General features: G+C 38.1%; 12 protein-coding genes across 20 annotated transcripts; 7 read left to right on the top strand and 5 right to left on the bottom strand.

Moving 5' to 3' along the window:
• Positions 1-11,738: 11,738 nt before the first annotated feature.
• Positions 11,739-36,325, bottom strand: drd3 (dopamine receptor D3). 2 transcript variants are annotated; one of them, XM_067486975.1, is made up of 10 exons: positions 36,016-36,325; positions 35,528-35,650; positions 35,271-35,433; positions 29,646-29,976; positions 25,288-25,400; positions 21,172-21,308; positions 19,033-19,226; positions 17,070-17,135; positions 15,471-15,846; positions 11,740-13,644 (listed from the first exon to the last, which is right to left on the bottom strand). In XM_067486975.1, exons 1-10 carry the CDS (start codon positions 36,149-36,151, stop codon positions 13,448-13,450), a joined length of 1,836 nt encoding a protein of 611 aa, XP_067343076.1. In that variant the 5' UTR covers positions 36,152-36,325; the 3' UTR covers positions 11,740-13,447. The 2 variants fall into 2 exon arrangements, with proteins under 2 accessions (XP_067343077.1, XP_067343076.1); XM_067486976.1 differs by lacking the exons at positions 35,271-35,433; positions 35,528-35,650; positions 36,016-36,325 and adding an exon at positions 31,625-32,287 and having other exon boundaries at positions 11,739-13,644.
• Positions 36,326-40,826: 4,501 nt separating this feature from the next.
• Positions 40,827-42,250, top strand: LOC137104685 (cystatin-B-like). Its single transcript, XM_067486266.1, has 3 exons — positions 40,827-40,986; positions 41,092-41,193; positions 41,930-42,250. Exons 1-3 carry the CDS (start codon positions 40,915-40,917, stop codon positions 42,056-42,058), a joined length of 303 nt encoding a protein of 100 aa, XP_067342367.1. The 5' UTR covers positions 40,827-40,914; the 3' UTR covers positions 42,059-42,250.
• A 2,966-nt stretch (positions 42,251-45,216) lies between these two features.
• LOC137104683 (cystatin-B-like) lies at positions 45,217-49,112 on the top strand. Its single transcript, XM_067486263.1, has 3 exons — positions 45,217-45,417; positions 45,511-45,612; positions 45,910-49,112. Exons 1-3 carry the CDS (start codon positions 45,232-45,234, stop codon positions 46,036-46,038), a joined length of 417 nt encoding a protein of 138 aa, XP_067342364.1. The 5' UTR covers positions 45,217-45,231; the 3' UTR covers positions 46,039-49,112.
• A 2,091-nt stretch (positions 49,113-51,203) lies between these two features.
• Positions 51,204-51,985, top strand: LOC137104684 (cystatin-A1-like). Its single transcript, XM_067486265.1, has 3 exons — positions 51,204-51,356; positions 51,440-51,541; positions 51,685-51,985. The coding sequence occupies exons 1-3, from the start codon at positions 51,285-51,287 to the stop codon at positions 51,811-51,813; spliced, it is 303 nt and encodes a 100-aa protein (XP_067342366.1). The 5' UTR covers positions 51,204-51,284; the 3' UTR covers positions 51,814-51,985.
• LOC137105057 (protein MIX23-like) lies at positions 51,726-55,082 on the bottom strand. The gene is made up of 5 exons (XM_067487008.1): positions 55,034-55,082; positions 53,773-53,861; positions 53,471-53,617; positions 52,845-52,904; positions 51,726-52,759 (listed from the first exon to the last, which is right to left on the bottom strand). Exons 1-5 carry the CDS (start codon positions 55,080-55,082, stop codon positions 52,709-52,711), a joined length of 396 nt encoding a protein of 131 aa, XP_067343109.1. The 3' UTR covers positions 51,726-52,708.
• On the bottom strand, positions 54,520-60,856 carry LOC137104682 (protein MIX23). Its single transcript, XM_067486262.1, has 5 exons — positions 60,766-60,856; positions 59,880-60,005; positions 59,578-59,724; positions 58,960-59,019; positions 54,520-58,862 (listed from the first exon to the last, which is right to left on the bottom strand). The coding sequence occupies exons 1-5, from the start codon at positions 60,814-60,816 to the stop codon at positions 58,812-58,814; spliced, it is 435 nt and encodes a 144-aa protein (XP_067342363.1). The 5' UTR covers positions 60,817-60,856; the 3' UTR covers positions 54,520-58,811.
• Positions 60,857-61,701: 845 nt separating this feature from the next.
• On the top strand, positions 61,702-67,063 carry fam162a (family with sequence similarity 162 member A). Its single transcript, XM_067486364.1, has 5 exons — positions 61,702-61,858; positions 63,980-64,081; positions 64,828-64,939; positions 66,155-66,263; positions 66,456-67,063. Exons 1-5 carry the CDS (start codon positions 61,816-61,818, stop codon positions 66,570-66,572), a joined length of 483 nt encoding a protein of 160 aa, XP_067342465.1. The 5' UTR covers positions 61,702-61,815; the 3' UTR covers positions 66,573-67,063.
• Positions 67,064-67,369: 306 nt separating this feature from the next.
• On the bottom strand, positions 67,370-73,914 carry kpna1 (karyopherin alpha 1 (importin alpha 5)). 2 transcript variants are annotated; one of them, XM_067486362.1, is made up of 14 exons: positions 73,802-73,914; positions 72,978-73,111; positions 72,684-72,797; positions 72,481-72,580; positions 72,244-72,338; positions 71,905-72,036; positions 71,591-71,679; positions 71,383-71,482; positions 71,076-71,239; positions 70,667-70,745; positions 70,451-70,576; positions 70,236-70,363; positions 69,577-69,752; positions 67,370-69,298 (listed from the first exon to the last, which is right to left on the bottom strand). In XM_067486362.1, the coding sequence occupies exons 2-14, from the start codon at positions 73,101-73,103 to the stop codon at positions 69,111-69,113; spliced, it is 1,617 nt and encodes a 538-aa protein (XP_067342463.1). In that variant the 5' UTR covers positions 73,104-73,111; positions 73,802-73,914; the 3' UTR covers positions 67,370-69,110. The 2 variants fall into 2 exon arrangements, with proteins under 2 accessions (XP_067342463.1, XP_067342464.1); XM_067486363.1 differs by having other exon boundaries at positions 73,810-73,908.
• Positions 73,915-74,789: 875 nt separating this feature from the next.
• Positions 74,790-76,046, top strand: LOC137104757 (nanos homolog 2-like). Its single transcript, XM_067486414.1, has one exon. It carries the CDS (start codon positions 74,790-74,792, stop codon positions 75,264-75,266), a length of 477 nt encoding a protein of 158 aa, XP_067342515.1. The 3' UTR covers positions 75,267-76,046.
• Positions 76,047-78,809: 2,763 nt separating this feature from the next.
• si:ch211-161h7.5 (uncharacterized) lies at positions 78,810-82,319 on the top strand. Of its 4 annotated transcripts, none has more exons than XM_067486922.1 (9): positions 78,810-79,002; positions 79,544-79,802; positions 80,109-80,214; positions 80,314-80,458; positions 80,691-80,804; positions 80,916-81,060; positions 81,270-81,418; positions 81,520-81,659; positions 82,057-82,319. In XM_067486922.1, exons 3-9 carry the CDS (start codon positions 80,115-80,117, stop codon positions 82,206-82,208), a joined length of 945 nt encoding a protein of 314 aa, XP_067343023.1. In that variant the 5' UTR covers positions 78,810-79,002; positions 79,544-79,802; positions 80,109-80,114; the 3' UTR covers positions 82,209-82,319. The 4 variants fall into 4 exon arrangements, with proteins under 4 accessions (XP_067343023.1, XP_067343024.1, XP_067343022.1 ...); XM_067486923.1 differs by having other exon boundaries at positions 79,561-79,802; XM_067486921.1 differs by having other exon boundaries at positions 78,810-79,802.
• A 762-nt stretch (positions 82,320-83,081) lies between these two features.
• si:ch211-161h7.4 (cylicin-1) lies at positions 83,082-93,733 on the top strand. Of its 4 annotated transcripts, none has more exons than XM_067486627.1 (17): positions 83,082-83,629; positions 84,345-84,388; positions 84,947-85,011; positions 85,090-85,229; positions 85,507-85,564; positions 85,668-85,872; positions 86,045-86,131; positions 86,234-86,311; positions 86,958-87,137; positions 87,216-87,916; positions 88,495-89,049; positions 89,407-89,953; positions 90,036-90,106; positions 90,426-90,566; positions 91,682-91,842; positions 91,984-92,074; positions 93,467-93,733. In XM_067486627.1, the coding sequence occupies exons 1-17, from the start codon at positions 83,606-83,608 to the stop codon at positions 93,547-93,549; spliced, it is 3,231 nt and encodes a 1,076-aa protein (XP_067342728.1). In that variant the 5' UTR covers positions 83,082-83,605; the 3' UTR covers positions 93,550-93,733. The 4 variants fall into 4 exon arrangements, with proteins under 4 accessions (XP_067342728.1, XP_067342729.1, XP_067342731.1 ...); XM_067486628.1 differs by having other exon boundaries at positions 86,961-87,137; XM_067486630.1 differs by having other exon boundaries at positions 84,947-85,001; positions 85,116-85,229.
• A 12,229-nt stretch (positions 93,734-105,962) lies between these two features.
• On the bottom strand, positions 105,963-111,194 carry LOC137105059 (serine/threonine-protein kinase pim-2-like). Its single transcript, XM_067487010.1, has 7 exons — positions 111,086-111,194; positions 107,256-107,350; positions 107,115-107,162; positions 106,784-107,002; positions 106,495-106,672; positions 106,202-106,375; positions 105,963-106,093 (listed from the first exon to the last, which is right to left on the bottom strand). Exons 1-7 carry the CDS (start codon positions 111,192-111,194, stop codon positions 106,002-106,004), a joined length of 915 nt encoding a protein of 304 aa, XP_067343111.1. The 3' UTR covers positions 105,963-106,001.
• Positions 111,195-115,961: the final 4,767 nt, after the last annotated feature.

Here is a 115,961-nt window from a genome sequence, read left to right on the forward strand (position 1 = left end):
CCTTCACAACTAAAGATTGCTGCTAGCCAAAGAATTAGAAGTTCATCAAAAGCAGACTTGTCAAGGTTTAAGTCACATTGCACATCTGCAGCATTGAGTTAAGGAGAGTTTTCATTTAAGCATCCGCTCTGGAGATACTTTACATATAGATGTAGGAGTGACACTGTGGAAAGAGGCAATGAGAATTATTTATTTGTAATTGATTTTTCACAAAGAAATTCAAAATAAAAATGAGAAACTCTTAAAAGCAAAACGACTTCCTCGCTGAAAATTTCAGTCAATAAATATGCAAATATGAAGCTGCCTCAGGCATCCTGCGCCACCCATTGCCACCGTGGGTCTGTTAATACTGTTCTGAACTCGATAACCAGCAGCAGCACAAGTCACGTCCATTAAAAGAAGTTGAGTCAATTCTCATTTATGCTTTATGTCTGAAATGCAATCTCTGGATTGCAGAAAGAACACTCTTATTTCATAAGCAGCAATTGCAGCCGTCACTTTTTTTTTTACTCCTTCTCAACTGAAAATGTAAGCTCAGGAGATTGTAACAAGTTTTGCTTGTGATCCATGAAGACAGAGTGAATACCTCTGTGGGATTTAAACATACACATTGTAAATTGTATTTCATATCGAGGAATAATTGGCACCACAGTGTTTGTGGCCAGTTTGCTCTTACTGAACATGAACATGGCACAGAGATTTAATGTGCCAGTTAGGAGCAGATACTAGCAGGGAGCCAACAATATCAAAGTCACGTACAGTAAGAAAGATATTGGATGGAACAAGATTCCTTTGGGGGTTTTACTTAATAAAACAGATACTAACACACTGAAGTTGAACTTGTAGCCCCAGGAGAAACATATTCCCGGGCAGCACCATGCTTCAGAATCACGTTGCTTGTAGATAAAATCCGATTATTCCTGTCTCAGCGTGGTACCTCTCGGATGAAAAGTGGGAGGAAGCTTGCGATTCTGAGTTTCATCCTACACTGCATCTTCTGTTATGTTTAATTTCCTAAGATTAACTGCTTGACACAAGCTGTCTCAACTGCTTGTGATATCACAAATGATGCTCATTCGTTCTCATCTCCAACTCAGATTTCAGCAGAGTGATGCAAAAACTAACTTTACCCCCTTCAGCTGAAGAAAAGAATCTTTTTAATGTCAAACTTGGCATAAACATCAATCTTTATTAACTCACATATACAAAGGAACCAGCACTAGCAAAACACTCTTTTGAGTGTAGAGGGCTTAGTGATATTTTTGGGGACTTTGTAGCTTTTGATTTAGAAACAAGCACTGTGATGGATGCTGTGATACACTGTGTGTGCCACTGTGATAGATACACTGACATCCACCAAGTTTGGAGGCAATTTCATTGTGTCTTGATTAAATCAAGAAACATGTCCCAGAGTCTCTCTTGTGGATACAATGTTTTAATCCTAGTAGACCTCTGTTGGATATCTCCTCCTTTGTCTTCACCCTTAACCTCTTTTTGATGTATACACTGTGTGAGCACAATCCTTTGCCTCATTGCTGCAGGCTGAGGCCAGTGTGTATGTATGTCTGTGAATGATGGCGCCCAAGTGCTCATTCAAACTCTGGCATCAGTCCAGTGTTTCACCTTTGTTGATGAAAAGGCTGTCAGCCAGCCACACGTAGACACAAATGTCAGCCGGTGCTCACCTCTGCACACCACGAGTCCTGAGCTCGGCTTCTCTTTGATTGGAAGGGCAGAAGAGCATCTGTACAGTCAAAGTCATTTAAAATTCATATGATGAGGCTCCAGTATTTCTGTGTCGAATAAACAGTAATCTGCTCTTTAAATAAATAAACAGTGCATTATTGGTGTAAGTTAAAGCAGGATTCCCAAAAGGCTTATGAATAGACACAGTCATTAGGTACTAGATTGACCTCTAATAAAAATGAGAGCAGACCTAGAACTGAAGAAGAAGGGAAATTAATACAAATCAATGCAAGTGAAAAGTGCACAAAGTACAGACATTCAGCCTTCATATAATGATGATATAGTGATATATGTAGATATATTCACGTAAAACACCGTTGCTGCTGTTAGTTTGAGATCTGTCCATATCAAAACAACATTTTAATCAAATCAATTATTATAAAGTATTTTAACTGTTTAAAGTATAATATAGTCAAACCACTAAGGCCCCTCTGAGGATGGTTTGCTTGAGGAAACATGGTCCTGAATTTGTGTCTTCAAGCATCATCAGTGCTGCTGATAACAGTGCTGCATTAAATCACTTATTACCTTTACGTACTGAGATGATACAAATCACAACAATGAGCCCATAGTGACACATTTGTTGTGCATTTTTTCACTGTTCACAAACTGCAACACTCTTCCAGGTGTGAAGCAGTCCTCTCTTCCTCTGACACAGCACCTCTCAATATTGACTTATGTCATCCAAAGGCCACAAGCATGCAAGCAGCTTCTTTTCTGCTCCAGTGGATTATTGGGCTCATTTATTCCATTCTCACAGGGTTTGTCATCATTCGATTGTGGGACTTTGTTTTTACTCTGTAACAATTGTAAATGTTAATGTAGCCAAGTACAGAAAGTAGTGTAGGTTTGATGGAAATATATAGGAAAGATATAAATTACGAATAAGTACAGTACAAATACACAAAGAAATTCTAGATTTAACCAGTTAAATGTCAACCTATCAAGTGACATCAGAAACACAATGGTAATCAAAGTCTAATCAATATTTTTATATAGCACCAAATCCTCCATGTCTGGTTCTGAGCATTAGTCAAGACTGGAATCTCTCAATAACCATGATTAGTGCCAAATAATAAATGTTAGGATGTTAATCAGCATTAAGTAGCTGTTATATTTGTCAGTGTGTTAGTATCAGCATGTACCTCATATTTTCCATGCAAAAGTACAGCCTCACGAGGCTGCCAACAAAGACTCTTTGCTGTCTCTGTCTATTCTAATCTTTTTATATCGCAAAACACAAATATAAAAAATTTAAAAAAAGGAAAAAGAGTGCACAAAAATGTAAGCACCGGCAATCAAACAATAATCTCTTCAACTGCTGGTTTATAAAAAGTAAGCCATATAGAGGTAAACAATACAATTCATTTCTCAATGTTATTTCCATATCCAGAGGAAGACAAAGCAAAAAATAACATTTGGTTTTAGTTTTGGCAGACGATGGTTTTGTTGACTTAAACAATGTGATCTAAATCTCTAGGTTTATCACTTGCACAACGTCTAAATGTCCAGTTTTTAACTCTTGAAACAATGTTGCAAACATTGGATGGATTAAAACTTTAAAAAATCTAATTGTCTTCTAAGTTACAGTTTATCTATTTTTAGCTTTTTCCAGAGGATCGTTGGAGCAGATTGTAGAGCCCACTGAGGCAACATTCACTTTGAGTCAATGTGATGTTAATTTGAATTTATTTGATTTGATAATATTGACTTTGATTTGAGTTTATATGTTTCCATGCATTTCCTGTGGGCTGTAACATCTCTTTTCTTCCATATCACTGCTCCAAAGGCACAAACGTAGCCATATTTTACCATTTGCCAGCAGGTGACTATGATTGCTACCATGAAATCACACCCATTAGCCATACATTTTGAGCCTGAAATAAATCAGTATTCATTTGTTTTGCTCACAATAGACTAAATCTAAGAATAAATGTACATATTTTTATGAAACAGCCAGTTTAACATTAAATCTAAAAATGTAAAAACTTGCAGCGAGTCCCTGATGACGTCTTTGCAGGAGCTTTAGGACTGTTTCTGCTATTTTGAGTGAGGTTGTTGTGTCTGCGATGATTCAGAGCTACATTTTTGTGACTTTGTAGTTCAGTGTTGCTGATGTTTGAGCCAGCTGGGACGGGATTGTTGTTGCTAACAGTGTAGAGGTCAGACACAGAGATAGCTACAGGGGCAAAAGAACAGCTGGGCAAAATGGGATATCGCCTTCAGCTGAGGAGTAGCCGAGCACCGCCCTGCTGAGTGCACTTAGTATGTATATGAGCATATGTGTTTTGCCACACATGCATGCATGAATATTTGTCTTCACGACTGAAAACGACTTGGCATGGTTTTAACTTAATTTGCTTGTAACCTCTGTTCGATTCTTTGTAAACCATCAGTGACATCGGTGCCGGGAATGAGATGACAGCAGCTAGTTAGAGGAAACCTCCTCTGCCACACATCAGGTAGTCATTAAGTCTGCAATGCAAGCTCCGTCTTTTCTGATTTAGCTGACAGGGCAACAGCAAAAGAGCAGAGCCATTGAGTACGAAGCCTGTGGGATATTGGACAGAGCAAAAAAAAAAAAAAAAAAAACTATTTTAACCACAAAAAGAAAAAGGGGTGATGTGCAGTAGAAAAACAATTTACATTATGTGAACTAGCGAGCTGGCAATTGTTAGCATTTAGTGATTAATTGAGTTTTCTTTTGCACTGGTTAGATGTCCTCTTTGTAATTGTACGCACGCACACACCGCTCTCTCTCTGTCTCTCTCTCTCTCTCTCTCTCTCTTTCTCTCTCTCTGAATTGGAGAATTAAGCTAGCATTATGGGAAGAATTGTGTGGAATGAAAGTCATCCATTTGTGCTCATCGATTAAACATTTTTCCCCGGGGTCTTTCAATCTGCAGATTTAATTAACAAGTTTCACCGGACTAACAGGCAGTTGGGGCTTGCAGCTGGGAGAGTGAGAGAGTGTGCGAATGAGAGAGTTAGTGAGATAGTGAGGGGGGTAGAGCATTGAAGGAAGTGAAAGTGTGAGAGACAAAAACATAATTTGTATGAGAAAATGATAAGACCTTGGGCACTGGAAAGGGAGATGATACAAAACTGATAGATTAGAATGGGAAAAAAGGAATCCCAAATTATTGAGGGTTTTAATTTCAGTATGAAAGGTCAGCTGTATACTTTAATAAATAAGTGGAAATTCCAAAGACATTTATCTTATTTATTTGCTTTTCACTAAGAGTTAAATTGGAAGCTTGATACGATGTCTGCATGCTATACGATACAATAAACACTGGAAACCAGAAGAAACAAGAGCCTGTTCAAAGCCAACAAAATCTTGGTGAGGTAACAAAAATGTAAATCTATTGGTTTTACTGCTGTTACTGCTTCACACCGACATGTAACAAAATAATTCTAACACATCCAAACTGAGGCAAAGGTCAAAGCAGAACAGCTGGGTTATGTTTCAGAAGTAACTTAACCTCATTTGAAATCTCATAGAAATTTCTAAGTTAATAAGTTTTGGCTTCCTGTACATTGATTACTTACTGATTTGCAACTGATAAAGTTGCCAGTGTCCTTCAGATGGGATTGAAGTTGTATCACAATAATTTCTTTGCTAACATCTTGCTGTTTCCCTTGAAGCAATTAACATAGCTGTTAGTTTTGATTGTTCTCTTTTAGTTTTTGTTCTTGTATAGAACATTTAACTCTATATAATGATGAGTCTATTTTATTTACTTTTCAGTTTTGGTGCCATTTCTCCATGAATAGAACTTGATTATGGCCACGCACACCTAACATTATCTTGTGAATAGCCTGGATTTAAGAGCACAAACCCTGTAATGACTTTTGATGACATCTTTTGACAGAATAAAGCTATTTTCCTACAGTTTCCAAACTTTGCACCAAGACAGTCAGCTGCATGCTGTAGCTGGTGGCATCCCCAGATTCTGGAGGACCCCATGCAAAAAACCCCATCGTGGTGTCATTTTTTTCCTCTCTACTTCTTTTTTGTTTGTTTCTGTAAAAATAACCCATAATGATAGAGCTGCTAGATTTTGCAGAGGTTCTCATTCTTTATGCCAAGCTAAGCCATGTCTGATGGCTATAGCTTCTTCTTTAGATATGAGAGTGGTGACAGTCTTCCTTTCTACCTCTCAGAAAGAAAGCAAATACATGCAATTCAAAACAAAATGTTAAACTATTCATTTAAGACCTCTCTCCAACCACGTGTGGACTGCAGATGAAAGAAACAGCCACAGAACAATCAATAGAGCCTCACAGCAACAACCGTCTGAGCATCATCACTAAACAATCAATACCAGAGATAGACTGATGCACATCAAGCACACCTGTGATTGGAAAGCGCAATGAATAGTTAAGAAATGTTGATACACGAAAGACAAAAATGAGGAGGAAAATATGAGCTGTGTGTAACCAGGTTTAATACACAGACAGCAATGTGGTGTTTAGTTAATCAACTCAAAGCAAACACAATTGTGTGGCAGTGGCATCCGAGTTTCCAAAAAATTAAACAAGTAACGTAAATGTTCAGAGATATACAGATATACAGTAAACAGTCTATGAAATCTCCCCAGTTCCTTTGAGGTAAGTGAATTTAGTTAGTTTTACAGCATTAATGCAAAAACAGCTAAATTACAGTAACGTTTTACCAGAAACAGTCATTGTTTCTCCATCTTAATAAGAAAGTAGCAGTAATAGTCCCTCTGAAAAATGTTGATTGTCAGTCTGGCCTGTGGAAACCACATAACCCATAGAGAACCCACCCTTGTCAATGGACAACAGCTGCCCCTCCTCACAAATCCAATTAAAACTTGTGGCTGAAGTCATGTGCAGAGTATCTCCCACAGCAGAAAGAGAGGAAAAGGAGAAGAGTGGACAATTGAAACGGAGAGAAAGCAGGGTAGATAGCAGAGAGGTCTGGGAGAAAACAGAGAGATGGAGTGTGTGTATGTGCTGATTAAGGCAACTGGTTTCATCCAGGTGTTTGTGGGTGAGTGATAAAAAATAAGAAGATTCTGGAAGTGGAAGCTTTCCAAAAAAGCACAATCAAGAAAAGACAAATGTTTACTTTTTTGTAGTTCTTCCCATCTCCAGTGAGGTATTGTTTGTCAAAATGCCTGCTTAAAATGGATGGCAATCATGAGAACAAAGTGTATATTTAGTGAGTCATAATTGCAGTTTGGGTCTTAATCTGATGTAATGATGAATATTTACAGCTGGATATACTGTAGTTTGGTCTTTATAGGAAGAAAATATTGTTACAATTCTTTTCATTTATGGGAACCTCTTTCTCTCTCTGGACATTAGGCTGAAACTAAGCTTCCTCACACACGTTCTCATCATCTGTACAAATGACGTCTTTAGGCGTTGTTGGCATACACCGCGTTGCTCCCTGTCATCTCTGCCAAGGAGGTGGGAAAGGGATCTCACTGTAATTGCTGAACTGACAGAACTGACAAGAACTTAAAGGGAGGACAGGTGCAGAGAGTCCATAGTTAAAAAAGTGACCATGCATATAATGTTTTAGATACATTAGGCCTACTTATGCATGCCCGATATATTATTTAATGCCAGCCTTTATTTAAGTGCAATTTGCAAGGTACAGTACATCCTTCGGATTGTGTAAAGTAATGATTACATTAGCATAATTTCCTACAGAATGAATCAGTTTCTTCTGGGAAATACAGAAAAAACTAATTGAGAGAGAGGTTCCCTTGTTTAGTTTTTTGCAGCGAAGAAAGTCTTTTTTTGTATCCTGATAGGCATGGTGAAGTGGGTCTGCCTCTGTCTTTGTCTCCTGACTCCCATCTTCTCATTAACTCGAAAAGTAGCTCCCAAGTCGAGACCTCGCAGATAGTAGTCACACAGCTGAATCGTGACTGTAATTCTCAGGGCAGCAGTGTTTGACTTTTAAATGTATTGCAAGCAAGAGGATCTGAGGAAACATTCGAAAACACGCTGCACTCACCCAGAAGAGGTGGGGCACCCGGCTGCACCAGCATTTGAGGGAATGTGTGCACTACTTCATGCGTATGATTGTTTGTGCTTAATCATGCAAACTGTGTGATATGTTTTCTCAGTAGTTTATCAGGTGATCCCTCAGTGCAGGGCCCTTAATTGACTGTTTTGCATTCACAATTAACATTGTTGTGTCTTTAGTTCTGACATTCAAACTCAGAATATTTACCACAAGATATCTCTGTACACATTTTTCATACAGAATAAAAATGTTCATTTGATGCATTGTAGTTTTAAAATGTAATGTAGGAACTTTGTAAAGGTCTTTTAAATGTTCCCTTATCTGTTCTTATTTACCAACACTCTGCATCACGAGAATTAATTATATCTAATCTCACTGAATAGATACCTCAAATTCTCGACGGTACTTATGGATGTTAGTCACGAAAAACACAAAGAACATTCTCTTGTTGAGACCTCCATTCCTCATCTTGTTAACTCCTTATCACAGGAGTGAGATAAATACTGGGAAACATTAAGGGGACCAGAGGGGATGGAAGGCAAAGCCACAACTTTTAGGAGACAAAAGTTGTGGCAAAAGAGCTTTTAGAGACTGTTTCTGCAGAAGCATGTAATCAAGAAAGTGACCAGACTAGTGCTAAATTGGTAGAGCACACATTTTTTTTAAAACTCCAACTATGGAGTTCAAACTGGCCTATCAAAGTGGAATGACCTTGAAACAAAACATTATTAATGACGCCAAGCCTAGTATGACATGGGTTTAAAATTATACATGCAGCTATCATCCATCTGTGTATTTAAACAGTCACACTGTAAGCATTATTGTAACTCTGTACATCACCATAATGGATTTAAAATGTCCTGGTGGTGCTCTGCCAGGTCTTTACTGCAGTGATCTGGCAACTCAGAGCCAAGTCAGTAACCTGACCTGAACTCTGTTGAGGATGTATTTCACTTTCTGAAGGTTAAAAGAAATGCAAAACACCTCCAAAACAAGCAGGAAGTGAAGGCAGAGCAGCACCAAAGGAGAAATCCAGCATCTGGTGATGTTTATGACTTCCACTCTTAAGGCGGTCATACATTCATTTTATGATTGTGTTAGTTTGTCCAAATACTGCTGAGTCCATAAAAACTGTGAGGTCTGGAAATAAAAGGGAGTGCTGTAATTACTGAACAGTTCCTGCACAAGTTTTGACTAACATTAAAGCCGACAGTTTAGTTTATTGTGTTGTGCCTTCTGCGCATGAGTGTTTCCCATGTTACAATGCTTTAACTCTAAGACAAATTAAAATCTTGCTCTGTGTGTGAAACAACAACACAGGCAATTTTCAAACCCGATTCTCCAGAGTCCACCTCCTCAGTACTGATTCATCTTATCCCGTGAATGGTTTTATAAACAGTTTGTAAAATGAAAGAACAGAATCATTTAGTCATGTTTGAATCAGTGTCATTATTTTTGGCGAAGCTCCAAGACATTTACTTCATATTGTACATTATATTTACACTGTTTACCTTTGATTTCTGGTGGACAAAACAGATTTAACTTTAATCAATTCGGGACTAAGTTCTAATTCATCAACCAGCAGCTGTTTAACCTTTGCTTCTGTCATTTGCCTCCTTTCTTCAGGGACTCCATCAATAATCATTTTTTTTCTCTTTGACTGAGTTTCTAGATGCACAGATCTTTACAGAAACCTTGTCTAAGAATGACTGCACAGAGACAAACTCCCTTTAGAGCACATTTTAATTGTTTCATTTAAAATTAGTTATGGTGGCTACACTGGAAAAAATGTACGGGTAAGTTGTTTTGGATGCAAGTCAAGCCTTTATATCTTCATGTTGGGTACTAAAGGGACGGAGGGTGAAAAACATTGTACAGTTTACGTTATAGATAAAAAGGAAACATTACGATGACATCAAACCCTCCACTGATATTTTGTATTAGCTATTGATTTTACCTCGTTATGTCTTAAATGTCATTAAACCAAAGTTTCATTCTTGTACAGATTTTAAAAAAAAGATTCAAAAAATGTTATAATGTGTTTGTGTGTATAATGTTAATTAATGAGTTTTTCTATTTGCTGGTAGGAGATTGTTGTTTCTAGTTTTCATCTCATCTACTAACTCCGCAAAAATCGAGGGTCCATCCCAGAATGTCAAACCATTAATTCAATTGCAAATTAGTGATCTCCTACAATCTTTGTCTGCTACCTCTCTATGTCTGTGTGTTTCAGCACTGTAATATTATTACTGCACTCATACACAAGACAAGACAAATGTTGTCATTCACTTCAAATCTGGAAATGGACTCATCAGCAAGTAAATTAAAGAGCAACATAATACTGTCACTTAATGTCACCACAGGTCGAGAAGTCAGATTTCCAGAAATCATTTCCCACCATCACCCATGGCCTCTCAACCTCAATATGGTATCAAATTATCTGTAAAGGCAGCATGTGTATAAATAACAGGGGGAGAGAGGGGGATGATTATCATGTTGCTCTGACATGTTGGTGGGAGGATAAAGTGGGAGACATGGGTGGAAGGAGAGAGGGACACACTGAATGTCTGTCAAATTGTGTAGCCACCCCTGTCTGTAATAATCATCTTTATCTATCATCTTTAGCCACAGCTAAACACTGCAACTGCCTATCACATCTGTTCATCCACCCACAGAAACGCAGAAAGCCTCTCATATTCCATGAGACAAAAGGAAGAACCAGGGCAGACGTTTAATTTGCACAGGAGCTGGAGTAGTGGCACTTTCACTCATCAAGTTGTTTTTTGTTCTCTTAGCCACATGGATTCAAGCAGCAGAAATCTTAGAAGATAAGTTAGAGTTGGGAAACTCACGGAACTCTGACCACATTTAAGTAATCAGATAATGAATAACAATTACTCGTGTAACCATCCCTGTTCTTCTGAGACCTAATGATAAACATGCAAACGCTGCATTACATTAGTCATTTTCTTCTTTTTGTGTGCCGGTGCATGTATCCATGCAGCCAGACAAATACTGTGTAGTACAGTTTATGCCCTTCATGCCTTAGCATACATTGGGTTTCAAGTTCTCTGAGAGTTAATTAACTGACAATGTTTGAAAAAAACCTGAACGCTATTTAAAAACATTTACCACTAACCTCTCACCATCATCTCTAATCTGCTGCACAATCAAAGGTTTTTGATCTGTGTCGCAAGTTTACTGTGCATGTGGTAGGCGAGTCATTATCTTAGTTACATGCACCAGATTTTATCATCCAGATGTCAAAAATACTCTTAGGGCTTTTTAGAGGTACTTTCCGTGACAGCAGTCAGTGTAACTGTGTTATATGTGTATACTGATGAAGGGCACTGGGACTAATGGCTGTGCAGCAAAGACACTGACAGTAAGTAGTACAGTATATTTAGTACATATAAACAATTGTGGCCAATGGGAAAACCAGGACATTTCTCAGTGGACCACTGCACGAATTGTTTCGGTGGCCTAATGTGAAAAAATTTAACATGAGACATGTAGGGAGAAAGAGAGAGAGAAAGCAAAGGGTGGAGAGGGAGAGACAGGGAGACAGATGAGCTTTGCGGTGGTGATTAGCAAAGAGCAGGCTGCACTCTGCTCGATGAGGCCCCCCATGTCCCTGAATGGGGTGGACAGATCGGCCCCCAGCATACTATATTAAGACTGGTTTTGAGCCTTCATAGTAATGTCAATAAGATCAATAAAGCCCTGCATCCATCATATGTTAGTTATATGTTATCACATCCCAAGCACATGTGCTGCCCCAGAAACACTGAATCATTGTCTCAATATACTTTTTTAACATGGGGGTGATCTACCACTTTTAGTGTCCTTTAGTGTAAAATTTTAAGCTGACTTGTTTTGGAAACTAGTTATTTTCAGTACACTGTAAGCATAAACATAAACCATGCAACTTTACACACTCAATTACCAGTATACAAGCATTGCTTTCCGGGGGAAACATCAACTTTGTAAAACAGATTGCCCTGAAAGTTAAAACAGTACATACACACAAGGGGATATACTTTTTTGTCCTGAATGCAGCTTTAAACTTACCTGCTGCAGAATCCAAGGTTTTGTTTTTACAGTAAGAAATGGGTGAGTTGTGTTTTATTTCTGTGCTGGCCTGAATGGTGAAGCACGTCTTTATTTAAATTTAAATTCAGCTTATTGTAGCATCTTAACATTATTTAGTGTTATGTCCTGATTATACTCTGTAAATATGCATGTGTTAAGTATTGATTTCACTTGTATGAAAAGAGTCCTATTAAAGGTGCATACACACACGCACACAGACGCACACACACACCTTCATCATCATAAGATGTCTCAGTGGAACAAGGCTGAATTGATACAATGGCAGGGGAGCAGGTGTGTATACACGGACCCCTACCAACCAACCCCCTCCATCACCACCTCTCTTCTGTCTCGCAGCTATCCAAGATCCATCTGCGTATTTTCTTCCTACATTCATCTTTGATCCTTGTCCTTTCAGTTCATTTCTTTTTTTATAGGCTCTACTCCTTCCTTCTCAGCTCTTTCTTCATCCCTTATCTCCATCAGTTTTCTCTGCCAATTCATCCTCCTACTTTGTCACTAATTCTCCCCCTTTTCTGTCACAAAATCTCCATAAATCCTCTTCACTTAGCTTGTTTCCTATTCTGTTCTCCCCAGAAATCCCACTATGTCATTTTCTACAGTATCTGAGAGCATCTTTTATCACAAGCAACATTCAGACATACACATGCATACTTGCGTAATAAATTACTGTGCATAGATAAATGATTGCATTGCTGGGAAATGTTTAATGATTTGTTTTTATTTACAAACACTGCAGTAAATGTCCTGCATCTGACAGACCTGCCACCACATGGTTTACAATCCTGCTTGATTTGTTAGGAGCTCATACCTTCATCAGCTCATTAGAACAGCCATCAGGCAGCTTTAAATCAAGTGTTTCAATTGAGCATTACATCCATTTTTAAAAACTTTCTAAGGAATCCATGTTGAGGACAATGCCTGCACAGCATGTTTTATGAATCCTTCAAATTGATGAGACTCTACAGGGACCGTACAATCTTTCCAGCAGAATTCAAGTGAACAGCCTTTGATTTGTGCATGAACTTGTGAGTAACTGATGATAATGATGATGAAGGAAGGGGAGAAATATGAAACATCATTTGATCCACACAGTGTAATGGCAGTGGGCCTAAGGATGAGAAGTTTCAGATCAGTTTTTCAGCTTTAAACCTTCATCAGCGCTAAAAAGAGTTTCCAAACTGTCATTGATCACAAAGTCTTGAACCGAGGAACTGAGCAGTACACACTGTACAAGACATATCCACATGAACGTCCACATGTTGTGCTATGTGTGTGGAAATATAAGTCCTATTTGAAGTGTAACACTGTTCAAATTGAGTCACAGCCCTGTTGAGGAACAAAAGGTTTTTTGGAGTCACAAAAATAAAAATGTTCTTTTAATTGCATTTATTGCACATGACACTGGTTTATTTCCATGCTTCACCTTGCTGCTGTATAACTCCTGCAGGACATAAAACAAGGTTGCTTTCACCATCACCTGCAGGATCTGTGATCAATGTTTACTAAATGCACCAACCCTGAGAGGTCCACATGCAGGCTCATTTCCATTTTGATTTCATGGCATGCCTCCTTTCCTCAGCAGCTGAGGATCTTGATGAAGGCCCGTCTGAACTCAATGTTGAAGGTGGTGTAGATAATGGGGTTGAGGGCACTGTTGACGTACCCCAGCCAGGTGAAAGCACTGTAAAGTGCAGGAGGCACGTAGCATGTCCTGCAGTGGGTGTTCAGTATGTGAGTCACAAAGAAAGGCAGCCAGCAGATGAGAAACACCCCTGGAGCAGCCAAAGAGCAGAGAGGTATAAAGAGAGGATGATGGAGTATAATAGATGGTGAGTGGAACAGGGCATTGGGTAAATAGAGGTAAGACAAAAAAAGAAAGCAAGGACAGTAAAATGGTGAGTAGATGGAAGAAAATGTGAAACAAAGGGAAACGTGGTAAAAGTGTCAAGTTGAGGGGGAGGAAGAGAAGAGAGAGGAGAGAAGAAAGTAAGACAAGGTGTTAATCAGGATCACAATCCATGTTCACTAAACCTCAGACTGCTACTGTTCACTCATAGCTTGGCAGCCGCAACTAGTAACAACAAGTTTGTCAGACTTCAGCTTTCTCGTCATGATCAAAACATTGTGTATATGCTGTCGTGACATGGTTATCTGTGACAGTTTGGATGGTAAAGTCTCTTTTATCTCTTCAAAAACTAAAAATTTAAACTTTATGTTTTCCTGCTTTAAAGCTACAGTATGTGACTTTTCTCCCTAATATTAATATTAATATAGACCCACACTTCAAACTGTGGAGTGGATTGATTTTATGTTTCATTCTACTTGTAGCTTCAACATAACACACAATGATTGGCATAACTGTCTAATTAGCTTGCAATCTACAATATTGTATCTATCTACTACTACCTACTTACCAAGAGCTACATAATAATTCTTGCCGAGCATTTAAAACTGAGACAGGTGGAAACCAAGATGCTACAATAGTAAATGAGGTTTTAGCTGATGGAGCATTGACTTCACATACAAAAATTTAGAAAGTGCTGTATTATTTTTTATTTTGCCTTTTCAAAACCAAAACAGAACAGAAATATGTTTAATGTGTATACTGTGGCAAAAGCTGTAAATGTCAGCATGCTTGATTATATTAGGTAGGATTAGGTAATCATGTGTAATAATGATCTAGCATTATTGGCATTTAGCGTCTTTACTGTTGTCATCAATATTTAAAACTCTTGTTTGTTAACACAAGCTAACCAAAGCTGATCAGTTCAATAGTCACTGGCTAGTAATCATAATTTTCTTTCTCCTGTTTAGAGTGAAAGATCTGTTTGTTTGTTTTTTTAATTCCTGCTGCTTACGAATCTAACACCATTAGACACAGAATCACCTTTAGCGGAGGTTCACTAAAAACGCTTGATTTTTAATTAACCTGCATTTTGTGTGGGTTTCCTATGCAGGATGGTTAATATTCCCAGGAGAAGCCACCAGGATATAAGTTTTTGTGTATAAACAACTAAAACTGCTGCAGCATTAAACACTCATTAAATTTAAACTCTTTAATTAGGGTCACATCATCTGTAAAAAGCTTTGAGTTGGTTGAAAAGCAGGTGGAATGTGGGCTGGACTCAGATCATCTTCGCTTCCATTGTTTTCACTGACACAAGTTTAATACAATCAGACGACTCTGATAGTATTTTTGTCCGTGACATCTATGAACCTGGCTGAAATGAATTGGAGAATGCGGATGCTCTGTCATGAGCTACAGCAGGTGTCTCGACACACACTGGGAACTTGAAGTCTGTCAGACTATTTTTTGTCGGGGGGTTTTGACATTTAAACATAAATTATTGTGGATCTGTAAATTATCCAGCGAATGCACACAGAGTAAGAAAGTGCAGGTGTGGTCATGGTCAGATGAAGATGATGTGCAGTGCAGGTGATAAGGTACAAAAGTTCCTCAGACTGTTAGGGGAGTAAGGGAAGGCAATATCAGCAGCTCACCTCATTGAAGCCTATAAAAGTGCCTGTATTGAGTGTTGCCATGACATTTACACTTTCATATCCTCAGGTTAACTCGCTTAAGGCAGTCTCTACTCACCGAGCACGATGGCCAGCATCTGAGTGGCCTTCTTCTCCCGTGCGTGCATGCTCCTGAATCTTGTATTATTGGTGTGACAGTGAGGCATTGGACGGAGAGACGTGTGTGTTCGTCCATTTGACAGGTCCTTCACCTCGCAGCTTAACCCGACAGGATGTTGTTCATTCTGGTTGCTCTCCCCTGCCTCCCCATCTCCTTGCTCCAGCTCCAGATCCAGCTCGGTGCGCCCGCAGGATGCGTGGCTGATGCTGCAGTAGTTCTGTGTATCCACTGGGGGCAGAACTGAGTTCTCCACTGGTCCCGTCTTCGGGTGTTTGCGCCACAGGCACCCTGAGAGCAGGATGTTTTTGGAGGGAGCCGAGGGCTCAACACTGTGCTGTTTTAACATAGATACACGATTATCACAAACTTGCACAATAAAAGAGATTCATCAGCGCGTGAACACACACAAACACATTTAATTGGAATAATAGATTATGTATATATACTCATCAATCAATATTTTATACAAACAATTGATCCAGTTATTAATGTGTAATGTGAAAAACACTTGTTGTAGTGTAGTTGTGTTGGTTGTAGAATTATAAAATAACGCTACCAGTAAAGTTGTGGTTCACTCTTATCAACCTCATTTCCAACATCAAAAGGCAGCACTTCTACAAAATAAACTTGTATTTACCAGCTTACCAGATAAACCTGATAAGTAATTATTGTAAGCAAGTAACCACAGTTCACTGCTCTGCCTTATTTATCCTCTGACTCTTCTCCAGTATAATGTTTATTGAAAGCTTACCTTTCTTTTATCTTGCTTTAACTCCATGTGGAGAGTAGGGCCATAACAAGCAGAGTGCTACTCAGCTAAGCTGTAAGCTACAGCCAATACATCTCAGAAGTGCTGTTCAGACAGAATGAAATTGCTTCCACTCCAAGTTTTTGAATCATAGCTGCACTGTTAGTATTTAGCACACATCCAAACGTGTGACTACAGTGTAAATGCAGTATTCAAATTTTATGGCTTGTATATTAACCTTTTGTACCAGCAAATGCTCCCACTTTCTAAACCTCCAACAAATTTAGCTACAACAGCGTTTCTCTTTGTGTGAATATGAACAATAATTAGCTTGTTTTCAGGAGTCTATTTCCATTATAGCCACAATCATGAATTTTCATTTTCAAAGCCTTCTCTTACACATTCATTTAATCACACTTTTCCCTCAGGGAAACATAACAGATTTGTATTCTCTCAGCCTTTGAAACATCTGGGGATTATTCGGGTGCTGCAGTGCGTCACCCACTGACTTTGCTCAGCTGACTAGGACCAGGTGACGTAAGGCAACAAGCTGTGGTTCAGAATCGTGATTTTCTGCTACTTCTCAGGGCTTTGGCCTGCGACCAACAGCAGAGCTGTGCATGAACATATAACACATAGACAGACCCAGATAAAAAGCTAAAAACAGCCCCACTTTGGATGTCACCATTTCACAATATGCCAACACAGTCAATATGAGAATTATTCAGGCACTGGCCTGTGTTAGATTGAGCAAAACTAACTCCTTAAAAAAAAAATCAAGAATCTCTACAGTTTAAAATAACACCTACCACTTTAATCCTTATTGGTGAGAGGTCTTGCTTCGCCTTGGGAGTCTCTTCTTGTAGACAGGTTTCCTAGGAGATCAGAGGAAACTTACTGATTCATCTTTTTTATTTATCAAAATTCAAATGTATTTGCTGATTGTCCCAGGTACAGACAAAATAAAAAGACAATTAGAATTCTTGTCTGGTGTATTTTTCACTCCTGAGCTGAACACTGTGTAGATTTTTAAAGTTAGTCACCTGTGAACCACAGAAAAAGCAGAGTGACTCCTGCTATATATCAAATGTTACTTCATTTGGCAAAGTCAGAGTTCATTTCAAACCTCTTTTTCATTATAACTCTCAGCTTTAACTGCTTCAAGGCTTAGATCTTCCAACAGGTGTCTTCACTCATGGATGAGATTCCAAACTGTGGCTCAGCCACAGCTAATTATCTGTAACCTGCTGTTAAATAAAGGACTTGACTTGATTGTGATTCTGCTTTCAATTAAGGGGAAAGAATTTAATTTAAATTAATCCAACTACATAGCACGAGAGGTTCCTGGACTAAATCATCTAACAGTGTCTTTACATAGATCGTATTTTAAAAATAGGGTGATACACATGCACAGAATATGACCTGATTTATCCCTGCCTAAGGTTAAAACAATAAAAGCAATTACTTGTTTGATCGATAACTGGGACAAATATCAGAGTGACGGTTGTTCTCAAAGAGGTGACAGCTGCATACAACAAAATATTCAGATTGGCACAATATATCCACCACTTAAAGGACAGTGTCAGTCTTCAGAGAAAATGTCACCATTTTAGTAAAAAAAGTATAAAAATTTTTATGATGCTCTTTTTTAGGACCAAAATATAACTTTAGCTCTTGCTTCTCAAAATAGCCTAACTGACTGCATCTGTCATATTTGATTGAACAGGGACAAGTATTGATGGTCTTTGAGTTTCTTTTGTTTTGTACTTTGTGTTTGTGTTTCATTGTTTTATTCCCTTTTTCTCAAAAACTGATATAAAGTGCTAAACGAGCTCAATGACAAAGGTCACCACATGCCTCTGGTTTAAAATGACTATTATTTCTGTCCTGACAAACCTTTTTATATAAGAACAGCTTTGGTTTAATGCTGGCAAAAACATGTCATCAGCGTAAAAACCGAGCTACAGAGTCACCTTTACAGAGCAGATTGACTGAAAATCCCCAAAGTCTTGACTTCTGTTGGCGCAAAGCAGTTTTCAGATATTGTTCTGATTTCTCTTTTGAACACTTTGACCTGCAAGTGACTTATGTAAATTCATGCAAAATAATTTTTTTTTTTACTGTGGCAATTTTATCCAGTGTTTCCAGCCACAGTTCTTTTCTATCACTGTGATTTTCTAACACATTTCCTACAGTAATTGAACTAGTTATAAGGCTTTGGGGGGGTTTTGCTGGCGATGCATGTGCACACTGTGAGTGTGCCGAACGGAAAGGTCCAATTTAAAGGTGAACTGTAATTTGCAAGTCATTATGAGCATAATGTGGGGTAATGTAAATTAGAGTGAAAGAGAGGAAGATTTCAATGTTTTGCCAGAGAAACAAAATACACCGTCTACAAGGAATTAACTCATTTAAGTTATTCTGACCTTGGCCACCATGTATTTTAACTATACAGTTAAATGTAAGGGTTTTAAGTCCAGGTACCACAATCAGTTAGACAACCATTATAAAAGTGTACATGTTGGATCAAATGGGTGTGATAATAGTTTATAAGTCCTATAATATGACAACCTCACAATTTTCAGTGTTGCTATGATAATCTAAGTATGTGGTTGTAAATATTAATTTAACTTGAAAAAAAAACAGAGGGAGACAAACATCAGCCACAAACTAGAATTCAAAATGTACCTATTAAAGGTTTCTAACTTACTTATAAAGAAAGAATAAAAAAAGCATAAGTAAAACTTTATAAAAGGTATAAAATAGTCTCACCACTGATGGGGGGGTAGAGCCTGGCTGGATCTTTACACTGGGATGACCAAAGGAGATTCTCTTCCGCCTCATCCTGAGGAAGATGTAGATGCGAATGTAGACCAGCAGAGTGACAATAAAAGGCAGGTAGAAAGACACCACCGAGGAATAGATCACAAACTCAGGGTTGGAGATGGAACACACCATAGGGTCATCTGAGATAAAAGGGAAAATAAGTTCATGCGAAAACAGCTTCAACATCATGTGTTAACAAAAGAGATGAAAGGTGAAATTTACAGCTGACCTCTGACCCTGTTTCACAATCCTTAAAATGACCTTGATGCTCTGTCCTCTTTCATATTCTGTGTGCTTACTGACTGTAGTACAGCACAGATGACTTTGAGATGGAGGTGTGATTCATTTGACAATAACTGCACCATACATTCAAACATTTGACATAATTATAATATTGAATAAACCATTTTTGTTTCAGTCAATCAAAATTCAGTTGAGGTAGTTCTGCTGTAAATTCCCATTAGAAAAGCAATGAGGCAGGCTCAGACCGCAGCTGTGAAATTCATATTGCATGTCAGTGTCATGAACAAACTAAAGTGATTTGCTTCTCCCTGGATGTTCAGAACTGCCTACTTCAATCCACAGAGAGATGGAAACAAGGACAAATAGACACAACCACCTTCAGTTTCTACTGTATGTTCTTATTATTTATCCACAGGCACTTGTGCAGCTTTTGGGCTCTCGAGCTGCTCTTTTTTCAGTCCACTACTTTTGCAGGATGATAAAAGCTCCTAGACCTGATCTGAGCCCATCTGTGCCTCCCTCCAATGGTGATGCGTGGCTGCATACTGACAAAACAGTGACATTCCTGCAATCATTAGCCGTTGTGTTTCATTTACAGTATTGTGAGTGGGCTAAAACCAAAGGCCTTATCTCTGAGAGTAGCTTTACATTGTGTCTGACTAATGCTCTTAATTGTGTGCATGCACTCATCCATCTGTGCTGCTGGCTATTGAAATTAAAATAGCTACTGGTGATGTCTCACATTTCTCTGTCCAGTTAATTCTTTAGTTGTGGATTTTTCTTGTTCCCACACCAAAGCGGACAAAAAATGGGCAATGCGATTTTGTCAGCACAGGATATTTTGAGTTATGCAGAACATAAAGACTCCTAGAAAAATCCATCAGAATCATCAAAGAGACAAACAGTGAACAACGTTTCCATCTGTAATATTTAAGATCCAAAAGAGAGGGGAAGTTTCTTTCGACTGGTAAAATGAGTCCCTTTTCTGTGCCTCACTATTTCTATCACTACCAATCTCTCCAACTTTAAAGGCAACTTATGTCTAAGTAACAATATTTGCAGAAAGCAGGCAGCACTGTGGTGCACGGGTTGACACTGTCAGCTCACAGCGAGAAGGTTTTGGATGTAAATGTGAGCATGAATGATTGTCTGTCTTTACGTGTCAGCCCTGTAATTGACTGGCGACCTGTCCGGGTTGTGCACTGCCTTTCATCCAATGTTAACTGGGACTGTCAACTCTCAAGGATGAGTGGCTATTGCTAATGGATGGATGGACCCACCTTAATGTAAAAAGGTCACAGGAAAGTATAGAATTACAAACTATTGAAATCAAATTTAGTTGAAGCCTTTTTCAATACAAAAATAGTGAGTAACTGTAACAATTGGGTTTGCATGTTATAGTTGGAAATGAATTCCTCGCATGGACATGAAAACATGAAATTGCCAGCTTTGCTAAAGGTTTGTTGACAGGAAGAAATTCAAAATAACTGGCTGAATTACAACTTAGATGCTGACCTGCATTAGTTTCTTATTTGCAGGTATTGTCTCAGAGACAGAGACACAGAATACAATAAACATTTGCACAAGCAGCCCAGGACTCCTCCCAAGATTAGAAATTTTACTCTGAAATGCTAAATTTGTGGTGTGAACCTTTAAATCATCAATCAATTTTTTTTTACATTTCCTGTCTCACTGCTGACTGTGTACAGCGAGTAGATTTAATCGTGAGCCTGAATTTCTGAATAACTCCACGCCTTTGCACCTTGCATTCCATTTTGCAGCCTGAATACCTTCACTTGAAAGCATCTAGAGGGGAAGATGAAGTCAAAATGTTCACCTGACCTGTGGTGTTGAAGCCAAACAGCAGGGGACACGAGACAGCGAAAGCCAGGACCCACACAGTGGCAATCATCACCAAAACTCTTTTCCTGGAGCGATGGGTGGTGTTGTACAACATGGGCATCACCACTGCTGTGTACCTACAGACACACACGCACACACACTGATTTGAGTTTGCCCAACTTTGACAATGTGAGTGTACAGGAGACAGTGCTGATATAGTACATTAAATAATTAGAGGGGGGAAGAGAGCATCACCTGGGGATGCCAAGAAATGCATTGCTGTGAAAAGGGGTGTAATATAAGGACCAACAATAGAGCAGCAAATCAGGCATTTTTTTTTAGAAACAATTTGGGTATTCAGCAATAAACCCTTTTGGAGCTTTGATTTAAGAGTTAATCAGTACTCTATATGCCAAGACTGTATAATGAGCAAGGGAAAACTAGGTTCACCAATGGCTCAGAAGAGGCAGCAATTATGCTGGACCCCTACCCCAAAGTAGATGTGATGTTATGTTGTTCGGAGCCAGATAACTGCCATGATTGTTTACGCTTATCAGACTAATTACTCTGGTTCTTCTCTGGGCAAAACACAGGGTAAAATCCAGAGCCAAACAAGACACAGAAACTTGCAAAAACTACCCCTACACTTTCTGCTTTTTCCTGTCCTTAGCCTCCTGCCATACTGCCTCGGGTTAAATAAAAGCAGAGAAGAAAAAAAAGGTAGTGGTAAAAAAATAAATGTACATGCTTTATTGATCATCTGCTGTCTGAAGTTAGACTTTTAGCTGAGGATAAAAGGCTCTACAGCTTTCACTCACAGCTCAGAAAATGACCAAAGTACTTTAACAAAGACACTTCACCTTGAGGTTTGATGCAAGAACTTCCATTTGGTGTATTTATGCTGCCTTTGTTTTCACCTGTCCTCCTAACAGGCAACGAATCATCCCTGCTATCACAGTAGCATTTGCTGTGACCTTGCAAATAAACAATGCTGTCACAAAGGTAATGCAGATGCATTTTACACTATCAATGACATAAAGGGCCCCTGGTGCTTTACACTATTTTAGCACCAAACAAAACATATAATACTGCAGCAGTGTGGGTGTCTCAATCAATCACAAACAACAGGATCTGAAAGAAGTTTTTGCATCTGATAAATTATTTATTGTACACAAAACACTGCAGGACCAACATAGAGTATATGCTGGATGCAACCAAATGCAACTACAGCAATTACCCCTTTGGATCAATAAAGTTCTTTCAGCCTTGAAAAGACGTTAAAAGTGTTCATGAATCACCTGTAAGCTGTATCAGTTTTGAACACGTTACATATTGCTGTGGTAAGGTAAGACAAAAAAAAGTGTTGTTGAGTTATACCTGTCGTGTTTATCATGTTTCCTTAAACCACTGAGAGGCAGAAAACTTTAAGCTGAGAAATAGGAAAACTGAGGGGTTGGGAATCTTTTACAGTGCAAGTGCAGAATAAGTTACTGCCTTCAAAAATCATATTTGAGCTTAACTTATTTTCCCCACCACTGGTTGGAATCCTGTCCTGCTTTTATTTGTTCTTCAGCAGGTGGAATTGAGAACAAACCAAACAGATGCTGTTTCAGACTTAAAAGCAGCACTGAGATCTAACACTACCAGTAATGGACAATAGTGAATCCTGCATCACTGTGCATCAAGAAATCATCTAAAACACCGAAAACAGCTGTTTTTATGAACTTCAATTAACAGAATCCGTACTACAACTTTCAACTTATTTTTCCAAGACCTTAGTCATTCAACAAGGTAAATTAGAAATAGGCCTGTAGCTCTGGGGTAAGCAAGGATCAAGATTGAACTTTTGCATAAGTGAATGAATAACAACTTGAATAAAATATGGATTATGGACAACAAAACAACCCATATATCCAATTACATTTTTCAACAAAGGAGTGGGCACAATGTCAAGAGGTGGGTTTCAGGTTCCGGAAAACTGGTGAGCTCAGGTAGTGAATTTGGGGGAAAACTGTAGAATTGTTGGTTGCAGTGAATTATGGGAGGTATTTTTTGTCATTTTTCCTCTCAACAAAGAAAAGGGGAGAGAGTTGCTGCTCTCATCAATGAAAACAACTGGAACAGCAGGTGGTGCAGAAGTGACAATGCTACTGATGGTGTTTTGCAGATTATGTTGAGTATCAGTGATTAGAAAAGTAGGCAGCGCTGGCATCCTCCCATGTTATTACATAAAAGCTGTTAAAAGTTAAATCCTGTCTTTCATCAAGGAAATGATCACTGAAGCCAATTTAGTCTTGTTAGTAGTAATGTTATCCAAGGCAGAGCACATTAAAAGATTGTACTTTGTTGGACATAACTACAGGGTTTCTGTGGAAAGCAGCTGAAAGCTTTGCTTCAAAGAAGGTTTAGGTTGAGTGAGATAATTGTGCTGCAACGAGACGAGGAATCCAAGTTAAATCAAACACTGTTGTGATCAGAAAAAAAGAGATCAGAAGAATAAACACAATCAACATTTTAACCAAGAGTAAAAACAAAGTCCCGAGTAAATCGATTCTACGTTTATAGGGCCTGATAGATTTTATATATAGATACAAAGTCAAAATTGGACAACTAGGCATTAACAATACAAAATATGTGATCAATATGAAAGTTATAGATATCAAGGAGCATAAGCCTAGATACCATGAAAATTAAAGAAAATCAATAAATTGATTTATTAAAGGGAGTTGTAGGGGTAAGGTGGACCGTAAATAAACATACAATACAAAATATTAACTTTCATACTCTGTGCTTCTAAATAATGTGTCAATAATGTGTAAATGTGACCTCTTTGGTGAGCATAATTAATGGAGGGACATGTTCCATATTCCTCTGCCAGGTTTCTGTCACAAACAAAAACTCAAAATTATTGGCCAGCATGACATGCTCAGGCAGACTTGTATACAATGCATTAGGTTTCATCAGCACCATTCACCAGCCGGTGACTTTCTGGAGAGAAACATTAAACATAACAAACACACAACCCCATCTCATGAAGGGCAAGAGGCACCAGACGCAGCACATGTTCTGACAGTCACCCTGCATCTTTTCATTTTACTGCATAATACACACATAAATCTTTATTTAATCAAACCATTAACAACCGATAAACAATTAATTGTTGGAAAAATATCCAGAAGCAATGTTTCCTTTTAACTGCTTCATTAACTACAGTGGCCCAGGTTTTACCTGGACTCAGCCCTTCCCTTTTGCTTCCACTGGTGGTAGTGCAGGCCATAAATGGGGACACCAACTAATTTATTTGCAACACTGTGATCCACCAGAGCAGCTTTCATGTATAGAAGAGTCTGACAAGCTGACACCAGAGCAACAAATCCCACTAAAACAAATGGAATAGCAGAGCACCACACAGGTGGGACAAAACCAGACCAGGTGCGAAACAGCAACAGCAAGCACAATCACCAAACTCTGAATGAACATGGTGATATGTTATGAAAGAAACCATTGGAACGTCTTTCAAACTGCAGAGGAAGGCAAATTTCCTCCTCCATACATGCAGTATAAATAGATCCCTATTATGCCTCCAGTTATTATGTAGTACTTTCATTCAATGTAGCTCAACTCTTGAGGCTAGCAGGTGCTAAGTTCAAAGACCTGAGTGAGCTGTTGCATACGAAACAAGAAGAATACTAAGCAAACGGATAATGTAAACATTGGAAGCACATCTAAAGTCGATTTTTCAACGGCACCGATCCTCCAGCAAACTAATGGCTGAATGTAAAAGAAAAAAAAACAAACCGCAACGACACCTCTACATGAAACGTTTTCTGTCTTACTCATGTCTCATATTCTGTCACACACACGGAAATACAGAATATACATAAAACACGCAGCTATCAAGAGAATATGAGAAAGGTGAGTGAACCTTGTTTTTCTCCAGCAAGATTTAGAATATTTATGAACTTAGGCATATGGAAATCACATGGATGGGATTTATACTGGAGAAGTCATGGCAACATCCATAAATATACATAGTAACTGCATTTAGGAGGCACACACACACACACACACACACACATGTACACACACTTATACAGATTCATGCTGTACACTCACCTGTCAATGCTGATAGCACATAGGTTGAGGATACTGGCAGTGCACATCATCACATCCAGCGTGACAAAGATGTTACAGTAGAGCCGGCTGAAAAGCCATGCTCCGCCAACCACCTGCGGAGGACAAACAGGCAGATTAACAGCGCACACCTTTCTCATCCCCCTCTTCACTATGAAGTGTGAAGCACCTATTAAGTGTACACGTGAACACACACTTGAATGGTAAAATACATATGCCAAAGAGATAGAATAGAAAGAAATGTGTGCGTGTAGCTGTCAAAAAAAAAAAAAACATGTTCACGCTAAAGTGAGTATTAATGGCTCTAATTTGTGTGCAAAGTAGCAATAATTCTTTGTCAGCATTACATAGATAGCTTCATGATGGTCTGAAAGTGTGATGATGATAGATGACACACACAATGGTCTTAACATGTATGGGAAAAGTCGACTTGAGGGAATGTGTCTAATATAGATTTAGTAGCAGGTTTAAGGGAGTTTTTTTTTTTTTTTACCCAGCTAGACTAACTACACCCCAATCTCCATTTCCACTCCACCTCAAGCTTAGTCCTACTCAGACTGACAGACTCACTTAGGCCCTGTAATGCCTGGTAATAACTGTCTGACAAAGATAAATAGGATCCAAGCTGCATCCCCTGACTACTGAATCTCTTAAACCCAGGCTGAGAATATACATCTACCTACAGAGAGAGAAAGACCAGGCATCCAGAAGAATGTGAACAGGCTCTCTCTCTTGCGCACACACACACACACACAAAGATGTAAGAGACAGCAATATGCCATAGATCAGGGGTGTCATGTACACAATATTCCAAACAACATTCAAAACCCTGATTTTAAATTTCCACACAAATCCCAACCTTAATTTGAATGATAGCTTATTCTAGTCTTAAACCATAAAAATCAGTTTACTTCTGATCCTTTGTATTACGCAGTCTGCAAATACAGTTGAATGGAGTCTTCTGTTCCCCTGGAAGAACTTCAGAAAACACCAAGTCTCAAAAAATAAATGTAGTAGCTTGGTTAACAGATTTTAAATGCTAAAAGACTTCCTCAAACCTCGGTTGTGGAGACTGACAGACATGCTTAGTGAATAGACTAATTTGATATTTGATGCGTATCACATGCTAATAAAATTGCATTCACATAGAAGAAGTGACAAATACAACAAACTCAGAAAGATAATCAGTAGGCCTTCCAAACAACTGAAGATTGATTTTTGTGTGCTGTTGATGCAAATTATTGATCCAAAATGCACTGCACAAAGGGAAAACGAGAAGGCGCTCACAGCTGTTAAGGAAATTAGAAACAAATTGCAGGTAGTTTGAGACAGCCAAAAAAGACATCTAGGATAAAAGTATTACATCTGTAGAAAAACATTCTTTCAAAAGTCAGTGTGATTCATATTGGCTGGTAAACCAACTCTATACCAGAAAAGTATATAGTGTAAGTCAAGGATTTGGGACACCGCTTAGAAACTATGATTCTGTTTTACAAATCCTCCAACTTTAGGGGGGATGAATAATAAATCTTAGCACTAGCACTTTAATCTCAGTCCCCAATACAATTTTTTTAATTGTGAAGTGAGAAGAAAATATACAAAATACTCTTTTTGGTTTGCCAATGTCAGGACCCTCCTAGAGCAACAGCACTATTGCATATAACATACAGTATATGCAATATCTACAGTAGCACCTGATTGTTACACCTGCATAATAAAACTGAAGTACTGTACGTACTGAATATAGACTACATACCATGGTGACTCAGTGGGGAACTGCAGACACCTCATACTGACTGTGTGAACATACATTATGTGATCTGTAATCTTACAGCAGTGAAATGCCTACATTTAAAATACACAGCAAGAGCAGCAACAATTAAGATCCTGTTGCAGAAGAAGGTGTATTTATGGTGAAAAAAGGTAGATTGATTAATCAGTATGGTTCTCAATATGTGTTTACAAAGCTTTTTAGAATGAAAAATGAGAGGATTACAATATAAAGACACAACAGAGTTGTTTTTTTTATGAATATGATATGAAAAAGTACATCTCTGATTTTAGAGATATACAACAGCATACAAGACATTTGTCTTTGGAGAGCTGCAGTGTATCTTGGCACACATTTGTATTATTTACTGTCATGTTTTTGGGCAGATTTCTAATAAAACACTGCTGATAAAATATTGACTTGAAGAGGCAGTAACCTCTGCACAACAAATGGAACCGTTTTCATAGTCAGGTCATATTTTTGCTGAGGCTGAACAACATCATTGAGGATGAATTGCGGAAAGTCAACGATCAGTCACTGCTGCCAATACAACCACTTCCTTCAAGTACAAGTCATAGATCAACTGTAGCATCCAGGGATAAAGTTGGCTTGCTCAAGGGCACGTGATTAGTACCTGTGGGGAGAGTGTTACTCAATCACTCGTCCTGCCAAACTACACCTGCAGAAACAGACCAGCAACCCTCTGGTCACAAGATAATCCTCCATCCGTCAGATTAGAGCTTGCAGGGTGATGGTGCGCACAGTGACACAGTGAGAGTTAAAAGTCTTTGGCTCTGGACTCATGTTTGTACAACTCACATGGCTAAATTAATTAGCACTGCCCTGTCTCTGATAGCATCTATAATGACTCATTCCTTTCGAATCTTCCATTTGAATCTGAAATGAAGGGGTTACACTTTAATATGAAAAATGTAGCCCATGCTCTTACAGCATGACTGCTTACATGAAAGTGAAAACACATGACTGAAGATCCCTCCTGCTTTCATTTACCTTTCATAGGAACTAATCATCTTTAATTCGTCAGCTTCAGCTCACTGAGCTTGCTATGTTTTTTCTGGTTGGCCTGTCGTTGAATCTTCTTCACCCTGTGAGAAATAGTCTTTGTGCCCACAGTGAGCAAACCCTGGTCAGCAGGGTGGCTGCGTGATAAACATAACTGGACTCCAGCCAGAGGATTATTAGACTTCATGTGGGCAAACCTCTGCCCCCGAGCAACACGCTAGGTTTCCCAAAGCTTCACAGAATCTCTGTGCTGTGTGACTATGAGCTCATACAAACTCGGCACCTCTGCAGTGCCTTTTCAGTGTGGCAGTGTATTACTTTGATGAAATGTGGATGCCTGCAGGTCATGTGCGCCGGTGCAGTAAATGGAGCCACCGAACAGCAAGTGACAAGAGGTAGGCGGAGGAAATTAACAATTTGCAGAAAATTATGCTACACTCATCCACAATTTGTTAAGGGTAAATACAAATGTACCGCAGCCATAAAAAGCAGTTTGCCTTCAAGGTTTGAAATACACAGGTTTGAAGTTGCACCTTCATAGTTTAAAGCTAAGCCAATTACCTGCAGTAGATGAAGTCATAATTTGTTAATATGTCCTCCAGCAGTTATGTATAATCTACATGAATAGTGCAGCTCTATCTGCTTTTCATTATCATCATTACTCTTCGTATCACCCACACAGTTGTCTGTACCTAATAAGCCCCAAATGGGCACCATCGTTTTTCTCTTTGACCCGTTTGTTGCTAAGGTCTTCTCCTCTCCTCTCCTCTCATCTCCTCTCGTCACTCACTACCAAGCCTCTGTATTTCAATCTCTTCCACGTCCTATGTACTTCCTCTCCACTTTGTCACCCTTCTTCTATCAAAAGCCCTTGATCAACTGCTAAAAGCAATGGAGAGATGGTTGAAATTGTTCAATGGAATAAAAGTAATATATCAAAAAGCAATGTGTCAGGGGTTGAAGTAGTTAAAAGTGATGAATAAATGGTTTGGTTCAGCTTCTGCGTGTACCCTATAACAGCAGCACGACTTGACTATCTAAAAACTGAAGTGATTGGGGAGGGGGAATTACCACAATATCCACTTATTAATCTACATTGAAATCAGTCCAAATTATCATGTTAGGTAATAAAACAGTACTCATAGTACTGGAAGTCACTACACTTTCACACCTGTTTGTCGAGTGTTAGCATAAATATGTTCACTACATTATACTGTATGCGTATAGAATATTGCATATAAAATTGGTTTTATCTGCCTTGTTGCTTTTGTACTCTTTCTGTTTATTCTGTTTATGTTTCGGATGCTTTAACCTTGATTAAAAAGCCTAACTGGGGACGGGGACTGCAAATAAGGATCAGCCAGACACTCTGTTGCACTCGTTGCCTGGATGTTTATCAGTATGGTTCCTGTCAAAAAGGCAGATAAATAAAAATAGGGATGTGGGGACATCAGATAAAAAAAAGAATAAACTATGGAACCACTGCCACAGATAAAGGCTCCTAGACAGTAAAGTTCTGTAAATACAGACGGCCTAATGTCCTCACCTCCAAGTACACAGCCCAGGGCATGACCAGTGAAGCCACCAGCAGGTCTGCTACAGCCAGGCTGACCACCAGGTAGTTGGTGGTGGTTTGGAGAGAACGCTCCCTGAGCACGGCCAGGCACACCAGCACATTCCCAAACACAATGGCCAGGATGAGCAAGGAGTACAGCATGGCGTAGTAGTTCCGCTCCCCCTCGTCCTGTCCCGATGCCTCCAAACTCTCATTCCTGTCATCCCATCTGAGGGGGTCCGACTCATTCCAGAGCCGCTTGGTGCTGCTAAATGTCGCCATGGAGACGTTCCAGTGACATGGGAGGTGAGATTTGGCAGATCTACCAAAGGAAAAGAGCTTTCTATTTTTAAATTATCAAAAAAACACTGATGTATTTTTTACATCCCATTAGTAAAATGCAACATTTTAACCACCAGATAATTGTGGCAGCATCAATTCAGGTCAGAGGCTCACTGGAAAATACCTCATGGTCCATAAAAACAGTAGTCATATGGACTAATTTAACAGTTGAAATGCATTCCTGCTTAATGTTCAGTGCTGTCTCTTGTTCACTGTCCACGTCCAACGTCCACTGCTGAATAAAGATTATATGCATATATTGATGACACCTAAAGATACCGTTTCTGTGACTCCCACAGCTAAAACTCCATGAAGATTCAGTAGAAATTCATGCTCTGATCCACAAACTTCACTGACATTGTGATTTATGACTGTTGCAAAGGTGTCCCCTTTCTTCCTGTAAACGGCTTTCCACACAACCAACAGAGACAGAAACTAGAAAGCAGAGATGGTAACTTTAATGAAGCCTTGGCTGTGTGCCTTTGAGCAGTGTCAGTGAGGGTGGCTCATTGGGGAGGGGTAATAAGTCTGTGTTGCCTCCCTGAGAAGTCTGGTTGTTGGCTCTGGTCCCGGACTCTGCTCATTGGTCTCCATCCCTCTACTTATTTATTCCCAAACCCCCCTTTCTGGACTCAATCCACATAACAGTGCTGTGGTAACGCTCACACCTGTGTATAGATTGTAAACAATCTGATCAATCTTATCCAACTCCCCCCTTTTCTATTTTTCTATCTTTTCTAAATAGTGAGAAAGACAGCAAGACCTGGCTCAAACCCAGTAGGCTTTTAAAGATTTCCTCAGTCTGTAATTCCACTCAGTTCATCAATGGCTCTAGTATCATATTATTGTCCACAAGAGAATGTGAAGAAGGAAAAGCAGCTGCTGATAAAGATCACCTTGAAGTCTCCTGAAGGCAGTGCAGCATGGGTTTATCACAAAATGAGGCATGACAGGAGGAATCATAAAAGATAAGGGCACACACAAACACACACACATCCAGTGCATGGTTTGTTCATACCTTATGTAGAAAAGGTGCCAATTGAAAATGGTTTCCTGCTTCACTCTTTTGTTCTGCTGGACCTGCCTCTCATATTAACCACCTGATCCTGCTCGCTCAGTGTCAATGTGAGTTACTTTTGCCCCTCAAGAGAGTGTGAAATGGGCATAACCTGACCCTATGCACAGTACACACATGCATTTACATTTACTGGAGAAGGTTGTTTGACCTGCATTAGCACCTTGGTTACGTTAGCAGCAGAAAAATATTTATGTGTGGATTAAGTAACTGGAGATTATGCACCGAAACTGCAACCTTTTCTAATTTCTTGTTAATTTGTTGGCATTTGTTAAAGCTTCCAAGGCGTTGTAATTTGCAGGTTAATCTCTAGATTTAATTAGAACATTATCAAGCTTCAAAATCCAGAAAACAGATGTCAAATCTTATCCAGTAAAACGAAAGAACAATTACGCACATCATCTCCTATCAGAGCACATGCTGGATGAAACATTTAAGGGACCAAACAGCAAATTTAAAAGATTCAAACACTTGAGCAAAAACATTTCAAAAAGGCGTTTCGCAATTAATATGTTTGATTTCCCCAAAGACGGAATAATACCAAGTCACTTACAACACTGTCACTGGTTGCCATTCAAGAATTCATCAGATGCCATCGAGGAAAAGCACCATCCGTGCGAAGTGAAAAGTTATCCGGTCATCACCAGCGCTATGGGGAGAGCGGAAGGAGCAGGAGGAGCGCTCGGTGCCATTGCGCATAGGCGAATATGAAAGTGGGCAGCTCGAAGATAAACCGCGGCGCACGCACTTATTAGCCTAGTTCATCCCCCCCAAAGCTTCTTGGCTCCGTGATGGGCGCTAACAGTCGTGCTGAGCCTTGATTTTGAAGCCACACCAGAGGCGCTCGTCCACGTTATGGAGGCGTCAGATGATGTCTCCCTTAGCGCGTTTTGTGCTGCAGTGACAAATAATTAAACACATTTTAGAATAGAATAAATTTTTGACAAAATACATTCCACTCATTTGTTATAATACAGGCTCCATTAAATAAAACCTCGTCCTATGGCCGTGTCCCCAAGTGTGACCCTGAACCCGCATGGGTCGTGCTGTGCAGGAAGTGGCATGCGCGTAAAAATAGCCTAATGTTGGCCTCATAAAACCACCCGATGATGGACCAGTAAATTAGGTTAGTCCGGGTCTATGTATGAGAAAAAAGAAAAACATTTGCACACTGCTGTGCCTCTGGGTCTATTTGCACCCCCATTTCAAACAGACCTACCAGAAAACCCTTAAATGCTGGGGCAAGGCACTCGTATATCCTGCATAGAAGCCATTGTGCTTTGTTTCGCTGTCTTCTACATGGCATTTTAAGATAAGTGTAATAAGCCCCACAGGAGCCCCTACAGTGCGAACAAATGAGATTTGGACCAAACCTCAGTGAAGTGTACCAGAAGGAGATGTTATTTTTTTCCTCTATGAACCAGTTCCAATATGCGAAGAATCACACTTCATTGTGGAAGAAATTCATAAGTCACTTGAGAGGGAAATGAAGACCACATGGTTCTGATATATATATATTTTTATCTTTAACAAACTATAGATATAGTAAAAGCAACTACAACGTACAGTAGATGCCATAAGCACACTTCTCTGTGTGTTTGCTTTAAAATCAGAGAACAGCAGGAGGTCGAGAACTTATCACAAACAGCTCTAACTTCTCATTTTTCACAACCTGCCTACAGTCAGTTTGTGTTTGAACTAATGTTAAAAGTGGCCAAACGTCCTTGGTCCTCAAATTTGAGTCATTCTTCTTCTCCACGGTCACACAAATATACTCCCTGTGCAGTGCAGGGCTGAAGAGAATTCTAATACAAACTGTGGCATGCAGAAATCCATATACGTTTGAAACCTGCCAACATTGCCTACAACATTAACATTCTTTTTTATTTATGTTGAATTTTAAATTTGGATGGCATTTTAGTGCACAGCTGCTTCTCAAATCGTTGAAAATTTTTAAATAAGTTCTCATTTATTTCTTATCAGTTGTCTTTTTCAGGAAATCAGCCTCAGTATTTCCTACACGAATGGCAGCTACAACGTGTTTTTTTTTCCCCTGACCTATTGAGTTGATGATTGATGATAAAACGTTAAACATGCAAAAAATAATGTTTTGGAGTAGAGGTACGTTCAAGCCTAGTTTCAGGGTGAGAGAGGGGACATATCTGCTCACAGTGGGTCATCACAGCCCGCACACTGCTTCCATTCAGACGAACATATAAACTGAGCATCAAGTCCTCCATTCACTGCTGTATTATTAAGGTTTTGCAAACAGCTCAGGTGAGATGGGACAGGACAGAAAGACTCGGGATTTTCTCTCTCTAAGTGTGAGTTGTGCAGATCAGCTACAGAGGTGGCTGCTTACAGAGGTTCTCACAGAGCTGTCACATATAGCATCTACTCTAATAGCAGTGTGAGGGTCAGGCCTGAGAGGGCATCACTATCAATGATAAAGAGACACTGGTGGTGGAGACATCGGAATAAAGATTTTCAGAGTTGAATGAATTGGTGCTGCCATCTACTGGTGATGAGGTGGAACTATTTATGATGTACAGCACAGGTGAGATGAAGGAGCTGAAGGCAATGGAGGAAGAGAATAAGGTATGTTCACAGACCCAGAAAACAAAGGATCACTACTCAATCTGTGGTAAAAACAGTTTATTTTCTACTTGTGAAGTTTAACTGGAAAGTAGTCGATTTGCATTAACACGTGTAAATTCCTGTCAGTATAAAATTTGTACAAGTTGTTTTTAAATAAGTGTTTTGGAAGCACTTAAAAAAGAACACGTAATAACCTAAACTAACAGTCAATCACTCATTACAAATGAGGTTTTAGATCCAGAAATCAAGCAAAGACAGTTTTGTTTTGTTTTTAAAATGAAACTCGTTTTTGTTTTTGTTTTTTTGGGAATGTAGTCTTCATTTGTCTTTTTAAAGCGAATCTCTCCATTAAGAAAAAAAAAGGCTGACTGCTGTATTTTGATTATTTAGTCACTACTACAACTACGGACACGGCATACTGTGACAATTATAGCTGAAAAAAAAAGTAGTGTGTGAGGAGGAAGGTGTGCGGAGAAAGACACGCAAAGATATGGTCAATTCTTTATGTTATTGTAGGAGCCAACCAGGGTTTCCTGTTTTTGTTAGATTAAGAAGCTTATGTATAAGTGTACCGATGATGTACATCACATAACTGCATTAAAAGTTTTCCTTTTAAGTTTGCTTTTTAAGTTTGTTCAGCCAGGTGTTAAGGAAACAATGTATAACAAACTTTTGTGACAAGTGAGGAAATTCAGCTCAGCCCTGTGGAAAGAACAGACACAGCTATATGGGAGCTACAAGATACAGAAATGAGAGTTTTAGGTTCAGGTTTTAGGACTACAAGGCATAGTGGGGAGCGCAACAAGGTAGAAGTGAGAGGCCCAGTGTGGAGCTGTGGAGGGTCACGGTTTCTTACCTTGTTCGGTGGAATTGGTTTGTTAACGTGTTTGTGAAACGACTATTGGTAAACGTGTACTGCAAAATTAGTCCGTTATCGGCTCAGGTGAGAAACGTGGAATTGAATAAATGTGCAGTGTTCGTCATACAACGATCTGTGCAGTGAATAATTGTTGGACCAACGGATACGAGTAAGACCGCATCTACAGTTATTTATAAAGGATTCAGCACTTTCCCATTAACAGGTTTGTCGATCGTATTTTTTATTCAACATCACATACAGAAACTTAATGGATTGTTGAATCGGTTGTTTAAAGTTACCAACTTAATAAATGTGTCATGTTCCGAAGATTAGCCAGTGGTTTTGTATTTTTAGTGAGGATATGGGACAAAAGAGAAGAACTGAGCCTCACTTTCCTTCTTTCTCTGCCCACTCAATGTACCCTCCTTTATAATGTCTCGGCCTGAGGAAAAAAGATACACATAAAAAAAAACATAACACTTTATCACATGGTATTGTTTTTATAACTCAAAGGTCATTTAGTGAAGCAGCATCTTCAGACATTGAACTCTAGCTGCAGCTCAGGACTGATTAATAATTAGATAGCGACATGCAACTTTTGGGATTAATAATCCACATCACTTAAAATGACTGAACTCTTAACTTTGTTTGTCTTGAATAGAGTTCGAAGAGTTAAAGGGCCCATTTGGCAATAATCGTGAAATGTTCCATTTGTGTAAACAGGTGTTGCTGTTTTATTTACCTGCTAAAGCCCAGCTGACGAGCGATGTCTAGCGCTGTGGCGCTTCTGTTGCCACTTCTGCAGTGAAACACAATGTTGTCATCATTTTTTCCAGGAGCCTTCACTTCATATTTCTGCTGAAAGTGCTCAGGCGACAGCTTCAAAGACTCCTCTAGGTTTCCCACTGATGTTGGCATGAGCAGACAAGAATCGTCAAAGTGAGGTCTCATGTAAACATCTCAGACTACTTTGGACATGTGGTTCTTTTTTCCACTCACACGGGATGTTGACAGCATGCGGAATGTTTCCAGCCTGGTATTCATCAGGATTTCTCACATCAAAAAGCTGAATGTCCTGCTTTGATAACATGGTCTTCAGCTGCGAGTATGTCACCACTGAAGCTGGGGTTAGAAACATAAAATACAAGATCAAGTTTGTAAAAAGGTTCAAATTCACCTGTTGGCAAATTGGAGTCTGATACCTGCCGCCTGGAATAACTCACTGCCCATTGAATTAACTGTAATCACTGCTGATTTAAAAGTTGGTAAAGGTTTCTATAGTTGAGCCACTGACTGTTTTCCATTTAAAGCTAAAATACTAAAGTAAACCAAAGTCTGTAAACTATAATAAATAAAACAAACTGCAACACAATCACACATAGTGACTGATAATAAATCAACTTTTAAATGCATTAGTACACAACAGGCAAAAGGCTGGACACAGGAATATCATTTAGCTGTTAAAGTGCAACAAAAAATATTTTTACCCTTGTCAGAAGCGCCTCTGCATTTTGGTCCTGAGGTTGTAAAACCCCGAAAAACGGAACCCAGAGTCTCGTAAGACCTGCGGTTCAATTCCACAACAAGTGGACTGAAACTTCGTGACAACACCAAGGACATCATCGTGAAGACAGGAGCGCGTTGCAGCCTGCAAACTAACTGTCCTCTTCTACTTCTTACAGTTTATTGGCGGATGGCAAAGTAATTATTTCCCAGGCGTAACAATTTGCGCAGTGCTGCGCATGTGTTTCTAATTCTCCAAAGTTTTTTAGATGAATATACCTCAGAACCAGAATCCAATGTTTCAAAAATGATTCAAATATTTTTTTAAATTCTGCAATAACAAAGTATGTCAATTGTTAATTTTCATATATTTACATATACAATTTACATAAATTGTTATTCTATAATATAGCTACAAAACCTTGCTTCTGTTTATTCGTGTTCATGTTTTTAATTACATAATTTACATAAGGAAAGTAAGTAGATGAATACGTTTTTCAACATATTTACATGCATATTTACATTTTCCAAAAGGATTAGAAAAAAAAGGAATGTACGTTTTTTTAAATTAATTTCGACAACATTAATTTCTGCAATAACACAATGAAGTTTGTGAAAAGTGAAGGGGTCTGGATAATTTTTTAATTCAAATTCTCTGCAGTAGATACAGTATATACACCTGCTACATGGGACTAAATTTCCTTGGTTTGTCCAAAATCTATTCATTATCATGATTTTAGTATCAGTATGAGCCCAATGTAGGTAGCACTCACCACCTGCCCCTGCAGACTATAGATCCATCAGCACAACATCTAAAAAGTTTTAGTGTTTAATTTAAAGGCATATTTTTGGAACACAACAAATCTGAAGAAGTGCCCCTGTCAATATAATGACATTATCTGCATGTTTTTAGATGAGGATACAAAATAGTTATTTCATCATCATAGAAATCTATTAGCCAGTAAGATCTGACAAATTTTTGTTCATGTTGTAAATGTCCAAAAAAAGATATATGAACAAACTCACACAAAACAACAATAAACAGACACAATGTAAAATTACAAAAATAAAAATAAAAAGTACAATGCAAACCAGACTGAAAACCAGCAAAAAGAAAAGATGAAAGGTCCTGCCACTGTTTGTGTCCAGGGGCCAATTTTCCCATAAGTGGAAAATGGTAGATTCACCTTGGTAGATTTCACATGTGGGTGTTAGACAGCTGCTTAATTCCTGAAATGGGTATTTTTAAGACAATGGCCTCAAAACTATGTCAGGTGGCCAAAGGTGGAAATGGAAGTGTTATCCACCAATGAATTGACTCTCACAGGAAGATCTTCTTTTCCTTTGCGCTGTTCCCTTTCAGGGGTCGCCAAAGCGAATCATGTGCCTCCATCTAACACTGTCTTCTGCATCCTCTTCTCTCACACCAACTAACTTCATGTCCTCTCTCACTACATCCATAAATCTCCTCTTTGGTCTTCCTCTAAACCTCCTGTCTGGCAGTTCCAACCTCAGCATCCTTCTACCGATATATTCACAGTCTCTCTTCTGAACATGTCCAAACCACCTCAATCTGGCCTCTCTGACTTTATCTCCAAAACATCTAACATGAGCTGTCCCTCTGATGTCCTCATTCCTGATCCTGTCCATCCTCATCACTCCCAAAGAGAACCTCAACATCTTAAGCTCTGCTACCTCTCTGCACCCTGTCATACGCTTCCTCTAAACTCCCTATGTCCTTCTGTATACTTCTCCATCAGCATCCTCGAAGCAAATGCTGCATCTGTTGTTCTCTTTCTAGGTATTAAGCCATATTGCTGCTCACAAATACTCACCTCTGCCCTTAGCCTAGCTTCCACTATTCTTACCCACAACGTCATTGTTTAGCTCATCAACTTTATTAATCTGTAGTTGCCACAGCTCTGCATAACTCCCTTGTTCTTAAAAGTTGGGACCAGTACACTTCTCCTCCATTCCTCTAGCATCCTCTCACTCTCCAAGTTCATGTTAAAAAAACTAGTCAGAAACTCTACTGCCACCTATTCTAGACACTTCCATACCTCCACAGGTATGTCATCAGAACCAGCTGCCTTTCCACTCTTCATCCTCTTCAACATCCTCTTCATTTCACACTTACTAATCTTTGCTACTTCCTGCTCCACACCAGTCACCACTTCTACTTTCGTTCCCTTTCATTTTCCTCATTCATACAAATCCACACAAGCACCTCCTGACCACCTAGAGCCTGTCTCAGCTCCTCTCTGAATATTCTTCCTTTTTTACCTCCCACCACGTCTTCCTCTGCTCTGACTTAGTCCTCTTTATCTTCCTCATCACCAGAGTAATCTTACACACCACCATCCTTTGTTGTCTGCTACACTCTCCCCTACCTACACTTTGCAGTCACTGATCTCTTTCAGATTACAACGTCTACGCAACATGTAGTCCACTTGATTGTTTCTACCTCTGCTCTTATATGTCGCCCTATTTTCCTGCATCTTCTGGAAGAAAGTGTTCACTACAGCAATTTCCATCCTCTTTGTGTCAGATGCCCTTTCTGACACAACCCTCTGCATTTTTCCCGACTTTGGACTATACCAAAACAAGTGTGCCCCCTTGTGTTAGCAGTAGTTTAATCTCACAGGAAGATGCAATTCAAAATTTTGGTGTCTGTCACAGTGATCTAGGATTTGTCCACTAGATGTCCTCTACTGGCCACAGTCGTACTTAATTTATTTATCTGTACTTAAAGCTGAACCAGACTGTGGGATTTCATGCAAAGATTTGTTAAATTAAAGAAAGTGAAAAGCCTTACCCTGATTTAAAAACATTAAAGGAATTTATCAAGAAATGAAAAACTAGATAATATGGGTTTCATTCATAGACCCATCAAATCCTTCCACACCAACCTCATAAATACTTCTTCTTTATGGACCTTGTTAAATGTGTCAGAAACACACTTCTTGTCAATTAACATGGTTTTCTTTATGTATTCCATTAATTGCCATGAAACCATTCTAAGTAGCTGTTGAATTACTGCTGGCAGAACTGTCATTATTAGTTTTACTCTTACTGCTTATGTTTAGTAGATTAACTATGTTGTACTGTGTTTGCAAACAAATGGTGATGTGGTGATAAGCTGAAGCACAGTCTCTCTAGTTTTCATGCTTTTGTTTTGAATTACTTTTACAATAATGTGTCTCTAACAGGTTTTTACAGGCCACTTTGAAATGTTACAGCTCTTCAAATGACTGTGATCAATTGTCATCACACCCTCCCAGACCACACCTTCGTGGGGGGGGGGGGGGGGAGAGAAATTCCTGAACTCCTCCATGCACCAGAAGGCCAGATTAAGGTGTGACAAAGTCCACCCTACAAGGAGGTCAGGGTGGGTGGCTGGACAACAGAATGTTTGCACTCAGCTGCAAAAACAAACACAATAGCATATGTACTATCCCCAAAGTATAAAGCGTTAAAAGTGAGAGACCTCATTATACCTTTCTTGATCAGTAAGAGGCCAATATTGTATTACTGTAGCTTGTCAGAGTGAAAACATTGTAACAATTCTATGTACTGCTGGTTGTGGTATTTGCTCATCACTGGTTATGTTTTGTTTGCAAAATCTGTTCAGCGTGTAAGAGTTTATATGGTTTTAAGTTTTTCAAAATAGAAAAGGGTTTAGGAATGGGGACAACATGTGTAGAAAAATGTGTAATCTACGACTCATCTTTGGGCGTCAAAACCTCCAATGCAGTTGTTCAGCACAGTTTCTGGTCCAACCAGCTTCCTCAAACTTGTCAACTAGCACTGGTCTCTAGGAAAAAAATGTTGTTCTTCTTCTTTTGTTCCTTATAAATATAGTACCCCTGAACCAATTCAGCATTTGTATTATTAAGCTTAATTATAAGTATGCATGAATAAATAGGTATGCAGACAGACCTCACAGGCCATATTACAGTTGGCCAAAATACTTTGTCATACACTTCTTTTTGTAACAGCTCTTTCCTTCTCCCAGCACATTTCCAACAATCGTTTCATTAGATGGCTATCATCATGCCCCCTCAAATTGATCCAATAGTTGACCAATTAAGGCCTGAAAAATTCCACTCTACAAGGAGATTATTGTTTTCTTTTTATCTGCCACATAACTATATATTTCCTCCATGTCAGTCTATAATGAAAATATATTCCTAGGAACTGAAAGTTCTCCATTCTCTTAAATGATTTCCATATAGTGTCAGCTTACTATCTTTACTATCTGAATTCTTTCTAAGCTATTCCACGTTTGCTTGACGTCTCTGATCCTATCAAAAATAAAACCGTTACCGGTTTTACTTTCTCCTCTCCCCTCCTATCTTATTAATTATCCTCCACACCTCTCCTATCTTAGTAGTGTTCCCAAATGTCACAGTACTCCCTCCAGAAAGTATTTCTCCCCCGTATTATAGTTTCACACACCAACGCCTAAATTGGTTCACACTGGATCGTATGCTGGAAGACACTCCTGGCCTTAAAAGATCTTTCTCTATTGCGATTATGAATCACAATTCCCTGCATAGCCCCGCCTCAGAATCACCCGTGTTGGCGGAATGAGACAAGGGGCGGCTTGGGAAAAAATACACAAATATATTATGTACAAATGTTACTATTTCTTTATTTTTAGATGTTTCTAAAATTAAAAAAAATGTTTGTAGTTATTTTTTAACCAAAACACATTTTTTTTTTTTGGCTAAATCTGTTCAGGACATCGTTTAATAGAACCCCGCGCGCCTTACACCGATGGTTCGCTCCAATGTGTCACGTGATCTACTGACTCAACTTGAACGGCTCACTGACTGTTGAATCGTGTAGTTGCTAATTTTCATCCACCAAAACCTGTCACAATGTCGAGATTGTGTGGAGGGACTTCTGCGGCAAAGGATGCCGACGAGACAATTCAGAAGATCTGTGATAGTGTAAGTAGAAAACCACAAAATTTAAAAAAAAAGTCCTTGACTTCACTTCCTGAACAGTTTAGTTGACAGGCCTGTGCTTATGTGGATGTTGTTGTTGCTCATCAGGTGAAGTCCCATGCAGAGGAAAAAGCAGGAAAAACCTTTGATGTTTTCACGGCCAAGAGCTACACGTCTCAGGTTGTTGCCGGGACGAACTACTTCATTAAGGTGAGTATTTTTTAAAAGGCAAAAGAAAGGCAACAGTAAGTACAAGTGTGTGCGCACAAGTGCTCTTCAAGCAAATTAGAGGCTACTTTTAAAACAGAGACTACTGTAAATGGCTTTTTCCGTCTAGTAACAAGATGAAGTGAGAATTATCGCTGTTATAATCAATATATTTTATAAACAATAGCTTACATGTATGCAGCTGGAAGGCGTTGCTGCTCAGATGCTGCACTTTCTATGAGGAGTTATAGCAGCATCCAGCCATTGTTTTGATTTCCAGGCTTCAAGCTTAGTGTTATGCTTCACTGTCAGTTCTAAAGGCAAGTTTTTATGTGAACTTTTAATGGGAAATTAGGTAAATATCATTCAAATAAATGCAGGTTTCCATTTATTATTGTCATACAGATGTTAAAACCACGTTTCCTAAAAATATTATTCTTACACAACTAACTTAGATCCTGTTTTATATGACACATACAATGTGCATGGCTGTCATACCACAGAAACCAGAGTCCCATGTGCATTTTGGTTTAGGCAGCATTTTGGATAGATTAAAATTAAATAAACCTTTTGCAAATCAAGTCTGTTTCCTCAAAACAGACTTGACATTTTTACAGTTGACAGCATAGGAAGACTACAGGAGCATTGTGAGTCAAGTATGGCAGTTATGTTTGTTTCATGTATTCATTTAAAGGATGTTTATTATTTCTTAACTTTGTTTGCCTTTGTTTCCTTGCAGGTCCATGTTGGAGGTGACGAACATGTTCACCTCCGTGTTTATGAAAAACTCAGCTGTCATGGAGGAGGCCTTGAGCTGACTAACATCCAGCAATCCAAGAGCTCCCAAGATGCTATTGAGTATTTCTAATGTGAATGCAAAACAAGCAAGCATCTCATCTGTGCCAACAGGCTGCCATCTCTTTTTAATTGGTTAATACCATAGTGTTTAGCTCATTATGTAGAACTATAACCAAGCACTGTGTATGTACCGTAGATCATGACATCATAGCCGAACTATTTCGCACAAAGGGAATCAATAAATAAATCACATTTGTTATAATTCTGTTATTCTTCTTTCTATCTTCTGTTTTTATTATTAGCTGCAGACATACACCCAGTCATAGGTCAAGACATATGTCTTCTCCTGGCTTGCAGTTTATTGCAAAATGGTTAAATTGTGACCTTTATCACAAATGGAATGAGGACAAAAATCTATTGATTACTGTAAGAGTTCGTTTCAACTATTGTGTCATCTGTTGTCCCATTGTCTCAGGATTAGTTTATGGATTTTACTATTACAAAGTCCTCTCTGAAGCAGTTTCAGTCATTTTCTCCTTCAAGTCTCCAGTTTAACATCCCTCAGTTTATCGAGTTAAACAACATTCCCTCAAATTTCTTCAGGTTTGTCATGCACTTTAATGTGGCCACTTGCACATAAAACATTTTAGCTTGTCATATTATGAAAAGCTAAGGAACAAACATGACAGAACAAAATGACTACCATGCATGTTGGTGAGCTAGTTCCAAGGTCTGCTCTTTGGCAAATAAAACCTCAGACAAACAACAACATATAACATTTTTCACCAGTACTATTTAACAAAAAAAAAAAGGCGAGAAAAACAAAAGAAACATGGACAATACTAAGTATCCCAGATGATTCAATAGCTTGTACAGTAGATCCACCTTTAGCAGCAATAACTGGATGTATTAATTTCCTATATGACATTTTTATCACTCTCTCACATTGTTGTGGAGGAATTTTGGCCCATTCTTCTTTACAACATTGCTTCAGTTCATCAAGGTTTTAGAGCATTTGCATATACACAGCTCTCAGGTCCTGCCACAGTATTTCAAATGGGTAGATGTCTGGAGTTTGACTAGGCCAGTGCAAAACATTGATGCTTTTATTTTGAGCTGTTCTGATGTAGATTTACTGCTCTCCGTTGGATCATAGTCCTGTTGCATGATCCAATTTTGTCTAAGCTTTATCTAACAGACAAATGGACCTCACATTTGCTTCTAATATGCGTAGGTGTAGGGAGGAACTCATGCTCGACTCAATGGCTGCAAGGTGCCCAGGGCTCCAAAACAAGTCCAAATCATCACCACAGTAGGTTTAAGCCTGGACATTAAGGCATAACTCCACTTTGGTCTCATTTATCCATATAGGACGTTTGTTCAGAGCTTTGTGAACCTCAGTTGGGCTTTCACATTCTTTTTACCCGGAAAATGCTTTCTTCTGGCAACCATTCTCAACAGACCATACTTGTTCCGTCTTATTCTAATTGTGCTGTCATTGACATTTTCTGAGGGTTTTTTATTTCTCTTTTTTATTTCTCTTTGCATGGTCTGAGGTTTGGGTAAATGTGCTGAGACATCCACTCCTGGGAAGATCAGCAAGTGTCTTGAATGCTTTCCATGTGAATAATCTTGGGTTACCCGTTTGATGTGCAGCAACAGTTGCTTGTGTCTTTCCCTCTTATCATTAAATTAACATACACCTGAATGCTCCAGATCAGCAAACTGCCTTCCCCTCCATAATTCAGGTTTTGTTTTTCTTTTTGGCTTCATATTTGTTAAATTAGTAATGGCACAGTGAAAAAAGTTATATATTCCTTTTTTGTCTGAGGTTGCATTTCCCTAATATTAACACCTGCTGCAATCCGATGAATTTTAGTTTACACACACAATAAAAACAAAGAATTAATAACGTGGTTACTCATCTCTAAATACAAGAAAGTTATAAAAGGTTTATGTGCTGTTATGTCTTCTGATTTTGTGTTTGTGTGTGTTTTTGCCCTTGTGTGTGTGTTTATGTCTGCTGATTTGGGGTTTGTGTGTGTTTGTGTCCTTTACCCTCAGTCTGAAGAGTATAGAAAAAAACAATAATTAATAATTAAACAATGTAAATGTCATTACTGTGAAACATAAATCCCATATATAAAAAGAACCTGTATAAGGGCTCTCTCTCTCTCAGTGGTCCAGTAGGGGTGTGGCAGAGAACTCACACACTACAAATAGACGGCAGCTGACAAAGCGGTTTTATTGCTGTTATGCTACCACTTATTTTTATTTCTCAAAAGTATTTTTACTTTTATCCCCGTTATTATAGTTTTATCCCTCATAAACACTACCAAAACGTGAAGCAACAATATGGTGCCACATTAGCGTCTTCGCCGACCACACAATTAAAAACACAAAAGTAACAACCACGAAGAGTTTTCTTACTTGTTCATTCCCAATGTTTTGTTGTGTTATATACTAACAACAATAAACTGGATTCTACAAAAATTGAAAATGTCCTCTTATCCTACTTTTGATTGTTATCATATTCATAATCTTTCTATCATTACTCTTCACTGCACTGCATATGTTTATTACAGCCCGTTTTACTCATTTTATCATTGTTCTAATTGGAAGGTGCTGAAAATGTGTATTGTTGGATCTTCTTCGCGATTTCACGCAGGGCTTTTTAAAGTTCTTTACATTGTTTCTTTTGTTTTCACTTTGGGTGGGGCTGGGAATTTGCTGCTGGTTTAACGTGGCTGCGTTGGATGCTAGAATTTATTGTGTCTCTAGCACTGTGCAGTAATTTGTCATTTACTTGTGTACTGATAAACCTTTTATACAAAGTAGGGCATTTAGATCTGCCGCACGACAACATCGAAAAAGTGTACGAAGCTGCCTCATGTCATGAGCATCTAAATCTCCAATCACTGAAGCAACAGGGTTGTGTTCAGGAGGTTTTCAGTAATCCCCCTCTTTTTTAGCCAAACTTGTCACTTCCCAGCACCATGAGAAACACCGTCGGTATGAAGAGTCAAGTGACGCTGCGTTCATTTTCAGGGACAGTCCCGGACTAACGCATATTGTCCATATGAAAGAAAAAAACAACACACTGGGGATTAATATTGAACATATCACCTTACATTACAAGTGCACATTAAAATTATTTTAATGTAAGACAATTCTACAAACATTTAGAGCTCAAAGACTTTTCTTGTTGTTTATGTACAGTGTGGGGTTTTCTCATCTACAATAATGGTACGTTCCAAAATGTGGCTTTATAAACTACTGGACCCAAACGCCTCACAGAACCGCGCTCACTTGGTTTACAGTCTATTCATCGCCATCTTTCACCCACCTACGTCGTTCACAGGCATGATGTGCGGAGGCCTTTCTGAGGTAAAATGTGCAGATAAGAAGACTCAGAACATCTGCGACCATGTAAGTAGAAACCTAGCATTTAATGTTTTGACTTTATTCAGTTAACAAACACAGTGTTTGATAGAGATCTTTTTTTCCATAACGTTGTTACAGATGAAGCCCCATGTAGAGCAGAAAGCAGGAACAACCTTTGATGTTTTCACGGCCAAGAGCTACAGGACGCAGCTTGTGGCAGGGGAAAATTACTTCATTAAGGTAAGTATTGTTTACAAGGCACAAAATCTAGCCACTATAATCAGTATTTATATAGAAACAATAGCTCACATAACTCCTCTCATTAATGCTTAATTTGTGATTTTTTTCATGTTACAGTTATATTAATTTTGTGCCTATCAAAATAATTGTTTCATGCAGGTTCCATAAAACCAAATAGCAGAAGGAAATAGAATAGGATGATGTGATGAAAAGATTGCCAGGCATTTATGTTTTTGTTGCATTTTTTAATTTGAAAGATGTTTAATGTTACTTAATGATGCTTATGTTTCCTTGCAGGTTCATGTCGGAGGAGATGAACATATTCACATCCGTGTTTATGAAAAACTCCCATGCTATGGAGGAAGCATCGAACTGACTGATATTCGGAAACATAAGAGTCACCATGACCCTATTGAGTATTTCTAATAAGACCACAGATCCTATTGGTTTGCATCAGCTCCTACAAGTTGCAGTCCCATTTTAATAAACTAAATCAAAATTGTCATGTTAATTATAACATGACCAATGGAGCTAGTTTTTATGATAAATGAAATATGTTTGCTTTGATTCCGGGTCATATTACTTCATTCTATGCTAGTAGCTATGCTAATAACTGCAGACATACACCTTGTTATACATCAGGGCGTATATCTGCAGTGGTTATGCAGTGTATTGGTTGAACAATTACATTATTCCCCAGAGGGAATGAAATAAAAGTTTATTAATTAGCCAGGTAATTGTTTGTGCTTATCAAAGGTGAGCCAGCAGTGTCCCAGTAATGGTTGAAATATGTAGATAGAATTATGCCAGATTCGACTAAGGACGGATCATGAGTTTTAACTTTGATTTATGTGGGATATTGTCATACACACCTGGACTAGTTTGGGTTTAGTGTTAAGTGCTGTTTCAGTTGCTTTCCAAGGTCAACTCTAGACCATGCCAGATTTGGCCCAGTGGACTGGAGCTGATTCGGTGGCATTAATCAAACCACATTTGGTCTGGATTATCTCTTCTGGCCATTACAGGGCCAGACTGTTCAGGCTACCTGGGTGTTATCACATTTTGTGTCAACTGTTGCACAAGATGTTGACTTAGGATTGGTTTATGGATCTTTAGGTTACAAAGTCGCCTCTGAAGCAGTTTTAGTTGGCTCCATGTGCTACGCATTGAATAGGCTACTGGAAAATCTACACACCCTTCACATATTTCCAAAAAAGATTAATTGTTATGTATGTGTATAAAAGGGTGTTTTCAGGGAAGGGCCTGCTTTCAGCAACCCAACACCAACATGTATTACAACAGCATGGCTGTGGAGTAAGACAACCCAGGTGCTAAATTGGCTTGTCTGCAGTCCACACATTTCTGTGTTATTCATTAAAAACATGTGGACTTAGCGGGGGAGCAGGAGGGCTTTCAATGTTTGAAATATTGTATTTGTTATATTTACAATCAAACATGGATTTTGAATAATTAGCAAATCATTGAATTTGTTTTGTCCCATGTTTTCTGGGTTTGATTAGTATATAAATGTGGGGCTATCTATCTGTCAAATTTACCTTAAAGTCTCCAATTTCATGCTCATCAGTCTTTGCTGTAAAAAACAATCCCTCACAATTCCTAAGGTTTCACATCCATCTTATCTCAGCCCTTAGCACAGCAGACATATCCACAAGTGTTATTGAAGAGAAAAAAAAAGACATCCATGTACTGCAGGTGAACTAGTTGCATGGTTTGTTTGGAAAAGTTGAAATTTCCCAGCTAATGATAAATTAGCAATAACAAAGCTAATACAGGATTTGCAACTACCAATACCACCACCACTAGTTTTACTACTACTATCAGCCAAAAAGGTAATGATAACAATAATGATAAAGAAAGGCAGAGCAGCGGCAACACATCTGACCTGCATCACTGACAGTGAAGTAAGGCTGAAGTATAAGATACACTGATGTATATTTTTAAAATGTTTTTCTAGCTGTCGTTTGACAAAAAGGGCTCCTGATACATTCAGTGGGCCCACATCATCATCATTAACAGAACAATCATAGAGCTGACAATAACAACTATACCAGTGGAAAGTGTTCATTGTCCTAAAAAGGAACAATGCCTCTGCCAGAAAGCAGGGTCACTGCTAGCTTCAATGATTCTTATGTAATAAATGTAAGTAATGTATTGTACAAATCTGCAATCCAACAGATCAGGCAGTTTATACTTTGTGTTTAAAACTATTGCAATGGCTTTATTCTATATGCATTTATAGTTATATTTTGATAATAGACTTTCAGTAGAAAATACCGTATCTGTAACTGCTGTTATATTGTATAAGTTTATGAGATCGGTTTGATTAAATATATGAATACTTTGTGTGTAAAAAGGGGGAATTTAGCAGACAGAAATATTATTAAGAACATGAGGGTGTGTTAGTAAGTCACTTGTATTATAATTTCTCAAGCAAAACCAGTCAAGGGGAAGACAGTTTTGATTGCGGCACTATATAATACACCTGTGACCCAGATTTGTTGTGTTCGTCCGAAGATAATGTTTCCAGCTACATTGCTGTAATGTTTTCCAAAGACTTGTTTAAGTTAATGTTCTCCTCATACGTTAATCTGGCCAATGAGGTATGTAAAGCTTAGAGCTCATTCACAATATCTGAGGCAACTGTTAGCAATTCATTAACAACGTCAAATGCAAGTGACGTAACAACGTTTGTGGCCTGTATTTTAGTTAAGGGCAATCCTTTGTTTTCAAGTAAGTTCCCAGAAGAAATGGAGACACCTGATACAGGTATTCAGCAGTGGGTATGGCAGGATGTGAGAACCACTGCCTTAGAGGGACACATCCTCACCTATGCTCTACTGTAAAAGCACCTTAGAAGACACTTTATTGTGTTTGCACTGCCCCACAAAACTAGCTCAGTGTTTAAGCTATTCTGATACAAAGTTTCCATATTCTAAAGAGACAGGTAAAAACATCTATTTAGACTTACATTCTTCTCTCATTTGATTCTAAACTTAACTGCTGACTGAGCTACAGAAGTGCATCTGATGCCTCATAGATATTTCCCCCACCAGACAAAATACTCCAAACCAATTTTGAAATTGCTGACAGTATCCATAATTACACAATGTAAGTCACGCTGCAGCTGAGCTGATCTTCATGATGTTCCAGTTGAACAGTGTTTGTTGACTTTACTCATGAGTCATATACCCATTGTTTTTCTCATGACTGCTGTTCCTCTTTGTTAACCCCATGCTGCATGATTTTGTTCCTAGTATTGAATGGAATTGTACAAATATTTGGTCTTGTCTCTTCAATTTAATGTAGCTATTATAAATTATTAGGTGTCTTAATAATGTCCTTTTTTTGGAGCTGGATGTAAAAGAAAATCATGGGTGTACAGCAAGGAAAGCTTGCAAAGGTAGACTTCTCTCAACCTGCAAATAATATACATGTCTATGACCACTATAAACCAATTAAAATTGATTTGGTTTAAACTGGCCAACAAGGATTATTTTTTTTGTATAAAATGGTATTACATCACAGCATTCTAATCATTGCTACGCCATTAAATTTATTTAAAGTGTGGTTCCACAGCTTAAAAATGTTGCTTAACTCTCAAAGTTTCCGTTGATTTATTGACAAATGTCATGAGTCAAGTTTCTTAACTGAAAGGCCAAAGGCTCCGTGCAGTTTGACTGAAAAACACAGTGCTAGTTCAAGAATTTGAACGAGATAAAACTTACAACATTGGAGATGAGTCACCATTTAAGTCTTACTTGATGCTTGTACAAAAACAAGCAACAATATCTCTTGAGTCACATGTGGATCTGGCTCACAGATTTCTGGTGTTAAGTTCCTTCTTGTGTTAGAAACATAATTTACACTCTTCTCAGTCTGTGCACTTTAATTATAGATTTGAATCTAATAAATCTAAAAAAAACAGTACAAATACACAGGCTGCACTCCGCTTACCACCACCTTGTTTGACTCTTCACTCATTGTAAATTGTGGAGCATGTGACAGGACAGTGGGATTTATTTAATATCACATATTTTACTGTAGTGCCTCACACAGATTCAGCATAAAAGTCTAACAAATCTTTCATTTTCAGCTACAGTAGAGTGCAAAAAACTTATTTCACACTTTTCTACCTTAGCAGACAAAGTGTTTGGCCATGTTTCCTCTCATTTACACATACACACACACACAAACACACACAGCCATGGCCCTGAGATAGACTGGCGACCTGTACCCCACCTTTCCCCCAGTGATGGCAAAAAGCATAAGTGGTTCCAGATAACGGATGGATGGATGATCAGAATATAAACTAAACCATCTGAGATACACAATGTGTGGGCTGTGTCTAAAAATGTACTGTACAGTCATGTGCAAAGGTTATTACAGCCCATTTTGTGTAAAAACATAATAAAAACCATCTCATCAAAGCAGGTCTTAGTATTAGGCAAATACAAACTCAGAATAACAACATTTTTTCACCATGCCATTATTTATTTAACAAATATGAAGCAAATACTTATTCCATAGGATTTAAGAGGGGAAGTTACAGCGAGCTGCTGCTAATCATCAGCCCGTGATCAGTTGATCATCAGCAGGTCTGCAAACGTTTTGGCAGTTTGCTGGTTTGGAGCATTTGGGTGTGTGTTAACACAATGCCAAGAGTGAAAGACATAAGCAACTGTTGCTGCAAGTCAACCAGGAAACGAGTTCCAAGATCATTTATGGAGAGTATTCAAGGCCGTTGCCAAATGTTCCAGGAGTGGACGTCCCACCAGCTCCACCCACAGGTTTGACTGTACAATGCGCAGAGAAATACAATAAAACCGAGGAGCTGCATCTCAAACCCTGCAGGCCTCACTAAGCATGTTAAACGTTAATGTCCATTACAGCACAATTACAAAAAGACCGAACAAGTATGGTCTGTTTGGAAGTGTTGCCAGAAGCGAGGCTTTTCTTTGTAAAAAGACCATGAAAGCATGACTGAGGTTTGCACAACTGCACCTGAACAAACCACAAGACTCCTGGAACAACGTCCTATAGAGACAGATGAGACCAATGTAGAGTTGTTTAGCCTTGATGCCCAGTGCCATGTTTGGTGAAAACCAAACAAAATCTCAGCAGAAACACCTCCTACATACTATAAGACAGGAAGGGTGATGATTCAGGCTTGTTTTACAGCCATTGGCAACTTGCAGTCATTGAGTCAACCATAAATTAAATGTGAGACTATCTTTCTGACAGCTAAAGCTTGGATGAAATTGGGTCACTAACACAGACCAGTTAATCTATAGAATAGCTAAAAATTAAAGAATCAAGGTTTTGGACTGACCTAGTCAAAACCAGACCTGGCAGGACCTTAAGACAGCTGTGCATAAGCAAATTCACGTAAACTTCAAGGAATTGAAGCAATGTTGTAAAGCACAACAGGCCAAAATTCTTTCACAACAATATGGGAGACTAATAAAATCATACAGCAAACAATCACTTTAAGTTATTGCTGCACATGACTTTGGCTCCACCTAAAATTTGATATATTTGATCCCCTTTCTCCGCCCAGGGGAGGATACACAGTATAAATACATGTGATAACTAGCTGAACACGTAAAAGCAAACAGTTTATTGCTCTGTTAACTTCAACGCATCTTGTGAAAATGGCACTTGTACCTGGAGGATGGTCAGAGGTGAAGCATGCAACTGCGGAAATTCAGAAGTATTGTGATCAGGTCAGTTTCAGTCTACCTTTACTCCTCAAAGCTCTGCAGTCTATGTTTTAGTTTGGATTTACTTTGGTTCGATTTGCACACAGGTGAAGAAGCAAATACAGGAAAAGACAAACCATAAGTTTGAGCACTTCAAAGCTGAGAAATTTAAGAGCCAGACCGTGAAGGGAACAAACTACCTTATCAAGGTAATTATAATTGTTTTATCATTTTAAATAAAGTAATTCTAAAGTATATGGACTAAATTAATTGTACCATCCATGCCAGATGTTAAAGATTACTGATCAACAACAGAGAAAATATATTTATTTTTTCTCTCTCTTACCTGCAGATTCATGTAAAGGGTACTAGTTACATTCATGTGAAACTGTATCACAAACTTCCGTGTGATGGAGGAACGGTTGAGGTGAGTGGTGTACAGGAGAACCACACCAAAGACGACCCCTTGGTATCTTTCTAAAGTTATCACACAGGCTACTTGAGCTGCTCAAGGCCTTATGGCTTCTGCCTCAAAACCAAACCATCTTCTCTGCACAGAGGTTTTCTCTTTAACTTTGTAAAGCATATAGTGTGTGATGGTATTCAGACGTTCAATACACTGTTTTCCAAAGCACAATAAATAATGCATCAAATTGAGGTTTACTGTGATTCTTGTTGAGCCTCTGTGATTTCTGATGTAGTCAAGGACCTTAACTAACATTTCTATAAATTAAAATATGTCTAGTGTTGTCATTAGGGTAGCTCCCAGTTTCCTCCCTCCTTTACTGCAGCTTCACAATGGGAGAGTAAAATACTCCGATATACTATACAGTATGACATTTTATTTTAACCCCACATCCTCCCAGCAAGTCGATCCAGTCATATAAGTCTATTCCCATAATCATTAGTTCTTGTGCTTCACAAACCTAATTATGTTGTTTTTCTGCCTCACACCACGAAGCACTTTGTTTATAGTCAGTTACAGTCTGGAGGAGGAATAAGATACATGCACACATACTTTAAAAAATTACCAAGTGTTGAAGTGTGTTCAGAATCTAACCAAACAAGAAAAACACTGTTCAACAAAAGATGTAATAGTCAAAGGGCTGCATGTAGCAGCTTGGTGAGCTGGTACTGATAATATCATACTCAATTGAGGATATTTCAGTTAAACTCAAAGTAGTGAGCACACAGACTGTAGATTCAGTGCAACTTTTCAGGAATGCAGACAACAGATGTGATTTGAAAACATCTGTTTTAAAAAAAACTATTTGTACAATGTATCTCATTAAAGAAGCACATAGAAGACTGTTACACTGGTGGTAATTCAAAGTTATAAAAAGCTAGTCAGTTTGAACCCCTCACCTGGAAGAGATTCATTTCACCTTCGGAGGCATGTAGTGGATTCTGGACCTTTCTCTGAAAACCTAAACAACAGAAGTAAAACATACAATAAAGACAAAATATTTATTTGTGATTCGAGATGGTTACATATAAAAAAAATGAACCTACCTTTAGACTTCTATCATTTACAACGTCTTCAACATTCAGCTCTGATTGCATTAGCTTTAGCTAGAAAGAAGGAACGCAATTGATTACTATGTATTATTTTAATTTTAAAGTAAATTTACAGGTAAGTTAAAAAGTTCATTTGAAACGAATGCTTCAATAACCCTGTTTAAAGGGTTAGTTCATCTAAACAGTCTAAAAGACAAATACAGAAAGAAAAATAGTGATATTTAATTTTGTTGTTTTAAATGTTTTGAACAGAAGTCTAATATTCACATGGTATAGATATTCACAGAATAATTGACAAAAAAAAGTGTGTGTGTGTGATAACATTTTGGGACGCAAAAAACATTTACAATACTACAACTTTCTGCAAAAAAATAAAAAAAAACAAACGTAGTGCGTAAAAGGACACTGTTGGTGTAAGTTCACTCTGTGCTTTCAATGTCCCTGATTAGCAGAAAAACTGGATCTGTCAGAACTTGTGTAAAGGTTAAACCGCATGATCATGGTTAAGCAACAAAGTGTTGTTTGTGAATAAACTGAGCCAAATAGGAAGGGAGTTTACTCTTAGTGTCTTCTACTTGGCTGGTTCATCTTACAGTGTAGTAGTAGTAACATGACATTACTTTGGTCTGCTCCTTTCTGAGTTGTTTGATGATTGCCAGGTTTTCACTATCTTTTCCTCTTTCTTCACGGAGTTGTCCAACCACCTCCGATGTATGTGCTATACAGGCCTTGATAGCTTTGTCTCTGCTTACATGGGCTTCCATCATCTGTGGGATGCACAGCAAACAGGAAATGTGGCACATGTAGTAAAGCTTTTACTGTGAAAAACCCAGGAAGTGACACTTTTCAGTTTTACCAGATGTTTTAGCTTAGACTAATAGAGAAACGTAAGGCTTGATTTAATGCTTTTAGTCACACTCACAGATTCATAGAGCTGTTTGCATGTTTGTGTGGCATCCACTTTTCCTGAGAAGGAGACAGTGGGCACAGAGGTTTCAAACAAGAAAAACACTGTTCAACAAAAGATGTAATAGTCAAAGCGCTGCATGTAGCAGCTTGGTGAGCTGGTACTGATAATATCATACTCTATTATGGATATTTCAGTTAAACTCAAAGTAGTGAGCACACAGACTGTAGATTCAGTGCAACTTTTCAGGAATGCACACATAAGATTAATACAAAGTAGGTTAAACTGCTCCGCTTAGTTCTCAAAAACATTGTAAATGAATTAAATCAGACAACAGGTGTGATTTGAAAACATCTGTGTTTTAAAACAACTATTTGTACAATGTATCTCATTAAAGAAGCACATAAGAGACTGTTACACTGGTGGTAGATTCATTTCACCTTCAGAGGCATGTAGAGGATTCTGCACCTTTCTCTGAAAACCTAAACCACAGAAGTAACACATACAATAATGACAATAAATTCATTTGTGATTCAAGAGTGTTACCTATAAATAAATGAACTTTAGACTTCTATCATTTACAACTTCTTCAACATTCAGCTTTGATTGTATTAGCTTTAACAAGAAAGAAGGAACACAATTGATGACTTTGTATGATTTGATTTACAGGTTAGTTAATTTAAAAGTTAATTTAAAACGAATGCTTCATTAACCCTGTTTAAAGGGTTAGTTCATCTAAACTGCAAAATAAAGACAAATACAGAAAGAAATTAATGGTATTTATTTTGTTGTTTTAAATTTTTCGAACAGAAGTCTAATATTCATATGGTATAGATATTCACAGAATAAATGACAAAAAAAAGTGTGTTTATGTCCTTGTGTGTGTTTATGTCTGCTGAATTTGGGTTTGTGTGTGTTTGTGTCCTTTACCCTCAGTCTGAAAAGTATACAAAAAGAACAATAATTAATAAGTAGAATGGGCATTTCCTACAGAAAATGCGTGTGATTGCTGAAAGCCAGCCGCTGCAGCTGCTGCAGCCATTGCCGAATCTGCAGCTCTGAACATTGTAGAAGCGACAGCACTCGAACAAAACAGTAAAAATCCTTTGCAGTCCGTCCGGAGGATCAATAGAGGCAACACTGTAACATGTGAAGCATTTCATTATGGGGCAGCTGTCCACAAAGTTTCATCATGTTAGCATGTGTAGTTTTTGAGATGTTGAACTATTTAGAAGTAACAGCACATGAAACAATGAAGTTTTCAATTGCTATTCACCAACTCTCCAGCAGATGGCAGCCTGTCCAAAGGAATCCACTGTTGCCATCTTGCCCTCTCAACACTAATGAGTTCTGACTATAAGATGAAAAAAATAAAAGCATCCACCATAGCGCCCCCAGTGGAGAAAATACGTGACATTCAACACGGGGCAGTTTCCTGCACGTATGTGTAAAGTTTCATTCAAGTCAGTCATTCCATTAGCTTAAAAAAAAGATAGAAAAAGTCGCAGTACTGCGATCAGTACAGCACGTGGTAGTACTAAAGGCATTGTACAATATACATATAAGTGAAATCAGATAAAACAAAAATAATGTTACAAGTTAAAAACAAGTTATATAACTGACCACAAGGTGACGCTAGAGAGCCCACACTGTAACATGTGAAACATTTCATCATGGGGCAGCTGTGCATAAAGTTTCATAACAATATCACGTGTAGTTTCCGAGATATAGCCGTGTGAAGATTGCTCTCATAGACGGCAATGTAAAAAAAAAAATCATACAAATATTCATAACAATTATTGTACATCAGCTGTCAGCCCACAGAGTAATAGGTCATCTCTCCTAACTGTACTTAACATATTACAGTTGGAACTGTAAAGCTGTAAGCGTGCAGGAGTAGTAGCATGTCAAAAAACATACTGATAACTGACCACACGATGGCGTTATAGAGCCCACACTCTCTCAGTGGTCCAGTAGGGGTGTGGCAGAGAACTTACACACTATAAATAGACGGCAGCTGACAAAGCGATCTATTGCTGTTATGCTACCACTTAATTTCATTTCTCAAAAATATTTTTAGTTTTATACCCGTTATTATAGTTTTATCCCTCATAAACACTACCAAAACGTGAAGCAACAATATGGTGCCACATTAGCGTCTTTGCAGAGCACACAATTAAAAACACAAAAGTAACAACCATGCAGAGTTTTCTTACTTGTTCATTCCCAATTTTTTGCTGTGTTATATACTTAAAACAATAAACTGGATTCTACAAAAATGTGTCTATAAAATAACTTACTTAAAAAAACGTAGTACGTAAGTAGCTACCACAAGAATGTGTGGGCTGTGTCTAAAAATGTACTGTACAGTCATGTGCAAAAGTTATTACAGCCCATTTTGTGTAAAAACATAATAAAAACCCTCTAATCAAAGCAGGTCTTAGTATTAGGCAAATACAAACTCAGAATAACAACATTTTTTCACCATGCCATTATTTATTTAATAAGTATGAAGCAAATACCAACTAGCCTCTTACTTCTTCCATAGTATTTAAGAGGGGAAGTTGCAGCCAGCTGCTGCTAATCATCAGCCCATGATCAGTTGATCATCAGCAAGTCTGCAAACGTTTTGGCAGTTTGCTGGTTTGCAGCGTTAAAGTTTGGTTCGCCAGCTCAGAAATGTTGCTTAACTCTCAAACAAAGTTTCAGTTGATTTATTGACAAATGTCATGATTCAAGTTTCTTAACTTGAAGGTGTGTGTTAACACAATGCCAAGAGTGAAAGACATAAGCAGCTGTTGCTGCAAGTCAACCAGGAAACGAGTTCCAAGATCATTTATGGAAAGTATTCAAGGCCATTGCCAAATGTTCCAGGAGTGGACGTCCCACCAGCTCCACCCACAGGTTTGACTGTACAATGCGCAGAGAAATACAATAGAACCGAGGAGCTGCATCTCAAACCCTGCAGGCCTCACTAAGCATGTTAAATGTTAATGTCCATTACAGCACAATTACAAAAAGACCGAACAAGTATGGTCTGTTTGGAAGTGTTGCCAGAAGCAAGGCTTTTCTTTGTAAAAAGACCATGAAAGCATGACTGAGGTTTGCACAACTGCACCTGAACAAACCACAAGACTCCTGGAACAATGTCCTATAGAGACAGATGAGACCAATGTAGACTTGATGCCCAGTGCCATGTTTGGTGAAAACCAAACAAAATTTCAGCAGAAACACCTCCTACCTACTATAAGACATGAGGGGTGATGATTCAGGCTTGTTTTGCAGCCATTGGCAACTTGCAGTCATTGAGTCGACCATAAATTAAATGTGAGACTATCTTTCTGACAGCTAAAGCTTGGATGAAATTGGGTCACTAACACAGACCAGTTAATCTATAGAATAGCTAAAAATTAAAGAATCAAGGTTTTGGACTGACCTAGTCAAAACCAGACCTGGCAGGACCTTAAGACAGCTGTGCATAAGCAAATTCCCCAAAACCTCAAGGAACTGAAGCAAGGTTGTAAAGGACAGCGGGCCATAATTCTTTCACAACAATATGGGAGACTAATAAAGTCATACAGCAAAAAATCACTTTAAGTTATTGCTGCACATGACTTTGGCTCCACCTAAAATTTGATATATTTGATCCCCTTTCTCCACCCAGGGGAGGATACACATTATAAATACATCTGATAACTAGCTGAACACATAAAAGCAAACAGTTTATTGCTCTGTTAACTTCAACGCATCTTGTGAAATAGGCACTCAAACCTGGAGGATGGTCAGAGGTGAAGCATGCAACTGCTAAAGTGGTAAAGATTACTGATCAACAACAGAGAAATATATTTATTTTTTCTCTCTCTTGCCAGCAGATTCATGTAAAGGGTACTAGTTACATTCATGTGATACTGTATCGCAAACCTGCGTGTGATGGAGGAATGTTTGAGGTGAGTGGTGTACAGGAGAACCACACCAAAGATGATGACTTGGTACCTTTCTAAAAATTTTACACAGGCTACTTGAGCTGCTCAAGGCCTTATGGCTTCTGCCTCATAACCAAACCATCTTCTCTGCACAGAGGTTTTCTCTCCAACTTTGTAAAGCATATAGTGTGTGATGGTATTCAGACGTTCAATACACTGTTTTCCAAAGCACAATAAATAATGCATCAAATTGAGGTTTACTGTGATTCTTGTTGAGCCTCTGTGATTTCTGATGTAGTCAAGGACCTTAACTAACATTTCTATAAATTAAAATATGTCTAGTGTTGTCATTAGGGTAGCTCCCAGTTTCCTCCCTCCTTTACTGCAGCTTCACAATGGGAGAGTGAAATACTCCGATATACTATACAGTATGACATTGTATTTTAACCCCACATCCTCCCAGCAAGTGGATCCAGTCATATAAGTGTATTCCCATAATGATTAGTTCTTGTGCTCCACAAACCTAATTATGTTGTTTTTCTGCCTCACACCATGAAGCACTTTGTTTATAATCAGTTACAGTTTGGAGGAGGAATAAGATACATGCACACATACTTAAAAAAATTACCAAGTGTTGAAGTGTGTTCAGAATCTAACCAAACAAGAAAAACACTGTTCAACAAAAGATGTAATAGTCAAAGGGCTGCATGTAGCAGCTTGGTGAGCTGGTACTGATAATATACTCAATTGAGGATATTTCAGTTAAACTCAAAGTAGTGAGCACACAGACTGTAGATTCAGTGCAACCTTTCAGGAATGCACACATAAGATTAATACAAAGTAGGTTAAACTGCTCTGCTTAGATATCAAAAACCTTGTAAATGAATTAAATCAGACAACAGGTGTGATTTGAAAACATATGTGTTTTAAAAAAACTATTTGTACAATGTATCTCATTAAAGAAGCAAATAGAAGACTGTTACACTGGTGGTCATTCAAAGCTATAATCACAATGGAATATCAGTGTGTTGGAGAAGAGGCCAGGGTGATGTGCAGCCAGCAGTCAGAACACAGCAGCAGCTGTTCAGTTTCATCTCCAGTCTGGATTTGAATCCCTCACCTGGAAGAGATTCATTTCACCTTCGGAGGCATGTAGTGGATTCTGCACCTTTCTCTGAAAACCTAAACAACAGAAGTAAAACATACAATAAAGACAAAATATTTATTTGTGACTCAAGAGTGTTATGGGTAAAATTTGTATGTATAAAAATGAACGTACCTTTAGACTTCTATCATTTACAACTTCTTCAACATTCAGTTCTGATTGCATTAGCTTTAGCTAGAAAGAAGGAACACAAATGATGACTTTGTATGTATTATTTGATTTTAAAGTAAATTTACAGATTAGTTAAAAATGTATTTGAAACAAATGCTTCAATAACCCTGTTTAAAGGGTTAGTTCATCTAAACTGCAAAATAAAAAGACAAAAAGAGAAAGAAATCAATGGTATTTAATTTTTATATTTTAAATGTTTTGAACAGAAGTCTAATATTCACATGGTATAGATATTCACAGAATAAATGACAAAAAAAAGTGTGTGAGATAACATTTTGGGACGCAAAAAAACTTTTACAATACTACAACTTTCTGCAAACACAGTGTGTAAGAGGACACTGTTGGTGTAAGTTCACTCTGCTTTCAATGTCCCTGATTAGCAGAAAAACTGGATAAAGGTGGATCTGTCAGAACTTGTGTAAAGGTTGAACCGCATGATCATGGTTAAGCAACAAAGTGTTGTTTGTGAATAAACTGAGCCAAATAGGAAGGGAGTTTACTCTTAGTGTCTTCTACTTGGCTGGTTCATCTTACAGTGTAGTAGTAGTAACATGACATTACTTTGGTCTGCTCCTTTCTGAGTTGTTTGATGATCGCCAGGTTTTCACTATCTTTTCCTCTTTCTTCACGGAGTTGTCCAACCACCTCCGATGTATGTGCTATACAGGCCTTGATAGCTTTGTCTCTGCTTACATGGGCTTCCATCATCTGTGGGATGCACAGCAAACAGGAAATGTGGCACATGTAGTAAAGCTTTTACTGTGAAAAACCCAGGAAGTGACACTTTTCATTTTTACAAGATGTTTTAGCTTAGACTAATGGAGAAACGTAAGGCTTGATTTAATGCTTTTAGTCAAACTCACAGATTCATAGAGTTGTTTGCATGTTTGTGTGGCATCCACTTTTCCAGAGAAGGAGACAGTGGGCACGGTGGTGTTCAGTGCATGGACGATGCGATCGTCTATGGTGCGCATCCCCTTTAGCGCCTCCTGAGAAATACACAGGGAGAAACACAGTAAGCAGCTTAATTTCAACTAAAAACCAAAACATGGGTGTTAAGATGCAATTATTTATTGCAGCATAAGAGGAGATTGAGCCTTAAAATGCCTTAATTGATCAATGTTTCAGCAATTATTTGTGCTCATCAGCTCAGAACAGTAACCCAAAGAAAGAGATAACCGCACCCCAGCGGCAAAGATTAGCAACATTTGAAGTTTGTCTTGCCTTGTTTTCCAACATTAACACAGAAAGACTCCAATCCCTGTATGCTGTGCAGATAAAGTGATAAGTGAATAGTGAAAATGCACGTTCATATAAAGAAAATTTACACTTGATGAAAAGTTCTGTCTTGTGAACCATAAAAATGAAGCGTCTCAGAACAGTTAAACATTTGAACTGATGTTATTTTTCTTCTTAGATTGTTTATTTTGAGTAATTTCTGTAAGACAGAAGTTACAGTTTACAATATTTTTCTCGTGTTTAAGATAATGTGGTAAACCCTCAACTATCACTAATCCCGACTCTAAATTAGTTCGAGAAGACCTGTGAGTCAGTGTTCATGCTGGCTCCTTGAACTTTTACAGAGCACACTCAGTGTGGGCATTAGTTAGTGATTAGAGGGTCACTCATTCTTCGGATTGCTTAACAGATAAAAAAACACCACATGTAAACTACTGAGAGGTAAATACTCCGAACGCTGCCATCCTTAGGAAGCTTTACTGAAATCGATGAATCTTGCGTTAAAATTACCTGAAACATTAGAAAGTCCTCACAGTTTAAAACTCCACCGGGCGCCGCCATAGTGGACTGCAGGGTCCTGTCAGACAGAAAGCGAACTGACTGTTTCAGAAAGTGCCTGAATGAAATAATGGAAACTAACTATATACATTTACTGAAGTATTATTTTTAAAATAGTTTTGAGGTACAGTACTTGTACCTTAGGTGACTATTTCTATTTTGTATGATAATACTTTACACTTCTACTTCAATGCATTTTTTCAACTTTTGTAAATTGCTTTTGGCATTTTTACTTCAGTAACAGACACCTGTAGGCAGATTATTGTTAATACTTAATGAATATTATCTTATCTTTTTAAATCAGTTGAAAAGCTTATATAAATACAGTTTGAAAAATCTGCAACCAATTTTAGCAGCTCAAAAATATTTGGACAATCTTAAAACCATAAATTAAATAGTTCATTTCAAAGTTTGTAGTCACTGGTTTCCTTAAGTCTCAAACTCATGTATTCAGTGTGCAATTCCCTGATTTTAGGAATTTTTCAGTATAATGTTTGAGCTGCTGTAAAAGGAACAAAGAGTTTTATCTCCTTGTTTTGACTGCAGTTTGACTGTTTGACTGTTTTGTGAAATTTTCAATTAGTTTCAAACATTTTAACACTGGCGTGCGAACTGCACTTTGTCCACTATATGTTTTATAGAAAACACATATTAGGAATAGATATTTTAATGTCAAGAAACAAGGAGGCATGATTATATAAAGGAGAAATAACTTTCATTTGGGAAGTGGTTTTAAGGCTTGACAAGCTGTAGACATCTCATCTAACAATAACTATACAAAATCCATAACCGTGGCCCTAGTTTACAGACAAGAAGTAACAGGCGTAAACGTTTAGATTAACGCTCTAATCATTTTTGATCAGGCGCATGGCTCAGCCTCCCACCGGTGTCCTGGTGAGCAACTTGTATTTGACTTTCAGCAGCTGACGGCAAACAGAATATGTTTGGACCCGCTTAGAAGATACGCAGATTCAGGGAATGTTATCTACTTAGTCAGAAATCATGAATTTCATCAGATCTCGGCTTTCTGTTGGGAACCTTCTAGGTTCGTAAAGCTAAGTTGCATTTTTGTGTCGCTTTTAATCGGTAAGTGCCTGGCACCGTCTCGTGGCAGTTTGCAATTGTAACTCTATCATAACATTAGCATCTGCACTTGCTAATAATGCCACATGAGGTACCATCGTTCCACGAAAATGTTTTGCGTTGCATGACCCCCCCCAGGAAGCTCTAATGTGGGCACACACAATCATACATATTGTTAAATATATAGTGAGGCGTTTTTTTAACTAGGTTCAGCTAATGTTACTCCTCGAATGAAAATAACATCGTTAACAAACTGTAACCTAACAAACGCTCCGATCTTTTAGGCTTTAACATCACCCACCTCTGTTTTAAGGTGAACGTCTCGTATTTTAGGCTTTAACATCGTCCACCTCTGTTTTAAGGTGAACGTCTCGTATTTTAGGCTTTAACATCGTCCACCTCTGTTTTAAGGTGAACGTCTCGTATTTTAGGCTTTAACATCGTCCACCTCTGTTTTAAGGTGAATGTCTCGTATTTTAGGCTTTAACATCACCCACCTCTGTTTTAAGGTGAACGTCTCGTATTTTAGGATTTAACATCGTCCACCTCTGTTTTAAGGTGAACGTCTCGTATTTTAGGCTTTAACATCACCCACCTCTGTTTTAAGGTGAACGTCTCGTATTTTAGGCTTTAACATCACCCACCTCTGTTTTAAGGTGAACGTCTCGTATTTTAGGCTTTAACATCACCCACCTCTGTTTTAAGGTGAACGTCTCGTATTTTAGGATTTAACATCGTCCACCTCTGTTTTAAGGTGAACGTTTCGTATTTTAGGATTTAACATCGTCCACCTCTGTTTTAAGTTTCGTGCCTTAGAATGTAACGAAGTTATCTTGTAGTTGCTTACTTTATTTGATTTTATTGTTACATTTGCAACGTGAGTATTTTACAGTATAGAGGAAAAATTAGGAAATAGAAAATTAGGCTAGTTAACAACTTTGTTGATCGTTTATGTAATGAAAATTGACACACTTTGTAGTTCCAGTCTATCTATTGGGATGAATAGTGTTTTTCTTTCTCTTTAAAGGGAATTGAATCTTGTTGGTTTTTGAATAGTGGGTAATATGGTCAAGCAACCAGAAGATGCCACCTTTGGTTCTGGAAAACTCTAATGGGTGTTTGTGACAACACTATAAATCAAGAAAAAGAAATCAAATCAAATAATTGTTAGTTTCAGTGCTAATCTACTGCAAGGATTGTATTCAGTTTCAACACATGAGAGGTGTTTAAAGCAATCTGCTTGACTAATTACTTAGTCAAAAAATAATTGCCAACAACTATATTGCCAACAAGTATATTGAACAAATGTAGTTCAAGCAAATTGTGAATCTGTGGTTTGAGCTTCTCTAAAGTGAGGATTATATTTTCTCAGTTTTATCTCCATGACCATTAGCCAATTGAAACATGCTGGTCCATTTCATAACTTGTTCTTTAATTATTGTACCAGAACTCGTTTAAATATTTGTTGAGTCACAGTGACATGGCAGTCAGCGGCTGTGTTGATAGATATACACTTCTTTCATTTTAATTTGTTCGCTAACTAGTTCGCTTAGTGCTGAGGTTTAGCTTGCAATCTGATAAAGTACATCACTTTACTTAGAAAATGTTTTGGTTGTGTTTAGAAGATATTTTGGGCTTTGTTTGTATATGTATTTGCCTTTTACAAAAGTGCGCAGTACATTTCATGAATAATGTATCATAAACTCGACTATATTGTGATCACTTTCTGTATTTACCTATGTTAAACGGGTTGTTGGTCAAAACTATTATCCACAATTAACCAATATTTTGCATTTCCAGCCTCTCGGTTGTGAGGGTTTTCTGCTTTTCTTTCGCTTACTGTTGGATGCACAATTTTGCTTCCCCTTATTTTGAAATGTCAAAAGGGTAAAACTGATTTTTATTTCAATCAACATGTGTAATGTACATTCACCTAGTATAATTGTTCTTTCATCAGAAATAAAAATGTTATTTTAGCAAGGAGATGCAACAGTTAATTGAGTAGAATTGGGGATTCATGAATAAGGAAAACAATCATTGGTTTTGGCTCGATGGAGGACTTATTTTTTTCATATCCCGCCAGGTCAGAAGTGCAGACAGATCACTCAGAAATGGAGCTACAGAGGGATGTGCAATAAGCCACAGGAGGTCAAGACCACGCCTTCACCTGCTCCCCCAGCCAATGGTAGCGTAACAATACTTTGAGACCATTCATTTATTGACTTCCATTACAGAAGTCTGTGTGTAACTACAATAGCTTTTAGTATCAAAACTGGATCCTTGTAACTGAAATCTGGTGTTTAAATTAAAGTATAAATTACTAAGCTGCATGTTGGTGGAGTGGTTAGAGCTGCCGCCTCATAGCTAGAAGGTTGCAGGTGGCCTTTCAGTGTGGAGTTTGCATGTTCTCCCTATGCTTGTGTGGGTTTCCTCCCACAGTCCAAAGACATGCATGTTAATTTAATAGGTGAATCTAAAATGCCAGTAGGTGTGAGTGTGAGTGTGAATGGTTGTCTGTCTGTGTGTGTGTCTCTCTGTGGCCTTGCGATAGACTGGCGATCCAGGGTGTACCCCACCTCTTGCCTGATGATAGCTAGGATAGGCTCCACCCCCCCAGCAACCCACATTTGATAAGTGTTGACAGATAATGGATGGATTACTAAGTTAAATATGCATTTCTTTTGATAAATGTATACCTTAAGTATTATCTAAAAAGAATTCAATGATGATCCACCATGATGACTGTCAAGAGGATTTTGTCACATGTTATTGAAGTTGCAAGTGTGTGAAAATTTTCCTAAGTCCCAAAGGAATGAGAATGCAGCAAGTAGGGTCACAGTTTAGGTTGAAGTTCAGGATTTGGGCTTTTGAAGCTGCAATCGGTATTTCCGCTGTTTGTTGGTTTTTACTGTGCACTGTTGTTTCATTCAGCATCAAATTCTGGATTCAGAATCCCCGGGATCAGACCCTCAGACATGGACAAAAAATTTCTGATCTGGTCAGGACGTTTCAAGACTGCTGATCAGATACCGGAGCTTGTATCGTAAGTAGCCCCTTCCTGTTTATTCCAGACCTCCCAGTGCACGTGCAAATATCTGACTGGCAGTGATTAAAGTTACATCACGAGAACAAAGCTAACTAATTGGATGAGTGGTGGAGCTGCTATGTGTAGCTGGTCCTCTAAGGTGGCAGCTCCTGTATATAAACAAGGGTCCTGTTTGTGGCTGTAGATAATTAGGGTTGAGATTTAATTTTCTGCTGTGATAAAAGACTTGATAGCCATGCATACAAACCACAGAGATCCTACCTCCTGAACTCAATTAACTGAGTCTCAATATTAGGGCTTTGCGATATGACGATATACTGTATATCATGACAGTAAAAAGTACAAGGCAGCTTTCTTCCACATGACACCGATGCATCAGAACACAGGTTTAGGACAGGGAAAGTGAACGAACACACGTAGTTCTTGTTTTGAAAGACATATTTTACTTAGATTTACTTTCTGCTGAGCAAATGAAGCAGCATTAAACGTCCTTCTGAAGAAAGGTTGCAGTGCAGAGGTTATGCTCATCTTTGTGCTACACTTTTAAAGGTTTTTTCTTTTTTGCTCTTTAACATTAGCTTAAATCATGGCTATAACTGCCGAATGGCTACTGGGAGCGACCAGCAAATCTTAAAATGAAATGTTTTCTTACCTGTGAGTCGGTGCATGATATCACCTTATGAATCAACCAACCCACCTTAAATATTAGTACAACAGCTTTGCTGATTCTATGTGTTTTTATTGGTTCTTTTGTATGACAAAAGCTTTACTCATCACTGGGTCCTTACTACTTTAAAAAAAATGTAGAAATGCAAATCTTTCTCATTTGGTTTAAAAAAAGAGCCTGCAGCCTGTGCACTATTGTGCCCACAACAGACCAATATCACTCCCACCTACTCAAGAAACGGTTTAGAATAAGAGCCACAAAAGTAAGTCTCTACATTTTGTGACCAGGTTAATTGAAAATTGCACAAAGGTTCTAAGGAGAAAATGTATTAAATATAAGCAAGTACCTTTTTGTCAAGTGAATATAATTCAAATTATAATAAATCTGCCTTGCTGTGTGATAAAATAATAAAAGCTCTATCCTGATTGTTACTTGATTGCTGTACTGAAGTGTTACTCATAGTGAAATGTCAATTTTAATACTGTACTGGGTCTAAAAATAGCAACAAATAGTGCTAATGTATAGTGGTGTTTACTTTGCCACAGGTTTGAGATGATTGATGCTGCTAGAAACAAAGTCAGAGTGAAAGCTTGCTATGTGATGATGGCAGCCACAATTGGGGCCTGTGTGGTGATGGTGTTCATGGGCAAACGGGTAAGTTGCAATAAGAGAGCATTATGTACCTATACTTTTTATGTTGACGTGACAGATTTTATCTTCACATTTTTAGCTGTAGCATTGTCTTTGGAACTAAGTATATTCTTCTGAGTCTAAATGTCACAGCTGTTTTTATGTATTTCAGGTTAAATATAAACGTGTTTATCTGTATTATGTCCAACTTTGCAGGCTGCCCGCAGGCATGAGTCCCTGACAGGAATGAACATGGAGAAAAAAGCTAGGTGGAAGGAGGAACTGGAAAAAGACAAGGAAACTCCTGCTTCTCTGCCTCAGAAGGCTCAGTGATGAATTTATGAGCCAGTGATGAAGGCTCATTCCTACACCGCTATGTCACTTTACTGTGTCAGTTATCCATAATTTTGCTGTCTGTAGTCAGCTTCTAGCCCTCCACTCCCATCATTCGGAGAAGTGCCGTTGTCAAAATTGCTGAGAACTTGGTATATATCAAAGTGGAAAGAAATAATTTGAATTTACTACACAGCAAAATGCTTTTATACAATAGTTTGCACAGAGCAACTAGGTGAGATTAAAGTATTCTGTCAATGCTCCTTCTAAACTGTCAGTATATGTAAAAGTTCTCTAACATATGACTTAGGTATCTTGTTTTTAAATATGCCTCCGAGATAGTGATGTGGTTTATCTGCTTTGTAAAGACACTTGAGGTGCCTGATACATGTCTGAAACAAGGTTTGTCTGTTCGTAGCTAATGCGACTTCTATGTTTATATAGTAAAGGCACATAGAAAAATCAATCCAATAAAGTAATGTTTAGCATTTCTTGTATGGTTTAATGATCTGATGTTTTGGTTCATATAAACTGTAACTTAAAAAGGTCAAATTCAACTAGAAAGTATCAGATATTTGCCAACATGTATCACACACTAAACAGGAACAGAGTTACCTATTGTGAATATCTGCTGGTTTTTCTGGGCCCTGTGGGAAGTTGTGATGGACATTTCAGTATTTTGTATAGTTTCTACAGATCAACCAATTAGCCAATAACTTCATTTAGAACTAGAGCAATATTGAGTTGCTAAAAAATATAAACAATCCTATAGTAACTACAATGAGAGTAATTTGAACTTCAGGTCATGAAACAGCTTTTATGCAAATGGCATAACGGGGAGACAGTTGCACAAACTTAATACAACAAACAGTAATGAACATGTAGAGTCGCCTTTTGCAGAGACTTTGACAAAATTAATGAAGAGCAGACTTCGTAAACAAACATTCAGTTTAGCTAACTAATGTGATCACCAGTATTTTCAAGTTCTAATCTGGATTTCTGAAATTATCTGGAAGGATTATTGTAGAATACGGATTATGGCACAATCAGCAACTCAACAGATGCTAACCCCAAATTAAAGTAACTTTATACCCAAATGCTGATTTGGCATGGTCAATTTGGAAAATACCACTCGAACGTGTTGGAAAGTGATGTTTTCAAGTGATCACAGAATTTTCCAAAAGGTCTGAATATTTTAACCACCATTATAAAGGTCTTGTACTTTCGGAGGCAGTCTGATCTACTGATTGTACTGTAAGTAGTGTGCTAAAAGATTCGATCCACAATCTGCATGATTCCCTTTGTGTGAAGGGTAAACAGTGGAGTACATTGTGATCTTTCAGAAGCGGACCTAGGATACAGACCACACCCCTTTACACCTCACTTCCTGAGGAGGAAAGAGCCATGTCATCAACCAATTAAATAGTTAATGTAAAAACTGTCATATACTCTTGATGAGCAGGCATCAGTCCTGAATTAAAGTGCTGCAAATGAAATGAAATTATGGTAAGATAATAAAAACTCCCACTGGTCTGCTACTGGACAGAATCCAGGGTTAAACAGTCTGTCTTGTCCAAGTCTGTCAATTGTCTCAGTGCAAGGGAAGACTCCAAATCCCATGGCTCCATGGGGTTACGTCACACCCGAGGCAGGAGGCAGTCTAAACTCATTAGGATGGAGCTTGTGCAGGTGGGAAAGGCCCATTTTTGGATAGAGGAATGCATGATATGAGATCCAGGAGGAAATGCAAGAAACCTGGTTTATCACTAACAAGCTCCACTCCTCAGCAACAGTCAAGTTCCTAATTTGTCCATCTGTGGTCACACATATCCAATGCCGGAGAGTAGAAATGAGGGAATTCACCTCTACATTTTTTAATTGTTTAAGTGCCTCTCATAAATGTCAGTTGAGTTTAAGAGTTGGGGCTGGCCGCATAGCCCCCAGTGGGCAGCTCAGTCCAGTGATCACAGTCAAACACGTGATCGGCGTTTAATGGTCAGTCCAGTGTTAGGTTAGATCATTCTTATGTTGTAATGTTTCTGTGTTTGTCTGTCTTGTGAGTCATTCATGCCTCAATCAGACAGGCATTGCAGTCCTAAAGCTCCCACGGACTCAAATATAGGGACCGTCAATCCTACGGAAACATGGAGAGGTGTTTTTCATTTTGGATGAACTTAGGGGGAAATCCAAAGAGTAAGATGGTGTAACGCGCAGTTTTCTAGTAGGAGATGCTGGGGGGGAGGGGTTCTGGGGCATAGGTGAGTTCAGCGCAAGACAGAATGATGAGTAAAACCTTCACAAACTGGCTGAAAAGACTGCAGAACTCTACCCACACTGGACGTACGCACACACATGCTCCTGTAATGTTTTTCATAATCATGATAGTGATTGAATCAATCTCTCTGATGATGGGAAGGGAAGGAATAGGGCAGACCAAGGGTTGTTTGTAATCACCTTCATCATGGCAGTGGGCAGAGAGTAAGAGAAACAAGTGGAGGCAAGGATGATAGTGGAGCACGGGGAAGGGGGTATTTAGCATTATAGCTGGAAGCCTTCCATTGGGGCCTCGCACTGCTGAAAGAGGAACTGTTGCTGCTGCACGTCGACGGCTGGAGCCAGAGATGGGTCTTCGTCATCAGTGTTGAAGTAGCGCTCAATCAGGTCAAAGGCTTTCTGGTAGATTTCCTGGTTCTCGTGGCCTTGGAGGAACTCCAGCTTGTCCAGACCTGAGAAGGAGTAATGGGAAAATGGGAATTCCTTTGCTATTTTATGACATTTATCTTTATATGGCATACACTTAACAATTTTCTCTGCTGAGTGTTAGCACAAGCTGGGACAGACTGTCACTGACTTGGGATGACTTAAGTCCAAATCATATTCATAATTGGCAATACATGTGTGTCGGCTTTATGTAATATTTTCCTTTGCACAGAAGAAAAATCTCTGAATAAAAAGCGTACATTTTAAATAGCAAAATGTAATTAGCATGTATGTAATAATTTACCATAGGCCTCTTCAATGAGGGCACAGTAGGGGTTGATACCTCCTCCCCTCTTGGCCTCCAGTTCTCCGAGCCGCAGGATGTTCTCTAGACCATTAAGAGCCACCTGAACTATTTTGGAGTCCATAAGTGTGAGCAGGTCACACAGTGGTTTTATGCAGCCCAGGTCCACTAAGTGCCTGCAGGGGGCAGTACACATAGACACAATAGAACTGTAATAACTCATTCAAAGAAAAAAATTGCCTCTGACTTAATCTTAGACACAAAGCATGGTTAGAAAACTATACATACCAAGTCATTAAATAAACTATCGCAGTCATGCAAACTGAAAGAAGCTTCCCCCACTGCCTTAAAAGATAAAGCCTAAGAGCAACCATTCATTTCCTCAATTCCCCAAATATTTTGTGAAGGATGATGTAAGTTTTTGATTTTAATTTATAAAATAAAAACCCTGATAAAATAGTAGGAATGGGCATTCATTTTGATCATTAAGGTCAAATGCTATCAGCATATTAATTCTGATTTGTAGTGTGAAGTAATAACTAGATCTTCAGATTCCAAATGTCTTCCATTTAAAAAGAAGAAAACAAATTTGAGATCTTGAATATTGTATAATACACAATGGTTATACACTGTAAGCTACAATACATCTATGGTCTTACCTTATCTGCTCTGAAGAACCTCCTGATGTGGCATTGGTTATGGCCCATGCTGCCTCCTTTCTTGTGCGAAACTCTGCTACTTGCAAGATAGTGATGAGAGGAGGCAGCAGGCCTGCATCTATCACCATCTATAAAGATGACATTATTTTTAATATTTTAAAAACAAGAAAATGTTTAACTCCACTCTAAAACCACAAGGTTAACACCAAACGCACTTGTATTTGTGCTCTGTTCCCTGCTGTGATGTTGGAGATCGTCCAGCAGGCTTCCTTCTTTATGGACTCCTTGGGGCTGCTCAGAAGGTGAAGTAGGGACTGTAATGCTGAACAGTTCAAGATCACCTGGGCAGTAACAAACATTCGCTATTAAGTGTTTCTATTAGTTTCTGCAAAGGTAGTTTAACTTAATTTGTGTGTAAATGTTTCTTTTACCTGTGTCTGTAGATCATCTCCAGTGACTATGTTCCCAACAGCCCGCAATGCAGGAGATACCACCTTATAATCAGAGTGCCTAGTGCAAACACAAAATTGTATTGTATTATCAATCAGATGAGCTTTTCGAAACCTGAAAATGATATGTCAAAACAGATAAGATGTTACGTAAATGTAAAATCACCTAATTTCTTATGTTAGCAAATATGTCTGGAAACAACTCTCCTATAACTGCACTGTCACATACAATGTAAGGGTGAGAAATCCTACGCACGGTGGATTGCGAAACAGTCTGAATGAAACACCTTGGCGTTATTGACTGTTTGTGTCAGTCACAGGAAAATAATCTAAAGGGCAACAAAACTAAATCTTAAATATACCTAATACACATATGTGCTCAAAGTCTTACATCAGTAACTCCACCAGCCTGCGACAGACTCCTGAGTCAATAACAGCCTGGATTTTGTCATTGGGACCATCCGATAGGTATGAGAGCGCCCAGCATGCATCAGCCAGGATATCTGTATCATTGACAAACAGCAGCCAAGACAGCACGCTAAGACATGGGGACACCTAGAAAAAAAAACATAAGAAGGAGCAACATGGTGGGAGAGCACAGGATAGTGTGACTGTCATTGAAAAGTAAAATATGATGTTCTTTAGCCATGTGACAAGTGTGCTCTTGCCATGGTGAAATGTTTATCTTGGAAATTTACCTTAGTGAAGTCTGGAGGTGGGTTTTTTCCTCTGCACAGATTTGAAAGTGCCCATACTGCGTTCCTCATCATTGTCAGGCGGTTTTGTTTGGCCAATAACCTGCAAGGAGTTTCCCCAAGCAAGCTTTACCACACACGCAGGACCAAAGATTCTCCTTATTTTCATGTGCAACAAGAAAAAATTATGTGACACTGTGTTGCTACTTACTGCACCAGGGAAGGCAAAATGTTGCAGTCTATGACAAAGTCCCTGCATTCTGTGCTATCTCCTGCTATATTTCCCAAAGCCCACACTGCCTGAAGAGCAAAGCAATTATTGAGTTATACAATAAATGTCATAATTAAAAAGTCATTTAGAGGACCCATAACAATATAACAGCCTTGCCAAATGTTAATATTATAAAATTGTTTAAATAATTTTTTTAAGCAAATAGTTTTTTAAGCAACACTGAGACAAGCACATAACTATGCAAAAACATAAGCAATCACTCAGTTTACTGTCTTTTAGTAAATATTTCTTACCTGTTCCTGTACATCTTCAAAATCTGAGCTGAGCATTTCTATAAATATGGGCACAGCTCCTGCTTGAATGACCACCCGTGTTTGGTGGGATGTACCTGATGCAATGTTGGTCAAGACCCATGCAGCCTCAAACTAAAACAAAATTCAAAATAGATATTAAAAAAAGAAATATATTTATCATGTTTTGTAGGTCATCAATGTTTAATTTTACTCTTCTAAATGTATTAGTACTGCACCACACGTATTTTTTTTAAATGGATGGAAAGGAGTTTATGCCTCTTCTGTTTAGTCAGATTGTATATAACTGCACCCTTATTAAGACTTGCTGAAGAAACGTACCTGCAATGTGCAGTTTTCTCTTCTCTTCAGAAACTCAACAAAGCGCTCTACCACCCCTGGAGTGGCAATGACTTCATTGATAGGTGGGTTGGGTTCTGGTTGAGATATAAAGCCGAGGCAGATAATAAGGCTGAATTTTATATTGCAATACTCACAACAGCATTATCTTACTATGATTAGTCAAATGTTTACTCAAGGGCACAGGTGAGCAGGGAAAAACATGTGAGTTACCCTTACCTTTAGAAAGGAGTTTCCGAAAGCGCTGAGTTCCTATGAGCTGCTGCTCAGGAGAACTGGAGAAGATCATTTGAATCATATCTTCTGAGATCACCCCACCCTGTATATACAGAGATTAGGGTTTAGCAAAACATTGAGGAAAAACTGCCACATGTGATTTCCTACTTCAGAAAAACTACACTAATCAGTGTTTTTCTTCTCACCATGAGTGGGTCAATGTTATTAGCCTGGGACTCCAGGTAGCCACTGTCGGCCATTCCATCATCCTCCAGGATCCCATCATCCTCCACTGTAGCAACATTCCTCCTCTTAAACAGCTGGAACACAATAAAAGAAAATACATATTTTGTCACATGACAGTAACAGTGTTTGTAAAAAGGGTTTTGTTCTGAAATTGGCAAAACTGACATGGAACAACTGCGACCCCTGATGTTTCACAGAGGTCTGTGAAGATTGGCCAAAAATTCTGGAGGACACTTTTCCACAATTCTGCCCACCTGTTCATCCTTCTTCTGTTTGCGGAGCTGTAGGCCTTCCTCTTCCCTTCGCCTTCTCATTTCATCTGTGTTTAGAGACTTGTTCTTGTAGCTCTTGAGTCGTGCATTGTCCTTACCCTGACTCATTGTGTAACCTGTGAAGATGAAGTGTCAGGTTGAAAGGCTTAAAAGGATCTACAGTAAATGTCTGGACTTCTCGATTTTGAACGGAGTCCTGTTCACAGATGGCAAACTCTTGTATTGTACCACCAGTCTTATGATAATGCATGTAGCTTATGTATTCCTAGCCAAACTATGGCTGTGAGCAGGAAAGCCTTTACTACAGAGTACCAAAGCATTACTATCTAAATGTAGTTTATTTAATAGCTTTGCTTACATTGCTAATTCAACAGGGCATAATTCCTCTCAGCAAATACTGTTCAACAAACTGGCACATCTAAGGATACTAGTTAGCTACCTGGTTAGTTGTACATGTCTTGACACTGTGTGATTAACACACTACCCAACATATTATGATTCAATGATCCGCTTTACTGCTTCGCCATATCAAGTCACAAATCGGCAAAATCAATAGAAAAATAAGCGGAAAGGCTACACTTAGTCGGCTACCTTAGCTACTGTTATAGCCGCTGTTAGCAAAACCCACCACCAAACGCTGACGCTAGCTGGCTAAAAGGGGCTAGCTGGTTTAGCTAATGTTAGCTCTTAAATCCAACGTTTACGTCACTGCCCCATACTTCACAAACGTTGTCGACAATAAGAATCCAACATAGTTCTGATTATAAAACATTATCTCACATATAATCGTAAAGACATATACTTACTAACGGACCTGTCAAATCGGGTGCTGTAATCCCCTTATTCGCTAGGCCACTGTTTGTACAGCCGTCGCCGGTATAAAAAAATGCGCATGCGTAACACCAAACAACCGCCCCCCCCCCCCGCCGCCGCCGCCGCAACTCCCCCGCACTTATTTACATTCCGCCCCACCCACCCGAAGCTTTTGCTTTGTAAATAAGATGTGAGTTGAAAACGTGATACGAATATTGTGTGAATACGTAAAAACCAGATTTCATGAAGTGAACATATACCTTTAAAACGACACCATGACTGAATGCATACTTAAGCTCTATGTATGAGCCGCAGTAAGTTGCGTAAACTTAAAAAAAAAAAAAACCAAAGGCGCTGTTTTGAAGTGGACCACAGACGCGCCGGCGCCACCTGTCCTTAAACTGACCTCTGGCACGTCTGCAGACAACCCTTAACGTGAAATGAGCGACATGAGTAAAAAAAATCAGTACCAACAACCTTTTGACCTTCTCTGTCTGACCTTTAAAAACTTCAAGGGCAACACAGTTTGGTTGGAAACAATAGTCGCTACATTGCTGCCCAACTCAGTCATCACCACCCCGTAAATGTCCCCTTTAATTCATCTTGTTGTATGTCATAATTACATTTATATCTGATCCATCTTGTCTACAGCCATAAGTCAATGCAGTGTTTGTGCTGTCACTCATCACCTAAGTGATACAATGAAATCTGTGGTAAATATTGATTTAATTTTCAATAATACTTTTGTAGAGCTCTGGTTCTTTGTCACTTGGGTCATAGTCGTTGCCAAAACGAAAAGTAGCCAGTTAAATGGCAGGTTTTCTCCCCTTACACCTGCCAATCTACATAAAGGGTATAGGATCCCAACATTGTTGCAATTGCAGTTATTTTCTGACTGCTATAAATAAAGATCCAGACGCCTATAAATAAAATACGAGAGGTCTTAAAATCAGGACGCGTGATTTTTCACCAAAAGTGGAAATGCAAAGACAAGATGGGTTGCAGGGCTCCCTCCTCACTGATGGGGACTGCTTCGACATGTGGCACGACTACATGAACTTGGGCAGACTGATACAAAGGCTGTGCAGCAGGCGTGAGGCGGACCACACTGCCTCCGAGGGGGCAAAGAAAGAACCGACAGCGCCGTGGGGCAACATCCAGTCCTCATGTCGGCGAGAGGACACGGAGACCAGCTCAGCCAGTAGCCCGTCGGACTCCAGTTGCAGCGGGACGTCCACAGACTACTGCCGCTTCTGCAAGCAGAACGGGGAGTCTCCGAGAGTGTACCGCTCACACAAGCTGAAAACAGACACCGGGAAAGTCGTCTGCCCCATCCTGCGAAACTACACCTGTCCCATCTGTGAAGCCACCGGCGACTACGCTCACACACGCCGCTACTGCACGCAGGCGCAGCGGCAGGAGGATGAAAGGATCGTGCCGGGATTCAAGTTCTGGTAGCTGTTAATGGACACTGAGAGACAAAGACTGTATATAATTACTACGACGTTCCGGCCAAATGTTAATTTGCATATAGAAGTAAATGTTTCACGTTTTCTGCAGATAGCTTAGTATTTGGATTTTTTTGTGCCTTTAGGTTTCAAAAGTTTCAATATACGACTTCTTTGTTGCAGTAGACTGGCAGATTTAATACATTTACTTCAATAAAGCTGATTTCGGTTTAACATAAGTGACTTGTCTTTTATTGTGAAATTCCAATGGCGTATGCTTGTTAAGAACTCCTGCCTTAATAATTAAATTTGATGCAAATTTTTGCTTTAACTCCCATTCAGCTTGTAAAAATTTTTGTAAAAACTACTTCACTATGTTTGCAGCTTAAGTTACTTCACAAGTTAAGATGATCAATTTAAACTAAAGAAACTTTTTAATTTAGTTATTTGCATATTTAAACCAAGTAGTTATAATTAGCCCCAACTTGGCCAGCAAAGAACATTCATGAGATGGATGTACAGTAATGCGAAAGTACTTGCTATAAAAAAAATGCCTATTTTTACCTTGTTACACATTATCAGAAGATTGAATCCTGTTAACTGGATGATTCAATCTTTTGATACCAAACCTGGATGAATGGGTGATAGTGAACCTGTAACCAACCTGTAACCAACATTGTTACAGGTTCACTATCGCCTATGAATTATTGCATCATAGGCTGATTAAAAGCCATGTTTTTCCAGAGGAATCAGAATAATTCAGCCTGTTCTTGTTGCTTCAGAAAAGGTTGGCAGTGAAAACAGCTAAGTTAAAAATACAAAATATATATATATATTTTTTTAAATATAAGAGATCAAATGTATGTCACAAGGTTGGTTTCTTAGTGTTTCCTGCATTCTGTTATCCCTGCTCCTACTGTTTGTAAGAGGGGTGTGGAGCTTTCTTTATGTTTGTGACTAAACAGGAGCTTATTGTGCCATTATCTTTACATGACTGCATAGAGTGATGCAGTATTTTCAAGAAGCATGTGTTCACCAACTGCCCTTGAAATATCACCAATCCATGATAACTTTGGCAGCAGCAGGTCAATATTTCTTACCTTGAAAGGTTAACTTGGTCAAAGTTGCAATGACTGATTGGCTCTTCATAAACTCTGGTCTCACCTCCTGGGTCACAAACTGATGTGACTGGGTGATAAAGCCTGTTACTAAACATGACGCCTGGGACGAAGTCTGGGTTTTATAATTGTTTGTAGTTATGGAACTCAGTTATGCAGCAGCATGTCATTTATATGAACTTTTTTCTATTTTCATTCACTCCATTTGAAAACAAAGGACGCTGGAGGCTGTTTCTAAACTTTGAGGGTGTACACCTGTACATGTGCTGATGGGCCATGAAAGATTTGTTGTTTATTAGATTTGCTATTATGCTCATGTTATTAGATATGTGTACTTTTGCACAATTACAAAACAAAACATTAGGCTTTTGACTGCCATTGTGCTGGCATCAATCACTCAATAAGGGGGTTTATGCTCTAGCAGGACCTAGAGAATGTAAATCCAAGTTTTACTGCCCTATTTTATACATTATTTTGTAATATAAGAATTCGATAATAATGTGGGAAAACATTAGAATATGCTGCATCATTACATTTTAATGCGGTTTGATTACAGTTGCTCTGTGATTATGTATTTTGAATTTGTGTCTTCCAGATCCATTTTTTTCAAGCACCAGTAATATTTCAGATGAGTTCCTAATCCAGATCACACCATCAGGTGGACCTTTACCATTTGGTCAATCATGGCTAATGTTTAATGTTGCATTACACTTGCTCCAGCCTCTTTCGAAGTAAGAAGCACTAAAAAAAGAAAAGGTTATCTTTTGCTCTTACATTGTATCTGGTATATTGAAATGTATATTTTTACCTCTCTGTGATTTTTTTCTTTATAAATGCTTTTGGTTGTGTTCACTGAGGCCCTGCTGTTTTGTCACATGGATTTTTCGTGTCTTGTTGCATTGAATCTATGCGCAAATACCAGATGGCTGTTCTCGTGAAACATAAAGTGAGATCTTTATTTCAATGTGAAATGCCATCTTTACCTGAGACCAGTCTGTAATTTAATAAGATTGAAGCTAAACAAGAGTAAAAAACAAGATAAAAAACCCAGGGCAAAAGTCACCAAAATATAGGCATGAATATATGACAGTTTTGCTGATAACTGTCATAAAATATTACACTACTCGAGCAGGCAATACAGTGAATTATAACAGTTTGCTGCTGCCAGTATGCATGATAAAGACTTCCTCTGCTACTTGTCTTCCACTACAGTCTCACTTTTGGCTGTGGCCTGTGTCTTGTTTGTTGCACAGATGTTAATAGAGGTTTATGCATGCAAATCAAAAAGCCTCTACATAAAACATGTAAATCCTGTAACAATGTCGCCGATAGAGATCCTTGAGAAGAAAAAAAAAATATAAGTGAGAACATGGAGTGAAAAAACAGGGATAAAACATTATGCCTCAGTGCAGTGTGATTTCTGTTTTACTCTATACTTACTGTACCTGTCAATACATTGTGTACTAATAATGACATCCATGAATTTGATCAAATCTACAGTTCATGATCATTTTAAGTGTAATCATCATGAAACGATGAAAGGTTGTGAGGCAATGTATGTATTTCATGTATTTTTATTTTTCTAAACACTATAAACAATTGCTTGTATTCTCCTGTGTATGCCTATTACATAAGACATGACAAATCAAACAATACACCAAGGGACAATAATAACAAAGATTAATTGTATGGTATAGTATGGCATGAATAGCATATCATACTCTGTAAAAACATATTTTTACCTCCCCATTCCAAAGTTCTACCAATGCATTCAAAAATACTAAGATCTCTATGTGGTCCTGGGTTTGTATTTTAACAAAAAACAATTGTATAACTTATTTGTAAATAGAATATTTCATTTTTTTTTATTAACCACAATGAAAACACATAATTGTGGACATCCTGCTACAATAACACCAAACATGCGCTAGACATACATGAATGCATTTCATAATTTTGGAGTAAATGGGGTCTATAGTTTTCTGTGTTGTGGCAGAAATGTATACAAGATAAGAGATACACGTGCTGCTCGCCATAAAGCTTTCTCTTACACAACAACCTCTTCTATAAAATAGGAAGATCCCTGACTACTGTACTCTTACTCTCTGCTTCACGCTATTGTTTCAGCTCACAAGGAGAAGTTCAAGGAAGGGTATGTCTTTTTTTAAAATTTAATCAGCTTTTATTTTTGTTATGCTACAATTGTTTTCATTTTCTGGATGAACTGTTGTAGCAGCTTGTAGCTCTATTTAACAATAGAAACATGTTGTTTATGAGACATGATATGACTTTTCAGACCAGCTCATGGCCCAAAATTTGAAATGTCAACATTTCCATGGGATTTTTATTTTTTTGAAATCTACCAAAGTACAACGTCAGGATCCCCAACTTCACTTCCCCTTTCATGACTTTTATTTTGTAGCCACTTCCTGTTCCTGCTCCCGTCACGTTTTTCCCACGCTTAACTAACCCCTGTAATCAGTTACACCTGCTCTCACCACTCTGCTTTCATAACTCCTCACTCCCCTCACCAAGCTGCCAGATCGTCTGCTTTCTCAGCGCAGCTTTCCAGCTTTCATCCACATCATCTTTGCGATCTACGCTTCGGAACCACGCTACTTTGGTTATGTGAGTAACCCTCCCTATTGACTGTCTGTTGCCAACCTTATGAAAGACCAAGATTATGAGTACGGTTATCTGCCCATGAAGAATCAAGTTTTTCACAAGCCCTTGTAATCACGTGATTACAAGGTGAAGATTTGCCACGTCATGTCTACGTTTTGAACATCCCATGTTACGTTTTTACCAAGTTATGTGATTATCTACTACTACGCTGTTACGGAACTCTGACTAGTATCATCATGTGTTCAGGTTACCTGTTTCAAGGACTTCCCCAAATGAATATCCACTGAAGGTTTTTTCATGTGTACCATTGTTTACCAAGACAGTATCAAGTATCAAGATTCCCCCAAGTAAATATCCGCTGTAAGAATTCTCATACCAACCATGTTAAGAACCATATTGTGTAACGTAAGAGATTTATGGAATCCAGAGCTATGAGACTGTTGCACTAAGGCACGGAGACACTAAAGGGATTTTGGAGTTTGCACATGATATCACTAAAGGGATTTTGGAATTTGCATATTATATCACTAATGGGATTTTGAAGTTCTCTTCACTATCAAGGTTTGGAGATTCACCACGGCTACGTTCCACACGCTCACTACCAGACCTGCCTCTGTGTTATGGATCCAGACCACTACATCTTCCCCAGCGGTCCCTCCTCCCACCGTTTCCCTACCCTATCTTCAAGTTACTAAACCCCACCACATCTCAAGATTTGTCTATTCTACCAGGACCATACTTCACTCTTCCCCATAAGAACTTTGCTTCTCCTCTAGACCCCGCTCGTCCACCCACTTACTCTAGTAAGTTTTGCTTTCATGTTCAGACACCATATCCAACAAGTCACTGTCAAGATGCTCATCTTCGTGTCCCCCTTCATAGACTGGAGTTCAGCACCGTCTAGCAAGTCTGAAGACTTGCCACATCTCCATCCTGTCTTGCCAACTATTATATTTTATAATAAACCTTATTTAAACTGAGTAGTTGTGTCACTTATTGGGTCCAACCCTAAAACTAGTTCACTACATAATGTGGAAGTGCCCTAATTAATTATTGCATTATTATTATTGCAACTAAAAATGTACTTTTCTATCAATGGATTTTCATAGATCACGATGCGAAAACACAATCATGGACGTATGGCTGCAATAGTGGTTTCTCTAGCTGGCTTTACAATAAGCTTAGTGTTCAATGCGCTGTCAGCATTGGGAATTGGTAAGACCTTGTCAAAAGATTTGAGAAATAACATATTACATTAAAATCTCAGAATTTTCTGTAATCTGATTAAGTACACTCTTTATATCTTCATAATAGGGCCTTATCATACCCCAACAGCCAATGTGTCTGCCCTGTTTGACACCCAGCTCACACCTTCAGGATGGACCTTTAGCATCTGGACTGTCATCTACATCTGGCTGACAGCGATGTTTGGCTACATTTTTGTGGGACTTTGCAGAAAGTTGGTACCAATTTTTATAAATCCCTTTTCAAACGTTTTTACAAATGGGTCAAAAGAAATGCAAATACCTTCATGTTTTCACAACCAGAAATGTCTGGGTGCCTTTGTTATATGCATACCTGTTTGACCACCACTTATATGTGTATGGTTTAACCCTGTATGTCTTAATATCTTCAGTTATTAACCAGTTTTTTCAGGATGGCTGATCAACTGTGGCTCTCTTGGCTTGTAGGAATGGTTATGGCTATGTTTACTGCAGCCCTGCTGTGTTGCCGTATGGATTCTTCATTAGCTGGTGCCTCAATCTGTGTGTCAATATTGGCTGGCTGATTGTTTGGGACAAAGGGTAAAATTCTTTATAGGATTTCTTTAGTACATATTGTGTCTCATTACTTTTTACATCTTAAATACAATGATAAAGTAAAAAAAGTCTTGTCATTTTTCTCCTTAACTGAAGACAAATGATTGCTGCGCTTGTTTTGCTCATCTTGATCATCTGCACAAACTACTCCACCCTATGCTTCACCTGCCATGGGCTTCATATTTATGGAGCATGGCTCAAGAAATACCACAAAACAGATTTGTGGTTACTACGTGTGTTGGTGAGAATAACAAATATTACATACACGTACATACACATGTAAGATAAATTCTGTATTAAATCTTGTGAACAGAACTTATTCATGAACAGAACTTATTCTGTTCATGTGTAAGAAGTATAATGTGGTTTTACTGTGAAATGTTTACTCAGGAATTGTCCCAATGTATTAAATTACAAAAAAGTTTAAAAACTCTAATACTATATTCCCAGGTTCAAAATGGTGTGATGATATACACAACATGGACAACCATTGCAACACTGATTAACCTCACCATTGTATTGACATATAATGTAAAGATGTCCCCAAAAGATGCTGCCACCATCTCTTACTCTATTTTGACTGTTTTGTTGTTTGTGTGGTAGGTGCTCGTCACTTGCAAAACACAAAGTGATATGCATATATCTGCAAGATACGTTTGCATGATTCTAAAGCAGTGTGTTTTTGGTGGGTGTTTCACAGGTTCATCCTGGAAAACTTCGTTCTTGACAAACATGTGCGGTACATCCTCATCATTTACCCCGTTGTGATCTGGGCTCTGTTTGGAAACCTGGACAAAAACTATGAGGAAAATTCAAGCAATCGCAATGGAATTTTTATTGGTAAGCTTCAGAGAGCTCTATATTAATTATTTGTAAAAGAAAATAAATTTAAAAAAGTCTCTATAAATAACACATCAGCTAAGAGTGTTTAGGCAGATTTTTTTTTAAATATTACACATGGACAGTCACACAAAAGTTAAAATATTAAATACTTCTTACACTTATTTTAATGGCTTTGTAGTACATTGAATTTACCACAAATACATTTTAAATTAATGCACATTTAAACCAGAGCTTCTGCTTAGGTGAAAGGTTACCTTTTTAACCTCCAATCTGTGAGGAAATATATTAATTATTCTAAGTCCTGTTCAAAAATTGATTTGAAGTTAGAAAGCATATATACTGGTAAGCATGAATATCTGTTTTAAAACCATACTCCTTCACCTTCTTCTCCCAGCTGTGCTGTTGGCTTTAGCATCAGTGCTGTTTGTTGTTAGGATTATTTTGGTGGTCTGGAGACACCTCAGACAGCCCCTCTATGAAGATGTCGATCCTGAAAACATGGAACCAATGGAGATCGCTAAGAAGCAGAAAAAGATCTTTAACTAAACAAAATCTGCTACACATTTCATGTCAAAACAAGGTATTGTTTTTTTCCTGTAACATAAAAAATAGCTGTAAGTTGTTTGTGTTACTTTGCTGGTAATAAAGGTGACAGATTTTTAATTCTGTATCTTTGTGCATCTGTCCTTAAAATGTATTTATTTTTTACATATGGTGCATTTTAATGTGCACTCTCAAATAATTTATATAGTTCATTGGCAAAAGTCTTTTCAAAGTTTGCCAGATCTCTGAAAATTGCATGATTCTTTCCAACGCAACCCATTAGACCCTTAATAATGAGGCTATTACAGCACTACAAAACTGTAATTATTCACATTAGTTTAGACTGCTTTAAACATTGTCAAGTGTTTCTTTCTTTGTATTGCATGGTCGCTTTTTATCCAAAGTTGACTGTAGTCTTCTCGTTTGGCATATTTATTTTCAAACAAAGGTCTCAACATGCATGATAAAAGCATAAAAGCAGACTGAGCTTTAAATACAGCAGAAGAATGAAAAATACATTAGCATAGCTAGATTAACAGTATAGGTTTACAGTAAAAGGTATGTACAATGATTATAATTGAAATTTATTTTCAGCTGCCTTTTGTGTCTCCATAATCTAATTAGCCCACACCTTTAAGTGTTTCTTTAAACAAAATAAGAAAACTAACACAGCAAAAAATGGATGGAGGTTGGTGGAGTGCTTTAAGTTGAAAAACATGAAGAGAATGTGCTATTTTGATGCATAATAGTACATACATACTTTCCTAGACATTGCCATTGTAACCAACTGAATGTGTTCTGCCATGACTTGAATGTTAAAGGCCTCCTGAAGGGGGCAGCAGCGCACAGCACGTCTGTAGAAGAAAAAGAGCAACATCCTGTGACGTGTTAACGTGCTGCTCCGTTTGTTTTCTACAAATCATCATTTCAGGAAACCACAAACTTATGTTTATACTAAATTTTTCTGATATTTAAGTCTATGCCACTGTTTTAAGGCACCAACTGTGGGTTAGCACCTGCCAGATCTGGTATATTATCAACAATGCTGCTGGAAAGGCGTTGTCCAGGGCAGGAAGTTTTTAGCTCCTCCTAGTCTTCAACAAAATACGCGGGTTATTTGTTTATTGTAAACACTGTAATTGTTTTAGCAACGTTTACTGTGTTTATTTATTATTGGAGCGAAATGGCTGATTCACTAGAATTTATACGATTATAGTTGTATTCATAAGGCGATTTTCAGAGATCCGATTCAAATAAATGCTTTCACGACAGACGGAATAATAGCAGCTAGAGGACTGAGAACAAAATGTTAGCTTGCTAACTGTTAGCTTGGCTTTCGCTGTCGGAAACAGTCCAACGTTATCCTCCAAAGGCAAAGGTTACATTGCCAGCTAACATAAATGGAGACAAATTACAAAACCTTGGTAAGCAGAATTGTTTATTTCAATTTTCTATATCTGAGGAAATTAATTGTTAAACGTTAGCCACAACCGAGAAGGGCTAACCTAACGTTCTCATAACATAACCCTATTGGTAAACACGTTAACGTTAGCCTAACGTTACAGCTGCGTGTCATGGATGTTTAAGCAATTAAAACAAAAGCGATAGCAATCTAGTGCAGCACTCATCCAACGTTTTAGAATCTACAATTCAGTTTATTAAGGAAATAAAATGTAAAATTATATATATCGCGTAACACGGAGGGGTGTTTTCTCCTATTTGTGCCTAAAATAAATAAACGAGTGATGTTGCACGATTATGTTTTGATTCAGTGCTAGCTATATATATGCAGAGAGAATAGATGGCAACGTAAACGTTTACTGTGAATAAACTATGTAATCCATATTAGTAATGTTTTGGTTAATGAATGAATGAGATGTGACATGAACTGCAAATGCATTATTTCACTTTATTTCCTGTTTGGTCTGTGATTATGCCTCTTATGTGTTAATAAAACTGACTTAAAGAATTTTATTCTATGAAAGTTAATTAAATGAGGTATAAACACATATTGTTGTTGAAAACACTGACAATTCCGCGTAAATCTACATATTCCTTATAGATAGTAATCAGCTGAAAAATGTCCCAAATTAACATTCAGAGACATTATGGTTACCTCTGTGTACTTTCTGTTCACAGAGAAGACCAAAGCGGAAGCTTTGTTACCTTACAAACAAGGAAAGGTAAGTTTGCACATGTTTTTGAAATGTTTATTGGTGAGAAGCTTGCAATGATAGAATTTATGATTGTTGCAGTATGTAGATGTACTTGGTTGTTAACATATACTAATGATGAGCAGAAATATGGCAATTGCATTTAATTCACATGAATCAAATAATTATTTTATATATTTTTAGTAACTCTGGAGATGGCTATCACTAATCTAAGACAAGATCTGTTATATGTATAATTTATATATTGTAGTCAGAAGTGCAGCAGGTTGTGGTTATTTTTTTTTTTTACTTTTGTTTAAGCTGGAAGAATGCAATAGAAATAAGCTGTAAGAGGAAAAATCTTAGATACACAGAGCTGTGATATGGAGGGTTGGATTGAGTGTGAAGGTGCTGGTAACAATGAGGTGTATCTAGGATCCTGGGACACACCGGGCCTTCTTGGTATTGTGGGTCTAACTCGAACTTACATGTGTTGTCACATTTGCACACAAAATAATTTTGACTACATGTTTTAGCTTATTTCAAAATGTTGGCTCTTTTTTTTTAACCTCAAAATTGTCTTTTCAGTCCATCTAAACAATGGACAGGAAAACTGACATTACAAGACATTGATGGGATGTTTGATGACTTGGGTGAGTTCAATATGACATTTTTATTGCTGGTGGTTTTGTATTTCCCTGTGTTAACCTGTACGTTGATTTTCTTTTTAGAATCATCCTCACATGACTCACGTGAGGATGACATTATTCCCCCATCTCCCCTGCTCCAAACCTTCACTTCTGAGGCAAACCAGATTGAGAGGAATAGTTCAACAGTTCCACAGGAAGGACAATTAAGCATAAAACCTCCAGTTAGTAAATAATTCTTTTAATATTACAAATAGATACTGTTTCATTGAGACAAATGCGAAATGTTGGCTTCTGAATGTGGCAAAGAATTCTCTGAAGACTGATCTACCACACTGAGGTTCTTAGTTTTGATGATGTTCGCCACTTTCAGAATATCTAATATTTCCTTTTGCCTGTATGCTCCAGCTCCGTGATTGAAATGCTCTTCCAAGTTCTGATTAAGTGAGTTTTAACTTAAGGTGTGTCAAGCCAGACATTGTGTGTTTTGTAAATCTTTAGGGCTCTGGAGATGTCCTACATCCTGCAAGAAGGTCACTCAGTCCTGAAATAGACATTGGTAAGAAACTCTAACCTGTATTTCACAGAGAAAATATTTGCTGTAACTTTTATTTTTATTATATTTTTTTTAAATTACATGTTATTTCTTTTTCTTGTTTCAGTTTTGAAAAGCCCATTCGAAATGAATGGGCCAATAAGGACTTCCAGCCCTATTGAAAAGAATCTTGTTGTTGAAACTCTAGAGGAGGAGGACAATGAAAGAGCCCTGGTTGTGCCTCAGATTCTCGAATTTGAAGAGGCAAAGATAGATGCTGTAAACACCCAGGACCCTGAGTGCAATGGGTTTTTCACAGACACGTACAAAATGTATTCATTCCCTTACTGCCAGACATTGTTGTTTGCTGCATATAATGACTTTAGTCTGTCAGGAATTAGTTTGTATAAACTATAATATTCTAGTATTTACTCTGTTAGTCAACCCGAGCATTACAATACTTTTTTACTTCTCTCTCTTTTAACAATTTCTCTTTTCCTTTAGAAAAGATTCTGAGATGGAGACCCCAAACAAGATTACTTCGAGCAAAGCCACAATGTCCAATCACAAAAACCAGGTTGCAGAATCATGGTAAGGTATTTAATTAATTAATTTGACTTTGGATGGTTAGTTAGCTGTAAGCACCCAGTTACTTGACTAGTGGATAATTTAGCTATTTACCTCCCTCTGCAGCAAAGACAGTCAACCAGTTAAAGGCAAAACATGCAGGACACCACAAAAACTTGCTTTTGGGTTTGAAAGAAAAACAAGGTAAGAAGTGATAACTTGAAATGCTTATAAATAACCTCTATTTTGGATGTAATGATGCAATAATACAGGTCATAACCAATAACAAAATATTAGAGTATAATTTATTACCCTGGATTGCGAGTTCATATTTCTGTACTATGCACAGACAAATATTCTGTATAAGTGTGACATTCCTAAAATGTACAAATTGTTGCAGTGGTACAATCTTCTTTATTTTTTTATATATATATATATATATATATATATATATATATATATATATATATATATATATATATATATATATATATATATATATATATATATATATATATATATATATATATATATATATATATATATATATATATATAAAATATGACAGTGACTGAAAAATTAAGAACCATAATTTATGATCCTGGCAAAAATTAAAGAATTTTGTTAAAGAAATGTTTTCTTTCGCAGATCTGCAAGCATAAAGTGAAATTGAAATATTTCAGATACATTTCCCCAAGCAGTTTTGGACCCATATGGTCATCAAAAGAGCAATAATACAAATGTAACAGGACAAAACTCAGACCCTAATGCATTATTGCACTGATTTGTACTGTGCAATGTTTAATTTAACTTAATTCAGTTCTTTTTGTTTTAAATTTATGGTTTTTAGTAGACAGGAAAACACAGAGCCACCGGTTTCAGCCTTGAGTCAGGATCCTAAACTCCCAAGTCCTGAGAAAAACTCAAGTGATGAAAGACAGCCATCAACAGAAATTTCCACCTGTAGGGGAAGAGACATTAAAGCTTTTCTACAGAAGGCTAGAGAAGCTGAACAGTGTAAACTTTCATGGTAAGTTGTGAGAAGAACCCTCTTTAATAATTTTTTGCTATATTGCCATCAATCTAAAACTATAAATATTTGTTTTAGTTCCAGGGCATTGCAGGCACTAGTTAAAGTACCCACACCTCCCCCTGAGCGGGAGGATGAGTTCCTAATTCTGGAGGATGATGCCCCTTTTATTTATATCCCATGTAAAACTTCCATCAGAAAGAGACAGAGACAAAAAGAAACAAGAGAGGAAGAGAGCACCAATGACAAAGACAGCCTGACGGAAAAGAGCATGAAGGAGAGGCCCCTAGAGACTGCACAAAAAGCTGAGGAACCAGAAAAAGCAGACCCTAAATTGGGAAACCATGCCATTAATCAGAAAATGAAAAAGAACAAAGAGAAGAGTGAAGTGATTGGAAATAAAAATAAGGAGCTGTCCATTCCTCAAGATTTTCAAGCAGGGGATGTGGTTGCACAAAAGAAATGTAACAAAAAGAAACAGCGGCTCAAAAACATCCAATCTAAAGAGAACGAGAAGACAGAGGAAGAATATAAAGAGAGAGACAGCAAGGAAAGTGATGTAGAAACATGCTCTCAAAAAATGGGAAGGAGAACTCAGAAGTGCTCTGAGGTTAAGAGCTCTTCTAAGTCTTCAAAAGATGGGAAGCAAAATGCAAAGACAAACAGGACAAAGTCATTAAAGAAAGCCACAAATGGGATGCAGCAGGCACAGTGTTTTGAGAATATGAAGGAACCAATTGAGAATAATGCAGATGCTGAAGACCTGAGCTCCCTTTCAGGTAAGGTCTTCCTATGCCAAAATCTTACCCAGTGTGTTGGCAGTGTATTCTTTTGCTGCTAATTGTCATAAGGTAGTTAATGTAAATGTCTAATTGTATACGTTTGTAGTCTAAGATGTGTTTACAAGGATAAGGCTTTGTTAACAGAACATATTTTCAATGCAGGAAACAAAAATATGACCAATTTTGAGACTCACTTAAATGTACGTAGTGACAGAATTACTTTTCATATTGTGATATTTGTAACTCGTAACATTTGAAAAGCTTAACATTGTGTAACCCAAAGATTTCCACAAACAATGATCATTGGTAAAATATTACTTTTGCTTCCACAAATTTGCTGTCAAAATTGTGTCAAAATTGCATAGTATCAACCAAACAGAAAAGAACAAGCCAAACATAAAGGCACAAAATAAATGAGTAATTTTACACTTGAATAGGCAGAAATACACTTTGTAATCTATGAGAAAATGCATTGTCAGGTTTTTCTGACTTATACTTTTGTTGATTGTTCTTGTCATCAGTTAAATCTCTTTAAAGCATGTCATTAAACACATTTTATTTTTGCTCTCTATCAGAGAAAGATATTGTGAGTTCTGAAGCTCACAAAGAAAAGGCCTCAGCACGTGGAAAGGCTAACCAGAACAAACTACCTGTTGTAACAGAGGAGAGTTCGTCTGAAGACAGTCAAGTTCTTGGGAAAAGGAAAAGAAAACAGCCTGGACAGTGGTGGCTGAGCCACCCTGAGACCACAGAGCAAACAGAGGGTACAAACAATCAGCTCACACTCAAGAAGTCAAAACAGAACAACAAAAAGCCCAGTGCTGCAGTACCTTCATCTATACAGGTTAAAAAGGCCAACATTTCAAAGAGAAGAAATCCGAAGCAGCCTGTCCCATCATCCAGTCAAAACACAAATACAACTGAACGAAAGAACACAAAAATGACCAAAACTACAATTATAAAAGGAGAGACACTAGACAAGAAAAAAACAACAGATGAAGTATTTAAAGAGACTAGGGTAAAGAAGATTGAATATCAGGATCAGCAGCAGGATGTCACAGATTATGATCTGGATCTTGTGCACTCGAGCCCTTTGGACTTAACACAGAGAGGACTCAGCCTCAGCTCAGGTAAGTTCAGAGTGGAGGAAATGCTCCTATTCTTATCTAAAAAAAAGTAGCTGATCATAAAGATATGAGTAATCTAAGAGAAACAAAATGTATACAATATATTTTTATGTTTGATTTTAGATAATCTAACAGCTTTGTGAGTCAACCCATTGATTAAAAAAAAACCCAGGTGTTTAGAGGGGAAATCTGTCCTTAGAAAAGACTAATAACTGTGTAAAATTTTATACGGCATCTAGTAACTGTAGTAGTGTGAAGCACTGGACTCTTAATTATAAGTACTTAAAAGCTTGTAAAAATGGTGAGTTGTTTGTAATTGTTTATAATTTAGTATCATTTTCCATGTGTGATATTTTACAGGAAATCAAGTATTTCAAAGAGTGTACCAACATGTTCCTACTGAAAAAAGGCCCAGAACCCCCAGAAGAACCTGGCAGCAGCTTGGAGGCGAAACAACAGATAGAAGGAGGAGAAAACCACCCGGTAGCTGGTGGTTAGTTAACGACATTTCTGAGGACGGAGAGCAAAGCCACTTTCGATCACAGCATCTTTATCGTAAGGAGCCCAAACTTTGTAAGCAACAAAAAAATCAGCCCGAACAGAGCAGATCTTCCGGACTTGGATCTCCCAAAGACGGAAACATGGCAGTTTCACCAAAACCACTGGGGGGAGCCACTTTACCCCGTCTCAAACCTAAACCCCTGTCAGCTCCAAAGGCTGTAAAACACTCTCTGGCCGTCTTTAATGACATTTTCACCTCACCCACAGAGACAGAGCCTGCTGTGAGCAGTGGGGACACATGTCAGAATGAGAGACATATGGGTACGGCACATCCTACTGAGGAAGTCAGTGTTTTCCTTCAAAATTTTGAGACCCCACCGGACAGCAAGTGTCAGTCAGGGAACCCGTAAGGAAAAGTCTTAAATGCTGTTCATTTAAACCTTTCATTTTATTGTCTGTGTTTGTTATGATTTGACGTTTTTTGACAGGCATAAAGAACTCCAAAGTGGACCGTCATCTATGATCCAGCTGGAACAGTACGAGGAGAATGAAGACTTAAGTAGGTTTTATAAAACATACTAATAATACATTTTACGTTTTTTTGGTGCCTATCTTTCTGTCAATTTCTTTTTTTTTAGTCTGTGTTGCTTCAATTGAAAGACATTTTATTTCAGTAAGGAAAGGAAAAATAACTTGTGACAGTCATTCTGTTTCTAGAATTGTGAGCCACTACACATTCATATTTTCACCTTCTGTGGTGAGTTAACATTGGAGTAGCTTAGCCTTTTGGCCTGATGTAGCTCACATCACTGGGTTTAACAGGCCATTTAGCTTCCATTTTAAACGATGATTTTTAATTTTTTATTATTTTATTCCAGGTCTGCCATCATCCAGAGTCCACACTGTGCTCCATATATCAGATATGTGTGGTCCTCCACTCAAACCACTGATTTTGCAGCCAAAGGATGAGGCCAACTTGAGAGAGTGGTTCAAGTCTCTCTGGCCTACTGTTGCCCCCAGTAAGAAACCTTTACTGTTAGATTTCAGTTCTGTAAGTTCACAGAGATAAGTTCAGTTTGTAGATACTATATGCAAAGAAGTACAAAACTGCCAGAGACAGGTTTTCATAGGAAAACTTCAGTCATCTGGTATTGGAATAATCAAGTTCCGCTATTATTTAGATATTGTCCTCTTAAAGAAAGAACACATCTGTCACATTACAGAAACTGACCTTCTTGAGCAAAATAACCATTTAGCTTATACAGCTGCAAGAAGAAGTATTTTAATTCTTTAAATGTATAATCTGATCTAGTATAGATGTAAAATAATTGTACTTATAGCCAATAACACAATTTTAATCTTTTATGTCTTTTGAACATAACCATTGAATTTTCACAGTGCTGGTTAAAAAAACAAAGGCAGGTTAGACCTGCACAGCATTTAGGCAGAGTTAGAGTTGCTTCAACTCCGTTATAAGAATGTCTGATGTGACCAGCTCTAGTATCTCTTGCACCTAGTATCACTCTCTTACCTGCTACACCAGACGACTTCTACTCTTTAACTGGATGACATCTTGTAAGATACCCTGATACACTTACAATTATATTTTTCCTGAAACCACTGAGGGATTTAGTTTGGAATCATATTTGTATACGTTTATAATTGTGACATACCTGAAGATAACCATATTTTGTGACAGCTTCTTATGTAAATGGAGATAAAGAGTTCGCAAACATTTTGTTTGCAATACTTTATTTACATGTTAAACTTTACAGTCTGTATGAGAAGACATTTTTAAAAATGTTCTATAAGCTTGTTCATAACTACATTTAGTTACATAGTTTTGTTATTTTAAAAAATTCAACTAAATGCGCAAGTGAAATCTAACAAGGAAGTATGGAAAGGGCAGTGTAAATAAATGTATATTCTTGGCATCACACTGAGGAGGCCAGTGAATCCAAATATTTAATAATGCAGCAAATTCCAAACAAACAATAAATGTATTGTTGCTATCTAGGTTTGTTTTTAAAGCAAAATTCAAATGATCCTCATGAAAGAATATAAAAAAAGAAATAATTTCTGCACAGACCTGTTACTGAGCAATTTTTCCTGTTTCCCTCTACTATTGCAATAGATGTTGTTGAGGTCACTCCAAACCAGTTTGACTGGTATTTCTATCAAGACAGAGCCATTGGCTTTCTTTTGGATATGGACTGTGGTTCTGCTTGTATTGGGCGGATCCTCCTGGGCTCCCACATGAAGAAGCCTCTGTGGGTGGATCACAGCGCCACAACAGTCAGTCAACCTCTTACTATTCATCATTTTCTCACCTTTGATCATTTCCTGCATGTCTTCACCTCTGTCTTGTTATACACCAGAAATGTTAAAATATTTTTCAAATATTCCTAATTTAATCTCGTTTGTTGTATTTTGAAGGTTTTTAACTTATTGACAAGCTCTGTGAACGTGGTTATCAACGGCAAAGAGTCCTGCATCGGCGCAGGACAGTGCTTTACAGTACAGTGCGGTAAGAACATAATGTCTTATAACATTAGTGCAGCGTAAAAACTATAAATAACTTTATCAGTTACTGGAGGATTTAATGAGTCACTAAACAAATTCATACCATTAAACCTTTACTGAGGGCATTGTTCTCTGTCCTGTTAATGTTAGCTACAGTGAATCCAGAAAGTATGAACTTTTTCCACATTTTGTTATGTCACAGCCTTATTCCAAAATGTATTAAATTCATTATATTTCTCGAAATTCTACAAACAATACACTATAATGACAAAGGATTGTTTGAAATCTTTGCAAATTTATTAAATATGAAAAAAATCACATGTGCATAAGCATTCACAACCTTTGCCATGAAACTCAAAATTGAGCTCTGGTGGATCCTGTTTCCACTGATCATGCTTGAGACGTTTCTACAACTTGATTGGAGTCCACCTGTGGAAAATTCAGTGTATTGGACATGATTTGGAAAGCCACACACCTGTCTAAACCAAGCCATGAAGTCCAGGGGATTGCCTGTAGACTTCTGAGACAAGAACATATGGAGGTACAGATGGGAAAGGGTTTCTGCAGCATTGAAGGTCCCAATGAGCATAGCAAAGCTGTTGAATACTGTGATTTCCTTTAATTTTTAATAAATTCAAACAAACTTTGTTCAATTTTCCAATATGGGGTATTGTTTGTAGAATTTTGAGGAAAATATAAATTTTGGTATAAGCCTATAACATAACAAAATACGGAGAAGGATAATCAGTGCGAATAGTTTCTGGATGCACTGTAAATAAGAGTCTTCCTGCTGTGTGACAACATTTCAACACAAGGTTTACAATTCATCTCATTAGGCAGTTTAGACATTGTTGCAGAAGATATTATTGCATAGACCTTGCAACTTTTAAGGTAGCGTGTTTTCCTAACTGTTACCTGACCTTATGTTTTAGTATAACAACTTTGACAATTCCACGTGTTTTTACTGCTTTTGTTGAATGGCATATGCTTTACTGATGATAGGATTTTCAAGCACTTTGATAAATCGAAATGAATTTCAATAAATGCTGAAAGTCTTTTACATATAGAGAAAAGTGTGGAATAGCATGCAGCCTGTGTCCCTACTGTCCCTGGAACAGGCTAACTCAACTCTCAATTCATTAAACATTCTAAGCCACAGAAGTAGGCTGTACATTTTCTAACTTGGTCAACTGAAAGTTTGCACAAAGGTTCTTAAGAGAAAAATGATTAACAGAAAGATACTTGTAACAAAAAAAAATCACGAGATTCAGGGATAATAAAAATACCTATTTACGGCTGCAGGCTTATTAAAGACGTTATAGAAAATTACACGTATACCTATGAAAAGTAATGCTCGTGTTGTGTATTTTTAATTGTTTCTGATTTATTCATACAGGACATGCCTACAGCATTCAAAACATGTATGCTCAGCCAGCGGTTCTGTACTTCACCAGGATATTGGCAGAAAGTTCAAACTGAAGCTGTCAGTTGTTTTAAATTAGACTGGACTTATTTTACATTTTTCTGTGTTTACAATGGCATACTTTGTATTGAAATGTAAAGTGTAAACTGAAAAAATGTGGCTGTATTTGATCCCTTGTTATGATTAGACGTACAGAAGTAAGAAGAACATGTAAATAAAGCTTTTTTGTTGTTTGACTTTTATCTTCGTAAGATTGTAAATAGTGTTTCCAGCCTCTAAGGGGCAGAGTGCAGCTGTAGTCTAATTGTATTAAACAAATTTTGTTTGAAATGTTTTTATTTTTGTTTGAGACAAAAATGTCTTGTACATAAATAAGGAGCAGCAAGATGCAAGGATCCACTGTCAAATTTTATTTTTATTTTTTGAACTAGTCATAAAGGGGGGGGATGTGTTGCAGGAGGTAGACAAGTCATCCACCAACCCCAGGGTTGTTGGATTGATCCCTGCCTCCTCTGGTCTCATGATGTGTCCTTGAGTAAAACACTGAACCCCAACTTAGTTTCTTGTGTGTGATTGTGATTGTGAGAGCGAATGGTGATTGAGAAGCAGTGTAATGTCCTTCGAGTGCCAATAGGTAGAAAATCGCTCTACAAGTGCAGACCTTTTACTATTTAGAAAATGAAAAGTTTATCCAAAAAAAAACAAACAATGAATGGATTAACAAATGAATTATGTGCTTCCTGAAAGTTATAATCTTTGATGGGTCACCGCAAACTTTTGCGTGGAGTCTGAAACAGTATCACCAACTAATTATTGCTGCTTGTGTAGCAAAGACCATTGGCATTCAATTGAATTTAATGTTATAAATTTTATTCTTTTTAGGAGTTTGAATAAGTTTTATATGCACCGTATGTTTCTATCCTGTGAGTGAGTTACCAAGATGTACTAGAACTGAATATGGTGAAGTCCCTCTTACTTGCTGGACTCACATAATTGGAACAAAAAAGTCCTGTGGCTCATAAAGCATTTTCCCCTTTGACTACAATCACAACAAACATCTGTAAAACTGATATCAGCACACTGACATCAGCCTTATTTATCACACTTTACATTTTTTAAAACAATGTAGTTTTTTTGTCTGTAAAGTGTGAGCTGAAGGGAAGCATTAGTGCAAATCTGCATTACATGTTGGCAAACTGGAAACCTTAGTGTGAAGGTGGTTCGTGTTCTATGTAGAGCAATAATATTTTCCTATCTAGTTGCCACAGAGGTCAACACAGAAACAAATGTAGGTAGCCGATCATTGGGTAACGCACAGCATGATGCAGGGTGGTTTCATTCAGCCTGCAGAAAATTGATTAGAAGAAATCAGAATTTAATGTATAGTGTCAGGTATATTTTAAGACAAAGGCCAAACTCACAAACCAGAAATTCTAGAGTTTCCACACGGACACAACAAACATCTTCTGGTGGGCACAAAGTCATACTTGCTGCTCTGTCATGAAACATTTACTGACCTACTTCATGATGGCTGAACAATGTTTCCATGCAAATCTGTGATATTTTCTCCCCCGGTAAACTATTGAATAGTTCATGATACATGGATACCAGCATGTTTCGTTAACAGGAGCCTTGGGATTGCTATTTGATCGGTAAATCCCTTTACACCAGGATTCGACATTTTGTTGATAATGTAATAAATGGACAACATGATATTTACAAATTAAAGCCCCTTTTCTCTTGCTGGAGGCTATAAAATGTCCATCACTGAACCTTCTCTGCAGTAGAGCCCCCCCCTCTGTTTATTAATGTCACATATTGCTTTTAAATGTCTGGTTTTAGCTGTGTGTGGTGCTTCAGCAGTCCAACTTGCCTCAGGGTGTGATCTGCTTCCGCGAATAAATGCTGCTTCAACCACAAGAGTATACTAGTCTTTAATTTAAATTATGTGCATGACCAAATGTACTGTCTGTAAAACACCATCTGTGCAATGAAATGGTTAGTAAGTAAATGATTAGTAAGATCAGCTACAAAGTGTTGTCATGAGAGATAAACTTATTGTTGGTAAAGATGTTGGATTTTCACTTCTTTAAAGTGTTTAAGTTACAAGTTGTGCTAATTTTTGACTGAATAGCCTTTGTCCTTTTGCTGGCGTAGGATTGGTAAAGGTTACACATAGTATAATGAGAAGAGCCTTCAGTTTGCTGGATGGCACTGGAGGGTCATCCGTCGTGATGTCTGGGGTTTGCTAAACCTCTGGATTCATTGTTTTTGGACTGTGCATTTGTGCAAGAAAGTATTAAAATGCCTTTTTGTTTTGGTTCATTGTGGAATTGGATTAACATAGATAAACATATTTGTAATTTAGTTGGTTGACAAAAAGATAATTGGCATTAATTCTTTCAGTTATGATGAAGGTGAGTTTGGGATAAAGACTTGACAACAGGGAGTTGGAGGAACAGTTCTGTGAGATTATAAGCACAGTTGTGTTATTGAGCTAAATGCTAAGATTCCCAATGATGGCAGAATGCAACATGTAGCCACTGAATTGAATTAGACCACAAGGGGCCCAGATATGAACAAATCTGTTGGCTGTGCCCTGCTAGCCTCAGTATGCTAAAAAGAAAACTTCTCAATAGTGTTTGTATGCTGACTTTTAGCAATATACACTAAAGGTACTGATCCAGAATGAGAGAGTCTGTTTTTCTAGGCATTTAGTCATAAATAGCTAAATAAACATTTAATCTCATGACGGCGGTTAATTTTTCTCAACTGGGATCCACTTGATCCTTATCAGCTTAGCACAGAAGTCTTTTCTTGGAAATGTGTTGACACTTTTGTCACACACAGCTTTGACACATCCTTTGTCAAAACAGTTAACCCACATCTGACCTAATATACAGGAGCACATGGACTAAATGTATTTCATGTTTCGTTGTTTTTTTTTTGTTTTTTTTTTGCATTTTCACCAATATGTTTCATTTGGTTTTACTTTTCTGTATCTTCACTTCATTATTCACAGTGTTTAGCTTTAAGGTGCAGGAACAGACAGAGACAGGGTCAGTAACCAAAGAACAAAACAGACTAGGCAAACATTGAATTGAGACAATTAAAACAAAGAGTAATAGGATAACTAAGAAAACTAGTAAGAACTGCCAAAAATCTGAAAACTACCAAACAGGGACAGACAAATGACCAAACCCAAATATGAAAATAGAAACAAACTAACAGGGTCAAAAAAAGAACCGAAAGGCAAACAAGATTAAACTGAGTCTAACCCAAAAAAACCTGATAAAACATAGATAAACACTAAACAGGAAATCCATACCAAAAGGCAAAAACATCTAAACCTCACTACTGACCCAGAACCTAACAGGTGGGAATTAACAAAAGGCTAACAAGGTAATAAAATGGGGAAAAAAATGAAAACCAAATCAAACCTCAGACCAAAGGGAAATCAGATTCCAAAAACAGACAAGAGGGGTGTGTGGAATGAGGTGAGGGAACAGATGGACAAACCGGCATCCTAGTATGGGGAGAACTAGGTTTAAATAAACAGGAGAACAGGTGAAAACTTAAGAATAACAAAGTTGGTATGTGGTTGGGAGAAACGAGAACAGGAAGTGGAGAAATTAAAACAAACAAAAGTCCAGGATGATGACAATCTGATGCAGTACAGTTAAAAAAACATCTGATTTCCAGAGTTAAATGTTTTTTTTTTTACTGGAGAAAGAAGACAGTACAAATGCTGTGCCATATTGAGTCTTAACGGGTCTAGTCTAGATGCTCACTGTAGGTCTTGCATGTCAAAGATATTTGGGTGCAGACAGACCTGTACACACCAATGAATCAATGGACCATCCCAAAAGGTGCAGTTGCTGAGTGCAGCAGGGTTTGTTACCTCTAGTATAATCACCACAGGATATTAGGAAATTGATAGAGTTAATTGGTATTTGGTTGACCACTGTGCAATGACTGATTAAAAGAATATTCAAGTTTGACCACAGTTGTTTTGTTTTAGGGGATAACGTGCACGATTTGTTACTGTAAATGCAATTCACACACAAAATGTGTCTTTAAGTTAAGTTAAGAGATCACATAAACAGTTGCTGGTTACCCTAAGAGTTTAAATGTGTCAGTCTCATGGTGGTGAAGTCAGATGGTCACCAAAGCCATTAGAATCCATCAACTACCATGAATGTTTCATGATATCTGAGCTAAACTGTGCAAGCTGAGATTTTTTTTCCTTACTGTGTGAACATTTTCATCTGCTGGTGATGCTAGGAGATAAGTCAAAGAATTACTGAAGTCATAATTTATCTTCTAGGAAACTTCACAGAATTTCATGGCAGTTCATAAAATACATTTTAAGATATTGCTCACTGGCTCAGCTGCTGGCAAAAATGGGCTGTGTATTCATCTTGGCTGCCTTAACTTGAGGTAAAGTGCAACTGCAGTATCCCAGGATAGGTTGGTATAATTAGTGAGACAGAAACTGAATAATGTAATCCTGAAAGGCTTCACATAAGCCCTCACCAACAAAATGCACTTCCTTACTCGCTGTACCTTAATGCAACTGACGTATGTCTATCGGAAACATGAGTCATTTAGCCAAGAAAGATAACGACATTCACTTGCTCTTGAAATAGGAATGATACTACTTGACGTGCTGTCGTCAGAACAAACTGAACATATTAACAATTCAGCTGAGCAAAGCAGAAGTGGACTAATTCAAACCTGCTCATGAGATGTGAATGACTTTTAAACATTTTTCTTTCCAGTAAATGTTCTGAAACAGGCAATTGTAAGGCTGATGTCTAGTTTAATTTAGCTGCCTTTGCAAAGTGCTGCAATTTGAGTGACATTGAATTGTGAGGAAATTAGACATCAAACACTTCCTTTTGCTCCGTTGGGAAATAGTGTGCATGTTTCTGATATTTGATAAGAGCTTCTTCAAATTGACAAAACCTAATAGCTCATAAACCACTTCAACTCAAATGTTTACATTTCTGAATGAGAAATTCAACCCACTAGAGCAGCAGGAAACTGAGAACAGTGGGATTGAACAAGGGGAGAATATTACAAAGAATATGCTTCAGCTGAGCTTTCCATGCATTTATTTGTCCACACAAAGGCTATACAAGTATTCTGTGATTAGTGTGAGTCCCAGTTATTGGAACTAACTTCATGCGTGCGATATAGTTTCCTTCCTTTGTTAAACTTGGCTTTGAATATCTGTTCAGATCTGCCTGACAAAGTCACTAAAATAAAGGTGCTGTGTATTGTGTTCTGTGTTGCTCCATGAATAATCCTCTAACAATCCAGGAATTCTTTCAGGTTTAGGCAAGAAATAGATTATTTTTTTTTATTTTACACAAAGAAGCGGTTTATTTATGATTTATAGGTGTTTAGTATTTCCTAGTATTTGTGCAGCTTTCACAATAAAATACACTGAATTAACGGAAAGAGCTGCATACAGACTAACCTCTACTGTCCCCCTACCCCTAATGTGTTGTTTTACATCCTGGTTACACCCTTGTTTACAACCAAAAGTAGGTGCTGATGTGATGTGGCTCAGTGACAACAGGACTTTAAATAGCTCACTTTCCTCCCTCAGATTACTCTAGAGGACTCGATTGATTAATTACCAACATGAGTTTTCCTAAAGAGTTTTTTTAAGCTCAGTCATTAGTCATTAATGCAAAAAATATTAAAGCTATCATGCAAATTTGAAACTCTGTTCATTACACTTGAAGTACTGTTTCCATGTCGTAAAGTTGTTTACTGTATTTGATTTATGACTTATACTATGTATGACTTTGTTTTCTATTAGACTGGGAGATATAAATGCATACAGGACGATGTTTTCACAGCTCTGAAGATGCTGTTCTCGATGTGATGTGGGCTTCATTCAAAGGGCTGCAATGATTCTTAAAAGTAAACTCACTGCAGCTTAGGAAAAGACATGCAAATAGATGAAACAAAATAAAAAATTAAAAAAACATTTCCACCCATTTTCACCCATCAGACAACACAGACAACACACTTTGAAAAAAAAGTTGAAAATTGAGAAAACAATTCAAGCTGAAACAACAGCTGTGATTAGACAACAACGGAAATCGCAAATGTTTCCAAGGTCCAGGGTTAGTCTGTAAATGAAAAGATCACAAACAACTTTTAATCTAAATCCATGTGGACATGTCCAAATGAACACATTCACACACGATCTCCCCTGGTAATTGAGTCCTGGTCCTGTGATCCTCTGTTGCACTCACAATCACACAGAGGAAGGACTCCATGAAGAAAATTACTCTGCAATCAAAGTTGGAAATGTTTTCTCCTGTGACACTCTCTCTCTGAATTTATAAGACAGCTCCCTGACAAGAATAGTTTTCTTCATGCCTTGGGTTTCCAATCTATCAGTCTTTCAGCTTTAAATTAATTGACCACTGTAGATTTTTAAAAACAGGCTCAAAACAGAAGAAACCTACACCACAAATTTGCTTGGTTAGGCTCTTGAAAGAGTGACATTTGATAGCACACAGCAGCTGAAGCTTGTAGTGGTGTAGCTGAGTTACATACACACAGCATAAGTACATAGTCATAGTAAATATTCGAGTCTCCATGCAGGTTGTGTGACCTTTTGATGTCTTCACTCTTGTCCTCAGTCTTTGTTGATAATCTGATAACTTGCTCAAATCAAGATCTGCTTTTTGCCAAAAACATTTGCGTTTTTTCACTGTCATGTTTTGCACATCCAACAAATGCTATTTCTCTGCATGTGTAAAGCACATTCTTTGCCAGGGTGCATCGGCATGTGGGGCAGGTTTTCCCGTTCTATTCTGGTTTTTGTTTAATCTGAGTTTTTGCTTCTTGAGGATAAACCAATAGGAATTAGAGTAATCACATGAAGTAAAGCCCATATTCAGGGTTATGGTCTTCATGAGGCTTCTGGGTGCAAAAACTGCTTCTGAATCTTATAGTTCAATTATCTCATGTCACCTGTTTGGTTGCTTCAGCCATGTTCCTTTAACAATAAAATAGGGTTTAAGAATTATGGTATAAAAAGAAATGAATTATTATTTTTATTTTCTAGGGTTGATTTTAGATTTGTTAGATTACAAGAAATGTTATTTCTCACAATATTAACTGCAAATTAGATTACAACAATGCATCCCATTTAATCATAATTCATTTTTGATTTTATTTTCCTACGTTATTCTTCATTTTGTTTAAAAACCTTCTCTTTACCTATATGAATACACTTCTGGTGGAGGAATACCATCACTTTATTTTTCAGTCTAAAAACACCATATGCTACCCATCATATTGTTACCCATATCACCACAACCACGAACAACACCACACACAAACACACACACAGACACACACACACCTAAAATAAGATTTTTTTTCCCCCAGTGCAACAGAACAGCTTTCTTCCTGTTTAATAATCGGATACAATCTGCATCAACAAAATGCTAGGCCTCATAAATCATTTGCTAACAGCCTATCAGACACAAGCATGAGAGCATTCGACTTCACTTGGGTCACCGCATCCTTTCACGTAAATATAAGATATGACAGACAGCTTGAACTTTCCCCTCGCTGCCTCACATCAATGATAATTGGTTGTTGATTTCCAATAGCTCAGCAGCAGCAATGGCTGCAATTTACATTTTCTAGTTTCCATATTGCCCTAATAGGCTTCAATCAGATTTGGCTGTCTTTATGGTGGTGTCATTGCATATGACCATATGATTTTTCTCTCTCTGTCTGCCCTTAGGATTTGAAAAGGAAAGAAACTTTGAAAACAGTTAGTTGAAAACTAGGATGAGAGAGTCAGATATATAGGATGAGAGAGAGAATGGAAATAAGGCAAAGGAACAGATTAACTGGTATTTTCTGCTCCAGCAGTTCTTAACCGTGTGCTACTGAGAAACATGGGATTTCAGTCCAACCCCCAAAAAAACAGCTGATTGGGTGTCTAATGGTTGAGAGGTGTATTGCTGTCTGGAATGTGGAGTGTCTATTTCATACAGTTAAACCAATTAAATGGAACAGCTCTGGTGGTAGCTAGCCATAACATCTGGGGTTCAACGAAGCCTCGGAGTGATGCTGCATGCCATCACCTATTCACATTTATCCGCCCTCTTTTTTACTGCGATCCAGTAAAGCACGAGTTCTCCTTTAAAACAGTTAAAGCTTTATCTGCACTCTTCTTTGTTTGTTTACCTTAGAAATAATATTGTAATTTATTACTTTTAATAAACTGTAAACCGTAAGTACTGTGTGTTAAATTACCTTTTGACAATCAACTATAACATTTTCATGTTGTGCAATTGGCAACAATCCTGCCTCTGCAGCAGACAGGGTTGTCTTTCTCATCAAAACAATAATATTATTCAGATCAATATGTCTCTTTTCAGACACAGATAAACAATGTTTAATCAATATCATCTCCAGACAGTGTGTGTTGTATAAAGTTAACCTAATGACATTAGGCATTTCAGTAAAAGGCCATTTAAATATCTTTTGCGCATAAACTTACACACAGTTTAGTTTTTCTGTGACATGAGCACATGATTGTTGCACATAACAAGTGGTTATGGTGTCAGTTGTTTTGATGGGACAGCAATTAATTTAACTGTCTCTTTGACAAGTGCAGGTTGTGTTCTCTAGGTATTATTACAAGTCTTACCAATGAAATCTTCTTTTCTTAGCAATTTCCACACATATACACTGATAGGCAGGTGGCAACAGTCTTTATGAGCTACTGTAGCACTTGAGCCAAGATCAATTTAAAAAAAGACTTATGTGTGTGTGTGTGTGTGTGAGAGAGAGAAGGAGATGAACTTGAAATAGACACACACACACACACACACACACACACATATATATATATATATATATATATATATATATATATATATATATATATATATATATATATATATATATATATATATTTTTTTTTTTTTTTTTCCCACTAACCTCAAATCAATGTTTAGACTGTGTGTGATGTCGTCTAGAGGAGTTGTCTTGTTCAGATGATTTAAGGTGTGGTAGTTGTGCAGATTCAGGTCAACCACAACTGCAGTCTGATAGGATGAGCAACCATAAGACAACTAATCCTCCAGATGACATCCACCAGAGGAATCAAATCTCTCTTTACAATAATATTAAGAACCTTTCATATAAAACTCCAAATTGTCTGGTCATTAACCAAACCAGGATCTCTCTGTAAACCTCCACATGGAGTAAATGGTGTATGATAGCCTCCTTGGAGTTTGCCAAACAGCATTTCAAAAACTTTGTCTTTAACCTTACTGTTTTGTCAAATATTCATGTGCGTTATAAAAGTTTTCCCAGTCCTTAACTGTACTTCTGGGCAATGTTTTCACAGTAGGAAACAGGAGGCAGAGTAGTCACGGTGAGGTTTATTTCTGGCTGCAATCAAAGTTGGGCAGGTGGTGTCCTGTGGAGGGATGTTGTGGCAGGAGGCTCGTCTGAGGCTTTTAAAGGAGGACTGCCCACTCTCTCTGTCATAAAGCTACCAATTAGTGTAAAAGCTCTGTGGATCTCCCCTCTTTCACCTTGTGAATGTGACATTTGGAGCCGGATATAATGGTGTTAAATAGCAGCCAGTAGCCTTTGAAATCCATCTGTAGCTTGGCAGACTAAATTAATCTACAGCAGATACTGACTCAGCCGTCTCATCTATTTGTGCCTTCCTGCATACTGATTCAAGAGCTCAAGATAACAACCAATACATTTGACGACATTTTGTTTTGTTGAAGAGGAAGAAAACACATCCTCCCCTGCTTCTAATGGTTGAAGGAGACACAAACTGTGACAAAAATATAAATCTAAATTTCTGAATCTAAAATGACTTCTGAATGTGGACCCAGTGTTCCCAGTGTTCATCACAAATCTTGGTTGACATTGTGCAGCAATTTTTTTCCTACTCATGCCTCATATGTTCAACCTCCACAAGCAACAATGTGGGTTTTCCAGTTTCCACTGCAACTCATACTCATAAATGCATCATGTCTTCTGGCTGTGTTGCATTATGATCTGTGGATGTAATTTTGATTCTGAGACTGACTTCAAACAAAGCACAGTGGTCAGTAGTTGCATCTTAAATCAGATGTAGATTTTAAATGTATGCATTTTACCTTACAATCGTTATGAATATAGCTTGTGTCTGGCTTCTTCCTAGCACTTGTGTCACTGGTTCTGCTGCCTATACAGATTTTCCTAAATTAAATGAAGAAACAGTTCCTTATAATTAGGCAGGACATTTTATTGTTTGGATAACACTTGCTACATGCTAAAACTAGACTTGACTGCTCCAAAGTAGCTTGGTTTATAATTTCCTTGTAAAGGCCATCAGCATTCCAGTCAAATTTCTATTGTGATGTGGCCAAAACACCCCCGAGACATGGTTTTTTTGGCTTTAAGTGGTTTTTCCATTTTCTTCAGTGTGTCAACCTTCAATTGTAATCTAAAGGTCTTTAACTGACCACTGTGTGTAATGTTTGGTCTAGGGCCAAATGGCCCTTATAGCAGTAATTGCATGGGAGGGTTCTCCCCTGAGTGCTCTAACAGGAGCGACAAAGGGATGAGCGTGTGGTCCTTACAGTGAGTGTGTGCTGTGAAGCGGAGCTCAAGGTGAATGCAGAAAAGAGTGTAGTTTGTTTTGTATTACAGGAAATCACTGCCATGGCTGAAGCTGCCAGCTGACTGCATCATAAGTCAGTTGTATATGCAATGACATGCTGTGGCGCTTCTGATCAGCCAGGGATCAACCAAAAGGTGACCTATTATTGCAAAGACAAAAGTTAAAGCTGAGAAACATATAAAAGGAGTGTAATCGGTTTAGGTAGGACCAGGAAGCACAGACACAAGGGAAAGGTTTAAGAAAGTTTATTGATAATAATAATGAAAACCGGGCAAAATGTTAGCCACCTCGAAAGCAGCTTTGCAAACCCCCCAGCACGTTGGCCATCCCAGGCAGATTTAACAACCAGGGTCTGGAGGAGATGACTCCTTCCATCTGGAGGGCCGTGGCTCAATGAGCACGAGGGTCCTCGGAGGTCTCCAAGGTGTTGAGGAGACTTAGCAGTAACTAAGTGATTACTAAGCATTGTTGTTGTTGTGTTTAATCCAAAGCAGATTCAGTTGGTGATGGTGAATAGAAATTAGTTCCTGCAGTGACACTGGGAAGGATGTTAGGATTCCTGCAGGATTGAGGTCCAGGGAAGCTAGTGGCATGCTGCTTTTAGTTGCCTGTTTCTTGGGTGTGCTATTTAATAAAAAAATATCCTACCTATTAAATATGTCCACAGAAAAAAGGATCAAGGTACTAAACCAGTTGTCCAAATACATCTAAAAAATATCATATTTAGATGTCTGTGTTTTGAACCTGTATCATGTCTCAAAAATCCAAAAATGGGGACCTGGACCGGCCAACATGACATAGACATTACATGCCCGTCTCTCTTATGTTGGTGGTCAGGTGGTCAGAGTAGATGAGTGAGTGACAAAAGCAAGGACTTTAAAATGAATGAGAAAAACCAGTTTGTGTGCCCAGCGTTAGTCAGTGCTGTTTCTCTGTTTTGACCCACCCCATGACAGTGCTAACTCCAATTTTCGTGTTTTTGTCCCTAACCATAACCAAAAACATGTTCTTTTTTGTGTTTACCCAAACGACGAAAAGTGGTTTAATATTGGATGATTAATGGCCGACTGTGCACAGCAAAGGATGCAGCATGTCGAGCCAGTGCCTACATGGCCCATATGTAATAACTGATATGTGGTGCACATGTTGCTTTAAACCCACAGAAATCCTATAACAAAGACAAAACAAGAGTGTAAAGGTGTGTTTTTATCTTGTTGCATTATTTTGTTATTTACACTTGATTTAATCCAGGTAAACACAGTGGATGGTCATGCATAATTCCTCTGTTCATTAACACATGTGTCCTGCTGCAAATCTGAGACATAGGAGCAGCCGTTAAAGTTTGAGGAATTTGGGGGAAAATAAAAGCTGTGGTGGTAAAACCTTTGTTTAATAGTGTGAAAAGGTGGTGACCAGCAGAAGATAGAATGAAATACCCAAATGTGTCATGACACTTTGTTAAACTTTTAAATTCAAATTTACTGTAAATGGTGATGTCTGTCATTGTGTCTGAGCTGTTTGTGATTGCGATATGTATGTTCTAAGTACGTTAGCTTTTCTAGTTATATTTTATTGGACACAAGTCCTTTTGTTGTACTGTAGCTTCACCATAGCTCTTTTTAGGTTTTCTTGTTGTGCGACAGACTCAAAACGTGTGTTCATCAATGTATCGAGTGACCTTTATTCAATTAGGATGCAATGCTCAATCAAAACAAAACAACGGAGGTCAGTTCAAGTCTCTGACATTTAATTGACCTCTGTCAGTGTTCTTTACATTTTCAGGATGAGAGTGCTTCTGACTAAAAAGGGAGTGGGGGGTGCAGCTTATGTGAGCCATGGGTGCAGCAGCATTTGCTCCAGAGTGATTCGGTTCCTAGGGTTCACTGCCAAACACCTATTCAACAAATCCAGGCAATCTGAGCAGAGACAGGACAGAACAAAGAAAAGATTAGTCTGGAAGCTGCAGTGATCATTAGGCACATGGGAGAAAGATGTCTGCAGACTTGATATCAACGTTGTTTTACCTTTAGACAGTTTCTTGTTAAATTTAATCAATTTGCAGAGGAACCTAGTGGTTTTAAACTGTCTGTAACCATCTGTGATTTCATATAGCAGCACACCCAGCTGCCAGACAGTGGTGGGGCCCGCCTTGTAGGTGCCATACATGTGAAACTCTGGAGGAGCATACGCAGAGGTTCCTACAATACACAAGAAGGAGACAGAAAAAAACAATGGATGAGAAGCAGGCAAGTCCTGATTAAAAGTCCTCACTCAAGAGATAAAGAAATGACTGAACTGTAGAAGACACACATCGCACCAACAAATATGTGGAAAGGTTTCATCCTCGAAATGCAGCCACATCCAAAGTCTATGATCCGCACCCGAAGGCCATCTGAGGTGGTTTGGATGAGAACGTTTTCAGTTTTTATGTCTCGATGGAAGACTCCCTTTGACTGTATTTGTATGGCTGCCTCCACCAGCTGCTTCATGATGATCTGAAACAGATGAGTTGGTGTGGTGAAGAAAGGATTCTTAGGTGGTACAGATTCTTTCCAACAATCATGCTCTCTGTTCTATAGTGTTTCTTGAGCACTTTGCTTCTGTACCTTAGCTGTGTACTCCGTCAGGGGACCCTTGTTGTTCTTTAAGTACTTGAGCAGGTCCATAGCGGGTACTGGCCTCTCCATGATCAGAAGAATTTCCTGTTCCAGGTCGTACCAGTCTAGTAACGACACAATCGCTGTTCTGCCCAGCAACTCTGGCTCAGCCACTTTGAGCAGAAGGAGGACCTCCGTGGGGACCAGGTACTTTACCCCATTTAGTACCTAAAAGAAAAAAAATATACATTAGAGAAATACCACTTTAATACATGTCCTGCCGTGGTTGGAAAAGTTGGTGCAAGGACCAGGTCTGCAGGGATCAGATCCAATCACTCACTGTTGGCTGACGCTCTACACGTACTTGTGGAACATGTTTGATGGCAACCTACAGGACAGAATCAAGAGTACTTTGGTTACTACAGGAATAACGAGTGTGTGTAGGCATGATGTGGGAACGTAACCTATATCTTATACTTACTGGTAAATTATCAGCTTTTCTGAATCCAGCATAAACTGATCCAAACCCTCCTTGTCCAAGCTTCTTGAGCTGGAGGTACTTGGCCTCAAAGTCAGCTACACAAACACAGATACATGTTTAAATATAATTGTGACGAATATCTATTCAGCACATTACTGTATTTTATTTAATTATTTATGTATTCATAAATTTTTAATCAATATGGTTTATACAGTTTAAAGTATTTAAAACTTTTACTTATGTAAATAGTTTTATTTCAGTTGTTTTCTAATGTAAAGCTCATTTTGGGACTCAAGAGTCTGCAGTTGTTTTTGAAAACTTTTGATTTTACCATAATGTACCACATCAAAAGATGTTTCCAATTAAACTAATCATGTGAGTCGATCACGCTACCATGATCATAGACTCCTAAGGGTTAATGTAGAAACTTGCACTTTCACTTCATGTGTCACATGGTTGTCTGGCAAAATCTTTAAACACATCAGTGACAATGAAGGCAATAAATAATGTTAAGAAAAGCATGATTAGAAAACTAATAGACTAAATCTATTTGCCCTGTAAAGATATGGTGGGAACGTTTTATTTGACTTACTAACGTTGGCACTGACTGTTACAAAACCATGTTGGATATAAAACTGGGTGCTCACTGTAAAAACACCAATGCTGGTGAGTCTAAGAAGACAGCCAGTGAGACTGTACTAAAGAAGGCTAGTGCTGAATAGCTACCACCAACCCAGACTCTTGAACTACTTACAGGGGATGTGATGTCTTACCAAGCTTCAGTGGTCCTTCAGCCTCCAGACTGTACAATGAGTGCTTCACATTCAGAGGAAAAACCAGCAGAGGTACAGTATGGTTATGGTTTGACAGACAATGGTTGTACTGGTGGTAACTGACCCCTCTAAAGTTAGGCTTTGAATACAGGATTAAGGTCAAAATTAGGATTAATAATCTTAAATACATGATGTTTTGAACTTGACAAAGTTAAGAAAGTTTTGGTTGTGTCTGTCTTCACCCTCAGAGAGTTTGTGACTGATAGATCTGATAATCTATAAAAGGGATTCTGTTGTTGTCAGGGTGATGTTCCATTCTGTGACATCACAGATACTATAGCAACAACCATTCTGAGATAAACCCTGATTAAAGCCAATGGTGATTAACAAAGTTACCTCTTAAAAAGAGTGATTTTTTTTTCAATTTAATACATATTATTGAGTGGCCTGATTTTATTACATTCACACAGAAACAGCCCAGTGCAACCACAGTCTGACCCTTGGTAACTAAGTAGTGGCATTGGAGCACTTGGGGTTAATGCATTGCTCAAGGGCACCACTGTTGTGTTGCTGAGGATTGAGACACACGCAGCTTTTTCATTTGTCCACCCAAATTGAATCCTGGTCCATCTAGGACAATCAAAGTCATGTCCTTTATGTTACAAGCTTTCTTCTCTAACTCTGTTGGGTTTGCCCAAAGATGACACTGATTTCACAGGGCAGAGTTGACTGACAAACCAATGTCACTATCTAATTAGTAGTTTTTCTTTGTTTTATGATTAAAATAGCAATTGCAGGTGTGGTATATGTGGTACAGCCAAGTTATTTTTGATAAACCTAAAAATTTTTAAATAAATGCAGAGGAGGAGTGCCAGCCCATACAGTGGTCCAGGAGCAGGGGACAGTAAATCCAGCAAGTGCACATCTTCTTGTGTAACAACAATTAAAGTGACAAGTATCTCAAACAACGTAGAGCTGGGTAGTGGGGTGGGACGTTAACTGATGTGTGGCATGTTCATTTAGCAGCCTGTGCACAAAATGAGAAATGCTGTTAATGCATGGTATTTGAGAATCGGTTAGTTATCTGTCCGTATCTCTGTTGTTAGGAAACAATTGCGCTGGACATGTCTAAGGAGGACATTGTAAAAACATGTTTGGAAAATGATGCTGAGCTGAGTTCAGCTCAGACTGTTTATGATAAATGGTGGCTTCGTACAGGTTGTGCAAATTAATATTCCCCCTCTGTGAGCTCATCCATGTACTGTTAGGTTACAGTATAAACTAAGAAACAGTGGTGTAGAAGAACAAATATTCACTGCCACTTTCTGGTTTATTAGTTTGAGTGGCGTCATAAATTTACACACAGATACTTTGCAGGGCTTGGCAGTAGATCTTTTGTGATAAAGCAAGGTCCCTGGTGTTTTGTATTCAGATGCTGCTCCTGCTATGGAGATGGCAACTTTTTATAGAAATGCAGATCTTGACAGATGGACACCTCTGCATTTCAATTAAATTAATCTGATTTGTAGAGAGCTTGGAAAGTGAAAGGTCTGCTAGATTGAAAGCAGATATACCACAGAGGCATTTCAAATAGACTTTTACAGCTACAGTTACAAAATAATTAAAGACTTCAGTTGGTGATGACTGAAGAGTGTGACCTGAAGAAAGACCAGAAAGTAGCACACAGTGTTTGTCTGGGCAAGGCCTGAAAAGGATGTTAAAATATTTAGGCAGCCATGGCGTTCAGAGTTCATTCTCTGGCATCAAAACAATATTGATCTATGATTTAATCAGGCTAATGTAACTGGTGTGAAGATGAAACATTGGCACTGTATGTGTGTGATTACTGGGCCTGCACAGAACCAAAAAACAAGTGAAGACATTGCCACTGAAGGAAACCCACTGTATCCTTTAATAACTGGACTTACTAGAAATCTGGTTATATTATGAACAGTATAAGCTTTTATTCTACTTGTCTTAGAATCCTTTTCAAATCTCTTCTGAACTGCTCAGAAAAGTATATAAATGTATAAGTCTCCCATTCATATCATTTGAAACACTGATTTTCTCTGCTGGTGTTCAAATATGAGGTGAAATGTTCTGACTCCCATGAGTCATTTAGCAGTGACTTTATTTACTAGATGGACCCTTTAGTCCAGTCTCTCTAATTATGCTAACAAGATGTCAAGGCCCCATTTAGGCAACAACCTCACTGAAGTCCATGCAGCGAAGTCAATACCTTGGCATCGTTAAAACATAGCTGCTCATTGTGATTTGATTTCAGATAAAGTGAAACCCATAGTTTTTAAAATACCAAACATTCAGTCCAGCTTCTCAAATGTGAGGACTTCCTGTTTTTTTTCTTGGTCATTTAAGATAGCAAATATAAAATATGACATTTTACAAATTTTATGGCATGTGATAATAATTTTTTACATTGCCATGGGGCACTAAGGTTTGTGTACAGCACATGTGACTTCTTTTCCTTTATAGCATCATGTGAACATAAAAATAATGTGCTTTTATGCACACCACTTCACTTTTCAGTTTTGTCCAGATTGCTTATTTAATTTAAAACCAGATTATTAAGTATAAGTAATGAATAATTCATATATCGGTGACACTATCAGTGTGTCATAAGAGGAACAAAAGCCACTGACATAGTGTTATTTTTTTCACCTTTAAAACCTCTCCTCATCTGTCCCAATTTTAAAACTGCACTAGTCATGCTGATGAATAACATGTTAAACTTTCTCTAGAAAGTTTGCTTTAATTATATTTTTTAAGCCTTCAATAACTGATGTTTCACCTTATCACTCTTTATTGTAAAGCTTCTATCAGCATGCACCAGCAGGCAATCAGAATGTTACCATGGTATGACGGCTCCACTGTGTAGCATTTTAAAAAATCATTCTTAAAGTAACCAGCTACTAGCAACAACTCTCAGAGTCAAACTGTGACTGGCATCGGCTACAGGCAAACAGGGAAAGTTCAGTTTCAGCTCAGAGAATCTAAATGTCTCTCTCTAAAACTATTCATTGAGAATTTGGCTCACACCTGCCAGCTGTGGTTGGGACTCAAAACTACTGCAATAAAACGTGTAAATGATTTTTTCTGGACTCTGGACTTTATGGACCATCATCTGGTACAACATGACATAGTTCATGTTGCACTTATGGATACAGATAAATAAAGCTACAGGTTTGTCACTGCAAAGACAGCTTACATGCACAACAATCTTTCCAATCCAATCTCAAACATGTTTTAAGATTGGATTGAACTGAGATCTCTCTGGGCCCAGACATCTTTGCTGGCTGTTTGCAGGTTAAAATATGTAGCTTTCACACTTTGACATACACAGATTTTATATTACAGTACACTATTATGCGACTATATAGTTTGTGTCTTTGTGGTGTGATTGGGCGAATCAAAAGCTGCTCACACAGACAGGACGTACAGTAAGCAGTCACTGGACAGTAATATTCTGACAATTGAAGGTTGTGGAACAAAGACTTTCTCTGAAATTACTCTTATTCAGCAGCACTGAGTTTTAGAAAAAGACCAATTTCACTTTGATTCCCAAGGCAGCTCTTCAGGAGTCCTTTTAGACATGTTCACAGTAAAAATACCTCTGCTAGCCTTAAGGCACACTGAACTGTATGTAAATACATTATTAGGCCATTAGGGGATGTTATTTTTATGCTATAAACATTAAGGTGCCGTAATTACTTTTCTGACTTAAATTGAACCATATTTTACAGATTTTGTCATAAGGCAATAGTTGTCTTATAATGGCACTGCTAAAAAATGGCTGCCAACATTTCAGCCACTGACGGTCTATAATTTTAGCACTTTTGCGTCATTTGAAAATGAAACCTATGTCTAACATGTTAGAATGTTTATTCTTATTTAATGAATAAAATGTGTAAATGTCAAGGAGCAACACCAGTATTACTTCGAATTGTTAGGAACCATTTTAACCCAGCAAGATATCATTCTTCTGCCCCACATTACATTTTTTTCTATATGTGTGAAATTTCATGTTTTTCAGTTACTTTTGAAGGCCATAACCATTTTACACTCCAGAAACGTAATGATTGAACTGGGACGAAAAGTGAGGTCTCCGTGTGAAATACTGTTCTGCCAAGCTAATTTCTCCTCTGGGAGGTGTGACTGTGGAGCAGCTCACTGTCAAAGATGGACTTTTCTCTGCAGTAGCTCTAACCACTAATCCACATGCAGCACAGTACCTGGAGGCATTTGTGAGTTTTGGTGGAAGAGGATACAGTGACTCTGACTTTATACAGTCACGTCGCTCCAGTGATAGCAGCAGACATTTAAAAACGTCTTGCACTGATTGTAGATCAGTCTCTAGCTGTCGTCCTGTTGATGTCAGTTATTTAAAAAAAAGAAAAGCTTGCCTCCCCTTTAATATTAGCAGTTTAATATTGATATTTAATATTAGTTTAATATTAGTTACTCTGTTTATTATAATGCTTTCAAGTAAAAAAAAAAAGCACGCACACAGAGAGTCAACTGCACAGGTGAAAAGTCTGTCCTTGAACACGATTGAAGTCTTTCCACCATACAGTCTCTGATTGCTTCAGTTGCTGCTGAATGGTGTGTTTTGTCACTTTGACTATCACCTCTGGAATATAAAAGGACAGATTACAACCAATGGTGGAAGAGACGCACATAGCTCCTTTACTTAAAGCGATCGTCATATCAATGAATGAAATGAAATGAATGAATATAAAATGTAATCAACAAAATCTATACCTTTTCCCAACTTTACAGTAGCCCAGCAGTTTCTTCTTATCCCCCAATGTAGACAAAATAAATTTGTTTGGTTGAGAACTACTTCCATAATACTAACTTAGATATAACCATATTTAAGAAAAACAAAATTTATATAAACACATTTGGAACATCTGGTTGGTGTGAATGAAAGGTTACCTGAGCCCAACTTATTCCCTCTGATTTGGCTATAGGTACAAACAAAAAGTCACTATAGAGCATGAAAGATGACAGCTGAGTGGCGGTACCACAGCTGGCAGACTGCTCTTCTGCCTCAGCACAGAGAAAATCAAGTTGGCTGTCAAAATGACTACTGTCACCACACTGTACATCCATTACAACGGACTCTGTATGTCATGTTTCACCTTCCACTTTTTCCTGCAGCAATGTTTAGCAAATCTCCACCACAAGCAGCCCAGCAGTCGAGCTAAAGTGCAAATTAAACGTACAACATGGGTGCTAGACCACATCGAACCCTGGAAACTTGGAAGCTTTCATTACATAAACTCAAGCCTTCATTACTGACATGCAGAGCGCCTCCCATAGTATATAGTTCCGACCAACTGGAGTGGTAAAACAAAGGGCCATCACACCATTTTTCCTCCTTTAGGTTTTTTTTTTCCAGCTTGAAAATACGTGGTGCAAATTAGATGGAGATTCAGATGAACCCCAACATGAGATGTGACTGACATCTCAGTTCATCTCAATCTAATCATACACAGTTTACAAGCTGTCATATGACAAGCAGCAAATTACAGTAGATGCACTTTAGAAGGAAAACCCTACAGTAAAAACCAGCCATGATATAAAGCAGCTCGATGTTGTTGTTAAAGTTGATGCTCAGAACGAATTGTATCACTGCCTTCTTTTGTGTCTTTGGACAACCACTGAAAAACTCTTGCTGCACACTTCCTGTTTACTTGTTTTTAAAAAATTGAAGCCAATTTATTCTCAATTAAAACTAACATCCACATGAGAATTTGTTTTCAATGAACAATGCCATACCTATTATTTCAGCGGGTTTGCACAAAACAGATATTTTCCAGTTTTCTCTTGCTTTCTTCGGTCTGACCAGGCTCAGCTGGCAAACACTCTGCCTGCATACAGGCATATGTCTTTGAATTGCAGGCTGACAATGATCCATGCTAAAATATTGCCCTCCACCTTCATATGGGTTAAATATTTTTTTATATGGATGGAGGTAAGAGTAGATGTTGTTTTAAACAAGAGCCATAGTGCTGAGGATGACTGGAAACATACTGATCACAAAAGCTGGCATTAAAATAATAGTTGCTACTTCAGTTTTATTGTGTTATTTATTAGGTTATTACTATTGGTATTGTTATTGTTTTTGTTGTTGTTGTCGTCATTCCAAAAACATTAATTCGTGTTTTATATTGCATTTGGTTTATAGGATAATCACTTTCACACATTTTACACATCTTGACTGACAGTCACTGAGTCTACATGACAGTGACTGACAAAGATAAAATAAAAATAATGGTGATTTACTACTTGATAAGATGTCCCCTGGAGATCATCAAAATTGAAATAGATGGTGTCAAGATTGTCATGCAAAAGATTTATATAAATCCCAAAGAAGAAAAAATGTGTTAAATCTAAAACCACTACCAATGCTATTTATACATGTTTCAATATGTCATCAGTTTACATTGTTATAAAGGTTTCATGGAAATATAATAAATAATAAATAATACATTTCACTAGATTTAATATTATGATAATGTTAACACTAATAATAAATACCTGCTTTACAAGATAAATATACTTTAATGACTGATACTCGTATTATATCAAACTTGTGACACATATTGTAACATATATTCAGCATCAAATTCAAAATGGACATTTTTTGCTTGTGATTATGTGTTGTGTGTTGTTCTTGCAAAGTAAGACAACAAATAAAACACCAAAATAAAATTTCTCTGTTTCAACACTGGCCACACCTCTGAGACTTAACAAAAACGCAATGTGTAAGACAGATTCGTCCACACAATTGGTGAGGAGAAAATCACAGACATGCAAGACAAGTGTCTAAATTAGAGTGTAACTATCATTCCTCCTTTCTCTCAGACCTATAGAGGAAAATCTTATCTAAATAATTTAGCTCTTTAATACATTATTATCTGTTGTCTCTGCCTTATGGACATCCTGACACAGGCAGACCCGGATTAATTCAGTAGTGAAAGAGTCTTGACCTTAGATAGAAATCCTGTGGGGTCTTTTATTTTTCTGAGGTCTGCTAGACTAATACATCACCCTCCAGGACCTAAAGGTCAAAATGGTTTCAAAAGCACCCACGTTAAAGAAACTATTGATTTTTTTTCATCTAATGACTTATTAAAGCTCTTTCCTCTTTGTTATTCAAGTGAAAGAAAAGTGGTATGACATGTCTGTTAGAAGTCTCCTTTTTAAAAGTACCAGGTCTTTACAGATACTCAAACATCCAGTTTCTTAGGTTTACATCACTGTGTTTAACGTACACTGAGCATGCTCATGATACATATATGTTTTCAATGACACTGCTAACATGCTGTCATGCAATATGATGGGGTTACTACGCCATAAAGTGGTGGACAACAAAAATAACCTATGATGTAACAAACAGAAATAAAAAATAAAAGATGAAATAGGACAAGTTCATGTTTTTTGTGTTTATTGGTGGTTATTGTGTGTGTTATTCTGGCTTGTGGGAAGCAGATTTTACATCAATATTAATGAGTGGGCTCAGGCAGGGAAATGCCTCGCAGGGTGAACGTGGCCTGTCACAGAGACTGAAGATGAAGCTGTGCTGTGAGATCTGGTCAGCTGTGAGTGGAGGTTGATCAACTGTGACACAGACAGCATAAGCGTGGGACAGTTGGCCAAAGAGGATGGAGGAGATAGACATCTGATGTTGCGGCCAGCAACTGAGGCCAGATGATGAGTCTATGTGTGCAACTGCAGCAGTATAACATAGAGGACTGGAGAGCTGGAGAGCTGCTGCTAGGACCTATAGATCATTATTCATCCCTCCCTTTGACCCAAAAAGCCAACTCACGTCCCCTGTCAGTGCCTTTTACTGCTTTTTGGTGAGAAAGAGTCTGTCACCTCGTCTGTTCTCTCTATTTCTATA

Source organism: Channa argus, chromosome 19 (assembly GCF_033026475.1).
Source record: "Channa argus isolate prfri chromosome 19, Channa argus male v1.0, whole genome shotgun sequence".
Lineage (NCBI taxonomy): Eukaryota > Metazoa > Chordata > Actinopteri > Anabantiformes > Channidae > Channa > Channa argus.

What these genes read in the sequence shown, in the direction of transcription:
- drd3 (XM_067486975.1), bottom strand. Translation starts at nt 36,151, where the DNA reads ATGATGTCCTTGGTGTTGTCACGAAGTTTCAGTCCACTTGTTGTGGAA. An exon ending in GCTCTACCCCCCCATCAGTG is followed by an intron (nt 17,136 to 19,032) that starts GTGAGACTATTT and finishes CTGATCTCCTAG; the next exon opens with GAAACCTGTCTACAAGAAGA. An exon ending in CACCAATAAGGATTAAAGTG is followed by an intron (nt 15,847 to 17,069) that starts GTAGGTGTTATT and finishes ATGTTAAAACAG; the next exon opens with CACAGTGTTGAGCCCTCGGC.
- LOC137104685 (XM_067486266.1), top strand. Translation starts at nt 40,915, where the DNA reads ATGTCGAGATTGTGTGGAGGGACTTCTGCGGCAAAGGATGCCGACGAG. An exon ending in TTCAGAAGATCTGTGATAGT is followed by an intron (nt 40,987 to 41,091) that starts GTAAGTAGAAAA and finishes GTTGCTCATCAG; the next exon opens with GTGAAGTCCCATGCAGAGGA. An exon ending in GGACGAACTACTTCATTAAG is followed by an intron (nt 41,194 to 41,929) that starts GTGAGTATTTTT and finishes GTTTCCTTGCAG; the next exon opens with GTCCATGTTGGAGGTGACGA.
- LOC137104683 (XM_067486263.1), top strand. Translation starts at nt 45,232, where the DNA reads ATGGTACGTTCCAAAATGTGGCTTTATAAACTACTGGACCCAAACGCC. An exon ending in CTCAGAACATCTGCGACCAT is followed by an intron (nt 45,418 to 45,510) that starts GTAAGTAGAAAC and finishes ACGTTGTTACAG; the next exon opens with ATGAAGCCCCATGTAGAGCA. An exon ending in GGGAAAATTACTTCATTAAG is followed by an intron (nt 45,613 to 45,909) that starts GTAAGTATTGTT and finishes GTTTCCTTGCAG; the next exon opens with GTTCATGTCGGAGGAGATGA.
- LOC137104684 (XM_067486265.1), top strand. Translation starts at nt 51,285, where the DNA reads ATGGCACTTGTACCTGGAGGATGGTCAGAGGTGAAGCATGCAACTGCG. An exon ending in TTCAGAAGTATTGTGATCAG is followed by an intron (nt 51,357 to 51,439) that starts GTCAGTTTCAGT and finishes ATTTGCACACAG; the next exon opens with GTGAAGAAGCAAATACAGGA. An exon ending in GAACAAACTACCTTATCAAG is followed by an intron (nt 51,542 to 51,684) that starts GTAATTATAATT and finishes TCTTACCTGCAG; the next exon opens with ATTCATGTAAAGGGTACTAG.
- LOC137105057 (XM_067487008.1), bottom strand. Translation starts at nt 55,082, where the DNA reads ATGGCAACAGTGGATTCCTTTGGACAGGCTGCCATCTGCTGGAGAGTT. An exon ending in TGCCATCTGCTGGAGAGTTG is followed by an intron (nt 53,862 to 55,033) that starts GTGAATAGCAAT and finishes TTTGTTGAACAG; the next exon opens with TGTTTTTCTTGTTTGAAACC. An exon ending in TCAGAAAGGAGCAGACCAAA is followed by an intron (nt 52,905 to 53,470) that starts GTAATGTCATGT and finishes CCTTCTTTCTAG; the next exon opens with CTAAAGCTAATGCAATCAGA.
- LOC137104682 (XM_067486262.1), bottom strand. Translation starts at nt 60,816, where the DNA reads ATGGCGGCGCCCGGTGGAGTTTTAAACTGTGAGGACTTTCTAATGTTT. An exon ending in AGGACTTTCTAATGTTTCAG is followed by an intron (nt 60,006 to 60,765) that starts GTAATTTTAACG and finishes TGTATTTCTCAG; the next exon opens with GAGGCGCTAAAGGGGATGCG. An exon ending in TAAATGATAGAAGTCTAAAG is followed by an intron (nt 58,863 to 58,959) that starts GTACGTTCATTT and finishes TCTGTTGTTTAG; the next exon opens with GTTTTCAGAGAAAGGTGCAG.
- fam162a (XM_067486364.1), top strand. Translation starts at nt 61,816, where the DNA reads ATGAATTTCATCAGATCTCGGCTTTCTGTTGGGAACCTTCTAG. An exon ending in TTCTGTTGGGAACCTTCTAG is followed by an intron (nt 61,859 to 63,979) that starts GTTCGTAAAGCT and finishes ATATCCCGCCAG; the next exon opens with GTCAGAAGTGCAGACAGATC. An exon ending in CAGATACCGGAGCTTGTATC is followed by an intron (nt 64,940 to 66,154) that starts GTAAGTAGCCCC and finishes ACTTTGCCACAG; the next exon opens with GTTTGAGATGATTGATGCTG.
- kpna1 (XM_067486362.1), bottom strand. Translation starts at nt 73,103, where the DNA reads ATGAGTCAGGGTAAGGACAATGCACGACTCAAGAGCTACAAGAACAAG. An exon ending in AGGCTGGTGGAGTTACTGAT is followed by an intron (nt 70,746 to 71,075) that starts GTAAGACTTTGA and finishes TGTTTGCACTAG; the next exon opens with GCACTCTGATTATAAGGTGG. An exon ending in GGTTCTTCAGAGCAGATAAG is followed by an intron (nt 69,753 to 70,235) that starts GTAAGACCATAG and finishes TGCCCCCTGCAG; the next exon opens with GCACTTAGTGGACCTGGGCT.
- LOC137104757 (XM_067486414.1), top strand. Translation starts at nt 74,790, where the DNA reads ATGCAAAGACAAGATGGGTTGCAGGGCTCCCTCCTCACTGATGGGGAC.
- si:ch211-161h7.5 (XM_067486921.1), top strand. Translation starts at nt 80,115, where the DNA reads ATGCGAAAACACAATCATGGACGTATGGCTGCAATAGTGGTTTCTCTA. An exon ending in TTTGTGGGACTTTGCAGAAA is followed by an intron (nt 80,459 to 80,690) that starts GTTGGTACCAAT and finishes CTTGGCTTGTAG; the next exon opens with GAATGGTTATGGCTATGTTT. An exon ending in CTGATTGTTTGGGACAAAGG is followed by an intron (nt 80,805 to 80,915) that starts GTAAAATTCTTT and finishes CCTTAACTGAAG; the next exon opens with ACAAATGATTGCTGCGCTTG.
- si:ch211-161h7.4 (XM_067486627.1), top strand. Translation starts at nt 83,606, where the DNA reads ATGGAGACAAATTACAAAACCTTG. An exon ending in TGGGATGTTTGATGACTTGG is followed by an intron (nt 85,012 to 85,089) that starts GTGAGTTCAATA and finishes TTTTCTTTTTAG; the next exon opens with AATCATCCTCACATGACTCA. An exon ending in AACCAGGTTGCAGAATCATG is followed by an intron (nt 86,132 to 86,233) that starts GTAAGGTATTTA and finishes CTCCCTCTGCAG; the next exon opens with CAAAGACAGTCAACCAGTTA.
- LOC137105059 (XM_067487010.1), bottom strand. Translation starts at nt 111,194, where the DNA reads ATGAACTATGTCATGTTGTACCAGATGATGGTCCATAAAGTCCAGAGT. An exon ending in GTCCCAACCACAGCTGGCAG is followed by an intron (nt 107,351 to 111,085) that starts GTGTGAGCCAAA and finishes GTGTTTGTGTAG; the next exon opens with CTGACTTTGAGGCCAAGTAC. An exon ending in ACCTTTCCACATATTTGTTG is followed by an intron (nt 106,376 to 106,494) that starts GTGCGATGTGTG and finishes TGTGTATTGTAG; the next exon opens with GAACCTCTGCGTATGCTCCT.